Consider the following 144,179-nt stretch of genomic DNA (forward strand, 5'->3'; position numbering starts at 1 on the left):
TTTGATCTGTTCAGGGATTCAATTTCTTCCTAGTTCAGTGTTGGGAGGGTGTATGTCTCCAGGATGTTATCAATTTCTTCTAAAATGTCTAGTTTATATGTATAGAGGCATTTATAATCTCTCATGGTGTTCGTATTTCTTTGGGGACAGTGGTAATACCCCCTTATCATTTCTGATTGTGTTTATTTGAATCTTCTCTCTTTTTTCTTTATTAGTATAGATAGTGATCTATTATATTAATTTTATCAAAAAACCAGCTCCTAGGTTCGTTAATTTTTCTAACTTTTTTGTGTGTTTCTATCTCCTTCAATTCAGTTCTGATTTTGGTTATGTCTTGTCTCCCGCTAGCTTTGGGATTGGTTTGCTCCTGGTTCTCTATTTCTTTTAGTTGTGAACATCTTATAGTATTAATGTCCTAATATAAGCTTATAGTACCTTAACTTCAATCACATAAAAAAACTCCACAATTCTACTTTTCATTCAACACATTTTATGCTATTGATGTCATACTTTACACTTATTTATGTCATGTATGATTAACCAATTATTTATAGCTATAATTGTTACTTTTTTATTTTATTGGTACATAATAGATGTACATAATTTGAAAGTGCATGTGATAATTTGATATATTCATATAATCCAATCAGGGTATTTGGGATATTCGTAACCTTAAATATTTATATTTTCTTTATGCTAAGAAAATGTGAATTGTTTTCTTCTAGCTGTTTTGAAGTGTTCAACAGATTAATATTAACTATTGCCACCTTACTGATTTATCAAGCACTAGGTCTTATTTCTTCTATATAACTCTATAGTTGTTTTTAATACACCTTTTTAAAACTCTTCTGTTAACAGTGATTTATACTCTTAAAGTAGTAGAATATTCTGAATTTGACTACATATTTACCTCGATCAGTGAGTTTTACACTTCCAAATATTTTTATATTGTTACTTATCCATTTGTTTCACCTTTAAGAAATTCCTTTAGCATTTCTTGTAATGTTGGTCTCATAATGAATGCCTTTAGCTTTTGTTTGTCTTGTGACATTTTCTTCTTTTCTATATTGCTGATGGGCAGTTTTTCACCATATAGTATGCTTGATTTGGTGATTCCCTTTTTCTTTCAAACACTTTGAATATGCCATTCCACTCCCTCCTATCTTCCAAGCATTTTGTTGAGAAGTCTACTGATAACCTTATGGTAGATACTTTATATGTAATGAGTTTCTTCTCTCTTGCCACTTTCTAGGTTCTCTCTTTCCGTTTGGCTGTCAACAATTTGATTACATTGTGTCTCATAGTGTTTTTTGAACTGATTTTGCTTGGCATCCTGTGAGGTTCCTGAATCTGTATATCCCTATGCCTCCCAAGATTTGGGAAGTTTGCTGAGGATAATGGCTTCCAGCAAACCACCATGGCATGCATTTAACTATGTAACAAACCTGCACAACCTGCACATGTATCCTGGAACTTAAAATTAAATAATTTTTTTTTTTTTTTTAAGATTTGGGTCCAGGCACGGTGGCTCACGACTGTAATCCCATCACTTTGGGAGGCCAAGGCAGGTGGATCACTTGATGCCAGGAGTTCGAGACCAACCTGGCCAACGTGGCAAAATTCCATCTCTACTAAAAATACAAAAATTAGCCGGGCGTGGTGGCATGTACCTCTAATCCTAGCTACTCTGGAGGCTGAGGTGAGAGAATTGCTGTAGCCCAGGATCAGGATGTTGCAGCCAGCCAAGATCACACCACTGCACTCCAGCCTGGGCGATAGTGAGACTCTGTCTCAGAAACAAAACAAAACAAACAAAAAATTGGGAAGTTTTCACAAAGTATTTATTTGAATAAGATTTTTGACTTTTTGTCTCTTTCTTCTCCTTCAGGTACTGCCATAATTGTATATTTAATGATGTCTGATGGATTCCTTGTGCTTTTTTACTCTTTTTTTTGTCCCTGTAATTTGCTAATTTCAAATGACCTGTCTTTGAGTTTACTGATTTTTCTTCTACATAATTGAGTCTGTTATTGGAAGTTTCTATTGAAATTTTTAGTTATGTTTTATTATTCAGCTCTAGGATTTCTTTTTTATTGCTTCTATTTCTTTTTTATTTCTTCTTTTTTTACTATACTTTAATTTCTGGGATACATGTGCAGAACATGCAGGTTTGTTAGGTATACACGTGCCATGGTGGTTTGCTGCACCCATCAACCCGTCATCTACATTAGGTATTTCTCCTAATGCTATCCCTCCTCTAGCCTTCCACCCCTTGACAGGCCCCAGTGTGTGATATTCCCCTCCCTGTGTCCATGTGTTCTCATTGTTCAACTCCCACTTATGAGTGAGAATATGTGGTATTTGGTTTTCTGTTCCTGTGTTAGTTTGCTGAGAATGATGGTTTCCAGCTTCATCCATGTCCCTGCAATGGACATGAACTCATCCTTTCTTATGGCTGCATAGTATTCAATGGTGTATCTGTGCCACATTTTCTTTATCCAGTCTATCATTGATGGGAATTTGGGTTGGTTCCAACTCTTTGCTTTTGTGAACAGTGTTGCAATAAACATACGTATGCATGTATCTTTATAGTAGAATAATTTATAATCCTTTGGGTATATATCCAGTAATGGGATTGCTGCGTCAAATGGTATTTCTAGTTCTAGATCCTTGAAGAATCACCATACTGTCTTCCACAATGGTTGAACTAATTTATACTCCCACCAACAGTGTAAAAGCGTTCCTATTTCTCTGCATCCTCTCCAGCATCTGTTGTTTCCTGACATTTTAATGATTGCCATTCTAACTATTGTGAGATGGTATCTCATTCTGGTTTTGATTTGCATTTCTCTAATGATCAGTGATGATGAGCTTTTTTTCATGTTTTCACTCCAGTATTTCCATCTGAAGGCTCACAGCATGCTATTGGCTCAGAAAAGGTCATGTGCCCATCGCTGAGCCAATCATGGTGTTAGAATGGCTCTGATTGGCTTACACCCACAGCAGAGACACAAAAACTGAGAATGGGAAAGCAGTGGATTCCCAGAGAGAATTTTCTCCCTGGATCTGCACCTAGAAGTGTGTGGCCCCAAATTGACAGAATCTGCTGAGATGGTTCAACTGTAAAGCCACATAAATGTCTTCTTTTGAGAAGTGTTTGTTCGTATCCTTTGCTTATATTTCATGGGGTTGTTTGTGTTTTTTTGTTTTGTTTTGTTTTGTTTTTGTTTTTGTAAATTTGTTTAATTTCCTTGTAGATTCTGGATATTAGCCCTTCGTCAGAAGAATAGATTGCAAAAATTTTCTCCCATTCTGTCAATTGCCTGTTCACTCTGATGATAGTTTCTTTTGCTGTGCAGAAGCTCTTTAGTTTAATTAAATCCAATTTGTCAATTTTGGCTTTTGTTGCCATTGCTTTTTGGTGTTTTAGTCATGAAGTTTTTGCCCATGCCTGTATTATTTACTTCATTTCTGTCTTCCTCACCATACTATACTTAAGAGAGACACAAAATCTGTCTCACGTATTATTACATCCCCAAGTATCTGGCACATAGCAGTTGCTCAATAAGTAAATATCAATTAATGGAATTAATTTTGCAAACTTTAGTAACTCATTCCACCTCTTTTTGAGTCACCAATAAGATGGGTTTAACTTTGCCACACCAGCCTAAAGACTGGAACTTCTGGGACCACCTCTTGAGTTCCTTCCCTGATCTAAGGCTTCTGCCATTATTTATAGAGTTCTCACTAGAGCAGTGTGCTGAGTTACCTGAGATCTGTAAGCTGAATTTCCCACAGTGCTACTTCCATATCAGATGCCCCTTTTTTACCCTAGAGAAGGGAACTTAGTGAGTACAACTAGAAGCCAGATCTAACCATTTTACATATTGACCTCTTTCAGTTATCCCATTATCCCTGTGGGGCAGGCACTGATCTCATGTCTGGAAAATAAGACAGAGAGGTTAAGAAACTTAATACAAGTTTGTGTACTGAATAGGTGGTAGAGCAAGAATGAGAATCAGCTATTTTCATACTTTTTAATGCTGAGGCATAGCAGCCACCCAGATAATCCCTGCAGCTTTCCATGGCTCATAAGAGAAGGCACTCTCAGTGCATGGTAGGGGCAGTCAACTGGAGAGGCATGGTAGGCTTGCAAAGTTTATTTAATGAGGGGTGGATAAGAGTGTCTAGGGTTAAATATGTCGCTAAATTTCAGAGTCTTGCTAACTCCAGCACTTGCAAGTAAAGAGAATAGACATCTGTGCTTCACCTGCTCATCAAGCACTGCTCACTCTCTCTCTCTCTGGGAATCCACTTCTTTCCCATTCTCAGTTTTTGTGTCTCTGCTGTGGGTGTAAGCCCATCATAGCCATTCTAACACTATGATTGGCTCAGCGGTGGACACATGACCTTTTCTGAGCCAATGGCATGCTGTGAGCCTTCAGATGGAAATACTGGAGTGAAGACTCTCAAATTTTCTCCCTGGATCTGCACCTAGAAGTGTGTGGCCCCAAATCGACAGAATCTGCTGAGATGGTTCAACTGTAAGAGGCGATCCTAATTTGGAAAGAAGCCAACACTAAAACAAGAGTCTATGACCTAATAGTGCCTTGTGTCTGTATCTGGATATACCTCACTTGCTGATACTAGGCAAGAGAGTACATTATCTTCCTTCCCCTTTCCTTTCCCCTTTTTCTTTCTCCGTCCCTCTTCCTCCTACTTCTTATTCCTCTTTCTCAACTGCTCCCTTCTTTCTTTCTTAAGCCAGTATTTCTTAGGTTTTCTGTTATTTGAGTTCCAAAGAATCCTATCAGATATAATTCATCTTATTTAAAGATCTCAACAACTATATAAGACAGTATATGCAGGGCAGGACAGAAATTAGAGGCATTAAATTTATAATAAAAGTTTACAAAACTTAAATTTTCTTATAAACGGGAAAATCTATTACAACAATCCCATCTTCAGTAGGCAGAACAGTGTTGTGTTTCAGTATTTAGGCCAGGACCTAAAGAACCTGGCTACTGCTACATTTTGGTGGCTGACTGCTAAACTGGCTCATTTCCCTTTCCTTCCCTTGTCTTGTTTATTGTTCTTTTCACTTCAAATGGTGTGAGCTGTGTTGAGAGTAAAATTATAAGGTCAAGAGCAAAGGTACAGGAGATTGACAAGGCCTTTTACATGTGTTTTAAAGGGTAAAAGTGGAAAGCCTGCAGGTAAACTACCCAAAGTTTATTGAATTTTAATCTCTTTTACTGATTATATAAAAGAAAAAATGATTTACAAATCTGAATTTCAAATTCAATAGCAATTATCATTCCTTTTTCCCCTTTGAAGTATCCGTTTTAATAAGGTAGTTTTAATTTTTTTGTGGAGGTCTACTACACCACAGCAGAAGAGCAGCAGAACAGGATAGATTCCCATTTGACAGGGCAGGAAACTGAAGCTCGGAAAAATTAACTGAACTGCTTAATATCTTACAACAAATAAGTCATAGAACAGTGTAACAATTCTGGGTTGTTGATATTTATCTTAATGCAATAATATTCCATGCTGCCTTCAGCCTGTCTTAAAATCAATCAGGGAAGCCTGACTCAGGTAGTGGTTTGGTGAGTGATAGTCTATTTCAGTGGTTCCCAAACTTGAATGCATATCAGAATACTCTGGAGGCCTTGTTAAGACATGTCTGATCTCCACTCCCAGGATTCCTGAGTCAGTAAATCTGGAATGAATCTCAGTAATCTGCATTTCTAACAAGTTCCCAGGTGATGCTGGGATGCTGGCTTGGTGTCCACACTTGGAAAACTGCTAGTCTATTGGACAGAATGACTTCAAATAAAGGAGTAGCAGAGGCCAGATAAGTAATACACAAGCTGGAGACTGACCACAGTCCACAACCCCCAAGTTGAAAAGCAGCTTTCGTAGACAGAGAACAACATATGCAGCTTCCATTTACTGAGTACTTACTGGAGGCAGGCATTGTATTAAAAGCTCTATACAACTATCCTATTTAATGTTGTTTCTCTCTAGTATGCATTTGCTAACATCTAATGAGGTGTGAGAACCAGCTCAATGCTTTGCCACATTCTCCACATTTTGTAGGGTTTCTCTCCAGTGTGAATTCTTTCATGATTAGTAAGGTTTGAGAAGCAATTAAAGGTTTTGCCACATTCTTCACATTTGTAAGGTCTCTTTTCCATATGAATTCTCTTGTGGTTAACAAGGGTTGAAGGGCAGGTAAAGGCTTTGCCACAATCTTCACTGATGTAGAGTTTCTCTACAGTATGAATTTTCTTATGTTTACTAAGGGCTGAGAACCACTTAAAAGCTTTTCCAAGTTCATTACATTTATAGGGTTTATCTCCAGTATGAATTATCTTATGTTTAGCAAGGTCTGAGAACTACCTGTAGGCTTTGTTACATTCTTCACATTTGTAGGGTTTCTCTCCAGTATGAATTCTCTTATGAATAGTAAGGTCTGAGAAGCACTTAAAGGCTTTGCCACATTCTTCACATTTGTAGCATCTGTCTCCAGTATGATTTCTCTAGTGTTTAAGAAGGGTTGAGGAGCAGGTAACAGTTTTGTCACATTTTTCACATCTGTAGGGTTTCTCTCCTATATGAACTCTATGTTTAGTAAGGTTTGAGAACTTTTTAAAGGCTTTGCCACATTCTTCACATTTGTAGCATCTCTCTGCAGTATGAATTCTCTTATGTCTAGTAAAATCTGAGAACAACCTACAGTCTTTGCCACATTCTTCACATTTGTAGCATTTCTCTGCTAAAAATTTTATGTTCAGTGAAGATTGAGCGCAACTCAAAAGCTTTGCCACATTTATTACATTGACAGATTTTGCTATGGGTAGTTGACAAACGTTGATAAAGGCCATTGTAACTGCTTTTCTGCTCCCTTTCAATTACTCACATTTTGGTAGTCTTTCTTTAAATGTAAATTAGTAAGGTCACAGCTTCTATATTTTCTCAGAATCACTTTTTTAAATGAATCTTTTATGTCGTGCTCTGGCATTATCTCTGCAGTAAAATGAAAAGAGCCAGCTGGGTGTTTGGCTACTGTCTCCTGTCTCTTCAAATTTCAGGGCTCTTTTCTTTGCTCCAGACAGGTAATCAAGTCTGGCTTAAAGATAGCAAGACCCAAGGAGACGAGGTTTCTGTAGTTCTCTAACATCACATCCCTATACAAATGCTGCTGAGCATAGTCCAGGCATTCCCACTCTTCTGGGGAGAATTCTATGGCCACATCCCTGAATGTTAACACTCCCACTTCCTGGCCTCCGGATGTTCTGCTGTCCTCCCTATGGATCTCCCAGTACCTGCAGGTCACGGGATAACAGGGGCTATGATAGAGTCACCAAGGAGCTCCTGGAGTGGAGGAGATGGAACAGTGGAGACGGGATCTGGGCTCAGAGCCTGGGAGCTAGGAGACAAAGCACTTATATTTCTTTATTAAACTTCTCATTGTGATCATGCATTGTTTTCCTAATTTCATTTAGTTGTCTCTCTGCATTTTCTTGCGTCTCTTTGAGTTTAAGATGATTATTTTGAATTCTTTTTCAGGCAATCTATATAACTCTATTTCCTTGAGGTCAGTTATTAAGCCTTTATTGTTTCCTTTGGTGGTGTCATGTTTGCCTTAATCTTTGTTATCCATGTAGCCTTGCATAAATATATGTGTATTTGAAGAAGCAAACTTCTCTTAGAGACCTGTAGACTAGTTTCAATGAGTTAAAGTACTTCCCTGTAAGGTCTCTGGGCTGATGAAATTGACTCTGGGGTTGTAGTTGAATGGGGTTAAATCCAGGTATTGTGGCTGATGCTGGGTCTACAGTGGAGACCACAGTTGGCCTATTCCTAGGGGCCCTAGTGAGTGTGGGTCCTACCTTATCACTGGGTGGGCTATACTGTCTTCAGGACCTTGATCTTTGGGGCTTGCCCTAGGATGAGTGTCCCCTTTAGAGTTCAGACATTAGGCCTGTTACCAGGTATGCCTATGGGTATATTGGCTTTTTATGAGTCTCTGGAAGGACATCCGTTGGGTAATTAGTTGAATTCCTGAGTTGTCCATACTACTCCAGTCCATGGCTGAGATGAGCTACAACTGAGACACAGGGTTGTTTCAGGTCCACAACTGACACTGAGATTTTTCAGGCCTGTCTTCGGGGGATAGGCATGTCTCCCAGTGGGTCCCTGGATAGACAGGCCTGCTCTTAGACTGTAGTTGAGAGGGGATGCAGGTAATTTATAGGGATGTTTCAATATCCACAGTGTTACTGAGGTCAGGATGTCAGCCTGAAGGAGCAGTAGTGAATTTGCTTTTTTCAGGGTCTCTAGAAGGCCAAACTAGTCTTAGTTCTCAAACAAGAGGGCCAGTGCCAAGATCCAGGGGTGCTTAATGAATCACTGAGGGACAGAGCTTGGCAAGGCTGCCACAGAGACTCAGATAGGTTCATATCCTGACAGGATACTGGCTGGGTAGAACTGCTTCCAGACCACAGCTTTGGGGGGCTGAAACCAAACTTCAAAGATAAGTCAGAATCTGCCATGGGACTCATGTTGGCAAGCTAACTCAGTGGCAACTGCCAACAGGACACCCAACAGTTCCCTGTATGAGCAGAATTGCTCCAACATCACAGAGAGGCTGGAGATGACAAGGCCTTTTCCAAAACTTCTGTTTTGAATATTGTCCTGATCTGTCTCCCAGGAGTTCTCTGTGCACTCAAGGTAACTCTGGAGTTGCAGCAAAGGGATGCTGGAGCAGAGACAGGTCTCCTTTAGGGTGTGCTGTGGGATGAAGGTTACCAAGCCTGTCCAGTTGGCATAGATAGGCATGTCTCCCAGAAGTTCCCTGTGCTTTTTGATAGCTCTCTGACTAGCAAGAGGGCTCTGGAGCTGAGACTAGGCCCCTTCAGGATCTGCTGTGGGACAGAGGCTGGCAAGCCTGTCCCAGTTGCACAGATGGGTCCTTATACAAGCAATACTAAGCTGAGACTGTTGCAGAGTGGGGCTAGAGCCTAGTTACAAAAATAATTTTCAAGTCAACTGCCAAGACCAATATTGATGAACACATGAGCCTTTCTGCCGAGGAACTATTGTGACTCCTTTTGGACTCCTTGGTAACATTTGGTAGCAGGCTCAAGGCCAAACTAGACTCTAGCCAAGCTCTTCAGGAAATGGGGGTGTTTCCAGGTTTGAATTCAGAAACACAGTTAATGTATCTATCACCTGGGTGTGGGTCCTCACTCTCAAAATGACCCCGCCTAGGTCTTGGACTCCATGAGGGTTTCACAACCTGCAGCCTAAATACTAAAGCTTCCACAAAGAGACTTTGGTCTGTGGAAGAATGCAGCTGATCTCCTGTTCTGCCACCTTGCTAACATCATTTCAACAATGCCATTAAAAAAAAAAAAAAAAGACAAAAGCCATATAATTCTAGCCCAACGGCATTTGCTACTTTAATCAGATATTTTGAATAAAACTAATTAAATATTTGCCAGAAAATTTCCTTCATACGGATTGAATGCACATAAGGAAATGTTTAAAACAATTGTTTTAAGCATGAAAAATTGATATTTAGACAATTAATGCATCTATTTGACAGATCTGGAGCAGTTACTGTGTGCCGCTGAGGTTTCTACCTCTAGATGCAGGAAAGGGTACCCTTGTGCTTTCTGTTTGTCTAGTTGTGGCAAGACTGAATAGAAGAATACAGGGAATAAATATGGAAAGAAAATTTCTGCAACTCAGGAATAACCTTGTAAACAATGATGATCCTGTTTTCCTGCAAAGAATAACCTAAAATTTGAGTTTATGTGAGAAGTGTTGGAAAATGTCCCCTACCACCCACACCTGGTAGATTATAACAAAACTAATTAAAAGCAAGCCAGGGAAGGAAGGGAAAAAGGGATGGAGGGTGGGATCAGGTGGGAGGGATGGAGGCAGAAAGGAAGAAAAGAAAAAGACACTTCCAGTTTTAAGATATTACATTAGAGATAATATGTCAATTATGGTATTATCAGGCCATACATGATAGACAAAAATTGACCTAACATCAGTATTTCTCCAATTTTAAATAATTTAAAAACTAGGACTCATGCATATGCCATGAGTCTCAAGCTTAATGTTTGCTTTAAGAAAGCATTCAATAAATGGTTTTCCTGTACCAAAATCTCCCTTTATCTTTATCCATCCATCATATTTATCCATTTTGAGGGTTTTTTTTTTTTGACAGTACAGATCTTAGTCATCTTTAAAGAAGAACACATCCATCGCCTTATCTTTGTTGCTCACAGACTACCTCTTGAACTCCTGTCCTACTCACCGGATGCATTAAAATGTTAGTGTATATTCTCCACTACTATTTTATTATCACTTTGTCCATGATTATTTGTGGTAATCTCATCTTATTAAACATATTGGGTAGCATGATAGGAATCTCAGAATTTTTTTTTTCCCAAGCATACCATTTCTAACTACTTCAAAGGAAATACTTCAAGGTTAGTGTTCAATGGGATGCTTTTACTAGCCAATTCAAATCCATCTTAAAATACATGTTTTCTATGAAAACTTCACAAAGTAGTTTTAATAAACTTACATAAGCTTGTTATTCAAAATCATTCATATTTTTATTAAGTTGATGGAATATCAGTTCTAGTTTATTCACATGCTCTCTGAGATCAACTAGTTTCACTCACCTAGGTTTTATAATTTATTTCTTTAGTACTACACTAAATTTACTAAACCTTATGAAATGCTCTGAGCTTCTTAAAGAAGCCTTAACTACAAATGATATAGCTAAAACTCAGCAAATTACAATTACATTTGAAAGACAATTTTAGCTTTGTATTAATCAAATATGCTTTATAAAGATTTTTTTAAAAAAAAAACAGCATTATAGAAAAGAGGAAATCAAAATCTCTCAAACACATGTGAAAAATATTTCTACTCATTTAGGAATCCAAGAAATGCAAATTAAAACTCAATTAGATTTCATTTAAAAAGTACCAGATTAACATTTATACAAATCAGAAAATGCCAATTGTAGGTGAAAATGTAGATAAAATATGTACAAACTAGTACATTTGAGGACATTAGGTAGAACATTTTATTTGTATTCTGTAACGTATCAATTCAATTTTATGTATATGTAATCCAGAATAGTATTTGCTCATGTGTACCGGAAGACATGTACAAACATATTCTTAGCAGTTTTTTTTTTTTTTTTTTTTTCAAATTAGTCTACCTGGTTATGTTCACCAAGCTTAGGATGAGTAAATTTCGTTACAGTCAAGCAACATAAAAACGTAGATTACAAAAACAAATAGTGGTATTCAACAATATGAAATTACCTTACAATGTATAGCACAAGAAGCAAGGTACATAATTATGCATAGTATGGGTTAAAACCAAGCAAACCAAAGCAGTGTTTTGAAATGGTGAATGTGTATGAAAATAAAAAATATAAGGGAAATATTATCACAGAAATGAGAGTGATTATTTCTGCAGAAAGTACTATTTGGGAGAGGGACACACAGAAGATTCAAGGGCACTAGAAATGTTATCCTTTTTAAGAAGGTGATAGTTACATGGATTTTTATCAATACTTAACTAAGCTACACATATATTTTATTTATTCTTGTGTGCATATAATACTTCTCAGAATAGTAAAAATCAGTCTAACTCCCATTTTACATAACACAGTACAGAACAAAAAAAGTCAGGAGATTGGAATGAAGTCAAAACAAAATTAAGAATATAGTGAAAAAAATGGTTGCTTTTTTCCCAGGATCTCAATAAAACATCTATTAGCTAAATATTGCTTGGCTTAGTTCAAATTTATAAAAGGCTTAACAAATGAGATTGACTTCTATAATAAAGAGACAAGATACCTGAATAGCTACAGCACAGACAATTTAATTGGGTTTCATTAAGATTTTGATTATATTGGCATATATAGTTATATAATGTGGCATATGATACTCAGACTATCAGGCTAGTAAATGACTTCGGTATTGACTGTGGCTTTTGGAAATTAGGTGATTAGTGATTTAAAAGAAAATGGAAATAGAGTAAAAGAAAATGGAAAAGAAGTAAAGGAGCACTTGGAAAATTTCTGTGCAGTCATTGTAAGATATTAACTTTGCCAATTTTTTTCTATGACTTACATTATGTTCTAATTCTTTTAAATGAGTTTAGACATTGCATAGGTGTTCAAATACTCTTTTTTATACTATCCATAAAAGACTTTAAAAATTATTATTATTCCTGGAGCCCAAATTACTGGTAATCTTTTCTGCGTATTAGTTTTATAGATGTTGCTCCATAGATAATCAGTGCCTACCAACCAAACAAAGGCTTCCTTAGAAATGCATGAATGATTCATTCGTAAATGAAGAAACAATTTATCTTTAAAATACTGTAAATAAGATTCAAAGTGACATTTAAGTCAATTTGTCTTTTATACTTGTTATAAACCACTGCAATTTGTAGATTTCCTGTGGAATAACTATATCTAAAGGAAGAAGTCATTATACTTTAAACCTTTTGCAAAGCATCAATTGAGAAAAAGTGTGTTCTTCATGTAGCACATGTAATCCATATCCTACATACACTTAGAGCAAATAATACATGTTAGTATACATGAGCTGTGGTAATTTTTTTTCTATAAGTTAAATTCATGCTAGCTATCTTAATCAGAAAAATGTTCTATTACAACATGCACACACACACAGAAGGATATTATTCAACTATATGGTGGAATGAATAATGCAAATAGTCTCATGTAAAAGACACTTATAAATGCCAAATAAAAGCATTATAAATATCCTCTTAATTGCCTGAATGAGCTCACAAGAGAGTAACAGAAATATCCAGGGATCAAAAATGAAGAAGCTAAAAATTAAAATGGTTAGTTGAAAGTGAACTTTTGTCTAAACTGGGAATTTGCACTAATCTATGTATTCTAGAATTTTGATCTTGATGATTGCATGGATATAGAAATTGAGGGCTTGGTGGGGGTGGGGCGTGAAGATTCCATAAAAAAATCAAAAAACAGAACTGAAACTGAGATGCCAGAATAATGCCAGAAGAGGGATATCATAAGCAAAAAAAGTTTGCCTATTTTGAGCTCCAGATGGAGAATATCTACCCATGCAATTACAACAAAAGATCTGCTTTTTCATGACTTGATTGTCTACATTTATACTTTGAAGATCCTTGGGATGTCAAGCAGGAACAAAAGCAACATAGTAAAATGATTGTACAAAATTCCTACATATAAAGCATATCAAATATTGATACACAGTATAAAATAAGTCCAGACAAAAGTAAATATGCTACAACAAAGGAAAATGAGAAGCCTTAGACACCCAGCATCTTTAGAAAATGGGATCTTTGGATATAGGATATAAAATATATAGCAAAAAATTCAGTGGAATAAAGATAAAAATAAAAATGTAAAAAGGAAGAAAAGATGAGAAACAAGCCCCCCCAAATAGGCATATTATTTAAATTATCAAAAATAACCTCTGGAAATTACAAACAGGATTATTCAAATCATACATGCAATGGATAGATTAAATAGCTTAGGTAGAGATAATGGAAACATTAGTAAGCTCAAACATGCATCAGAAGAGATTATCTAGATTGGCACAGAGAAGAAATTTGAAAATTTTGAAAAAGTGAAATTAAAAATCATAGAATATAGGCAGAGAAAAGAAAGAAATGGCATCCAAATAGAGAGAAAGTCAAAGTATCTGTTTGCAGATGACATAATTCTATATCTAGAAAACCTTCTAGTCTTGGACCTTTAAAAGCTCTGTCAGCTGATAAAAAAAACTTTAGCAAAATTTCAGGATACAAAATCAATGCACAAATATCACTGACATTCCTCTATACCAACAACAGCCAAGCCAAGAGCCAAACCAAAAAGGCGATCTTATTCACAATTGCCACAAAAAGTATAAACTACCTAGGAATACAGCTAACCATGGAGGTGAAAGATCTTTGCAATGAGAATTACAAAACACTCCTCAAAGAAATCAGAGAGGACACAAACAGATGGAAAACATCCCATGCTCGTGGATAGGAAGAATCAATATCATTAAAATGGTCATACTGCCCAAAGCAATGTACAGATTCAGTACTATTTATATAAAATTAACAGTGCCATTTTTCACAGAACTATGAGAAAACGCTATTTAAAAACTCATACGGAATCAAAAAAGCCCAAATAGCCAAGGCAATCCTAAGCAAAAATACAAACAAAAAAACACAGAGGCATTACATTACCTGACTTCAACTTATATTACAGGGCTACAGTAATGAAAACAGTATGATACTAGCACTAAAACAGGGACCTAGACCAATGAAACACAACAGAGAGCCCAGAAATAAGGCCACACACCTACCACCATCTGGTCTTCCACAAAACTGACAAAAGCAATGGGGAAGAGACTCCTTATTCAGTAAATGGTGCTGGCAAATTGAAGACGGACCTCTTCCTTATACCATACACAAAAATAAACTGAAGATGGATTAAAGACTTAAATATAAATCCCAAAAGTATAAAAATCCTGAAAGACAACCTAGGCAGTACCTGGGCATAGAAATGGGCAAAGATATTATGATAAGACCCCAAAAGCAAGCACAACAAAAGCAAAAATTGGCAAATGGGATCTAATTAAACTTAAAAGCCTCTGCATTTCAAAAGAAACTATCAACAGATTAAACAGACAACCTGCAGAATGGGAGAAAATTTTTGCAAACTATGCATCTGACAAAGGTCTAATATCCAGCATCGATAAGAAACTTAAATTTATAAGGAAAAAAATAAAATGTGAGCAAAGGAGATGAACACTTTTCAAAAGAAGACACACATGCAACCAATAAGCATGTGAAAAAAAGCTGAGTATCATTGATCATTAGAGAAATGCAAATCAAAACCACAATGAGATATCATCTCACACCAGTTTGAAAGACTATTATTTAAAAGTTAAAAAATAACAGATGCAGGTGAGGTTGTAGAGAAAAAGGAACACTTAATTCACTGTTGGTGGGAAAGCAAATTAGCCTAACCATTCCTCATTGGCAATTCCTGAAAGAGCTGAAAGCTGAACTCCATTCAACCCAGCAATCCCATTACTGGGTGTTTACCAAGAGAAATACAAATCATTCTACCATAAAGACATGTACACAGGTATGATCATTGCAGCCCTATTCACAATAGCAAAGACATGGAATCAACCTACATGCCCGTCAATGGGAGACTGGATAAAGAAAATGTGGTACATATACACTACGAAATACTATGCATCCATAAAGAAGAATGAGATCATGTCTTTAGCAGAAATATGGATGGAACTGGAGGCTATTATCCTTAGCAAACTAATGCAGGAACAGAAAACCAAATACTGCACATTCTCACTTATAAGTGGGAGCTAAGTGATGAGAACTTATGAACACAAAGAAGGAAACAACAGACACTGATATCTATTTCAGGGTGGGAGGAGGGAGAGGAGCAGAAAAGATAACTACTGGGTACTGGACTTAATACCTGAGTGATGAAATAATCTACACAAGAAACCCCTGTCAAACGAGTTTACCTATATAGCAAACCTTCACATGTACCCCTGAACCGAAAAGTTTTTTTTAAGAAGAGAATACTAATAGTAGTTTCAGAAAAATGGACAAAAAAATGAAGATACAGTATTTAAAGAGAGTAATAATTTTCCAGATATAATATATCATTATCTTCCAGATGGAAAATAATGATATCTAATATATAAAAAAGTACAATGAATACCTAACAAACATTTATATGAATGGAAATAAAACTTCAAAGAAGTACCAGACAAAAACAAGATTTTATTTTATTTTATATTTTTTGCAGTAGGATACTTAACTTTCTTCAGATTTATCGTCACTTTAATTTTTTTTCTTTTTCTTTTATTTTTGCAGATTTTCTTTTTTATTATTATTATACTTTAGGTTTTAGGGTACATGTGCACAATGTGCAGGTTTGTTACATATGTATCCATGTGCCATGTTGAAAAACAAGATTTTAAATCAGCCACAAGGGAAAGGTAGTTTAAGCAGGAATGTGTGATGATTAGATTGACAGAAGACTATCAATAACAAAAATAGACAATAACAAGAATAGTGGAAAAAATGTCTTAATAATGCAGAGAAACTATAACTGCCTATCCAGAATTTTATACCCATTTATTATTCTTTAAGAATAAAAAGTTAAATGGTAGTAATTCAGATAGTGATTGTAAGTTGATTAACCCTTTGTAAATAAATGTTCAAAGCATTTGCTTCATAAGAAATGTAAACTACAATAAAAAAGAATCGAAATATAAAAATGAATGGTGAGGAAAGGTATTGGTAAATATGAATTCAATCTAAAAATATTAAATATAGAATGCAAACAATGTCCAAAAATGTTGGGAATGGTATGTAATATGTAAGTAAAATATTACAGAAAACATGTAAGAAAGAAACAGTTCTTAGAAATTCTGCTGTTCAGGCTGGGCATGGTGGCTCATGCCTGTAATCCCAGCACTTTGGGAGGCCGAGGTGGATGGATCATTTGAGGTCAGGAGTTCGAGACCAGCCCGGCCAATGTGGCGAAACCTCGTCTCTACTAAAAGCACAAAAATTAGCTGGGTGTGATGGTGCACACCTGTAAGCCCAGCTACTCAGGAGGCTGTGGCAGGAGAATCGCTTGAACTCTCTGGAGGCAGAGGTTGCAGTGAGCCGAGATCCTGCCACTGCACTCCAGCCTGGGCGACAGAGTGAGTCTCCATCTCAAAAAAAAAAAAAAAGGAAATTCCAATGTTCGAGGGCCTCCCATACTTTTTGAGATTAATGGAATTACTGGTGAATTCAGATGTATAGATAGATACACACATAAACACGCACACGCACACACATATAAAATATAAGTGTGTTAAGCATAAATACCTACAATTTTAAAAAATTGATTACATAGTTTAAATACCATCAGAGGAGATAAAAAAAAAATACAAAATCATTAAACCCAAAGAAGGCAGTAAAGGATATTAAGAGCATTAAGAACAAAAGCAGGGTCATAGGATGCTACAAAATATAGTTGTTTTGTTTTTCCCTTTCCTTTTTTTTTTTTCTTTTGGTTGGAGACACAGGGTCTCACCTTGTCACCCAGGTTGGAGTGCATGGCGCCATCTCGGCTCACTACAACCTCTCCCTCTGGCTCAAGGGATCTTTCTACCTCAGCTTCCCAAGTAGATGGGACCATAGAAGTGTGGCACCACACCCAGCTAATTTTTAGTATATTTGTAGAGAGGGGGATTCTCCATTTTGCCCTGGCTGGTCTTGAACTCTTGAGCTCAAGAGATCCACCTGCCTCAGCCTCCCAAAATGCTGGGATTACAGACATGAGCCACTGTGCTTAGCCCAAAATAAAGTTTTGATAATACATTAAAAGGATTCATAATTGTGATAAATGCAAATGATTTACAGTTGCTAGTTAAAAGGCAAAAATCATAGAATTAAAAAGAAACCAGCATTTTGCTATTTGTAAACATAAACCATAATGTCAAAGACTGACTGAAACTAAATAGACAAAAGAAAATTATGCTAATTAAATAGTGATGAAGCCAAGTGGTATAGCCAGATTAATACTAGACAAAGTATAATTTTAGGTAGAATCATCACATTATAATAACATATATAATTTGGGGCACTCGTTATAAATGTTACTAGCATATGATGTCCTTTGAATCTCTTTCTTGATTTTTTGATATATGTAACGTAGTTTCAAAATACATAAAGAAAAAAAGACATAATTCAGTAAGATGTTGATAAATTAGGCATCAAGCTCACTAGTATCGAATACATAAATACAATTGGCCACATACTAAAAATTAAAACAAGACTCAGTGATTAAGGACGTGTTTTACAGACCACATTTTGCTATCAAAATTCCATTAAGTTAAAAATGTATAACAAGATAACTGGGAAAAATATCTTCAAAAGCAAACATGAAAAATAATAGAATAATTTGTGGTTCAAAGTAAAATAATGTAATTGGAGAATTCACCACATGATTTTAATTTTTATAAAACAAAAGAAACTGTTAGCAAACTAGGAATAGATGTCAGTTTTCCAAATTTAATTGCATGTATCTTCCAAAAATCCATCAGCAAACAGTCACAACCTGATTAAAGTGTTCTTTTAAAATCAGGAGTGAAAAGACATGGTTGGATGTTTTCATTACTATTATTCAATATTTTATTTGAGGACCTATCTAGTGCAAAAAGGACAAGAAAAAGGAATAAAAATAATAAATTATAGAAAAAACCTCTAATTATTTACAGATATTTTTAGAAAATAATTAGACTCTATAGACAAATTATTGGAATTCATTAGGTCACTGTGTAACAAATTGTATCATTGTTATGCAAATAAATTATTGGCCAATAAACTAGAAGCAAAAATAGAGGCAATAGATGAAAAATAGCATTAGGAAAGAAGTGGAAATATTAATTTTTTATGAATATCTAAAGTACATATGCAAGATATTTTTGAAGAACAATATAAAATTTTATGGATAGGCATTACAGAAAAACAAGAAGAACAAGAAAGAGGAGAAGAAAGCAGGAGAAGGAGAGGTTTTCCATGTCATGAATGTGAATACCCAGTATTTTATATATATATAATCTTTTCCTCCAAATTAATCTATACAATTAATGTAGTTTTATTATAATACTCACTGGTTTCACAGGTGAAACTTGAAAAGCTCATGGTAAACTATATGTGCAATACACGAGAAATGACATGTTTGGAACTACAGAAGTTGAAATTTGCGTTGTAACAAATAATAATTATAATGTTTACACTTAGGACTTGCGTCTGCCACATTATTTTTAAATGTTTATGCTTAAAATATTTTAATTTTCACAATGATTATGTCAGTAATATATATATATGATTCTGTTTTTTATTCTCTTTTCACAGCCAAATTTTTAGAATAAGTTTTATGTATTTATCTCCCATTTATTCTCTTTAATTCTACAATCACCTTTCTATCAAGCCTAAATCCCAACATTTTACTGGAAACGTTCTCATAAGTATAATCAATCAACATCATGTCACCAAATCTAATGAATGTTTTTCATTCTATATATTCCTAGAATATCAAAAATTATTAAACATAAAATACCTTATATAAATGTATAGCCCTGTGACAATTTTAATGGCACAATACATTTCTGTATATCACTTTATCTCAGAATGCTATTTCCTTATTTTGTTCACTAAATCACAACTCTCATGGTCATCTCTTTTATACTATTTTTCCAGGTATTAAGTTGGTGCCAAAGTAATTGTCATTTTTGCCACTGAAAGTAATAGCAAAAACTACAATTACTTTGACACCGACCTAACATATAATGACTTCTACAATTTGAGTAAATATTGGCTGCTACTTTTACCATTCGTTGAGTTTTTTTGATTTCTGTGATACTGCAATTTCCTGATTTTCCTCCTATACCTATGGGTTGTCCTTCCTCTGTCTCCCTATAGACTCTTCCTCCTAGAAATTCCTTAGAGCTTTACCCCAAATTATCTTTTTCCCTTAGGCTAATCTCTCTACTTAGATGATATTATTTGCCCTAATAACTTCAGTTAGGAACAATATGCTAAGGACATCAACATTTTAATGTCTAATCTGAACTTTCCTTCTGAGGCATCTCCATTTTGATGGCTTAGATGAATATTTACTTATTTCTAAAAGGTTTGTATCTACCTCCAAACCCATTCCTCCTCTACAAATCTGGTCAAAGTATAAGTGGGTAGAACTCCAAAAGAATGTTAGCTACATGCCTTTAAAAGACTTAATATATTTATAATTTTTGAATGACACACTTCCAAGAATTTTAAAATTTAAGAAAATTTCGAAGAATTCTTATTAAAGTAATAATCATATATAGATACATTGTAAAAAAAAGTTACCTAGTATAGTTTATGAAAACTTGGAACATCCTAGTCCTCATAATTATGTATTTGGCATACACAGACTGAGAAATAGTTAAAAAAACTAGACATATAGAAAAAAATGCTGAAGTGTACAATGTGCATTGTTAGCTGAAAAAGCAGTGTTCAAATGAGTTTCCGTTAGTTATAAGAACAGTGATCTTTTCTATACATATAAAATGATATATAAATATAGCAGTGAAGAGAGAAATATGGTGATAGAAAAAAGTGGATCATAGATACAAATCTGATTTGTTTTAACAACCGTTTCCACATTTATGCATTGTCCTCCTTACACCGCTGGAGGCATCATGCATTAGGTACTCCTTACACAGCTATAGTCTTTTTTTCAATGAACACAGGAAAATCAGTCATTTTCTTTAATATAAAGCTATCTTGTTGGGGCTAAAGAATGTTACCCCTCAACTGAATACTCAATTCATAAAATGCATCAAGAAGTTAATGAGTTTTTACTTTGTGAAATATTTTTCTAATTTTTCTGTGGCTTAAAAGACAAATAAGAGAGGATCCTTTTCCTTTCCCTCTTGAACCAACACTGAAGAAGCAGTTTGTTTCTTTCTTTTAGACGTGAATGTAGATCTGATGCCAAAAACTTTGGACTGTGAATATGAGTCAAACGTACCCTCAACAGTCAAAGGAACGCTGCATTGTGGATATCAAAATAAAATAGTACTTTATTATACGCAGACTATTATGAAATTGAAGATGACAACCCATTTATGTGTATGAGTCTGTAATATTTTTTGAGAAAAATCATTGCTTACTTTGTTAGAATCATTTTGACTGCTACCGTATACAGCCTATATATGAAATTTTCTAAATTGGATTACTCATACTGACACATTGATATGTTTTAAAAATATTTCTCATCCTTTGCCCTCTTAATTTGATGAGATTTTCTAGTCTTCTGAAATTAACTAGTTGAGTATGATTTTAAATAATTCATTTCAAATTTACTAACAAAAAATCATAATTGTGACATTAACAGAGATAATTATAATGAAGGTGCTATTTTTATGGGGGATTTTTCTGTTTTTTTTTTTTTCTTTCTTGAAAGATGACCAAATTCAGAAGAAAAGAAACAGGTACAGCTACTGTAATTGCCTGTATCCAGACATTCACAGTATTTTTATCCATGCTCCTTTCTACAGGCACATTCAGACTAGCATTACTTGAAGCAAAAATCTGTATTCTGCATTGAAAGTCAGTGATAGGGAACTAATGTCAAGTTTGGTCTAAATTTCTCTTTTCTCTCTCTCTTTTATTTCTCCTCTTACTGCATATATGACATGATTGAATGTTTTTCTTGATTTTGAATTAGCTTATAGGAATCTGCTCTTGCTTGTGCCATTCAATAATAAATAATAAAAATATTCATCTACCTAGCACAAGAAGGACAAGCTTTATACACAACAGTAACTGTTTATTGCTACTTGTATTAAAATCCGATCTCTGAGTGCATCAGTGCTGATATCATTCCTACTAATTATCTTATGTTGAATGTATTTTTAATGATTCCAGACTTCTTCTAAACAGATGTTCCTTGAACAGTTTCACTTATTTTTTTCTAGTATTAGACTGCTTAAATAAGTTGGCACCAATTTGTTAGGTTATAAAACTGGGTACTTTGCTGGAACCAATTTAATATTAGCATAAAACTTCAGCATACTCAGCCCTGAGTGTTTCCCCATGGAAAGGAAGTAGCCTTTCTTACCATTTTATTGCTTCATTCATCAGTGTTTTATTTGGAAATTGAAGTTTCTTTCCGTGGATGTCTTTTTCTATGCTAATAAGCTACAAGCCAGTGTTGCCCAAGAATTGTGTAGCCCTTCAGGGTTAATTTCAGAAGCAAAGTAATTCAATTCCCCAGCAATTCCCTGGAAAAGATAAGTACAGCACAGGATTAGTGCAGACATAAAAGCAAGCTTTAAATATTCCTTCTGAGGTAGCTTCTCGCATATTTATCTCCACCCTTAAACCTTAATTACAAAGAATGTTAGGAATAATGGCAATATCATCACTTACATTTGTTGCTATAGTCACAGTATATATGCTGTAAAAGCCATGTTGCGAGATAACCCAACTTGATTCTTTACCTCAGAGGTGAGATAATTGTCTACCGACTCAAACTAATTATTAATCATTATATAATTTACACTTTAAAAGAAAATACAAGGTCTCACTAAAGTCCACAATATTGATGAAAAATGCACCTATTTTCACCATTTATAACACCGTATCAATTTTTTTATGATTAAATTTAATATTATCTCCTCTTCCATCTTTTCCTCTCTTACATAATAACTAAAGTGGGGTTAGTAAGGTAAAAGAAATACTCTACTCCTTGTAAATTTTATGAAATAAAGAAATAAGCATTTGCCCTTTCATCTGTGGTCTCTCACATAGTGCCACCCTATTGTAGATACATCACATACAAAGGCCAAACACTAGAAATAGTTTACTTACATATCACCTTTTATTATTACTACTTACAAGGGAAAATTTCATTAAGTAGGCTATATTTTCTTTGTACTGAGAAATAGTCCTGTTTGTGTGTGTGTGTGTGTGTGTGTGTGTGTGTGTGTGTGTGTGTGTGTGTTGAAATTTTCCTTTCAGACATGAAGCATTATTTTTCAGATGACAGAAAAAAAAATGTCAAAACCATAAAACAAGGCACAATCTCCCTTTATGTCAGAGTAAGATATCCATGAGAATATAGTTCTATTTAATACAATATTATAATAGTAAACTACAGTTTAAGAAAATAATACATTATCACCTTTGACTTTAATGAGTCTAAAATGTGATGTTTGTCGAGGTATTTATTAACTATGCCTCGCTTCCAATATTCTAAAATTAATAGTGAAAGTTCAATACAAATATGGCATAAAAAACATGTACCATCTCCCCTGGTCATCCTTTGGTGATCTCATCATTTGATACACGTGCCATCACAGATGTGGCATCCCAAATCTGCCACGAGGACACTACCTACTTTTTCTTCTATTCTTTAATACTGTCAATTATTCTTTAATACTGACAGTATTCTTTAATACTGTCAACATTAGAGCATATCTGCTTATAGATGAAGAGCATTTTTCTAACCCTGTCATATCATTTAAGTTAGATATTTTATGTCTTTTCATTAAGCTGTAGGCTATTAGTCAATAGGACTTTTATCCAAAATTGGTAAGGGGAAATTTTTTTTAGAACCTTAATTTTTTTTAAAGACTTACTACAGGAAAATAAAAACACACAAAAGTGGGGAGAATAATGAAACCCATGTACCCATAATCTAGTAAATTATTTTCTACTGTTGCTTTAAAAAAAGTACTACAAACTTGGTGGGTTCGAACAGTACAAATTTATTGGTCTCATTGGGCTAAAATTAAAATAACAGCTACGTTCCCATTGTGGATGCTCTAGAGGAAAGTCTGTTTTCCTGTCGTCCCAGCTGCTAGAGGCTTTCTGTATATTCTTTGGCTTACTGTGCCGTTTCTCAAACTGCAAAGCCAGCAAATGTCAGACCAAGTCCTCTTCCTGCTGCCATCTCCCTAGTGCTCTCCGTTCTGCCTTGGTCGTCCACTTACAAAGACCCTTATGATGGCACTGGTCCTACTCAAGTCATCCAAGATAACCTCCCCATTTTAAGGTCAGTTGATGAGTGAATTTTTATCTGGATCCTTAATTAACCCTTGCCACATAACAAAATATGTTTACCTTTATCTGACATTAGGGCTTGGACATCTTTGACAGGGGAAGGAGGGTCATTTTTCTGCCGTCTATACCTATTATAATTACCAGCATTTTGAAATGTTGTTTCATCTCTCCCTCTTCCCCACATCACAGACTTTTTTCTTTGTTGGTTAGTTTGTTTTTAATACATCTCATACTTCACATCACATCACCAATAAATATGTCTGTGTGTATCTCGATGGATATGGACATTTGTTTAAACCTAACCAAAGCAAAGTAACACCTTAAAAATAAACAATAATTCAATAATATCATTTAATACATTACTTCAAAGGCTTTCTAATTCTTTTACAAATGTCTTTTTTTACAATTTTTGATGGAATAGGAACCAAAACAAGATTCACATATTTTAATTGGTTGCTGTGTCTCTTAAACCTCCTTTAATAGTTGATGCTATATAATTGTATATTCCAGAATTTTCTAAACTCTAAATTTGACTCATAAATTCATACCATCGTTTAACATGAACCACTATACTCCATATTCTTTATAAACTGGTAGTTAGATTTAGGAATGTTTCCCCTAAGAGTACATTATTATAGTGTGTGCAATTTATAGTGTATCACATTGGCTAATACATACTGTGTGATTTCCCCATTTTAGTGAATTTGAGAGAGATTATTCAGGAATTGTCATCTGTATTAGGGTTCTCTAGGAAACAATAGGATATATATATATATATCTCCTATGAATTTTATATATATTATATATAAAATATATATTATATAATATATATAAAATATATATTATATAATATATAAAATATATATTATATAATATATATAAAATATATCTTATATAAAATATATAAAATATATACTATATAAAATATATAAAATATATATTATATATAATATATAAAATATATAAAATATATATTAATATATATTATATTTAATATATAAAATATATATTAATATATATTCTATATAATATATAAAATATATATTATATAAAATATATATTCTATATAATATATAAAATATATATTATATAAAATATATATTCTATAGAATATATAAAATATATATTATATAAAATATATATTCTATATAATATATAAAATATATATTATATAGAATATATATTCTATAGAATATATAAAATATATATTATATAGAATATATATTCTATAGAATATATATTTTATATATTCTATAGAATATATATTCTATAGAATATATAAAATATATATTCTATAGAATATATATTCTATATAATATATAAAATATATATTCTATAGAATATATATTCTATAGAATATATAAAATATATATTCTATAGAATATATATTATATTTAATATATAAAATATATATTATATAAAATATATAAAATATATAATATATAAAATATATATTATATAAAATATATATTATATAATATATAAAATATATATTATATAAAATATATTTTATATAATATATAAAATATATATTATATGAAATATATAAAATATATATTATATAAATAGGTAATATATATATAAAATATATATCATATAATATATATTATATAATATACAAAATATATGTTATATAAAATACATATTATATATTATATGTATATTATATAACATATATTATATAAAATACATATATAATATAATATATATCTAATACATAAAATATATATACATTTTATATTATGTAATATAATACGTATTATATACGTATATATAATTATATATATACGTATTATATATACGTATATAATTATATATATACGTATATAATTACATACGTATATATAATATATATATTATATACGTATATATATATAATTATATACGTATATATAATATATAATATATACATTTTATATTATATAATATACGTAGTATAATACATATTATATACGTAATATTATATATATAATATAATATATGTAATATAATATGTGTCATAATAATATACGTAATATGATATATATCATATTATATATACATAATATGATATATATTATATAATATATACGTAATATAATATATATTATATTATATATATTATATATATACGTATGTAATTATATATACGTATATATAATATATATTATATATGTATACATAATTATATATGTGTATATATTATATATATTATATAATATAATACATATTATATAATTATATAAGTAATATAATACATATTATATACGTAATATAATATATAATATAATATAATATATGTAATATAATATGTATTATATAATAATATACGTAATATAATATATATTATATTATATATACGTAATATAATATTATATTATATATACGTAATATGTATTATATAATATATACGTAACATATATAATATATGTAATATAACATATATAATATATATGTAATATATATTATAATATATAATGTAATATATACGTAATCTATAATATATATAATATATTATATTATATATATATACGAGTTTACTAAGGAGTTTTAACTCACATGATCACGAGGTCCCACAATAGGCCATCTACAAGTTTAGGGGCAAGGAAGCCACTCTGAATCCCAAAGCTGAAGAACTTGGGAATTTGATGTTTGAGGGCAGGACGTATCCAGCACAGGAGAAAGATACAGGCTGGGAGGTTAAGCTAGTCTAGTCTTTTAATGTTCTTCTGCCTGCTTTTATATTCTGGTTTCACTGACAACTGATTAGATGGTGCCCACCACATTAAGGATGGGTCTGACTGTCCCAACCCATTGACTCAAACGTTAATCTCCTTTGGCAACACTTTCATAGACACACCCAGGATCAGTACTTTGCATCCTTCAATCCAGTCAAGTTGACACTCAATATTAACCATCACAAGTCCATCCGTTGTCAATTCGAACCCATACACATCTCCTCAGATCATACACAGTCTTCAAAAAAGGCAATAATGTCATAATTATGCCTAAGAAAGTACAACTGGAAACACACCAATCCACAAACTGAATGCTATTAAGTAAAGTTAACAATAATTAAATCCTGATATTAAGTCAATAAATCTTATGTCACATGATAAAGAAAAAGGAAATAAAATGAAGATATTTTCTTAGTACAAGTGTATACACGCACAAACATGTTTTTCACAAAAGAAAGAAATACTCATGACAGTTACAGTCCTTGTTTCTGCAGCTGTTCACGTGGTCATAGCTGGTATCGATGACTACCTTCTTCTACTACCCATTCTGTATTCCCTTTGCCTTCAGCAAGCGGCTCTAAAGGTTGTGGCTTTTTTCCTTGTGGAGTGACCCAAAAATGCTAAGCACTCTACTTCTAAATATGAAGAACATTGATAGTCCTTGGCATGAACTGTTTACAGAGTTATGCAAAAAGTACGTTTGACACTACTGATTCACTGCTTGTGAGAGGCAAGGAGTTAGTGACTCCATAAATAATATCTTTGACTATATGTGGAGAACCAAGGAACATAATGAAGTTGTTTGGTTGCTCCTAAGTTCACTGGACAAAGTGATGAAAGAAAAAGATGTGCACAGAGATTCTACCTTTCTACCTTCCAGCTTCAGAAGCAGATACTGAGCCTCAAATCTGCTAAGATTGCCCTGAGTGAGAGTCTTATCTCTTGCAGAGAATGAATTGAAATTGTGGAAAATCAGACACAAGCTCTTATCATGCAAGAGGCTGCCCTGCAATGAACAGTGCATGCACAGCCTCACCAGGTGTCTACAGTTAAAGTGAAGCCAGCGATTGGAAAATAATGGGACCCTGAAATGTGGAATTGGGATGTGTGGGAGGACCCTGATGAAGCTGAGGACACTGAGTTTGTAAACTCTGATGAAACGTTTTTGCCAGAAGGAACAGTTTCCCCATCCCCAGTAGGGGCAACATCCCCTCTCCAACCCATGCTGCCATCAGCCTTTCTATCTTTGTCTGAGGAGATAAACCCTGCACTACCTGAGGCAACAGTGATGGCCTCCCCTGAGAGGCAGTTGCCAGGCGAAGTAATATTGATTCTCTTCCGGAGCCACCCCCAACACCCCTGTTTACTTCTAGACCTATAACTAGACTAAAGTCTTGGCATGACCCTAGAGGTGAAGTTGAGAATGTGGCCCATGAGGAGGTGCACTGCACTCGAACGGCTTGAGTTTTCTAATTTACATAAGCAGAAATCTGGAGAACAGGCATGGGAATGGATATTAAGGGTGTGGGATAATTGTAGAAACACAGAGTTGGATCAAGCTGAATTTATTGATTTAAACCCATGATGTAGGGATTCTGCATTTAATATTGCAGCTTGGGTAATTAAAATTGGTTATAATAGTTTATTTTCTTGGTTAGCTGAAATATGGATTAAAAGGTGGCCCACTGTGAGTGAGCTGGAAATGCTTGCTCTCCCTTGGTTTAATGTAGAGGAAGGGATCCAAAGGCTTAGGGACGTAGGGATGGGATGGTGGAATGGATTAGTCCCTTTACACCTACTCAACTTGGCTGGGAGGGTTTGGAAGATATACCCTTGACAAATGCCTTGTGAAATAGATTTGTGAGGGTAGCACTGCATCTTTGAAGAGCCCCGTAATTCCTCTGTATGTTAGATCTAACAGTGGGAACCACAGTCACTCAACTACAAAATGTAAATACAGTGAGAATAATTGGATCCTGAGGTGGCAGGGGCCAAGTGTCGGCACTCAACCATCAAAGGCAAGGTAGGCCTAGATGTGGGAATAGACAGCAGAGGCAGAGCAGCAATCAGAATAGTCTGACTCGTGTAGACCTCTGGCATTGGCTAATTAATCATGATATTACTAGAAGTGAAATTGATTGGAAGTCTACTGCATTCCTACTTAATTTATATAAGCAGAAAACTTCCAGGTAGAACAGACAAAAGAATAATTTGAATTACAAAAACAGAATCACAGCCCATCAATCAAGTTCCAGTTTACAGACTCAGAACCCAAGAGCCAGTTTACAGACCCAGAACCCGTTGAATGAAGGGGAGGCTGGGTCCCCTTGAGGAAGGACCCCACTACAATACCAACAATTTATGCTGTTACTCTTCTCTCATCCTTACCCAAGGAGACCTCTGGCCTTTTACCAGGGTAACTGTGCACTGGGGAAAGGGAAATGATCAGACATTTCTGGTACTAGTGAACACTGGCTCTGAGCTGACATTGATTCCAGGGCAGCCAAAACGTCATTGTGGTCCTCCAGTTAAAGTAGGGGCTTATGGAGGTCAGGTAATTAATGAAATTTTAGCTCAGGTCTGACTTACAATGGGTCCAGTGAGTCTCTAGACTCATCCCATGGTAATTTCCTCAGTGGCAGTGGCATCCAAAGCTTTTTGGATGTGAATCCATTAAGCTGGTGCATACCTAAAATAAACAATCCTCTCGTTCTTCATATTTGTCTCTCCGGTCCTCAGTTTCCACAACAGCAGAATGCATAATTAGCATAGGCACACTTAGCAGCTGGTAGAACACCCACATTGGCTCCCTGACTGGTGAGGGAGGGCTATTATGGTGGGAAAGGCCAAATGGAAGCCATTAGAGCTGCCTCTACCTAGAAAAATAGTAAATAAAAAATAATATTGCATCCCTGGAGGGATTGTGGACATTCATGCCACCATCAAGGCTTTGAAAGATGCAGGAGTCGCGATTCTCATGACATCCCCATTCAGCTCTCTTATTTGCTTATTTGTACTGTTCAGAAGATAGATGGATCTTTGAGAATGACCGTGGATTATCGTAAGCTTAACCAAGTGGTGACTCCAATTGCAGCTGCTCTACCAGATGCAGTTTCATTGCTTAGGCAAATTAACACATCTCCTGATACCTGGTATGCAGCCATTGACTTGGCAAATGCCTTTTTCTCCATTCCTGTCCATAAGGCCCACCAGAAACAATTTCAGCTGGCAAGGCCAGGAATATACCTTTATCATGCTATCTCAGGAGTATATCAACTCTCCAGCTTTGTGTCATATTCTCAGATACCTAGATCACTTTCCACTTCCTCAAGATACCACATTGTTCCATTACATTGATCATATTATGTTAACTGGATTCAGTGAGCAAGAAGGAGCAAATACAGTGGACTTATTTATGAAACATTTGCATGCGAGAGGATGGGAAATAAATCCTAAAATTCAGGGATCTTCTACCTCAGTAAAATTTCTAGGGGTCCAGTGGTGTGGGGCCTGTTGAGATATTCCCTCTGAGGTCAAGGATAAGTTGCTGCATTTTGCCCCACTGCTAGTACCAAAATCTGTATTAGTTAGGGTTCTCTAGAGAAACAGAACTAGTAGGAGATATATATATATATATATCGCCTATTATATATATATGATATATGTATATCACATATATATGTATAACATATCATATATATATCTATGATATATATATCACATATATATGTATAACATATCATATATATATCTCCTATATGGCAGTTTATTAAGGATTATAACTCACATGATCACAGGGTCCCACAATAGGCCACCTGCAAGCTGAGGAGCAAGGAAACTAGTCCAAGAACTTGGAATCCAATGTTTGAGGGCAAGAAGAGAAACACACAGCACAGGAGAAAGATGTAGGCTGGGAGGCTAAGCCAGTCTAGTATTTTCATGTTTTTCTGCCTGCTTTTATGTTCTGGCCCTGGTGGCAGCTGATTAGATGGTGCCCACCTAGATTAAGGATGAGTCTGCCTTTCTCAGCCCACTGATTCAAATGTTAATCTCCTTAGGCAACACCCTCACAGACACACCCAGGATCAATAGTTTGCATCCTTCAATGCAATCAAGTTGAGACTCAGTATTAACCAACACATCATCCTAATCTATCTTTTATAAAATTCTGCACAGCCATTCACCTAATGACTCAAACAGTGGTCATTAATGGTTTCCTACCTATTTTGAGGTTACCTTTCAGGAGCCTCCTTTAATATCATACTTCTTTAGTTCTCTATGAAAATCAAGGTACCCATGTATTGCAGGGATTTAACTATTGAAAACATGCATGTACATTGGTACCTGACCAACTTACCTGTCTACAGAAATATAAGGCTTTCTTAGCTTATGTCTCCACTATCTGCCATTTTGACGTTAGTATTTTTATCTCTCACAATTATGTTAATGATATATGGTCAAAGAATCAAGTATAAAAATGTGGCTGATTGTCTTACTAATATTATAGTGTCAGAATTTCCATGTTGTCTGTGATTGAATATATAGTTAATTTTTGTGTTTTTTAAGAGAATTTCCATGGACACTGGATACAGACAGCTCCCTAGACAAATATTACCCTTATTTATAATATATTATTCAATCTCCTTTTAAGATGTCATTTTCATTTCCCTTATTTAAGAAAAGTGTGGATGACTATGTGTTTTTTTTCCTCATTTCTATCTAAAATAGATTAAGATCTTTTACTATATAGCAACAGTTCCAGTCACAGATTCTAATTATTTAATTGGTATCCATACTATACATTAAATTGTATAATTAGGACATGTAATTAAGTAAAAGTTGAGATGCATAATTAATCAGCATCCAGAATGTCTATGTTTACGCATTACTTTTGGTAACAAATGTAATGATAAATCATTTTTATAAAAATATTGGAGTTTTAGAAGTCTTATGCTTTGGACACTAATCACTTCATGACTCTAGTCATCAAATCTATGTTTCAAACTGCCTCAGGGAGAAACAAATTTGTCGTTTCATTTTATAAGAGTACTCCTGAGCAGGAATATATTAATGCAATATTTGATCTTACAATATTTTTATGAACATGTTATAATAGTCCTTGGAGAATTGTTAGATTTTGCTCTCCTATTGTTTAGTCTTAATTACGGATGCTATAATCTATAAGGTCATTAATCAAATATTTTCAATAAAAATTTTGAAATCTATTTGGTAAATTACTCTTTGAATAATTATATGAAGGAAGAATAAGCCATATTTTAACTACATATTCGAAACATTCAAAACATAATTTACCCATGTGCAAGTTCACACATTAATGAGTAGAGCATTTTTGACTGATGTTTTATGAATCTGTCAAATGTCCATACTTAGTATCTTTTCTATTTGAATATTGTCTTAGTCTGTTTTGTCCTGCCACAACAGAATACCTGAGACTGGATAATTTTTAATAAACAAGCTTATTTTCTTCCAGTTCTGTAGGCTTGGAAGTCCAGGAACAAGGCAACAGCATCTGGTGGGGGCAATATAACTGTGTTACCACATGGCAGGAGGCAGAAGGGCAAAGAGACAAAAGAGGGCAAAATTCACCGTTTTATGAGGCAGTCATTTCACCCATTAGGATGGAACCCATACCTTATTACCTCCCAAAGCCCCCACAGCCTAGCACCTCCACACTGGCAACAAAACTTCAACTTAAGTTTTGGAGGGGACAAACATTCAAACCATATCAACCATGTATCATTCATTTCAGAAATATTGTAGAAGTCATATTGCATTCTTCATGAATATGAAACACTTCAAAGGATCTCTTTCTCACAGCTCATTTAAGTACATGCAATACTGTACTTGATATTTTTTCTATGACATTTGCTTTGTTCTAACATTAGCAATCATTCCTTTCTACTAATTTATAAATTTCCTAAGAGCTTCCATGCTATTCTGTTTTGAAAGAATCTAAGTACAGTGTCCAGAACATCATATGAAAGGAAGTTTATGAAATTGATTTTTTAAAACAAGAAACAGTCCAAATAAGGCAATTGATGTAAGACATTTTAAATCAACATTTTAATAGGTTTATTATTAAATTCCACAAAATTCTCAATGTCTTTATTTTCTTTCTCTGTCTCCTCTCCTCTTTCTGTCTCCCCCATCTCTCTTTCTGCCTCTCCCATCTCTCTCTCCCTGTCTCTGTCTCTCTCCTCTCTCTCTCTCTCTTTCTCCTCCTCCTCCTCCTCCCCCCACCTCCCCTTCCCAGAGAAAACATTCTAAAGAATGAAAGGGACTGAGGAACATAATCTACTTAACAGCAAGCTGAGAAGGCTCTGTTTATATTCTGTGACTCAGTTCTGTATGCACTTTCACCACCTTCAATTATTCTCTGAAGATAGCCTCTAATTATTTGCATGCCTCTTAAGTCAAGCTGGACTGTGCTTACAAAACAAATTGTAATACTATTTCCTGAAATGCAGTTTCAACTCCAGAACAAATTATTCTTGTTCCCATCCCATTTTATATTCTCCCTTCACTTATCACTATGTAAAATTATCTTGCCACTTTTTGCTTGTTTTATAGCAGTTTAGTAGTTTACTTACTCACACTCAATGTCCTCTACATTCCCACAGCTCCATACCTGCTCCCCAAAATTGTCATGAGAACAGAGACTGTCCATCTCATTTTCTACATCTCATTTTCACCAGTCTTTGAAACAATGCTTAACACAAAGAACCTACTCAGTAAACATTTTCTCATAGCTTGGTCCCTGAGATTTCTGCATATTTAGCTTTTTATATTTTCACTGGTATTGTTTAGTAGTTTTTTTTAAATTTCCATTTTTACTTTAGATTCAGAAGGTACATGTGCAGATTTGTTACAAGGGTATATTGCATGGTGCTGAGCTTTGGGCTTTTGTTGATACCACACCCCAGGTAGAGAACATAGTACCCAATAGGAAGTTTTTCAGCCATGGTCCCTTCCCTTTCAGAGTCTCCCATGTCTATTATTCCCATCTATGTCTGTATAAACCCGAGATTTAGCTCCCACTTATAAATAAGAACACGCAATATTTGCTTTTCTCTTTCTGCTTTGGTTTGCTTACAAGAATGGCTTCTAGCTGCGTCCACGTTCCTGCAAAGGACATGACTTTATTTTTTTAATGGCTATGTAGTATTGCTTGGTGTAGATGTACCACACTTTTTTAAACCAATCCACTGTTGATGAACACTTAGGTTAATTCCCTGTTCTTGCTATTGAGAATAATGCCGCAATAAGCATAGGAGTGCGTGTGTCTTTTTGGTAGAACAATTTTATTTCAAGTGTATAAAATGAGTAACGGGATTGCTGTTGTGTGTTATAATTTAAATGAAGTGTATCTTAACTACATTTCAAATGTAGTCAAGTTATAGTATAATTGGCATTATTGCTCTTTATATTTTTCCGTTTGTTCTTTTCAGGCAGAGGTTTCTGAGCACATTAGTCATGAGCATTTTCTGAGCTACTTCTAACTCTCAAAATAACATGTTGTCCTATTAAATAATTTCAAGCATGCCTTACCATTCATTGCCTTTAAATTGCAGGTATAAACTCTGTAAAATTATAAGTTGAATGTCTTTTTTTTGTTCAATCCTTTATTTTGCTTATCAAGTCTATCTAAAACTATTTTGAGACGTTGACTACTAATATGTAGCTCTATTAAATGCACAAGATTGTATTTTAGTACATATAAAGAAATACATATGAATAACTTATTAAACAAGCATTTTTGGGAGCACATTATTTTTTCTAACTGAGAGAGATGTACTATATTCATGGATGGAAAGAAGAAAAATGTAAGAATACCTTTTCATTCTCATGAATTACAGGTATGAGATTTCAAATAAAATACGAATGGGGTTGCTTTTGTAACTTGTTAAAATTATTCTAGATTTCATTTGAAAAAACAGAAGAGATTAGATAAGGTTAATTAAGAAAAATTAATAATATGAAACTTTTCTACCAAAATTAATAATAGATATTCTACAATAATGTATATTACATAAAATACACAAGAAATCTATTTTATATCTTATATAATAGATATTTTATAAATATCATATATATTTACAAAAATAGTATTTTTAAAATATAGTGTAAGAATTATCTGTTAGGTCAATGGAAGATAATACCCTAGACATTAATCTTAATATAACCCAAAATCATTTAGAAATCTATGTATTAAAAAAACTGAGGAAAAATATACTGATTTCTAGATATCCATTTTTCTGTTTCCCTTCAGAAAGATATTATTCTGTCCTTTGGTTATATTATGCCCTTAACAGCTTATATATTCTAATTCAGTTGCTTTCTGCTTTCTTTCGCAGTACCAGTTCTGTTCCTAGAACAACAAACCAACTAGCCAACTAATTAATTTTTTTAATATGTTAATAATCTTTGCATCAATGAAAACTAAACTAAAAATTAAGTAGATTTACAAAGAACTTGCAGTGTCTATTCTCATTGCAAATGTGGGAATGTTTCTGTTTTAAAAACAAAATCAGTATCAGGGCACCACCAACTATTAAAAGTATTAAAAGCAGTTCATTTCCCTACTGTTGATATTTTTTGTAAAAAATTATTGTTTGTGTATTTCTATAATATTAAGAATGCAAGTACTTTTTAAAAAAGTGTGCCTCCTGGTGCAAGACCTGTTGAAATATTTATTCTTTCACTTGTAAGCCCTTCATTTGTATGGAGATATCTATCAAAGTCCCAGAAATTTTGGGGGTTAAGCATCATAACTTCTAAAGCAGATACCTTTAGAAAGCTATCTGCTTTCCAAAGCAGATAGCTCCAGCTTGACAGAATTCATTTAGATGCTCTGCAAATTGTTACCATTTCTTCCAAACTTTTCAGGTATCCCTGTGTCCCAGTGTACTTTGCTTTGTAAAGTAACAGAGATCTATGGCCTTTAAACTTTTTCAACATAACCTGCAGTGAAAAAAAAAATACATTTTTCATCCTAATTCAGTACATAATATTTATTGAGCACACTCCATGTGCTATGCAATTTTCTACATCTATGCACTGGGTATTTAGAAGTAATTGGTACAGTCAAAAATACTTCTTCTCATGGAACTGATAGTCATCACATAAAAATACAAACAAGTATACACAATTATCTCTTTATACACATTGCATGAACAATGTTCCCTTGTTCTTTTTTTTTCCATTCTATCCTTTTCTATTTTTTTTTTTTTTTTTAGTTATAACAAATAAAAATAAAACACTTTTCTCCTAGGATCCACAAAGTGACTGAAACCTCACTAATGGATCTTGACTCCAGCTTTGAAAAACCCTGACATAGAGCTATTGCATACTGTTAACATTCTCATTAAAACAACTTAGAGTTTAATATTTTTTAAAATTCTTGTTTCATTGTTGGCTTCTATTACCAACTTCTTCTATCACCAACTTCTTCTGTCACCAACATTTTCACTCAGCTGCTTTTGAGATAGGACTTTCTGAATCTGTGTTTATGGAACTTGTTTTTAATCTAAATGGAGAATCTTTTATTTATTTCTGTCAAATTCTTCTTTATTGGTTTCAGTCCATCATTCTAGTATATCAAGATTTGTGAACCCTGCCACTGTCATGAAATATATTAGATAATCCTCCTAAATCTGTGTCGTCCACAAATATGAAAAAGGTGGCTTCTATGTTATGATCCAAGTGACTGATAAGAACTAGAGAAATTTGCAATATTTTTCTTTAGAGACCTCTCTTTTTAGCATTGGTTTATCAGTCTACAATTTTAGAGTTATATTTGCGTATCAAAAGTGAGTTTCCTTAATTATCCTATGATCCTGTCTGAATTTTCTCATTATACAAAAGAATCCTAACAGACTATCAACAATGTTACTATATTCTTGATTTTTCTTTCCCTGAGATATCAATACTTCATTTATGAATATAGCTAAGTTTCTGATTATCCCAACCCCATCTTTTCACAATAATAGCCTTCAGTTTACAAGTTCAGCATCAGAGCAAATGAGACTCTGATATCACAGCACATTGGAAGTTATTCTCAGAACTAAGGGATGGTCTAAAATTACCAGTCTCTCTGATGTGTATGTTGCAGGGATAAGCAGTATTCTTAGCTATTCTTAGTGATTATAATATCATTCAACTATTTCTCCTCAACTATTAGTGATTTCCAACCCATGAGGATTCTGTCTTAGTCACAATGTCTTAATCTCTATGACAGCTCCTGAATAGGACTAAAGTCTGGTTAGCTGAGGCTAGATACTCTTCATCTAGTTCAGAGATCTCAATTTTTCTGGGAAAGCATGTTTCTTTGGATGTAATTTACATTCACCTGATGAAATGTTATTAATAGGATGCATTAAAAGGATGATAGTAATAACAGGATGGTTTCCTTAGATAAGAATATAGGGCAAGGGATTAACCAGTTCTGAGTATGAATCCTTATTTTAATCACAAATGTGCTGCAGTACTTTTGGCAATGTCTTTAACCTTTCTAAGTCTCTGTGCCTTTTTTGCCCGAGATAGGAGTGCAAACCTCACTTACAAACAAGGTTCTTGAAAGAATAGATTATGTGGTAAGGAGCACATTCTAAGTAATCGCTGAATAGTAAGCATAATTATCCATTAGTATATGAGCATTATTTTAAAAATGGGTTACTTTTTTAATAGAAATGTTGATTATAATCAGAGGGGAGGGACGGGAACCTTCATTCTTATAGAATTCATGCTAGTGATGCCATCTCCTTTCACTGCTACATAAGACACTTTCATCACTCAATTTTGTCAATCTTCGCAACTTTGCCAGAGCAGAGAGCATATGGCCTTTTTATTATTATAGGCATTTATATGCAACGCCTGACAACAACCAGCATTATCTCTCTTTGAGTTTTGGCTAATCGTTAATCTCTCCAAGCCCAATTTTTCTCATTTGTAAAACAACAAACTTTTACTCTGAGGCCGTTTTATAAACAATTATGGATAATATATGTAAAATACTTACCAAAATAATTGGTACATATTGAGCACTGGGTAAATGGTGACTGTTATTATTTCTAGATTGTTTTTCCTATTCAATTAAAGAATGTGATCCCTAATAAATGGGAAAGGGGAAAATGCGTCTTTAGACATTCTTATCTTCTTTCCAACAGGAATATTCTTCTGTCCTCTCACAAAATTACAATTACCTTTCCTCTCTAAGCGACTAACTAATACATCTAGATGAACAGCCAAATTCTCAGTGAGGAGGAAAGTGCCATTAAATTAAATGGCCTTGGCCTAAAGCTGTCTCTGTACAGATTTTAGGTTTGGTCTAAAGGTTTATGTAGTAAACTGTAACCTAACTTGGTCTGTAGATAGATCCACAGCAGCTAAACTTCAGGCAACCACAGGCAGCCAACTGTTAAAACCATGTTCAAATAAGGCAAAGGCTCAGATGTAACGAGTCCAGCTGTTTCTGCACCTTGGTTTTGCTGTCTGTATGTTACCTTCTTTCTTTGTTCATAAGTGTTATCCGACCATGTGGCAGTCCCAGAGTCACTCTGATCCTATTATAGTTCTGGGGGGCTGCACGATTTGTGAATTGTTCTTTGCTCAATTAAACTCTATTAAATTTAATTTGCCTAAAGCTTTTTTTTTCTTTTATAGTGCAGAGCTAATACTTCTGGCATAGTAGCAGAGAAGGCATTTTAATAGGAATAGTTGAAAAGTTAGTAATTAATAGTAGAGCGTTTTCAAGCAGGGAGACACAACTAAGTTTGGAATTAACCCTTGCTTAGTCACAGTGTGAAAGTTACTTAACCTTGCTTATTATTTCTTCTTCTATCAAATATGCATAATAGTATTTCTTTGATTATACAGTGATATAAATGAGAAATGTTTAAAATTTCAGTGCTTAGTACATTGTCTGGCAGGCAGTAAATTACTGATAAATGGAAGCTCACTGCTATTTCTTCCACTACTCCATTTAAAACCTACTTTCTTGTCCTAATAGTCTTAATTGATGGTGGAGGTCAAAACTATTTTACCTTTAGAATGTGAATTTTAGTATTTATTGATCAACATTTTCAAATAAGACCATTTAGATGCCCTGTAGTGTTTCTTATAAGTTAGCCATGTAAAGCTTGATATTTTTGTAAAGCTGCCAAGGGTTTTACCTGAACACAGGATTTATGTAATTACTAAGAAAGATGAATTATAATCCTAAGAGATAACTAATATCTGTCAGCAATTTTAGTCACGGTGAAGACCATCAATATATCTTGCCAGCGTTTTGCTGCTCTTGTTGATGTGGTTATTATCACTGAATGGTCTATCATTTCATATCCTGACTCCTAGATTAAATCTAATTTCTGGTGTCATCCCTGAATACTTCAGTGGCATTTCATGCAACTCAAAAGGCATGTACAAGATGGTAGATGTAATTTGGGGATACTTCCTGGTCTCGATTGCAATATGTGAAGACACTCTCCAGTTATCTGGTTAGGAAGACAAATGTAGGGATTCCGGGTCCTTGATTCAGATTAGTAAGATAATGTGCTGGTTCTATTTAACTTCCTTTCCTCCTGTAGTGTTTTAGACATCCCAAAATATATCCTAGATATATTATCCTCCTACCTGTACTGGGTACCTCTAAAGGGGAAAGTACATTTTCTACTCTATAAAATTCCATTTAATCCATCTTGAAGGTATTCACAGAGAACAAGATTAACTTATTTGAACAGTTGGGAAAATGGGCCAAGAAATACAATTATCCATCTACAAAATAAGCATTCATTACAAATCTGCTGTGCTTTACAAATTGTACTAGAGCTAAGGATACATTGGCCCTGCTTTCCAGGGGGTCTCTTGGTGAGGAGATGGGGACAAGCACGTATGTAAATAATTAAGCAAAATGTAATTCTTTTTATGCCAGAGTTAGAGAAACCCTATTGAAAGCAAGAGAACACAACTGTTATGTCTATTTAAGGCTTCCTCAAACTGGTGACATTTGAGTCATGAGAATAGTTGAATTAGGATAAAGAGCAGGTAGGGAATCTCAACTAAAGAGAGAGAAAAAGAGGAGGGAATTACAGGGGAGAGAATAGGAGGGGAGGAGAGAAGAAGAGAAGGGAGAAATAGAGAAATTGACCAAATAGCAGTCCCTGGATATTAAACATCCTACCAGTACTGATATTGATGAGATTCTAGTGGTAACAGGTTATTGGTAGAAATAACTAGGCCTTAAATACAGAATCAATATTTCAGTCATTCAGATATATTTTGCAACACTCAGTTCTTACCTACAAGAAAATAAAAATAGTAGTTATTTTTCCAAGATTAATATGTGAAATTTTAGAAATTCTATCCCAAATCCTACTATTATTATTATTCCAATAAGGAATGGAAAGGATATGTTATAAACAAAATTACAGATTACTTATGCAAGTGAAACATCTGAAACTCTTCCAAGAAATTTCATCATTTTTCTAGCTGATAATAATCTACCTTTTGAAATTTTATTTCTGTGATTTAGGTAAACCTACACTGATACAGATAATCTCATAGACTGTATTATCAACCAAATTTGTTAGACTGAGCTAGAAGTCTAGAAAGAAAAATTTTACTACAGTAACTTTGTACTTCTAAAATTATTTCTAAGAGGAAAGAGATATGAGATTTATTCAATTTTATATAGATATTTTAATTAGTTAATGTTGTATAGTCTTTTGAACTTGAAAGTTTAAGTCTAACATTCAACTCAATACTTGATTGTTAACAAAGTGTTAATACGCTTTTATCTATGCAGTTAACACAACTGTGCCATTTGCAAGTAATTTACCTTAAGAGATATTACCAAATCTTTAAAATTAATAAAAATTAAGCATAATAATGCATGTTTACATTAAAGTCCTACTTAATCAGAAAGATTCAATTTACAAAGGTAGTTTAAAAGCAAGTCATTATGTCTAAATGGTCCAGCTGGTTATTTCCATTCGTACTTCACCTTGAAACCTAAATTAACTACATCATAAAACAGAGTTTTATACATTAACAAAAATATTTTGAGTTATACTCTGAAGCAAAGATTAGCCTTTAAGGTCATTTTTCTGCTTTATCTTAATTGGCTAGCAGTTTCCCCTAAGTTCTAGCTAATTGATATAGAAATAAGTCATAATTCTATTTTACTCTGAGATAGAAGGTCAGCATGCATCCAACAGTAATATGCTATTCTTTTTCTGCCATAAGTTTTATAGATAATTATCTTTCTTAAAGTCAGCAGACTACAGGCTCAAACATGACAGTGGATTAATAGTATCATATTAATTGTAATGATTGAACTCATTTTCCCTGGTGTTTCTGTGCATACTGATCATGACAAATGGCAGGCAAACATTTACACAGATTGAGAATTCAAATTTAAATGCATCAACACTTATTGTTCTAGTTATTTTGACTTGTTGAATAAGAACAGCACATTAATGGTATTTGCAGAGAAAAAATAAGCTTCATAGAAACCAGGCATCAAGCAGAAATGTTAAGATAAATGTGTCAGATTGACCAAGGTAAGGAGAACCAGGGAGCCCAGCAATGGAAAAGGCCTTTCTTTTCTGTGAAAACAAGGCAGTGGACTGGGGACTCCAAGACATAACTATGAGCATTGCCCTCAAACCTTCCCAGTCTCTTACTAATGTAAAGAGAATATTTTTGTTTCCCATAATAGAAGAGAGAGCAGATAGTTCCAGGAGGAAAAAATGCACGGAAAACAACAGTGCACACTTTATAAGAACATGTTCAAATTACAAGATATAAAATTGCCTGGGCCGGGAATGGTAACTCACACCTGTAATCCTAGCACTTTGGGAGGCTGAGGCAGGTGGATCACCTGAGGTAAAGAGTTTGAGATCAGCCAGGCCAACATGGTGAAACCCTGTCTCTTCTAAAAATACAAAAATTAGCCAGGTGTGGTGGTGCATGTGTGTAGTCCCAGCTACTCGGGAGGCTGAGGCAGGAGAATTGCTTGAACCAGTGAGGTGGAGGTTGCGGTGAGCCGAGATTGTGCCACCGCACTCCAGCCTGGATGACAGAGCGATAATCCATCTAAAAGAAAAGAAGATTTTCTGTGATGGAAATTAGAGTGAGGTATGAAGATAAAGGGAATTAACTAATTTAAAAAATTATACTCTCTTATGAATTGAGTTAAACCAAACAAAATTTCAAGAAAAATAATAAAATCCAAACAAAAGCAAAAAATATATCTAAAAATTGACAGTGCTTTATCATTATCTAGCAATATAACAAAGTAAAAATGTCTTAAAGAAAACGTAAATATTGGAACATTCTTGAAGATAGAAAAATTATAGGGATAAGTATATAATGGTTTTCATAATGCAGATGCACCCTGTGAAAAATGAAGTTAAGGCACATGTATGAAAAGTAAACACCAAGTCCTCAAGTCCTCAGAAAGGGATTCAGCACACAGTGCTCCCCCAACTCCATCTAGAAGCACAAGACCAGCTCATTCCAAAACCAAAATTCTGGCCACTCAGTGCTGCTCACCCGTTTCTTAGCATTCTCTTCTTTCTCTAAAATATTCACTTTTCTCACCTTTTTTTTTTTTTTTTTTTTTTTTTTTTCAACTTTGAGAACTAAGGCTCAAATCTCTTCTGTGACACAAAGAGACATCTTGATATTACATTTATGCACCACTCTTCTTCCCCCATAAACAAAAACAAAACCAAAAATAACATTTTCACATAAAAGCATTTTGTTTTAACTTACACTAGCAAGAATAGGTGTAAATGTGACAGTCAGGGGCACAGACTGTGTGGCCACATTGCCTGTGCTCTAGTCAGGCTCCCCAGGTACCAGCTCATAGCTTTTAGGCAGGTTGTGCCACTTTCTCTAAAGCTGATAATCCTAGGACCTACTGTGTGTGCTTCTCAGTGAAATTAATTGTGAGGTGCTTATCACAATTCTTGCCTCATATATGACTCATATATTTTTAATAAATAACCTAGGCTTGTAGAAAATATGAAGAAATGTTAATCTCTCTCACACAGCCAGAAGAGAAAGAAAGATGTGACATCTCACTTCTTAATATTTCCTGATTACCATGAGTATTCTTCTACATATTTTTAGATTGCCAAATGGAAATATTTAGCTCCTTGAAAAACATAAAATTAAATATTATCTGGAAACTTAGAGAATAAAAGTTGTACATGGACATATTTGTTGGAATGTCTAGCTCTGACAAATCAAGCATCAATATTCAGTCTAAGCACGAATACCTTTTTATTTTAATTATTTAGTTGATAATTTTTCAAGGAAGTTTCCTGTCTTCTTTAAATGGAATATGGTAAGAAAATTTTGTGTCTTTTTCTTATAATCCAGATTATTATTATAACATCAGGTTTTGTATTGAATTTTACAGTAGTAAGGGCTGCAAAATATATTGTTTAGAGCACTTGGTATTAATTGTTTATTCTTTTTTTGTTTGTTTTGTTTCTTGAGACGGAGTTTTGCTCTTGTTGCCCAGGCTGGAGTGCAATGGCACGATCTCAGTCTCAGCTCACTGCAACCTCCACCTCCACCTCCCAGGTTCAAGCAGTTCTCCTGCCTCAACCTCCCAAGTAGCTGGGAGGTTGCACCACCTTGCCTGGCTAACTTTTGTATTTTTAGTAGAGATGGGGTTTCACCATGTTTGCCAGGCTGGTCTCGAACTCCTGACCTCAAGCGATCCGCTCACTCCAGCCTCCCAAAGTGATGGGATTACAGGCATGAGCCACGGCACCTGGCCATTTATTCTTTTTTTAATGATTATTTTCCTTGTTGTCTCTCAACAGTCCTCTGATACAAACAACAATGTAAAAATCCCTCATCCTCTTTCAAGTTTGCTACTTTCCAATATCATGTGCGTTAAAACCAAGGAATGATGCATTTTTAAATTGTATGTAATAGTATATAGATATGATTAAAGTGCTGGGGGATTTTCTAATGAGATAAGGGCATTAGCCTAATATATTAACTCTGATATCTAGGTGGCTGGCAAGAGACCTACGCATTCTCTTCAGTTGGGTAGTTAGCTGATTTAGTTGTGTGGAAAACTGAGCCTACCGTCTTACATGCTAATATGTGCTGAGGAGTACATTCCAAGGGAAGGAAGACTGAGAAGAGGAAGGGCGGCTAGGAAAGGATGGTTTCCTATGAATAACTATGTCTCCAAAGAATCTGTCCAGAGAAAGGATGGGAAAATAATTTTCTCATTGGCTTCTGTCTTCCATTGATGAACATTTGCCTCACATGATGTCAATTCCTTCATACTTATCAGTTGTGCCATCTGTCCTCTCAGACAAGTTATCAGGGACATCTGGTTCCAAGAAAGCCATAGTATCACCCAAAGTATAAGCCACAGTGTGCAGGGAACGTCAGCAAGTGGGTACAAACTGGCATTCCTCTCTGCCAGCAGCTTGCAGCCTCCAGGGCCAGGTCTGGCAAGCTAATATACTTTTGTGGGCTCATAGCAGCCCTCTGCTCCTTTCTTGGCTGCATGGGAAGAGAGACTCTCCAGAGCAGAAGGCCAAAGTACTTTGAACAAGGCATGTGGCAGCTTACCATTGGGTTGTGTCCCTGAGAGATATGAGGGTCTGGGACCAAATACTGCAGAAGGCCAGGCCAGCCAAGTAGGCCAAGGATCAGAGAGAACTGGTCCCTCTGAGAGGTAGATACTGCACACCAGCAGTCTACTTCCAATAATGGCAGAAAGCCACTCTTGGGCCTAGCTCCTGGTATTAGGTGACCTTTTCTCTAGGATTGACCCAGCATCCAATAGATGTTCAGAATTGAGGAATCCCTGTGGCTCATAATGTGGATCAAAATCTGTTAAGTCCTTATTAAGTGAGTGAACACTCAAATAATCTAAACTATGTTCTCATTGCTTCCACTTATTTGATGAGCAGTAAAAATCTTGTGTGTAGTTTTTACTTTCAAAATAAGTGAAATGCTTTCTAAGCATGTGCAGTATTCACTGTTCTTAAATTATTTGCCAGGGCACTTGCAGAACCAAAAGGAAAATCGACAGAATTTCTTAGGCTGTTTCTGACAATCTAGGAATATTTTGCTAATTGTTTATTGCTAGAGCCAGAATTAGTAGTTAAACCCTCCAGTACAAAGATATGAATGGGAAGTTATTTATAGAGGTTTTTCATATATAGCTACAGAATTAACTTACATTGTAATACCACAATGAGATGAGATTTTAAATATATTACTCGGCAAATAATTACTAGGCAAATAAATAAATTTAAGTTTTTGTCTGATGCTCTATAATTACGATAATTTCTGCTTCAAACCAGTGGTTTTTGTTACTCTGAAAATAATTCCTGACAAAGTTGAGCCATAATGAATTACTAAGCACATACTTGTAACAAACACAGAAGTTATTTGTCATCTTTACAGCGTACTATAAGCCTAATAATGGGATAAATAATAATGTAATTTTACGTGTTGCCACCCGGCACTAAGCATAAAAAACTCCTTTCTAAAATAATAATAAAATCTGCGAACTTCCTTTTAAAAGAATCACTCTGCCTTTCCATTTACTCCCTAGTTAATACTACTCTTTTTATGAAGTTTTTTTTTTTAATTGCCAGCTGGAAATAAAGAATTCATTCACATGGGCATTGTCTCTCTGCATTCCTGTTTCTTTCCAACCAGGAGCAGGATAGGGCTTCAATAATCCTAACTTCTGGGCATCCGGAAAAAAGGGTTTGTTCCAAATCCATACAAATGCCGAATCATAACATCTGAGAAGGGTGATGGTGATTTTGCCATGGAAATTCAGTGAGCAGTAATCTTAACATTGACTGAGGATTAAGTAAATGGTGAGAAAATGGAGATCCCCTTGTACCCAGCAGTCCTTATAACTGCTAATTTACTACATGATGTTAATTAAATGAAGCTGGCTTCATAATGGCAATGTATGGTGCCTGTGTAGGAAAGCTGTTAACATAATTATATCTCTAACACAGGGGGCAAAGAAGATTACAATTACTAGAAAGCCATGGGATACAGATACCATGAGCGTTGCATTAGGAGGTGGATTTACAGTTCTAAATTTCCCCAATACAATGTACAATTTGTATTTAAGTTTGTATTCATTAGGTGGCATCTAATAGAGATATTTAAAATATAAGCATTCTTCTCTAGGTAATCAGTTTTTAAATTCAGAAAAGGAGATAGAGTATATTTATGTGTGTGTATGTGGGTATAATAAATTTTGGTGTACATTTCCCTGCCTTGTCAAAATATTACCTCTTTTGAAGTATAAATGACGTGACAGTTGCATATCAAACCATAAATAAAAATTGGCCTATAAGAATGAAAATACCTTAATATGCAACTTCTCCATGCTCTTTACCTCTTATTTCCCACCATGGCAACATATTAAATATCATTCAAAGAATATCAGACTGAAGAAGTAAAAACTCTCAAAGTTGAAATATTTTCAAAGCCAGTTTATGCTATTGAAAATAATTGGCATGGAGTAATTTCCTAACTCCAACATTTTGTGAAGAAAAGTAAAGCTGTTGTAACAAACCTGCCTGTTCTCAGAAGCCTGGATTATTTTTTCTACTTAATATTTTTAAGGGTGTTATGTGCAGCTTATAGTATGAACAGAAATATGAAAAATTCATATATAATTTGAATGAAGGTAAAATTTTTTGAATGAACATGAGCAGATAAAGAGGTATAGGAATCAAATAAGAAAATTTAAAAAATTAATATTGCTTAAACCCATAAGCTAGCCCTATACCGCATGAAAACTTTTACTCTCAAACTCTGGCTAATCTTTCTTTTTGAAAATTTTAATATGTAAAAATGGTTGCCGAGAATATCAAGATATCATAGAATATCTTTAAAATAATTGATTAAGCAGATGATTAATCATGAAGGCAACTGAAACACTTCCTGATCTCTGGAATAGTTTGTAAAAGAAACTGAGTATTTGTTGATGGGAGAAGAATTATCCTTTGCATATTGCCTTCTATATTTCAGGAACTTTATATGTGTTGTCTCATTTAATTTTCAAAACAACTATACATGGCAAGCACTACTAGTGCTGTTTTTATTAAGAAACTGGAGATCCTGAATTATTAACAAACTTGTTCAAGGTTCCCAATCTAACTTCTCCCGACATCTAATTATTTGTATACTATCAATCAATCAATCCTGCTATCTAGTACTACTCAAGGATGCCATAAGTCCTCAGGATTTACTTTTCAAAAATTATAGAAGGTAACTTTTGTTTATGTATTTATTTTTGTTTTGACAACTTCTACAACATAGAAAATAACAGAAAATGATATTATGAATACCCATGTACCCATTACCCAAATTTTTCAGTGTTAAGATTGAAATCAGTCATGCATTTATATGTAAAATAAACATTACAGATACCTTTGTGATTTCCTCTCCAACTTTCCTCTCTTTATCACCTCCTAGAGCAATGATGTTTTTGAACTTGGTGTATAAATTACTGTACGTGTTTTAATAGCAGATATACACCTATAGCTAAGGACATTACATAAAGTATATGTATTTGTATAAATGTTTTGTACTGTCCCTATGCAACTCTCCTCACTTAACATTAATTTTTCCCACATGGATCCATGTTAGAGAATGCAGTTTTAATCCAGTAATTATGGAGATAAATAAATTTATAGAATTGAATGCTATATAGCATTTTAAATAAGTGACATCAATTTCCAATCATTTGGAATTTAATCCTATTTTCAAAACAAAATTTTATTTTATTGAAAATGATAAAATATTTGGCATATACAACTAAGGGGTTGTGGGGCATTGATTAGCAAAGCATAAATTAATCGAGAAAAGTAAGGTATAACTCTTACTGTGAATTTTGAGACTTTACAAAGGATATGCAAATTGATAACATATCCACCAGTGAAAATTCGCCACTTCATTTTATGTCTTTCTCAAGCATTTAGTCCCTAATTTTGTCATGAATCTGTTTGACATTGCTAATATATAGCACATTTGTGTGTGCATGTGTGTATATGAGATTATATAAATATAAATATAAGAAAGGTATAGTATATGTAATATAACATATATGTATGTGTAAAATATATGTAACAATGTTTTGTCTCTTATTACAAACTTGCAGATAAATTTTTTACTCCCCAGTTTCTGTATTTTAACTTGTGCTGATAATCCTTGTATTTTTTTTTCCTTAGAATCTCTGTGCTTTCTTTAGGTTTGCCCAACCTAGTTAAGCTATCCACTGAATTTTATACTTCAGTGTGCATCAGGTTGGGGTGATGTAGGCTGTGGGTAATGGAAAACGTGAATCACATAGCTTGCATTAAAAAAAGTCTAGAGGTAGTATAGCCTCTGGGATTGGTGTATTATGCATTTCAGTTCATGTCTTCAACATCCACTTTCCATTTCTTTGCTTTGTCATCTAAGTGTCTTTATAATTTCAATGATAGCCCAATATTTAATATGTAATATATACTAGTATACAATGTAATATGATATCTAATATATAGGCAGAATAACCGTGTACAACATAATTTAGTAGAAGAAAATAAACCTGTTTTCCTGTTAGAATAAGGGAATTTTTTAATCATATCTCCTTGCATCAAATTGTCGTGTATTCCCATTCATGTACTAAATCATTAGCCAGGTATTGGGATTTTCCTTTTACCAATGAGGTCCATCCTTGGAAGGTGGAGTATTTAACCGAAGTATTTAAGTAGTGGCATAATGAATACTTGAAAATTTAAAGTAGAATTCTTTTTGAAAAAAAAAGGGAAAAATAGTGCTTACAAAAAAACCCAAAATTGTCGTTATTAAGAGCTAAGGTCTTTGAACTCCTACATTCTGAACCGTTTAATTTTTCCATTCTGTTTCCAATTTTGGAAACATTATTTTTCCAGTTTTCTTTTACATAGAGTACTACATTTCTTTATATTTCATTTATTCATTTTAATTTTTAAATACACTTTTTTCCTTTGCTTTTGCTTCGTATTTGCTTCGTTTTATTTTTCATGGTTTTTTTCCAGTTTTAAAAATTTAATTCATCTTGTGCATGGTTAATTTCTCTCTAGTTCAATAAATTCTAGGTAATAAAAATGATGCAACAAGTGTGTTATAAAATTTGGATTAGTAATTCATTTTGGTTGAGTCATGTTAAAGGTTTGGGTTACTAGTTGATTATCCTTTGTTTTCCTCTCAAACAGTCATGAGTAGGCATCTCCTCATCTTTTTTGAGGGATAAGCAGTGTGCCTCCGTATTGGTTTCTTGTACGGACCATGTTTGTCAAAGACAAACAACAAAACTGGACACTTAAAGTGGCGAGAGCAGATTTTATTCAGTGATACGCTATTGCAATAGGGAAATGGGTTCATCATGAACTGAAAACTTCAATTTGTACAGAAATGACTGGGGATTTTAAGGAGAGAATGAGGGAATAGGAAGGAAGCATAGCAGGGGCTTAGAGCAGAGAAAGAGAAGTGGACATTTTCAGAAAGTAGAAAGGAGGCTTGTATGTGTGACTAGGCCACCGGGGTTTGCTAATTGGTACTTATCAAAATTCGGCTCCTCCCCTCCCACTGAGAAGGAGGTGGGCCCTATCTGCAAGTGCTGACTAGAACAGTTAATTCTTTTGGCAGACTTGAGCATTCTTAAGAAGGTATTTTAAGAAGGGCTGAGGTCATACTGGGGTGTGGCCTAGAGCTGTTAGAAACTGCGTGTGTGTTTGTCTCCGGTGTGTCTGTCTGTGTGTGTGTGTGCGCGCGCGGCGGGGATTGGGTTGTGGATGAAATTATTTGCAATGACATTGTGCAGTTTTTACAGACCAGGGCTGAGGCTTCATCAAGAAGAGGGCTCATGGGAGTTTGACTGCAGTTTGGCCAGGGAGAGAGTTTTTGTCAACTATCCGAGAGATTCGGCAATTCTGCTTTCCACAGCAAAGCCACATTCCTCTTCCCGGTGTAGGAATTAAACTCCCAGCAGTTATCTACTAAGTCAAATTTGAAGCACCATCTCCAGTGACTGTACAGTTAGGTCAAATTTATTCTTCTAGCTTGGATTTTTCTCTTCCTTTCTGGTTCTTTGTTTGCAGTTTTCCTTTCTTTTAAAATTGTCCAATGAGTGTTTAAAAATATATGTTGTTTTAAAGTTGAATTTCTCTAAAAGATCGAAAAGGATACTTTAATTCTGTAAAATTCATCAAAATTTAAAAATGTGTAAAATAGTATTATATTGCCAGAGGAATGATGAAAAGAAAAGGTTATTAAAAGTTTTCTTAAGTAACCAATGAAGCATTTTCCAACTCTAATATTTACCAATAAGTTGCGTAATTGATGTCTGAACAATGTGATTTATATTCAAGACATATTTATTAAAATTCTATTTTATTTCCAATAATAGTATAATACATGAACAACACAAATTGGAGTCAAAATATGATATTGGCATGATTGATTGAAGACAGCCAAATGAGTTAATCTCTGTTGCTCTAATACAGCAGAATCTTCGGTTATTTCTGTTAGTGTCATAAGGATTTTAACTCCTATATAATAATGGAAAGAACAGTAGACAAATATAAAGCTATGTATTTGTGTGAAAATGTAAAAGGCAAACTGTTAACTAACAATTCTATGGTAATTCTTGAGTAGTTTGTAATAACTAAAATCTTGTCCTAAAGTATGTTTCACTCTGTCAATCACATATACTCTAATTTGCATACATATAATCTATTCCTATAAAGCACCTAAACTGCATTTGAAGAATTTGAAGTCACAATTTAAACTCTAATTAAGGGCTTTGAACTCCTACATTCTGTGTGGTTTAATATTTCCATTCCTGATTTTATATCTCTTACATATTCCATTTACTACATGATGAAACTAAAATTTTCATAGAGTATAACTTGCACTCTGAATTGTGCGTTGCATTTCCATAGTATATATGAATCTTGACTGACTCAGAGGCAAATTCTTGTTACCAAAAACGATACTCGTGGCAATTTTCTACATTTTTTCCCTGGATCCCCAGCCTGCAAATTACTTGAAAATATTTAACTCAAGTGATTGGAACCAAAACTAATTATGTGAATATGATTGCCTGAAATTAAACCAAGTGTTTTCTTGTCAGATTTCTGAAACAGTGCCATAATATGTTGGAGAGAAAGATGCATACCTGAAACACCCAGACCTGTGTAATATAAATTAAATTTTAAATGAATTTCTGTTTGAAAAATCCTAAGTGCCTCCTTAGGTACTAAGGCATGGGTAGAATAAAAGACTCACTTAGAAAAATCATTACATATTTAGGGCATTATACTAAAGGGCCAATCATCTGGGACTGTTGCAAAATATGGTCCCTTTTCCTAATGCATTTATAATCCATTGGGGATATTGGAGATTTAGCTAAACTATATCATGTTTAATGCTAGGTTCCAAATTAGCCTTTTAAATAAAAAGAGAAGTAGGCAGACAGAAATAGAAATGATTGCCAAGCTATAGATGTGGTCAGAAAGTCTTACAAGAGCAACTAGAAGCTAGACTGGAATTTAATGAAGAAAAGACAGGTTTCAGGTCAAAGATCATAAACTTATATGTCCATATGAGTCCATCAACAACAAGTGGAAGCAATATCCTGAGTATGTGAAGGAAAATACACATGTCCTAAGCGGGAAACAAATACTCAACTTGAGTGGATTAAGAAGGAAAGTAGATACAAAGGTAGTAGATATCACAATGTTATGAGAATTAGAAAATCTGGATTATATGTTAAATATCCGGATTTGAAACTATTGACAGGTAATGATAATTTAAAAACAACAACAAACACACACTAGACAGAACAAAATAGTCACCTGTAGTTAAGTGCACTGTTGCTGTCAGAGGCGTGTGAACCAGAGCAACTCTATATTAATTAGGAGCTGAGTAAAATGAGGCTGAAACCTACTGGACTGTATTCCCAGACAGTTCGAGCATTCTAAGTCACAGGATTAGATAGGAGATCAACACAAAATACAGGTCATAAAGACCTTGCTGATAAAACAGGTTACAGTAGGGAAGCCAGCCAAAACCCATGAAAACGAAGATGGCGATGAGAGTGACCTCTGGTTGTCCTCACTGCTACAATCACGCCAGTGCCACGACAGTTTACAAACGCCAGGCAATGTCAAGAAGATACTCTATATGGTCAAAAAAGGAGAGGCATGAATAATCTACCCCTTGTTTGGTATACCATCAAGAAATAACCATAAAAATGTGCAACCACCAGCCCCCGGGGACTCTCTGTCTATGGAATAGCCATTTCTTTTATTCTTTTACTTTCTTAATAAACTTGCTTTCACTTTGCTCTGCGGACTCACCCTGAATTCTTTCTCACACGAAATTCAAGAACCCTTTTGTGGAGACAAGAACCCTCTCTTGGAGTCTGGATTGGGACCCCTTTCCTATAACATTGCCACCACTATGAAACATCAAATTTAAATATATAACTACTTAGAGGAGAATGGAGATTACTATTTCAAATACAGTGCTATTATTGTTTCAAGTATTCTGAACACTGGAGACATAATGTAAGCCTAGATTGAGTATATATTACATATTTGGAGCAAAAAAAATTACACATTTTGCTAGATAGGTATTGCGGTGACAATAAGTTTTCAGTATAATTGTTTAAATGGGTGTTATAATGTTGATGTTTCATTGGCCTCTGCAGTAAATAGAACTTATAATTGATGGGAGTATCTAAGACTAAAAATAATCATCTTACAGAAAATAATGTTACAGAAAAAATCATCTTACAGAAAATAATCATCTTACAGAAAACATCTATCTCAAAAAACAAGACCAAGCATGGTGGCTCACTCCTGTAATCCCAGCACTTTGGGAGGCCAAGGCAGGCAGATTGCTTGAGGTCAGGAGTTCAAGACCAGCCTGGCCAATATGGTGAACCCCCATCTCTAGTAAAAATACAAAAATTAGCCAGGTGGGGTAGCGTGCGCCTGTAATCCCAGCTGCTCAGGAGGCTGAGGCAGGAGAATCCCTGAACCTGGAAGGCAGAGGTTTCAGCAAGCCAAGATTATGCCATTGCACTGCAGCCTGAGCAACAGAGAGAAACTCTGTCTCAGGAAAAAAAAAAAAAAAAAAAAAAAAAAAAAAAGAAACAAGACACCATTAGGAAAATATTACTTTAATAGAAAGCAAGTTATATATAAAACATCTAAAAATGTTCTGGTACAAATAAAAATTTATTAATTTTAAGAAAAAGTTATAAATTAACTTACAAATAAATATGGAACTACCTACAGAATCCTAAAATTTGTATGTATTTTGCACTGTACATAAGAAAAAGTTAGTTTTAAACAACATGTTTTTCCCTTTATTCTACTTAAAATCCATTGTTCAATCCTGAGTTGAAAAGAGAGAACCTCATTAAATATATGTAAATAAAACCTTTCAAAAGGATAGCATGACCTCTGCTCTTACCTATATGTCATAGTGATGAATAGGGTTGTCCATCCCCACACTTGTACCATCATCACTTATGTACTAAGTTCTCTTTGGACTTCAAGGTTATTTTGCAGAAGAGATTTTGTGTTCTTGTTTCAAAACTGAAAACTTTTCCAACCAGAGAAATATATTAACTTAAAATTTCTTATAGAGTTAATGTGATTCCAGTCAGCAAGGAGCTGTCTGAAAAGTAATTGAGAATTTACTCCCTAAGAATAACCAAAAATATTCTTTTAGAATGAAGGTCTTGATTCTCCCTTGCTTGCATTTGTTCAATATGTATTACTCACAGAAGTTGTTACCCTAAAATATTCACAAAAGTATGGATCAGGATAGTGGCAAATAGATCTTATTTGATCCTATAAGAATCTTTCCCTTTATCCACGTGCTTAAAAGTTCAACTTCATTTCTTTTTCCTTTTTCTTCATTTCTTTTTTAGAGGAATTGTGTTTGATAGGTGCCACGTCTGTGTTCTGAATTTAGCTATTGTCACATTCAGGTTAATTACTTTGTACCATGGGTATCTTAATATCTAATGTTGAAATTAAGTTTATAGTATCTAAATTTTGATTCATGGAATAACTTGAGGGGATAAAGATTACATTAGAATCAAGTGTGGAAATTTTACCAAAAAATTCTTAGCAGTGAGGAAAAAAAGTCTTAAATTAATAAGAGATGCTGGAGAGATACACAAGAAAGTACTGTCACAAAATTCTCATGCTTGAATGTATATATAGTTATTTGTGAAGATGTCTATGGCTAAAATAATGAGCAAATTCATTGAAAATCAGTGTATATTGATATATAATTTAAAAGGCAGAGAACAAATGGAAATCTGAGTGGAAAGTATCAAGAGTGGGAGATAGAGCTCGATAATATTTATCTAAGATAATCTCATTAGGAATATGTCTTGAAAAGTCCCATAACTTTAATAGTTTAGGGATTAAGATAAATGTTGAAGTCATCGAAGAAAAAAATAAGAAAAAGGAAGACTTTCAATTGTTCAGTATAAACAATTGTTTCTCAAAGTTTGAAAAAGAATTTGAAATTACTTATTGAGCGAATGGAAATAGCATCAGAGGAAATTTACTGGCCCAGGTGTAAATACTTTCAATGTTCTGAGCACAATCCAAAGCTAGTGCTAGCTAACAATTTATGAGGTGCTTACAGGGGTTCAAGACTACAGCTAAATGAGAGATTTGACCTTGCTCCCACTGTGAATTACACATGATCAAAAATGGATAACTTGTATTAATGCAAAGTGACTTAGGTGGTTCAATTTCAGTTCATTTTATTAGTTTATAAAAAGAATAAAAATTCTCTGTGATAAAATCAGAAAGCAATAATTTTTTTCACAGTAACACAGGATCAAATTTTTAGAAATGAATTTCGCTATTGGCACACTGAGCAGTTCCATGTCCCTAAAGGTGAGCAGTTTGATTGAAAAGAAAGATGTCCAGGTGCAGAAATCTAATAGCATTACTCAGCAACACTCTGCATCTATTCAGTATGATAAACTAGTTCCAAAATAAAGAGCTCTTAAATGCCCATCAGGAAAACTCATAGAAATTCCAAATAATAAATTGAGCAGGTCTGAAAAAAATTAAAATGATGGGAATTATATAGAAAATTTACAGTTCACAACAGATCTGATTTAGAAATAAATAACAAAAATACCTGGAAATGCTCCAAATATTTGAAACTTAAAGACACACACACACTCACACACTCACACATATACTTCTAAAACAGGAAATCACTGACTCAGAAAATATTTTGAACTAAAAAAGAGTGACAACACAACGGATCAAAATGTGTGAGTATAGTTAAAGCAAGACACAGTAAGAACTTGCAGCTTTAGATGTTTTCCAAGATAAAGAAGAAAGATTTAAATTAGTGGTCTAAGTTTCTGCCTTTAGTAGCTACAAAAAGAAAATTAAACCCAAATAAGTAACAAAAGGAAATAATAAAGGTGGGAGTACAAAATAATATAATAGACAGTGGAAAAACAAGAGAATAATCAATTAAACCAAAAGCTAATTTTTATAAAAAAATCAGTAAAATATGTAATCTTTTAGATAGGATGACCAAGAATGAGAAGACAGATTATAACAATTTAATGAATGAAAGAGTATATGTCACTATAGATTATGAAAACTTTAAAAAGAATATTATGATAAATTATATGCAAATATATCTGAAAAATTAGATTGAAGGAGCAAATATTTTGAAAGTCAAAAATGAGAAAATGAAATCTCTTCAAAAACTTTTCAAGAAATAGAATACTTAATGAGATCGACATCGATTTTTTATGTAAAATTCATAATTAAAAGCCTTTTCCCAGAGAAAACCCAAAATTCACACAGCTTCACTGGAGAATTCTCTCAGACATTTAAAACAAACCAAAAATAGTAATTTCAATCATGCACAAACATTTTCCAAAAATAGAAGAAACAAGAACAGTTTCCAACTCATTTTTGTAAAATGAAGCTAGCGTAACTCTAATAATTAAATGAACTAAAGATACTGTAAGAAAACATACCTCTCGGCCGGGCGCAGTGGCTCACGCTTGTAATCCCAGCACTTTGGGAGGCCAAGGTGGGCGGATCACGAGGTCAGGAGATCGAGACCACGGTGAAACCCCGTCTCTACTAAAAATACAAAAAAATTAGCTGGGCGTGGTGGCTGGCGCCTGTAGTCCCAGCTACTCGGAGAGGCTGAGGCAGGAGAATGGCGTGAACCCGGGAGGTGGAGCTTGCAGTGAGCCGAGATGGCGCCACTGCACTCCAGCCTGGGCGACAGAGAGAGACTCTGTCTCAAAAAAAAATAATAATAAATAAATAAAAATAAAAAAGAAAACATACCTCTCATGAACATGGTCATAAATCCTTTACAAAATGAAAGCAAGAGTGTGTGTGTGTGTGCCTGCCTGACTGGATTTTTTCCTATCTCCTCTCTCAAAAGGAATTTCTGTTCAAAAAATGATGCTGGAACAAGTCCCTATCCATATATACAAAAAACAAACTTCAATCTTTGTCACAACATATTCAAACATTAATTTGGAATGGATCATAACCTAAGTTAAAACTAAAACTCTTCAACTTCTAAAAGAACACGTAGAAAAGGATATTTCCAAATTGGATGTAAGACATCTTTTACTTTGAACATATAAAATAATTACCAATAATATAATAATAATAAAACTTCCTATCTCTGAAAGATAGCATTAGAAAAATGTCAAACCACAAACTGGGAGAAAATATTTTCCTATGTGTATTTGACAGAGAAATTGCATCTTTTTGTTATCCTATCATCTATCTCTCTCTAAATCTTTATATCTTTGTGTCTAACAAAAACTAGCATATCAAAAGGAAGAAGACACTCCCAAAGTAAAAGAGACATGAAGAGACATTTTACATAAAATGATAGAAGAATTGCTTGCTGATCAGCATATGAAAAGATGTTCAACATCATTAGTTATCAATAAAACACATATTAAATTCACAATAAGATGTCACTACACATTCAACAAAATATCTAAATGTTAAAAGTTTAAAATACACAGTGAAGGATTTAGAGTAACTGAAACATATATTACTGGTGGGAATATAAAATGTTAACAATTACTTTGGAAAACAAACAGCTTTAGAGTTTCTTACAGAGTTAGGCATACATTTGCCATAAAACCCAGCAATTCAACTCTTAATAATTTACCCATGAGAAATTAAAATAAATGGCTGTGTAAGGATTTGTATGCTGATATTCATATATTTATTTATAGCTCCAAAGTAGAAACAACCTAAATGACCATCAACTGGTGAATGAGTAAACAAATTGTGGTATATCTGTACAATTGAATACCACTCAGCAATAAAAAGCAATGAACTATTGTTTATGCAGCATGAATGAATATCAGATATGCTAAGTGAAAGATGCCAGATATAAAGACTATATTCCACAAGTTTCAATGTTTGTGAAACTCTAGAAAAAACAAATCTGAGTGATGATGGTAAAACAGATCAATGGCTAACTTGAAGCAGGTATTCTCTAGGAGAAGGGGTGATGTTTTTCTAAGAAAGGGCACAAGGGAACTTTCCGGGCACTGGAAATATTTTATGACTTTATTGTGGGGCTAGTCACTGAGGTGTACATATTTACCTTTTATTGTATATATTTGATAATTCAATAAAGTTGATTAAAGTAAAAAACACATTACTATTGAAGTATGAAATGCAAAATCAAAATACTACAAAATTAAAAGCTGGTTATTTGAAAAGATTAATAAAACTGATAAATTCTAGCCAAGATAGCCAAGAATAAAATAGAGAATACACTAATTACTTATATTAGAAATGAAAGACTGGTCATTGTTACTGATTTAATTGTCACTAAGTGGGTAAGTAACAATATGAATACCTCTTTGCCCACAAATTTGGTAATAGATAAAATGAGCAAACTCGTAGAAATGTTCAAACTATGAAAACTCACACATGAAAAAATAACCTGAATAAGATCATACTTATTAAAGAAATTAAAACAAAAGTAATATTCTTCCACGAGAGAAAGCGCCAAGACCAGATGATTTTTCACTAGTGAAGTCTAGCAAATGCTGGAGGAAGAAGTGCTGTTACTGTCAACGCTGAAGACAGCTGGTACCTCATCAACAAATAACACTGAACAAAAGTGGAAGAAAATGGTGAATTATGTATGATAGCTAAAAAGAATAATTCATATGTGTTTATGAGTTTGTATGGCCTGAGTCATTATGCCCTGAAATAACAGATATATTTAGAGCCAAGAAAAATTATTCAATTTTAATATTGCCCCTTTTTATATAAATACATACAATAATTTACAAATTTTCACTTATAAATTATTTCCTTTGATCCTTATGTTAACCCTATGAAATGCTGTTTCAATTCTAAATATGAAACTCAAATATTCTGAGATTTATTCAAGGTTTTTAAGCTATTAAGCATTGAATAAATAATTTGAACTCACAGTCCAGTTATTTTCCATTTTTCAATATTGTCACTACACCTAAACCCAAGTATTTACATTCATTAGGAAGTGACTCTTAGGGGATATTTCTACAGGTGTCAATCTATAGAATTACATTATATGTGTAATCTAAATATGCAGAAGCTGAGAATCTCTACATTTGCTGAAATTAGTGACTTCTTATTTTTCAACATGTTCATTTGTTGTCTTTCTACCTAAAATAAAAAGGCAAAAAAAAAAAAAACCCAGCTTTTCCTTGCCCTGCTACTTTTTAATCTAAATTACTCATAAGATAATGGCAAATACTGCCCAAAGTAATTTATAGATTCAATGCTATTCCCATTAAACTACCATTGATGTTCTTCACAGAATTAGAAGAAACTATTTTAAAATTCATATGGAACCAGAAACAGCTCATATAGCTAAGACAATCCTAAGAAAAGAAAAAAGAGCAAAGCTGGAAGCATTACCTACCCAACTTCAAGCTATACTACGAGGCTACAGTAACCAAAAGAGCATGGTACTGGCACAAAAACAGACATATAGACCAATGGAACAGAATAGAGAACTCAGAAATAAGACAGCACATCTACAAACATCTGACCTTTGACAAAAGGGATGACAACATCAGTAAGGAAAAGATTGCCTCTTTAATAAAAGTGCTGGGAAAACTGGCTAACCATATGCAGAAAATTGAAAATGGACCACTTCCTTACACTTCATGCAAGAATTAACTCAAGATAGATTAAAGACTTAAATGTAAAACCCAAAACTATAAAAACTCTAGAAGAAAATTTAAGCAATACCGTTCAGGACATAAGCACAGGCAAAGATTTCATGACAAAATCACCAAAAGCAATTGCAACTAAAGCAAAAATTGACAAATGAGATCTAATTAAACAAAAGAGCTTCTGCACAGCAAAAGAAACTTTCATCAGAATGAACAGGCAACGTACAAATTAGGAGAAAATTTTTGCAATCTATCCATCTGACAAAGGTCTGATATCCAGAAACTTCAAGGAACATAACTTTACAAGAAAACATAAAAGGACAAAAGGGCAAAAGGGCAAAGGACATGAACAGACACACAGACACTTCTCAAAAAAAGACATTTGTGCAGCCAAAAAATATATGGAAAAAAAGCTCAGCATCACTGATCATTAGAGAAATGCAAATCAAAACCACAATGAGATACCATCTCATGCCAGTCAGAATGGTGATTATTTAAAAGTTAAGAAATAACAGATGCTCGTAAGGTTGTGGAGAAATAGGAATGCTTTTACACTCTTGGTGGGAATGTAAATTAGTTCAAACAGTGTGGATCACAGTGTGGGGATTCCTCAAAGATCTAGAACCAGAAATACCATTTGACCCACCAATTCCATTACTGGGTATATACCCAAAGGAATATAAGGCATTCTATTATAAAAATACATGCACTCATATGTTCACTGCAGCACTATTCACAATAACAAAGACATGGAATCAACCCAAATGCCCATGACTGATAGACATGATAAAGAAAATGTAGTACATATGCACACATATACTATGCAGCCATAAAAAGGAATGAGATCATTTCCTTTGCAGGGACATAGATGGAGCTGGAAGCCATTATCCTCAGCAAACTAATACAGGAACAGAAAACCAAGCACCACATGTTCTCGCTTATAAGTGGGAACTGAACAATGAGACCCCGTGGACACAGGGAGGGGAACACCACACACTGGGACCTGTCAGAGGGGGTTGGGGGAGGGAGAGAATTATGAAAGATAGCTAATACATGCTGGGCTTACCTTAAACCTAGGTGATGGATTGATAGATGCGGCAAACCACACCATGACACGTGTTTACCAATGTAACCTGCGCATCCCGCACATGTACCCTGGAACTTTAAAATAATTTTAAAAAATTGGCAGACTAGCCTGGTGACTCACATCTGTAATCCTAACACTTTGGGAAACCAAGGCAGTGGATTGCTTGAGCTCAGGGGCTCAAGAGCATCCTGGGCAACATAGTGAGACCTTGTCTCTATAAAAATTACAGGTTGCATGCACCTGTAGTCCCAGCTATTTGGGAAGCTTAGTTGGGAGGTTGGCTTGAGCCCAGGAGGCAGAGGTTGCAGTGAGCTACTGTACATCAGCGTGGACGACAGAGCCAGACTCTGACACACACACACAAAGTAAAAAAGAATTGGCAAACAAAATTATGCTATTGCATTCACAGGGGCCTGTCCCTTTTCTTTATCCGGAGGTCTCTATAGCACCACCTATTTTCTTACTCCTCCTCATCTTCTATGAAGCTAGAAAATTGTATCTCTAGTCCCAAAACTCTTCCCTGTTATTATATGTTTATTTCAATACAGTTCCACAAGTATGAATTGAGTGTGTACTATTCCAAGGTGCTCATTAATGTGTACATTGTACTTATTCCATTTCTATATTTCCTTCCTCCTCTTCCGCCACTGCAATCTTGAGTCTTGAACCATTTATAACTTTCTCTGAAAAAGGAAGAAAACTTGAGTAGCTACTTAGATGAAAAATACTGCTACATTTTTGTCGACTAATTAATGACGCTCAAGAACCTAACACAAATCTCATTTCTCTTTACTACTTCTGAGTGGTATTATATATGGACTTTCACTTGGGGAATGCTATATATTTATAGTATTTTATTTACACATATTTTCTTACAATTAAAAAAAAAGTTGGCTCCCTTTTCTTTCCTTTTAGCTTCTCCTTCTGTTGCCCCTTTTCTCCTGCCCTCCTTTTCTTCCTTTTCCTTCCCCTCCTCCTTTTTCTTCTTTCCTTTGTCTATACCTGCACCAGTTGCATAAAGGCGTTTTTTGTTGTTGTTCTTGATTTACAATGGTGAAGACAAAGACTAAAAAGAAGACTAAACTTAGTCCAATGTTATACCACCCGACCTCCATATGATACTTTCATCTTTCTGATTATTCAGCACTTATTAAAAAGGAAAATGCCAGGATACAGCTATTATTCAGAAATTTGTTTAAGAACTTGCATTAAAATTTTTAAAAGTCAGTACATTTGGCAAATAAACATGAAAAGGGCCGGGCGTGGTGGCTCACACCTGTAACCCCAGCACTTTGGGTGGATCACTTGAGATTGGGAGTTTGAGACCAGCCTGGCCAACATGGCGAAAACCCATCTCTACTACAAATACAAAAAATAGTCGGGTGTGGTGGTGCGCACCTGTAATCCCAACTACTCAGGAGGCTGAGGCAGGAGAATCACTTGAACCCAGGAGGCGGAGGTTGGAGTGAGCAGAGATCTGCATCACTGCACTCCAGTCTGGGCGACGGTGAGACTCTGTCTCAAAAAAAAACATATGTGAAAAGATGGTTAACTCTTAAGTTGTCATTAGGTTATTGCTAATTAAAATAAGATAGACCTAAAAAGTATACTAATAGGTATGTAGTACAACTACTTTAAAAGTCACTTTCACAATTTCTTACAAAGCTAAGCATAAGCTTACCTTACAACACAGGTGTCATAAACCTAGGCATTTACCCAACTGATATGAAAACTTATGTCCATATAAAAACTTGCATATAGTTGTTTATAGCAGATTTATTCGTAATCACCATAATATGAAAACAACCTAAATGGCTTTCAATAGGTGAAATAATTTTTTAAAAACTGTGGTACAACTGTACAATAGAATATTATTTAGTAATAAAAAGAAATTACTAGGCCATGAAAAGACATAAAAGAAACTTAAACATGTATTGGTAATTGAAAGTAACTGGTCAAAAGGCTACATATTATATAATTGCAGTTATATAACATCATGGGAAAGGAAAACCTATAGAGTCAGTAAAATATTCAGTGGTTATGAGGTACCCAAAGGGAGAGGGACAGAGTTAAATAGGTGAAGCACAGAGGAGTTTTTTAGGGGATGAATTTATTCTGCATGGTACCACAGGACAAATAACACCGTGCATTTGTCAAACTCGTAGAACCTTAAGGCACAAAGAGTGACCCTTAATATATGACAACTTTAAAATAATACCTAGGGGGCCGAGAGATCCCAGAATGGGATTTATACTGTGTGAAAATATTTTAATTATATTAAAATGTTTAAAACCTTACTGAAGAGGGTGGAGAGAAAAGGTCCTGGACTCATGAACCTTGGAAATGACTGAAGTCTGTAAGGCTAAAGGTAAAGGAAATGTACATACATACTGAACTCTAGTTGGTAAAATTGTTTCCCAAGGAGGTATAGGATAACCATTCTGTTACTACATTACATGTATACTGGAATTACAAAATTAACTTTATAGTGAATGACAGGAGCCAACTTTGTTTTTCACTTTTGAAGTGTGAGTTCACAGGTAAGCAAAAGGAGAAAGCTAGAATGATCTATGTAGTAATGGATTAGAATTAAACATATCAGTATGAGTTCCTGTTTAACTTGATATATATGCAGACGATTACATATGGAAATATACGTGTATTTATGCACATATTATAAACACATATATGTCCTTGCTCTGTCACAACCTAAGACATAAAAGCAACAGATCTAAAAGCAACAACACCCCAGTAGCAATGAGCACACATAGCACTCAGATTTTAATTTCTAATACTGTTCTCTAATTAAACGAACTAGTTGATTCAAAACTGGGACAAGAAATAGAAAAGATGAGCCTGGTGTATATTGTAGTGCCAGAAAGTTAAGAGGTACTAAAAAAACAAAAACAAAAACAAAAAAAAACCCTCACAATAGCCAAATCTGGAATGATTTGAACAACAACAACAAAAAAGTAAGGAAATAAAGTACTTGTATTATAACACAAAATACACAATAAATATTCATGATTCCATACAGATATAAATAAATGAACAAGTAAAAATGAATGGGGGAGGGGGAAAGAGACACATCTCCTGCATGAAGAATTTCAAGGAATGTATATAGATACTCTGCTCTTAAGAATAACTCCTCACTCCATGAGTACAGCCTCCTCATAATGACTCTCAAAGACTACAATACTACGAATAAAAGGTGAAAACAATAACTTTATAGTTGAGAGACCTCACAAACACTACCTCAGCCAAGTGACAGAGTCAACTTCAACAGTGTTAAGTCATGTTGATTGATAGTGTGTGTCCCTCATATGACGTGATAACAATTGCACTTGACATCTGCGATCTTTCTCCCAAATGTATAACCTCAATCAAATCATGAAAAAAAAAAACAAATCTCAATAGAGGAACATTCTATAAAATGCCTGATTAATACTCCACAAAACTGTCAATATCATAAAAAATATGGAAAATCTAAGAAAATGTCATGGCCAGGAGGGCACTAAGGAGACATGACAACTAAATTTAATGTGATAATTGAATGGGATTCTAGAAGACAAAAATGATATTAAGTAAAAACTAAATAAATCTGAATAAAGTGTAAACTTTAGTTAATGTCAGTATTGGTTCATTAAAAGTCCTTATCGAAACTGTATATTATCCTCTCAACTTTTCTATAAACCAAAACATAGAAAAATTAAAAACTAAAGTTTATTTTTAAAAAGTCAAACTTATTAAAGTATATCCAAATTTGTGATTCCTCTGTGAAGTTTATAATTTATATATAATTGTTTTATTTTTCTTTTCTTTCTATAAACTTGTCTACTCTGACTCTGTTCCTTCCATTATATTTTATTTTTTTATTTTTATTTTATTTATTTGTTTGTTTGAGACGGAGTCTCGCTCTGTCGCCCAGGCTGGAGTGCAGTGGCGCGATCTCGGCTCACTGCAAGCTCCGCCTCCCTGGTTCATGCCATTCTCTTGCCTCAGCCTCCAGAGTAGCTGAGACTATGGGCACCTGCCACCATGCCTGGCTAATTTTTTGTATTTTTAGTAGAGATGAGGTTTCACCGTGTTAGCCAGGATGATCTCGATCTCCTGACCTAGTGATCCGCCCACCTCAGCCTCCCAAAGTGCTGGGATTACAGGTGTGAGCCACGGCGCCGGGCCCCTCCCATTATATTGAACAAATCTATAGATTTCTGTAAGCACTATCATTTTACCATCATTATTATTTTGTACTAGAACTACTTATTCAAAAGGTAATTAAATGATTGGTAACTTGCCTTTCATTCTTTTCATGTATATTCGTAAGTTCTCCTACCTGTAGTAGGTGCTTATAAGTCAATTGATTAATAAAATAAGAGTAAGAGACCTTTGACCAAGAAGAGAAGTCACTTATTAAGTAATACGATTTGCCACTAGGTGTACATTTGGTATCTAGCTAACATCTTTGAAAATTAACTAGTATATAAATATAAGTATAGATAAAAATAATCCTTCTGCAGGATAGACTGTGAAGTACCATTTGTGTGCATAACATTGTATACTACTCACTGAAAGACAGGTTATTATCAAATTTTAAAAATGTATTTGAGTTACTGTAGAGCATTTCTCTTTCTTCAAGTGCTATAACATAAATGTCGTATTTTCTTATACAGTCACTATAGAAACTGTATGTTATTGAACAGTAAATTTGAAAACTCATAAAGCCCTTTGGAAACACAAAGATTAGAAATTGTGTTTGGTTTGTTAGGTATGTCAAATCAAATACATTCCTGAAAAAGAATGAATGACTCTAATCAAGTAAGTGATTTTCTTATGCTGCTATTTTTTGTTTTTTGGTACACTTTCTTACCCAAAGTAAGGATACTGTAAGGAATGGTTAATAGATGAAGAAAACAATCTTATATGAATAAACTCTAAGGGCTTACAAATACACACACACATATGTATTTGTACATACATATACATAGGTATATGTATATATGTTTTTACTACCTCTACATATCAAAGTCATAATAATTGCATAAAAGTTTGCTGCAAAGTACACCTATGAAGCTGAAAAGGAAAGCTCCATAAATAAATCTAGCTCATATTGAACCATTGTGCAACATATATTGCTAATATTGAAATCACTTCTATTGTTGTGTTTTTCTGTCCCTTTATTTTTGTCTTTCTGGAAACTAACAATGCATATATAAATGTCAAGATACGTGAATTTAATTTGTACAGCTGACATATACGAGATTACAATAATGTTGCAGCAATCTATTTTCCACAGAATTTCCTATTCCTTAGAAGTAAATAGCTCTCTTTTAAATACCAATTTCTAATTCAAAAGACAAAGATTAGGCCTATAATGCCTTCGTGAAAGGCAGGTAACATAACACAATTACCTGGTGAAATCAAGGTCTGCTTTTGTTCCTTAGTTAGAGAAAAGGGCACTTTAATGCCTCTAAGGCAGCTTCTCCCAATACCACTGAGGAATACTAAAATGTAACGTAAAAAAACAACCTTAAATTGATACCAATATTTTGATAAGAATGAAAACCTAAGAATAGTTTCTTGAAGCTGAGAAATAAAAATGGGCATACAAGCAAATATAGATTCACTTATTAAATGTTCATTAGTCAGAAAATGGTCTTTAGTCGCCCTACCAATTAGCCACTGGACCTCGGAGTACTGTAGTACTAGGGCAGACCTGGAATTTGGAGTCAATTTTCACTATAATTAATTGGAAGGTAGAAATTTCTCATTTGCGTCTTTGTACCCCAGCATGAAACACAACATCTTGTATCTACTATCCGTTAAATAAATATGTGTAAACATACGTGAAAATGAATAATAACGAGATTTTGGAAACACAAGCCCTTCAAACTTTAGTTTTCTTGAATGGCATACTTGTGGGGGGAAAAATAGCCTGCATTTCTTTGGCCCTTAACGTCTCAGCATTGATGGAATTCAGGAAACACTACCCCCCAGAATATAGCACCTTCTCATACTGAATATTTTAAGCTGAAGAGAATTGAGAAAACCACAGAAGCAAGAATTTTTCTCAGATCTTTTTCTGTCTTCCTTTCTCCTGCCCCGTTTTCTTCCCTGAAGCAGGTCATAGAGACTAGATCCTCCTAAACCCCAGAAAGCCATAAAACCTAGGAAAGTCACTCTCTGAGCTCTTCCTTTTCCTTGAAGACCCTCATGTGACACACATCCTGCCTCAAAGCTGGGATAAGGAATATCATACAGAGCAACAGAAAAAAGTCTAAACAAAAACGTCTTGCTGAGTTCCTGCCAATTTATTACCATTAGATCATACCCCTTTTGTCCAGTCATGTTTCTCTACAAGGATCCACTTCTTTCACCAAACAACATAAAAATGCAAAGTTTTCCCTTGGTCTTTGGGCCTTCATTTCTAAAGGCTCCCATGTTACATACGATGTTTACAAAATAGATTTGTTATGTTTTTCTCTTGTTAACCTGTCTTTTGATAAAAGAGTGTCAGCCATGAATTCTGTAATGAATGAGAAAAAGATACTGCTAGTTCTCTGCTAGAGCATGTTGGTCATTAGTAAATAATATGACATACTTATGATAAATTGTTTTCAATTTTTTAGTCTCTGTTATGATTAAAATAGAATCGAGTTATTTTCTGTTCCTGGTGTTAACAAAAGACCAGTGAGATTTGCAGAGTAAAAAAATTTATTTTCTAAAAGCGATCTGCAGAAGAGGAGATGCAGCCTTCAGTGCCAAATGAAAGTGAGCTCTGAGGAGGGGTCAGGGCGTGGGTGCAGGGCCCAGATTGGATGACCTTTAAGCAAAACATCACAAGTCTCTATTTATTGGCTGACCTCAGGTGGTTTGTTGGTGTCAGTTACAGAATTTCCAGCTGCAATCTATCTCAGCACCAACAGGAACTGGTTTGGCTTGATTGTAGAAAAGGAGGTCCTTTCATACGTTTACAACGTCTTTTCAAGAACATAGAGTATGTGACTGCTCATTCACACGGCTCCAACTGCCTGGTTCTGTTTTACCCTTGAGTGCCTCAGTTAGTCACAGAGAGTGCATTTTATCTGCAGGCTAGGGGCACACTTCAATACTGGACAATGCATAAATGCTGAATTTTTATCTCAGTAGAAGAAAAAAGTAATCAGCCAAGTTTGTGAATTCTTCCTAACATAATAATTATTATAATGTCAGGCAAAATATGGCCCATGGATTAAAAATTTTAGAATGATGTGGGGCCTTTTGAAAAAATTAGTTCTGTGATCCAGTGTCAGACATACTAAATCAGAATCTCTGGAGAAGTGAGACCTAGGAAGCTGTGTTTTTAAGAGACCCCAGGGGATCATTATGTGCATGCAAGTTTGAGAAGCACTGACCTACCAGATGGACATTAAACCAAAAACATGGGTTTAATTTTCACTTCCTGCCTCTCATTCATTTTCCTGAATAGTATATTTATTAGCAGCTAATTATTTTGCAGATGTGCCATTGAAAGTAAACAATTAAAAACCACCACCAAATGCCTGTGTTATTAAAGGTAAATACATAATTTGTTGTCATGGGTCAGATAATCTTAACATATATTGGCACTAAAAAACTCGTGACCATAAAAAATTTCACTTCTGAATCCTGAGAAGCATCTCTGATAACGCTTGAGTGAAGTAGTGTTTTCTGAGGTTCTCATTTATTTTTATTGTGTGTTAGAAGCTTTCTAAATGGTTTCATTAACTTAGTAAGAACCAACACACATAATAATAATAAAATAAAAACTAGAAAAATAAATCTGCCTCTTATTGAGTACTCACTGTATGCGAGGCACTCTTCTCAGGGCCCCATCTGTATTAAATCACAGTTGTAAGTTTTAAGTAAATTGTAATACAGTCATGTTTATTAAAAATACTTGCTGAAATTTCTAGAATAGATCAGAAAATTTTTAAAAGAAATCTCAATGTCTGTAAAACATTTCTGCAAGTTCCTTTTGGAGCAAAGAAATCCTCTTGTCATTATGCTTAGAATGGGGTATATCGTACTGCTCTTTTACAAATTGATAATAGACATTACAAACATACACTTTTTTATTGCACTTCACTTTATTAAGCTTCCTAGATACTGCATTTTTTACAAATTAAAGATTTGTAGCAACCCTGCATCAAGGAAGTCTATCAATGCCCTTTTATCAACAGCATATGTTTACCTCTTCTTTGTGTCACATTTTGGTAATTCTCAAAGTACTTCACACTTTTTTATTCTTATTGTGTTCATTATGAAGTTCTGTGATGAGAGATCTTTGATTTTACTATTGTAATTGTTTGGGGGCACCGTAAGTGTGCTCACATAAGATGGTGAAGTTAGTGGATAAATACTGTGTGTGTTCTGATTGCTCCACCAACAGGCCATTCCCCACCTCTCTCCCTGTCCTCAAGCCTCCCTATTGCCTGAGACACAGCAGTATTTATTTTAGGCAAATTAATAACCTTGCAATGACTCCTAAGTGTTTTAGTGAAAGGAGGAGTTTCATGCACTTTAAATCAAAGCCTAGAAATGATTAAGCTTGGTGAGAAAGGCATGTCGAAAGCTGAGCTAGGCCTCTGGTGCCAAACAGTCAAGTTAGGAATGCGAAAGAAAAGTTCTTGAAGGAAATTAAATGTGCTACTTCAGTGAACATACGAATTATAAGAAAGAGAAACAGTCTTATTGCTGATCGAAGAAAATTTTAGTGATCTGGATAGCAGATCGGAGGAGTCACAACACTCCCTTAAACCAAAACCTACTCCCGAGTAAAGCCCTAACTATCTTAAATTCTACAAAGGCTAACAGAGGTGAGAAAGCTGCAGAAGACAAGTTGGAAGCTAGCAATGGTTAATTCATGAGGTTTAAGGTAAGAAGCCGTCTCCATAACATAAAAGTAGAAAGTGAAGTAGTAAATGCTGACATAAAAGGTGCAGCGGGGCTGGGCACGGTGGCTCATGCCTATAATCCCAGCACTTTGGAGGCTGAGGCGGGCAGATCACCTGAGGTCAGGAGTTTGAGACCAGCCTGGCTAACATGGTGAAACCCCGTTTATACTAAAAATACAAAAAAATTAGCCCAGTGTGGTGGTGTGTGCCTGTAATCCCAGCTACTTGGGAGGCTGAGGCAGGAGAATCGCTTGAACCTGGGAGGTGGAGGTTGCAGTGAGCCAGATGGCACCATTGCACTCCAGCTTGGGCAACAAGAGCAAAACTCCATCTCAACAACAACAACAACAACAACAACCTGCAGTGGATTATTATCCAGGAGTTCTAGCTAAGATAATTGATGAAGGTGTTTACATTCAACAAAAGCCTTTGTTTCAGTGTGGATGAAATAGCCTTATATCGGAAGAACATGCAATCTAGGACTTCCATCGCTAGAGAGAAAAGTCAGTGCCTGGCTTCAAAGATTCAAAGGAGAGACTGACTTGCTTATTAGGGGCTGATGCAGCCACGTAAATTTCTTGTCAAACTTACTGAAACTACAGAAATTGAATTATTCTCTGTATCAGATTGATAGATTCTAGGAGAAGTTTTTGTTTTTTTGGAGACGGAGTCTCACTCTGTCACCCAGGCTGGAGTGCAGTGGCGCAATCTCAGCTCACTGCAACAGAAGTTTGCTTAAGTCCAAGTTAACTTCCAATCATTACAAGTACAGAGTGTGTGTGGGTTTGTGTATGGGTGTGTGTGTGTTTGCTGAATACATATTGACGTTAATATTGTCTCAATTAGTTTTGTGTTTGAGATAAACACAATTTAAAATATAGTATAAAAGTTTGAAAAAGCACACCACCACAATATTTAGGCAGCCTCTAAGTGGCATAATTAGTATTCTTTAAGAATAACATATTATTTAGTTATTCCCTCATTTCTATAGTTCCTTGTCTTTTTCTGACATCACAGACACACCATTATCTATCCTTTTCAATGAGGGAGGGCTAAAGTGACTTATCAAAATGTCTCTTTATGATGTTTACCATTATCAGTCAATGGGCTTTCTTCCTATTTCCTTTGAACGAGATATAAAATCTTTTTCATGAAGAGACACATCATTTTGCTTTAGGCCTAAAATGATTTGTCTCTTATTTAACCTATGATATGTGAAAATTTTATTTTGTGTTTTATGTGCTTTGTGTACATTTTTGTTCCATTTTACAATTTTATCTTTTCACCCTCTCTTTGGTGAAAATACTTTTCAGAATACAAAAGAATAAATGTAATGACCAGAGAGTAAAAGTTAGTAAAAGGTTTTGCTTTTGTAATAGAAAAATGATAATGTTAGAACTTTCATGGCAAAATAATTTTAAAACATCCAGAGAGCTATGAATTTTGAAAAAAGATTGGATGGAGACACTATTGAGACAAAAGAACAGAACATATTAGGTAAAAGCTGTAACTTCAATTTACTAAACTTTCAGATGAGCATAATGCCACTATTTCATTGTGTGGTAAATTTGGTTTACAATACATGGAGATTGTTCTACCTTCAGTTTTGGAAAACAAAAATAATCAGTACTTTAAAAGTTGATATATCTAAATTCTATTTTAGCTCTTTTAAGACCATGTTAGGATCATTAACAACTGTAATAGATTTTTTTCAAAGACCTGAAAAAATTCTTTTTCCATACTGTATTACAAATTGCACAGTTTTTTCTTGCTATTTCAGAGTTAAATAATGTTCCTCTGTTGAATACCATAATTTTATTTAAGAGGCTCCATCAATCACCTCCATTGATTATCATGAATTTGGCTGATCATGACAATCCTGTTGGTAATATTTGCTGATAATGCTTTAAAGTCTCCCCCATTAATATATAACTTAATGGAAAAGAGACAAGAGTAGTCAGAATGTCTGCAGTTTTCCTTGTATCATACAAAAGAATTGATTAACCAGGTTCAATCTGAATGTGGAAAAATAGTCAATCTCTCTAAAAAAATATAACTGTCTTTGTTAAACTAGGTCAGAAAATAAAAGTATGTGACAGACAGGTAGCTTTGGTTTCCAAGGACTTCATATTTATAATAGTTTGTAAAAGTTTATATATACTTATATTTTGTGTCTTTTAATTTTTATTTTAGGACCCATTTCAAACTCTATTTTGATATTTCATGCAAGAAATATTCAATACGAAAAGGTTGATAATTCAATAAATCAGTAAGTGATTTTTTCTAGGTGTGCATACCGCAGTGTTTGGGTAAAAAAGATGGGTGAAATGTCATGATATTTTTAACCTACTTTAAGCTATGTAATTAAAAAATAGATAAAGCAAATGCAACAAAAGTTAGTCATTATAGAATTATATGTAGGATTATCATACTATTCTATCTACTTTATGATTAATGTTTGATAACAAAAATTTGAAACCAAAACACAAAGACAAACATAAAATATCAAAAAGAAAACAGAGTAAGCCTTTCTTTCTTTTTTATGTTCTTTGTGTAAGGAAACACACAAAACTGGCAAGACAAAAATCTAAGAAGTCTTAAAGGAGGTGAGCTAATTAATTTGATGACATAAAGTGATAAAAATTCTAACATTACCTGAAAAATCAATAGTAAAATCAGAGTCAAAGGACAATTAGTTGAAAAATTTGACATGCAGAAACGTAAGAGGATGATGAATTTATTTTACAGAAAACTCACTTGCTAGTCAATAAATAATATGGTTTGTCTGTGTCCCCACTCAAATGTCATCTTGAATTATAGCTCCCATAATTCCTTTGTGCTGTGGAAGGGACCCAGAAGGAGGTAATTGAATTATGGGAATGGTTTCCCCATACTACTATCATGCTAGTGAGTAGGTCTCACGAGATCTGACAGTTTTATAAGGGAAAACCCACTTTGCTTGGCTTTCATTCTCTTCTCTTGTCTGCTGCCACGTGAGACGTGCCTTTCACTTTCCACCATGATTGTGAGGCCTCCTCAGCCAGGTGGAACTGTGAGTCCATTAAACCTCTTTCTTTTGTAAGTTGCCCATTCTCAGGTATGTCTTTATCAGCGGTGTGAAAATGAAGTAGTACGATAAGAAAAAAATATATAAAACTTTGTCAAATTGCATATATTTAAAATATTAATAGGTAATGCCAAATTATTAACTCTTGCAATAAGTTATAAGAGTTGCTGGATCCCCACCCTCTTGCTAAATGCTATTAAACAATTTAGTATACATTATCTAATTCGATAGATAAAATGTTAATTTCCTTTATTTTGCATCTGATTATTACTTAGATGGGTATGTTTTCATGTGTTAAAAACTATGTTTTCCTTTTTCTAATAATTACTTGCCTATTTCTGAAATTATGTGAAGAGAGACACACCCTTACATACATATACAAAGATACACACACACACAGACACATGTGGGAATGTGGTCAATGGACATGGAAATATGAAATATATGTTCCCATGAGATACACATTTCACTGTATTTCCTTTTATACTATTTTAATTTTTAGCATGTATCTGTTTCAATTCATAATAACATCTTTCTAAATATATCAAAGTACGTAAAACTATATATCCCTACAATACTCTTATTCTAGTTTAACAAGATAAGACATTATTATAAAATAACATCAAATATGTCTTTGCTTACAATCAACTTGTTTCTGGATTAATTTTGTTGTAGATAAATGATTTGATATTTTATCACAAGTTAGTTGATATTCTATCACACTGTCACAAATGGCACAATGAGCTCCAACCCCATCTTTGCCAGGCATGAAAAAGAAACTAGGCACATCACAGATGTTCAAATTGTATGGTCTTCATTTTGGATTTAGGTATAAGTTCATTTTCTGAGATCACTTTTTATCAAATTACTATCATTGGTGGAATCCAGGTATTCTTTTGCCACATCAAGATCTCCAGTGTAAAAAAGCAGCTTAGAATAACATTACTGTATAGGTATTCTCTTTTCAGTTGCAACAGAAAAGACTATTTTCAAAATCTTCTATTGATTATTTTTAAGTTAACAAAATTGGTGAAAATTTTAATCCATACTTTTTGTTTTGTTTTTGTTTTTTTTGTTGTTGTTTTTAGCAGAAAGTTTTCATGCTATCTCTGTTGCTTTTGTGGATTTACATGAGGTAGAACTTTGATAACTTTATGTTGTGTTTTCATGGTCAACCACTGAATATATCCATCGTCTCCAACATTCTTGTAGAGAAGATCGCTGAGTAAATGTTAGGGTGCTAGAGTCAGCAAGTCTGTGCTTGAATTTATAGTAATGTTTGGGTTCCAGAGTGGAGAATGGCACACAATTACCTCTCACTGAGCCATGCATATGGCCTGCCCAACTCGGTGAGCACTAAAGACAGTAGCTCTAGACCCTTGACTTTTTCCTGACGTGCTGCAATTATTAACAGCACAAGTAGCAACACGAGCACAGCAGCTGCAAGAGCAGTTAAAGCCATTTTTTCTTCCCAAATGTAAGCCAATTATAAAATCAGTCAAAAAGGCACTGATACAAGGTAAGCAGATTTTATATTCATTTTAGCAACTTGCTTTACATTAAACACAGCTGTCATGTTTTTAACTATCAAGAGTTCAGAGGCAAGAAGTTAGAGAATTTTTTAAATTCCAGGTGGAAAATACAGTTAGTATACTAAGATAGTGATTATTGTATTATTCTCAAGTTACTGTGTGCAATCTAAATGGTTATGAGGCCTATTCTGTGTATTCTGAGGCGATTGATTATTATAATACGAGAAAGAGGAGAATCCAAAAACATTCAGAGATCAAAATGAATGTTTAGGCTTATTTTGGATTAAAAAAAAATTTTTTTACACCAAACGAAAGTGATAAAAGTAGCTTTTATGTCTCCGAAAATGATGGTAGTTATCAGTGCCCTTCACTTTTGAGAGAACTTGTCAAATTATCCGAAGATGCTTTCCTTCCAAATGCCCAAATTGGTAAAGTAGACCTAGATTTTTCTTTCCAACCCTTAGCCATGTCACAGTCTTCCAAGGGTTACTTAAAAATAGCAGCCTGCAGCTTTACAGTGTGTTTGGTCTAATTTTGCAAGCTTTGGAGCCTCAGTCATCTGCAGAGCAGGTGTTTCTTTGAATCATCTTTCACCATGTCTTTCCCTACTGTGGTCTGGTTCATCAAACTTTCAGTCTGTACTTTGCCTCCCTCTGCTCTGATTTCCCAGTTCACTGAATATGTCCATTCTTAATAAGTGGAATGACTCATCTAATGTTTGAGCCACAATTTAGCTGTGGACAGGTATATTTCTGGGAGAAAAAGAAGAATAAATTAAATGATAGAATACCTTAAGGAGTCTCTCCTGCTTTTTGATGTTGTTATGTAACTTTCTCATTACTTTTAAATAGCAGCACATCATTTCACTGCCAGCATAGTGAAATGGAATGCAATATAAAAATATAGATTCTCTATTTTACACGTGCTTAATTATTACATAGTATCACTGGAAAGCAACTTAAAATGTGTAATCATAGATATAATTTCAGTTTTTCTACACAAGGGGATGTTAAAAGGCCAGGGAAATGGAGTAAATTACTCTCAATTAAGAATTTAAGGGCAAAGAAAAAGAATATTGACAAATGGCTACAGTGTAACCAAAATAACACAAAAATTGATCTTTTTTTTAATTTTCAAAATAGTCTATACTTGCCATTTTTAATCAGCTTTTCTTATGTATTTTTTGGATGCTATTCCCTACTGAAGTTATCAGGCACAGCAAAAACTCAATGGTAAATAATAAATACCCTAGTGTCCAGACAGAAATCTCCCACTAAATAAATAAATAAAGACATTCACTGAGGGGAATGTTTCTGATCAGAGTTCTTCCAAAAGTCACTGTTGTTTGCTTTTATTTCTTCATTCCTACCTTCTCATGCCCTTTTCTTAAAGAATAAAAGTCAGCCTACAATGCTGGGAGGTGAAAGGGAAAATGCAGCCACTGTCCCTCTGATCCAATTATTCTATATGTGCTTCTGTGTTTCAGTCAGGCTGGAAGCTGAGAGAGAAATAAGCTTGCTGAATTTTTAGTAATGCATTTGTTTACGTTCAGTTTACTATTAAGACCTTTTTCTATACATTCCTAAATGCTGCCATTACTAGCAGAAACAACTTTTCTTTCAATGTCCATATTTTTCATTACAAGGGAAAACCCACTGATGAATTTCCCAGTATTATCTGTTTCCCACTGTGCACCTTTGGGAAATTAAAGCTTCATTTTCAACACAGGAGTAATACGTGAGAGCTCATTTTTAAAGCAAAATTAAACATTGCCCTCCAGAATTCCATCATATTCCTTTTTTCCTGATTCATGTTTATACACATTCATACTCAAAGGAGCACTACATCTAAAAATAAATAAATAAGCACACCATGTGTGCCTGTAAACACAGAGACCGATGGTTGCATGCATGATATGAACTCCGGAATTATGGCTTAGCTCCTGCAGAGGCATAAGAAAATCATATAAACTTTCCAGGCTGGAGTTTATCATCCATTTAGAAGAGCAACAATTCCATGTCTAGTGTACAGTTCATTGAGATAAGGGCCATGCAGCCTTGAGTGAAACATACTTTTCTGCCTAATCCTCCAACTCCCTCTGTGGAAAGTTAGGCTGACAAATTCTCTAGGTTTTTTCTCCCAAATTAGATTAGAATGAAAAGTGTATTCTACTATTTTTCTAAACTCCAAGAGAAAAACTCTTGATAAGATTACAAAATAGAATCAGAAAATCACAAGTAATTTGATATTTCAGTTTTGATAACCATGTCTAATAGCAACATGGGCCATGGATCTACTCTATGACTATGTAGCTTGCTTGATAAATATTTTTAAAATGAGCCATGGTAAGACCGTACAACACACCGAGAAACTCTCCAAGTTTATTTTACATCTAGGAGCCAAAATTATATAGGAAAGAAAAATGATATTTCCCTGCATACACAAAAACATGTAGAACTTGTAACTTTTATAAATGAAAATTGAGAGTTATGTTTATGTTTTATCCTCATGTGTTTCTAATCCTTTTTACATGGCATGGTTTTCACTGTTTGCAGTTTTAACTTCTTTGCCTTCTAGCAAAATTTTCATATGGAGCTCCACTTTTCTGAAAGTTAAATATTCCTTCAATTTTTAAAGCCCAGATACTATAACAATTGTACCACGTTTGTTTCTATTTTTAATTTTCATCATAAAAATTTAATATATTATGCAGGAGCCTTTCAAATCAGTGAAGAAAAGAACTACTCAATAAATTGTTGTGATCAATTGTCTAGAAAAAATATATCACAAGAGAATAAGTTCCAAATGAATAAAATATATAAAAATAAAATTAAACCAACTGAAAGAATATTAGACAAAATGTGTGGATTCTGCTTATGCTCATGAATTGGGTAAGTTCTAAACAGCTGGGCGCGGTGGCTCACGCCTGTAATCCCAGCACTTTGGGAGGCTGAGGCGGGTGGATCACGAGGTCAGGAGATCGAGACCACGGTGAAACCCCGTCTCTACTAAAAATACAAAAAAATTAGCCGGGCGTGGTGGCGGGCACCTGTAGTCCCAGCTACTCGGAGAGGCTGAGGCAGGAGAATGGCGTGAACCCGGAAGGCGGAGCTTGCAGTGAGCCGAGATTGCGCCACTGCACTCCAGCCTGGGTGACAGAGCAAGACTCCGTCTCAAAAAAAAAAAAAAAAAAAAGCAAAACCAAAAATGTGTTATAAATTTAATTATATGAAAAATTAAGACAATTCTATGGAAATATGTAATTTCTAAGTGAGAAAATTCAAAATATTAACATTAATTGACAATAAAGTTACACCTCTGACATAAACATTAATGCATTTAGCGCAAATGATGGAATGAAAGACTTGGATACTAATGCCTCACAAAGGGTGAAAGGAACTATTTTGTGGGCTGAAAACATGAGGGAGCCACAGACAACCCTTAACAACAGTGAGAAAAAGATTAAGAATTTAATAGAAAAATGGACAATCAGCATGAAGAAACAGTTAATAGGCAAAGAATATGAATGGCCAACAAACAAAAGTACAATCAAAACTATAATGAAATAAACACAAGTTAAAATGATAAGATTTTGTAGTTATCAGATTAACAATGATTAAAGTTTGATAATGACTCATGTTGGCAACAGTTTGAAAAGAAACCCATCACTTCTTCAGAAAAAGTGTGTATGAATTGATATAATCTTACACATGTTGAAACTCTTTGATTAAGTAATCTTATAAGTTTATCCTAAACTTATGACAGCACAAAAGTATAGAACAATACCTACAAAGTTTTTTACTATAAAAAACATTAACAACATTTATGCACATCCGTGAAGTTGTGGTTTTATAAATCACACTATATTCTGAGTGTGATATAGTCACAGTATAAAACTGAGCTCTGTGCAACTGTTCAAAATGTTAGGAAGATCAATATATTCCAACATAGAGATGCAAAGTATATTGCTTAGCAATGAGAGCAAGTTATGGAAAAGTTAAAAAATTGGAATGGATAATAGCATATTGTTCAGAATATTAGCTCTGGAGTCACAATCCCTGCTTTGAAAGTGAACTGTGTTATTTAATGTTATACATTGATGACATTCCTTACTCTTTTGGGGCTGAGATTATTTCCTTATAATGGGAACGGTAATAACACTACCTTAAAGGATTTTTATAAAAAATAACTATGACTGGATATGGAAAATGCTTATCTCATTGTCTAAGCCTACTCAATAAATGTTAGATAATATTATCACATTTATAATATGTTTCTATATACTGTGCCTAATAGATACACAAAATATGCTAATGAGAGCCACTCCTAAGAAATGATATGATGGTGGAAATAGGGGTAGGGATGGAGAGAGAATGGAGGATTATACTTGGTTCTATATTCTGTAAAATTTTGATGAGCATGTGGTTCCTCAATAATAAATCATAAATATTTCCATTATAAATCCTGAGTTTCTCTCAAAATACTTATTCAGGATCTAATATGGATAATACGCAATATAAAAAATACAAAATTCTCTCGTATAACTTTCTTACTATCTTTACATAAAACATTTAATTTATTTATTTATTTATTTATTTATTCATTTCATCGTCTCATTTTTATTGAAAATCAGATGTTCCTCAACTTTGGCAATATCAGGCAGCAGTGGCACAACGCTATAGGTATTTAAATATACACTTTGTAAATTTTCTTTTTTTTATTATTATACTTTAAGTTTTAGGGTACATGTGCACAATGTGCAGGTTTGTTACATATGTATCCATGTGCCATGTTGGTGTGCTGCACCCATTAACTCGTCATTTAGCATTAGGTATATCTCCTAAGCTGTCCTTCCCCCCTCCCCCCATCCCACAACAGTCCCCGGAGTGTGATGTTCTCCTTCCTGTGTCCATGAGTTCTCATTGTTCAATTCCCACCTATGAGTGAGAACATGCGGTGTTTGGTTTTTTGTCCTTGCGCTAGTTTACTGAGAATGATGGTTTCCAGTTTCATCCATGTCCCTACAAAGGACATGAACTCATCATTCTTTATGGCTGCATAGTATTCCATGGTGTATATGTGCCACATTTTTTTAATCCAGTCTATCGTTGTTGGACATTTGGGTTGGTTCCAAGTCTTTGCGATTGTGAATAGTGCCGCAATAAACATACATGTGCATGTGTCTTTATAGCAGCATGATTTATAGTCCTTTGGGTATATACCCAGTAATGGGATGGCTGAGTCAAATGCTATTTCTAGTTCTAGATCCCTGAGGAATCACCACACTGACTTCCACAATGGTTGAACTAGTTTACAGTCCCACCAACAGTGTAAAAGCATTCCTGTTTCTGCACATCCTCTCCAGCACCTGTTGTTTCCTGACTTTTTAATGATCGCCATTCTATCTGGTGTGAGATGGTATCTCATTGTGGTTTTGATTTGCATTTCTCTGATGGCCAGTGATGATGAGCATTTTTTCATGTGTTTTTTGGCTGCATAAGTGTTTTCTTTTGAGAAGTATCTGTTCATGTCCTTCACCCACTTTTTGATGGGGTTGTTTGTTTTTTTCTTGTAAATTTGTTTGAGTTCATTGTAGATTCTGGATATTAGCCCTTTGTCAGATGAGTTGGTTATGAAAATTTTCTCCCATTCTGTAGGTTGCCTGTTCACTCTGATGGTAGTTTCTTTTGCTGTGCAGAAGCTCTTTAGTTTAATTACATCCCATTTGTCAATTTTGGCTTTTGTTGCCATTGCTTTTGGTGTTTCAGACATGAAGTCCTTGCCCATGCCTATGTCCTGAATGGTATTGCCTAGGTTTTCTTCTAGGGTTTTTATGGTTTTAGGTCTAACATGTAAGTCTTTAATCCATCTTGAATTAATTTTTGTATAAGGTGTAAGGAAGGGATCCAGTTTCAGCTTTCTACATATGGCTAGCCAGTTATCCCAGCACCATTTATTAAATAGGGAATCCTTTCCCCATTTCTTGTTTTTGTCAGGTTTGTCAAAGATCAGATGGTTGTAGATATGTGGCATTATTTCTGAGGGCTCTGTTCTGTTCCATTGATCTATATGTCTGTTTTGGTACCAGTACCATGCTGTTTTGGTTACTGCAGCCTTGTAGTATAGTTTGAAGTCAGGTAGCGTGATGCCTCCAGGTTTTTTCTTTTGGCTTATTATTGACTTGGCAATGCGGGCTCTTTTTTGGTTCCATATGAACTTTAAAATAGTTTTTTCCAATTCTGTGAAGAAAGTCATTGGTAGCTTGATGTGGATGGCATTGAATCTATAAATTACCTTGGGCAGTATGGACATTTTCACGATATTGATTCTTCCTACCCATGAGCATGGAATGTTCTTCCATTTGTTTGTATCCTCTTTTATTTCATTGAGCAGTGGTTTGTAGTTCTCCTTGAAGAGGTCCTTCATGTCCTTTGTAAGTTGGATTCCCAGTTATTTTATTCTCTTTGAAGCAATTGTGAATGGGAGTTCACTCATGATTTGGCTCTCTGTTTGTCTGTGATTGGTGTACAGGAATGCTTGTGATTTTTGTACATTGATTTTGTATCCTGAGACTTTGCTGAAGTTGCTTATCAGCTTAAGGAGATTTTGGGCTGAGACAATGGGGTTTTCTAGATATACAATCATGTCATCTGCAAACAGGGACAGTTTTAATAAAAAATGTGTGGGAGGGTAACACACTTGCATTTATTCTAAAGTTGAAGAATACTCATGATTGATATAGTCATGTGTGAGAAACCCTAAATGATTCAAAATTTTCCACTATGGCTTTCTCATGTTCTCAGTTCCCAAAACTGTTCCCCTACTCTTGATGGGAACTTAGTGTCTCACTTTTTTATTCTATCATTTTTACTAAATCAAAGTTTCTAAGCCATCATCTTCTAAACTGAGAGATATTTTCTCCCTCCCCCAAGACAGGTTTGTAACTAAAAATACCCCAAACTAACTTAACTTTATCTGACTCCTTCTGTGGAGACTGTACAGAAACTCTGCTCTTCTCCTTGAAGTTAAAGCACTTTTTCAAAGCTGAACCATTATTACACTTTTTGATAAAAGGTTGTCCTTAATGGTGCTCAGGTTTGTTTTGTTCTACAGTTTTTGGTGCTGGAACTCAGCTCACATTCACCAAATTCCTTCCTGGATAGCCTAAGAGGACTTACTGGTATCACCCTCCTCAGGGTCCTGGCCTGGACAGTTGAATAATTTCTAATGTGATGAGCACTTCAATTCTTTGCTTCAAGTACTGCCTAAGCTTGTATTCTCTTTTTATCTTTCTTTTTTTTTTTTTGGGGGGGGGCGGTCTTTGGAATAGCCCCTTGATTGGAATTTGATTACTTAGGGCACTCAGGAATGAGATAGGGTATAGTGCCAAGATCCTTGTCTATTATTTGCCTATTGTTGGTTATCATTTGTGTATGAATTTGTCAGTAATTCAATGTGCCTCTGATTTATTATCCAGCTTCTTACATATACAAATCTTAAGATATGACTATAACTAAATATTTGAAACTCTGGCAGTATTTTAACAAGGACAATTAACATTGGTGGTTATTCTGCAGAACTTTAGATAGACTAAAGCAATTTAGCCAAGAGCTTTCCCCAAGGTTGTTCCCATCAAAATTGATTAGTAAAAAATCCAAGTCCTAGCTCCCAGATGTTGCTGTCTGGACCATTCTTCAATTCAAGGAACCAGAGCTCCTTGATGAAATATTATATTCTAGGACCAAAGCAGAAGATATAAAAGATGATGCTGAAGCAGCTTGTGTTGCCAGAAAAAAAGGAAGATAAAAACACACACACACACAGTATGATGAGAACTGAGAACAAAAAGTTCTTGATGACCAATGCTGGAATAATTTGAACAAGAAAATAAAAACTATTTCTTTGTAACCATTATAATCCAAAGTATAGAATAAATATCCATGGGTCTCTCGACATTATATAAATAAAGATTTGAATAAGTAAATGAATATGAGATAAGAGATAAATCTCCTGAGGCCTCCAAATAATTTATTTAAGTAGTTAGCCTTCAAGAGGAGGAATATAATGCCCCATTTGGACCCTATATGTGGGCTACATATAGGGTCCAAAAAGTACAGTGTGGAAAGGGGGAAGGAAAGAGTAACTTTATAGCGGAGAAATATGGCGAATGACCTCAGGCAGGTGATGAAGGGAAACATCAACAGTGATAAGCTATGTTGATAATATGTGCCTTTAAAACGATGTGATGGAAATCACACTTTTCCTGTGGTGTTTCTCCCTGAAGTCTAAAACCCATTAGCCCCAGTCTAATAATGAGAAAAGAATCATAAACGTTGAATATAGGAACATGCTACAAAATGTTTGGCTAGTAATCCTCAAATCTGTCAAAGTAATCAAAAGAATGTCAAAGAAATTGTTACAGCCAAGGAGAGACTAAGGAGACATGATACATAAAGGTAATATGATACCCTATCTGGAATTCTGGCACAGAAAAACATATTAGGTAAAAATCAAGAAAATGTGAATAAAGTATGAACTTTAATTAGTAATACATCAATATTTCTTCATTAGCCACTGCAAATGTAACATACTAATGTCCGATGTTAATATTAAGGGATCTGGGTACAGAGTACATGATAATTCTCTGTATTGAATATTCACTTTTTCTGTAAATACAAAACTGTCCTTAATTACAAAGTAGAGTATAAAAATTTGAATCCTAAAAGAGGAAACAATAAATCTATTCTAGACTTTCTAGACCATATCACTGTCTTAGGAGAATATTTTCAATAAGGGAGAAGACTTTACAATTGCCCTGTCTTATCATTTGTCAATATTTTGAATAAAAGGAACACCAAAGGAAATTTTCTGTTTTAGCACAAATTATAGAAAGCAAAATGACAAATGAAAACTATATATGACAGAATGATATTCCTCTGTCATAAATTCTGGTGGTATAAGCAAGAAATATCCATGCAATTGTGAAAACAGAATGCTGTCTTTATTTGACCCTCTATCCTCAGCTCTACTACTATGCCATCACCCCTCCCTCAGAGTAAGAGTGTGAACTCAGATTCTGCTTTTGCCTCAGCTTCTTTCTGTCTGATGAGGCCCTCTCTGAGCTCTCTCACCTGGGAATCTGTTGGGACAAAAACAATTGTGTAAGCAAGATACCACTATAAAGTGTGAATGAGGCAGCTTCTTTCTGGAACTGCCAAGAGGAGAAAAATTCCTGACTTATAACTTAATGATTGTACAGATTAATAATCTGATTCATCTCCTGAAATCTCTCAGACCTTGAATATGCTCCCGATAGCCTCAAGGTCAAAGATAATTCAGATGTGGGAAACGTAAAAGAGAATTTCTTAAAGATTTGAATTGGTCTAGATATGCCCTTACAAAAACTGGCCAAATATTAAATTTAAAAGGAGGCTACTTAAGGATTGTGATCCATCATGTCTGTATACCTCCAGAAAGGACTTATTATGTGATCCATGGGAAAAAATTGGTCTGTTGTCTGTTTTTGCAAATAAAGTTTTATTTGAACATAGCTATGACCATTTATGTATTTTCCATGGCTACTTTGTTACTGCAATGGCAGAATTGAATAGTCATGACAGGAACTAGATGACCTGAGAAACCAATAATATTTACTGTCTGGCACTTTAAAGAAAATGTTTGCTAACCTTTGATCTAAGCTATGATGTTACAGAAATTAGAAAGTGCATCCCTTGAAGACTGAATGCTATTTATGACTTTTACTAGCGTATTACCTTAGCACAACTTAGAAGATGCCTTGGTTACGCTGATAGTTTTAGACATTTGATTCTTAACTTTTCTACACTGTCTGACCCTTATATAATCTCACAATCTCTTTTGCTCTTATCTAAGGCCATACCTTGGACAAACACAATAAAACCTGACCTCTTTAAGTGAAAGGATTTAAACCCCCCTACCCTTTGCCTTACTAATTACCAAAAATCCTATTTTTCATTTGTACTCAAAGATTTGGAAAAACTTTAGGGATTCCAACTCAGTAGCACAACTATTTCAAGTGATTATGGCCAATATTTTTTTCGTCTGATGAAAGATATCAAGCAATATAAAAAAGGTATATTTTAATCCTTCAGTAAGTTAAATACAAAGAATATACTTCATAGAATTTAAAACATCTGTAGAACTAAAAGGCACAAAATCGTAACACAAAAATAGTTTGAAGAGGTAAGTGCAGTTAAATAGTTCTAAGTTTTATAAACGTGAAGAAATATTAAAATATGTATTAATGTTAGACCTTAACCATTAAAATTTTAATCTCTATGATAACCACTAAAAATAGAAAAAAATGGGTAATACACTTTTAAAAGGTAAAGTAAATTTTGAAAGCCTTCATTTAGCCCAAGGAAAGCACGCAAGTGAGGAAAAGGAACATGCATCACTTGAGATAAAATGGAAAATAAATTGATCAAAACCCAAATATATCAATTATTGTAGTAAATATAAAAGGACTAAATATTCCAATTTAAAAAATGTTTTCAGACTGGAGTAAAAACAAAGTGTTAAATAATAATTATATGCTCTTTAAAAGGGACATACAAAATATAAGCAGTCAGAAAAGCTGAAAATAAAACTATGGAAAATGATTATGCAAACTAATTTTAAAATCAAAAATTGACAGTATAAGGAGGAAAATAACTATATTCATAATTGTAAGACAAAAGCTAACACTCCTCTATTTCAGTAACTTCTACAATAACTGATAAAACTAGTGAAGAGGAAGTTTAAATAAATACTAACAAATCAATTGAGGAAAATGGAACTATTTGCATCTTTTTGATTCATGTGGAATATTTACAGAAATTAGTAGGAAATTTACATCTATAAACACATCTACTAGAAAAATGACCACAAGCCAAGGATTCCTATATTTGAAAAAGAAAAAGAAAGGAAAAGGATGAATGTGAGAAAGAAAAGAGCAGAAACTAATAAAATAGATAAAAATTACACTATATGGAAAGGTTACAAAAAGCAAAAAGTTGACTCTTTGAAAAGACTAACCAAACTAATAATCCACTGGCAAAGCTGATAAATGTATGCACAGGTAAAAAGGCATGGTTGTCAGCATTAGAACTGAAAAGAATTAATTGCCATAGATACTATACACTTACAAACATAAGAGGATATTATAGGCCATTTGTCCCAATAAATTTGCAACTCTAGATGAAATTCACAATTCGGCAACACTCATACACATGATTTTATTGCTTCTAGTAATGCCCAAGAAGCTCCTATTGGACCAATTCTCTTGCAGATAAAAATTACAGTTTGAACAAAATATAAAAATCAACTACATGAATACACTGAAAAGCAACCAAAGGCAGGCAGACTCTGGAATGATCTTTACATGTGAACAAACCTTAAGCATAAAATAGCTGCAGCAACTTAATAATATTAGGTAAAGTGGACTTCGGGACAAAAATCATTCAAATCAGGTTTATTTATAATAGCACCAAATTGGAAAACAACCAATTTTTTTTAATCAACACAGGAATATATAACAAACTGTGACATATTTACAGAATAGGAAACTGCTTGGTGATATAAATAATGCATGATACATATATAAAACAATAAAAAGTGATGGAAAAAAGCCTAACACAAAAGAACACAGCCTATATGCCTGCATTTACATGAGTTGCTGGAAAAAACAAAACGATTAATAATATAGGGAGGCAAAAAGAAACAGAGCACTGTTGCCTCTTGGGTGTAATGATTGACTGACATGAGATAACTTTCTAGGATGATCATAATGATATATCCTGAGGGGGATTTGTTATAGATGTCATGGCAAATATACTTAAGACTTGTGCATTTCAATCTATGTGAATTTTACTTAAACAATCATAAACAAATATTAAACTGCAATAATGTGAGCACTGAAAATTTTAAGGGTAAAGCATATGGAAGTGGGCAACTTACTATGAAATACATAAAAAATAAGATGGTTTGATGGATGTAGAGTAGGATAGATAAATGGGATTATATGTGAGAAGGCAAATAGAGAAAAATAGTTGAAGTACAGTCTAGGAGGAGGTTATACAAGTGTTCAGTGAATAAGGCTTTCAATTTCTTTATGCTTGGAAATTTTACTAAAATCATTAGGGAGAGATGGCACACACAAAAGTAGAAAAACAAAAAAGCTCTTTATCGGCCAGGCGCGGTGGCTCACGCTTGTAATCCCAGCACTTTGGGAGGCCGAGGCGGGCGGATCACAAGGTCAGGAGATCGAGACCACGGTGAAACCCCGTCTTACTAAAAAATACAAAAAAAATTAGCCGGGCGTGGTGGCGGGCGCCTGTAGTCCCAGCTACTCGGAGAGGCTGAGGCAGGAGAATGGCGTGAACCCGGGACGCGGAGCTTGCAGTGAGCCGAGATTGCGCCACTGCACTCCAGCCTGGGCGACAGAGCGAGACTCCGTCTCAAAAAAAAAAAAAAAAAAAAAAAAAAAAAAAAAAAAAAAAAAAGCTCTTTATCAAATAAGCCATAAATAAAAATAGTCTCTCAGAAAATTTCAAGCCTAGGTGGATTCTTATTGGTTTCTCCCAAACATCAAGGAATAATAGTCCTAAACTTAAACATTTTCATGGAATAGAAAAAGAGGGCAAATTTTCCCAGAATATTCTTAATACTAAAACCTAATGACATTTAGACAATTAAAGAGGATATTACAATGAAAGAAAATAACAGAAACTATATTGTAAAGGTCAGCTAATAAAATTTAAATGTATTAAAGGAAATAGATTATAAACAAATATTTTATTGAAGAAATGTAATAATTTAACATGGAAAACCAATCAATATAATTCACTCCATAACAGAATAAAGAAGAAAAATAACTAATAAGATTATCTTTTAATTTTTTTTGACAATTTGGATATCCACTTAGGACGTGTTTATTCAAGTTTTCTGTTAAGAATTTTTAACATGAATATGTGTGGAGAGTCTTTGAATACATTTTCAGTATATATTAAAGTGATCTGCGTTATCTTGTGCATGTGATAAGGCCAGTCTGCTTTGAGCATCTCCGTGTCTACTGGCATCTCCCAGAGTCCCTTCCTGGCTGCATCCACTTGCAGCACAGCCTCAGATGCCCAACCATGGTGATTCCCAGCAGCTACTGCCATAGCTCCTTTGCTGGAAGACCTTATCTCTCAGGGAGCTTTTGCAGGTGAGCCCTTGCTGGTGCACACCTGCTTGCAGCTTTCCCCCACCACTTTGCTGGAATGCAGGCAGGCAGACCTCACTACTCTGCTACCACCAGTGCACACATAACTCACCACCACTATCCCATCCCCACTGGCACACACATGTGTGAAACCAAATACCTTGCCATGGCTAACATGCACATGTGAGGAAGGACCCTGCTGTCACCACCCTGACAAGGTGCTTTTGCTGGCACCCAGATTAGAGTGTTGTTGCCAGAAAACCAAAAACACCTTGGACCCTCCAGTGCAGCAGGTGCTTAACGTTGAGGATTCAGAAAACCAATCCATAGTCATGGCCCATCCTTCCTGGGTTAGAGGAAGCAGCTTAGGAGTGCTGAGCTTCATCTTGGTTCCCTGAAGTTATCCAGAAACAAAACCAGTCGAGTAAACCTAACTTATACCACAGTGAAACACTCAAGGCATCAAAGAATACAAAAGTAAAAAGTCTCATTCAAAAGAAAGCAACTTGAATGATTAAAGGAATATAAGCCCAAACAGATGAGAAAGAATCAGAGCAAGAATTCTGGTAACACTAAAAATCAGACTGTCTTCTTACCTCCAATTATTGAACAGCAATGGTTCCTCTCTGGACTGAAATGGCAGAAATGACAGACATATAATTCAGAATATAGATGGGGACAAAGATTATTGAGATTCAGGAGAAAGTTGAAACCTAATCCAAGGAATCTAAGAAATCCAATGAAATGATTCAAAAGCTGAAAGACAAAAATAACCATTTTAAGAAAGAACCAAGCTGATCTGATAGAGCTGGAAAACTCAGTATATTAATTTTATAATACAATTGAAAATATTAACAGCAGAATAGACTGAGATGAAGAAAGAATCTCTGAGTTTGAAGACTGGTTCTTATAGTCAACTCAGTCAGACAAAAATAATGAAAAGTACTTTTTAAAAATAAACAAAACCTCTGAGAAATGTGAGATTACATAAAGAGACCAAACATAAACCTTACTGGCATCCCTGAAAGAGAGGGAGAGTGAGCAAGTGACTTGAAAAACATATTTTAGGATATTGTCCACCAAAATTTTTCCAGCCTCACTAGAGAGATTGACATTCAAATTAAGGAAATTCAGAAAACCCGATGAGATGCTATAAAAGAACCATCCCCAAGACATATACTCATCATCAGTTTCTCTAAGGTCAATGCAAAAGAAAATATTAAAGTCAGTAAGAGAGAAGGGGCAGGGCACTTACAAAGGGGGCCTCATAGGGCTAACAGCAGGTCTTTAAGCAGAAACCCTACAAGCCAGAGAGATAGAGGACATATATTCAGCATCCTTAAAGAAAAGAAATTCCAACCAAGAATTTCACATCTAGATAAATTAAGCTTAATAATCAAAAGAGAAAATCCTTTTCAGACAAGCAAATATTGATTGAATTCATTATTACCGGACCTGCCTTATCAGAGGTCCTGAAAGGAGTGCTAAACTTGGAAATGGAAGACCGTTACTGGCCACCACAAAAGCACACTTAAATACAAAGACCATTGACACTATAAAGCAACTACACAATCCAGTCTACATAACCAGCTAGCAAAACAATGACAGGCTCAAACTGGCACATATCAATGTTAACCTTGAAAGCAAATGAACTAAATACCCCAAATAAAAGGCACAGCGTGGCAAGTTAGGTAAAGAAGCAAGCCCCACTGTATACTGTCCTCAAGAGACACATCTAACAAGCAATGACACCCATAGACTAAAAAGGAATGGAGAAATATCTATCAATAGAAAACAAAAAAGAGCAGGGGTTTATATTCTTATTTCAGACAAAACAGACTTCAAACAAACCATGTTCAGAAAGGACAAAAAAAGGCATTACATAATGTTAAATGGTTTAATTTAAAAACAGGACTTAACTATCTGAAATATATATACACCAAACACTGGAGCACCCAGATTCATACAGCAAGTTCTTCGAAACCTACAAAGAGACTTAGATAACCGCACAGTAATAGTAGAATCCATCAATGCCCCATTGACAGTATTAGACAGATTATCACAGGCAGAAAACTCACAAAGACATTCAAGATCTAAACTTGACACTTGACCATAATATCTATAGGGCACTCTTCCCAGCAACAATCGAATATACATTCTTCTCATCTGTACATGGCTCATACTCTAAAATTGACCACCCACTTGACCATAAAGCAATTATCAATAAATTAAAAAAAATCTAAATCATACTAACCACAGAATCTTGGAACACAGACAATAAAAATGGAAATCAATACCAAGAAGATCTCACAAAACCATACAATTACATGCGAATTAAATAACCTGCTCCTGAATGACTTTTGTATAAAGAATGAAATTAAGGCAGAAATCAAGGAATTCTTTGAAACTAAAGAAAACAAAGATAAAGCATACCAGAATCTCTGGGACACAGCTAAAGCACTGTTGAAGAGGAAAGTGTATAGCACTAAATGTCAATATTGAAAAGTTAGATCACAAACTAACAATGTAATATCACACCTAGAGGAACTACAAAAAAAAGAGCTGAGCAACCCCAAAGGTGGTAGAATAAAAGAAATAAAATCAGAGCTGAAGTGAATAAAATGAAGATGCAAAAAATAAATACAAAAGATCAAAAATAAATACAAAAGAACCCAAAAGTTGGTTCTTTGAAAGTATAAATAATATTGATAGACCACTAAAAAGACTAATAAAAAGAGAAGGTCCAAATAAACACAATCAGAAATGATAAAGAGGATATTACCAATGACCCCACAGGAAAAAAAAAAAACCCTCAGAGACTATTATGAACACCTCTATGCACACAAAGTAGAAAACCTAGAAGACATGGACAAACTCCTAGAAACATACAGACTGCCAAGTTTGAACCAGGAAGAAATTGAAACTGTGAACAGTCAATAACAAGCTCCTTAATGGAATCAGCAATCATAAACCTACCAATCAGAGAAAGCCCTGGACCAGATAGATCCACAACTAAATTCAACCAAAAGTATAAAGAAGAGTTGTTACCAATCCTACTGAAACTATCCCCCCAAATCAAGGAGAGACTTCTAACTCATTCTATTAGTCCAGCATCAATCTCATACCAAAATCTGGCAGAGAAACAATGAAAAAAAAAAACTTTAGTGCAATACCTATGATGAATATTGATACAAAAATCCTCAACAAAATACTAGCAAACTGAGTTCAGTAATACATCAAAAAGCTAATCCTTCACAATCAAGTAGACTTTATTCCAGGGGTGCATGGTTGGTTGAATATACTCAATAAATGTGATTCATCACATAAACAGAAATAAAAACGGAATAATGCGTGCAGCAAACCAACATGGCACATGGATACATATGTAACAAACCTGCATATTGTGCACATGTACCCTAAAACCTAAAGTATAATAATAAAAAAAAATAAAAGTTTTGTGATTACATTTTCGGTAGGAAAGTTAGTGCATTTATTTTTCACTTTTGTTTTCTGTTAGTAAATAATATGAAGGCTAAGAGGTGATACGTATCTCCCATTCTGTAATATGCACTGATTCTTCTCTGAGAGTGGGTGTTTGAAGATACTGCTCTATTGAGAAATACAATTATTTCCTTTCACATACTGACCATGTGTTATACTCTCTGGATTCACTAAACTAAAAGTCCTTCAAAAGAAAATATTTCAAAAAATATTTAGCTCTAAATAATTTAGGAAGAAGAAGTAGATAAACTATTGTGAGTATAATAAATGATTAACATTCAGACACTTCTGCATTAATATTTAATAAAATGTGTTGCAATGTAACGTGCAATGTAAACTTTACTAGATATATAAAAACATGAAGCATGAATCATTCAAATCATCTTTCTTATCAGTCTGCAAGATGGTTGTAAGTACACATAAATGGCACCTCTCTACAACTGCATGATTACATCTTTATCTTTCAAGTCATAATTATTTTTATGTTCTTTACCTTGCTGCTTTATCAGCTTTCCCATTTATTAATTATCTATTATCTTTTTCATTTTTGTTTTTGTCTTTATCTCTAAAACAAAAGGAGTGTGGCTGTTAATCAACAGGTAAATAAATTGCATTGAGAAATTATTACATTTTATTTAGATATGTTTGCATGTGAATGTATGAACTACACATAAATCCTATAGGTTTGTGGAGAAATATGTCACTTTCTTTATAAAATCGGTTTTGTATTTAAGCTTTTTTAACTACACTAGGATTTTTCTAAAATCCTGTTGTTACTAAGGCTGAATTAAAAGGACAATAAATGGATCATAGAGGGTTCATTCAAGAAAGCAGGTGCATTAATTGTCACCTTAGAAGAAAACACATAAATTGTATAAAAGTTCTAAATGTCAAATTTTACCCTAAGTTATTTTCATTTTTTGGTGAGAAATATGGTTGAATTATCTGAATTCTTGCTTTATTTAAAATCATACTGAAGGACTGTATCTTTGTAGACAGAGTCTGTTTCTAACCCTACGGCTTTTTTATGTGAAACTATTTTTCTTATGTTACAAAAGTCTATGACATAAAGTTAAATATGAAAAATCTGTGGTCAAAGACTCCAGCCATCACCTCCTGTTGGATAGTCCATAAGTGGCATTCCTACATACTTCTGTCCCCAGGGTGCTTGATGTGCTGTTACGAGTTTTCATAGCTTAGTGCTCTTAAAAGCTGAGACATGGAAGGCAAATGTGAGGACAGAACATGGGGTAAATCAACTTTTATGCTCTTAATACTTCAAGAAATAAACCTTTAGGCTGGAAATTTTATTTCATATTGATTAGGCAAATGATGCTTGAAAAAGCTGATGCCACTTCAAAATCATTTGCTTTTGAACAATGTGCTCAGTTTGACTTTTGAAAAACCTTTCTTCCCTGCCAATTGTGTTGCCTCGAATGGTTTTTTGGCATTATTTATCTGTTGGGTTATTGTATTTCCTTGTACAATCTTAGTGTACCTGAAATGAAAGCAGCTGAAAAACCTTATGTTCTATTAAAGGCATACACTAGTTCTTACACGGGAGGAGAAAAAATCTTAATGGAAGTTTGAAAATCATTCCAAAGAATGTAAAAACCTGACTTAACTTGGCAGGTTTGGAGTTACTGCGCTAAACAGACTATTCAGCTGGAGAGTGAAGTTCAGAAAATACAATCATCGTTGGAATTATATTGGCACCTCTTGGGAATTGGCCTTTAAAGTTGTTCTCTTACAAAACTTTCATAGTACATCTATGTAAAAATCTTTCCTTACTTTTCTGGGGTATAGGTCATGACACTAGCCATTTCCTACTGAATGTCCACGAAACATTATTCTTTTGCTTCTTGTATACATTTAAAGTCTCATATTTCCAACAGCACACTCATCCAAACCCCAACAGCTCTCATCATGAGTCCTCTCATTCCCACCATGATTACTTCAATCCCTGAAGCACAGAGACAAGCTCACCTAACTAACTGCGTGATGGAGTGGAAAACCCATAGCAGGATCAAAGCTCAGTGATTACGCTGAGGAAAACACTCATTCATTCTCATTTTACCTTAGCTTTATTAAGGTAAAATTAACAAATCCAAATTGTATATATTTTTGTGCAATGTACAATATGGTGATTTGATATGTATACAATGTGAAATAATTAAACAGAGCTAATTAACATATCATCACTTTACCTATGTATCATTTTTTGTTGCAAGAACATTTAAGATCTACTCTCAGCAATTTTCAAGTATACAATACATTATTATTAACTAAGTCACCATGCTGTACAATAGGTCTCCAGAACTTATTCATCCTAACTGAAGCTCTGTACCCTTTGACCAACATTGTCCCATCCCTCACCCAGTCTCCGTCTCTGGCCAGACTCACCATTCTGCTCTTTGCATCTGTGTGTTCAATTTTTTAAATTCCACGTATTAGTGAGATCATGCAGTATTTTTCTTTCTGTGTCTAGCTTATTTCACTTAACATAATGTCTTCTGGATCCATCTATATTGTCACAAATGACAGGATTTCTATATTTTTGAAGGATAAGTAGTATTCATTTATATGTGTGTGTATATATATATGTATATATCTCACATTTACTTTATTCATTTACCAGTGAACTCTTAGCTGATTCCATATCTTAGCTATTGTGAATAATGCTGCAATAACACAGTAGTACAGATATCACTTTGACATATTGATTTAATTTCCTTTGCATTTACACCCAGAAGTGGGATTGCTGGATCATATGGTAGTTCTATTTTAATTTTTTTGAGGAACTTCCATACTCATACACATACATCCACACATAATGGCTCATCTAATTTACATTCCCACCAACAGTGTACAAGTCTACCCTTTTCTCCAAATCCTTGCTAACACTTTATTTTTGTCTTTTTGATAACAGCCATTCTAACATGTAAGGTGATGTCTCATTGTGGGTTTCCTTCTCATTTTTTTCTAGTGCATGTTCTCATAATCACTAAAAACCAAGTAATATTTTTCTTTATTTTGTTAGTAGAAAGGCTATATTGCATACAAATTATAATCCCCTAAATACCTTAGCTGACATGTTTCATAAATCACCTAACAATAAGAATGATTGTGATTCTATACAAGATGTGTTTAGAGAGAGTATTTTTAAAAAATTCAAATGAAATTGACATTTGAAATTTCATTTTATGATTTTATTTTATATTTGGATTTACAGGCCATACAATTTTAACATGATTATTGTTAGTATATGTATTGAGGTATGTTTGATGGTTTCTAATAGAAAATTCAAGATGACTATTATTTTTCTGTTTAATGATCAGCAGTGCCAGAGAGGCAATGGTTCGATGTTGAAGACAAACTTGAAACCTCACGATAACATTCACATTAACATGCTCTGCATTTAGAGTCTACTCAAATTAGTATACCATAAGATGACAAAGAATTATTTAATCATAAGAGATATATCTATGCTTCTGAGTTATGTACTATGGGTGATACAAAGCTGAAAGAGATTGGAACCTTTTTTCAAGGACCCAAAGATATACAACTGCATGACACTGTATTATTCATGTCATTCCAAGAGGTTCACAGAGTACCTAGGTTTCACATTAAACATTATTACCTTATATGGAGAGTGTTAAGAAAAGTCTTGAGCCACCATAAACGATTTAAGAAGGCCAATAGCAATCACAAGGACAGGTATATTTGAATAAGAGAGAGACGTTTTCTTCTTGAAAATCTCTTTCGAAACCTCAAGTCATAGAGGCTTTAGTATTCTGAATGATTCTATCAAATTGATCATGTTTTAAAGTTGATCAAGTGAAAAAAAAAACTAGAGAAAATTCCTGTCCAGTTTTTGAATAAATGCAATTGAGATAGATGCTGAGCTGCAGTGAAAAATGAATATCTTGTTACCTCAAAGCTGCAAGTAAACAGGACAAAGCCATGATTACTTCAGTAGAAGTTGGAGATAGAATAATGAATTTTTGATCATATCCAGGGAGGGACAAACAACAAAGAACAACAACAAAAAAATGCAAACATTAAAAATTATCACATTAGTGGATTTTGTCAAAGATCAGATCAGAATACTATCTGTTCTACGTCTATGGGGACCTGTGATTTTTGTGACTTGCTTCCCTTTTGTGTTTGTGATTCATGGTCTTGGCTGGATTCTTGGATTAACATAGTATTAATGGATATTCTGTTAATTAGTCAAGTAATCAATCAATAAAATACATCATACATTATGTAGTTACTGTTTTTTTCCCTATAAATTATAAATTATTTGACTTTCTCAGGTTTCTACGAATCCCTCTTTCCATATTCAGTTTAAGAAATATCTAGCTAGTTGAATGGCATATCTAACTAATTGAATGGCTTCACCAGCCTGTAATGAAATAGAAATTTTCTCTCTTTTTTCTCTCTCAATTGCCCTTTCAAAGTTCTATTTGTATTTCCCTTCAAATTTTCTCCCATAAAATACCTTAATAAGTATTAATTTTATCTGTGTTTAAAGATGTGTTGTGTCATTTATAAGAAAGATCAAGTTTTTGCCTTTCATGGAGCTTATAGTTTATTTTGTTTTTTATTCTTTAATTTTTTTTTTCTTTTAGAGATGGAGTCTTGCTCTGTCACCTAGGCTGGAGTGCAGTGGCATAATCATAGCTCACTGCAGCCTCAAACTCCTGGGGTCAAGCAATCTTCTCATCTCAGCCATCCAGATAGCTGGGACTACAGGCACATGCCACCACACCCAGCTAAATGTGTTACTTTTTTTGTAGAAATAGGGTCTCACAGCCTGGTGTGGTGGCTCACGCCTGTAATCCCAGCACTTTGGGAGGCCGAGGCAGGCAGATCACGAGGTCAGGAGATCGAGACCATGCTGGCTAACACGGTGAAACCCCATCTCTACTAAAAATATAAAAAATTAGCCCGGCGCAGTGGTGGGCGCCTGTAGTCCCAGCTACTCAGGAGGCTGAGGCAGGAGACTGGCTTGAACCTGGGAGGCGGAGCTTTCAGTGAGCCAAGATCAGGCCACTGCACTCCAGCCTGGGTGACAGAGCAAAACTCCATCTTAAAAAAAAAAAAAAAAAAAAAAAGAAAGAAATGGGGTCTCATTATGTTGCCAAGGCTGGTATTGAACTCCCGGCCTCCCAAAGTCAAATTGGATATTAAGTATCCATTTATAAATATCAAGTACTTGGTGGCATCTATGAATTTGAAATCATGCAAAAAAGATGGAGGTATAAAGGGAAATCATTAGCATAGAAATACCATTATCTTACAATATCCAGTAACCATGTACTAATGGATTTGGGGGTCTTGTTCCCCACTCTATTGTACAAGAACATTTTGAGTTTATTCTGTATAAAGTTGCCAGTACTATTCACATTTATTTCTTGGAGAGAAAACTGGGAATGTGATCAGTCCTCTGGTTGACCCTATTTTCTGGTGCTTTTATTCCTGATGTTTCTACTTGCAACTGGTGATCACCAGTGGCCTGGCAGTTTTGTGATGCTACTTTTACGTACTGTCTTAATGATACTATTGAAGGTTTTAAGGGGAAAGAGTTTTTGAAAACGGAAGTCTATTTTTCTCATTTTTACTTTCAGCTACAATTTGTTTCCAAAGCTTGTAAAACTTTACTGTGCATACAAGTCAGCTGGAGATAAATTTTTACATGCAGAATTTAATTCAATGAGTTATCTAAGACCTCCTGTTGCTAGCCCCCAGGACACTCTGAATAACAAGGCATTTCACCATAATACACTGGGCTTCCTATACTTCATATGTTTCTATTGTTTCAGAATAGATGGTCGGAAAGGAATTTTGGTTTGAACGAAACACTGAGCCAACATCATCCGTTGCCTACAAGTATTTCAGTCCTAAGTTTGAGTCTGAATCATCAATTCTGACTGCCTCTTACCCTAGAATGAGATTCTGGGAAGTGAAAAAGTAAGTGGGATAGGTCCTTGGTAACTTTTTCTACGTAAATTTTTTTTGGAATTGTCTTAATTAATCAGAGAGATTCCAATAACAATGAAAATATTTGAGCTCTCAGTCCTTTCACTCCAGGGAGGATACTCCTCAGGACAATGAATTTAGGGAGAGGAACCTTTTGTTGATTCACAAGAATGAGCTAGTCATACACTTTCCTCAGTATTACTACTGCCTGTGAGAGTCTGCATGTGCCTACAGGGATTGGCTTGATGCGCTATTGATTATTCTTGATACTTCAAAGTTTTGAGGCAATTATAGGTAAAATCAGAGTTACACAGTCAGTGGTGAAACTTCTGGTTTTCATCAATCTTTTCATTAATCCTATGCTAAAGATTACACTATTATTAAGTAGTTATCAATTGATTCTTTGGTGCCATCAGACAGTTATGAACAAGAAAGGCTCTTAATTTGGCAAGGTCAGGATTAGCAATAAGTACAAAGTAGCTATTGTTGAACATTGTATGAAGGCAGAGACTTAGAAGTTCATAACTGCATGACACTTGAAAAATCATTCTCAAGCTAGACAGCCCAAAATCGTTCCAAAGATATTTTTCTGTGAGAGCTATAATTGCCTCTGGAAGAAACTTTAGGTAGGAAATGTACAAAATGTACAACCACAAAATGGTTGGACCCCTTTATTTGATCTTGATCCTGAAGGAGTCTCCTGGAGTTGTCGGCTAGAAATTTGACTCTGAAAATACCATTTTTGCACTACTTTTTGTTTTTAACCAGGGTGTCAAATGTACTGACTTCTACATGTCCCTTTGCATTACTTAAGAAAGTCAGTTAGGTAATATTTTTAGCCAGTTGGATTAACACTCCATTCCCACGGCAGTAATATATTTTGCCAGAAATCCTAGAAAGCAAGTCTACTAATATATAAAAAATAATAATTTTACTGAAAATTTGCCTCAAAAAAGTATGAGTGTTTGTAGTATTTTTTTCATTGTCAGGAAAGATCATATTTTGCTGTAATTTTGTTTTCGCCGCCCTTCATACAGCTACACTCCGATCAGATGATTCTCATGCATCAAGAACTTCAAGAAAGTAAATGACTTTAGGCATAGGATATACACGTTTAAGTGCTTTCTTCATGGTGAGACAACAGTCAAGCTGAAATTCCCATTTACTGTTAAAATTATTACAAAAATAAAAGTTTTGTCTAAAGTTATAAGTATACCATATTTGATTCAATGTCCACAGATGTTATTTTCCTGGTTCTTTGAACCAACTATAATAAATGTTTCTTTCATTAGCTGCCCAGCATCTGTTTCTGCTGGTTTGATTCACGTCATCTCAGTTTCTTGTTTTGGAATTACACCCATCCCCACTGTAGAAGGTTATGCTGTCTTTAAAACAGGATATCCTGGGTTTCTCATTAGTGAAAAGGTGAATTCGTGACTACATGTAAATGAATGGAACTCGGCAGAGCACAGTGGCTCAGGCCTGTAATCCCAGCACTTTGGGAGGCTGAGGCAGGTAGATCACTGGAGGTCAGGTAGATCACCAGTCTGGCCAACTTGGTGAAACCCCGTCTCTACTAAAAATACACCAATTAGCTGGGTGTGGTGGCATACGCCTGCAATCCCAGCTGCTGGAGAGGCTGAGGTGGGAGAATAGCTTGAACCCAGGAGACAGAGGTTGCAGTGAGCCAAGATGGCACCACGGCACTCCAGCCTGGGTGACAGAGCTAGATTTCATCTCAAACAATAATAATAATACATTAAATAAATAAATAAATGGAACTTTTAGTACTTTGCACTAATAATAGAGTGCAAAAAGGAGGATAATTTAGACATTTTTTTTCTTTTTTCCAAAAGAGTGTCTTAGTGAAAATCTTGTGTGGTCCCTAACCTCCAAAAATACATCTTGACTTTCTCAATCCTAGTTATTCAGCTATTACTTGTATTATTTGTGTGTCTCCATTTTCTTCAAATAAATGCCTTTTAAATCTAGTTATTAATATTTGGTTTATAAATTCCATAGAAAATGAATTTTAGAAATGCAAAACTATTTTATCCAAAGACTTTTAGTATGTACTGCCCTTTTAGATGAGGAGCAGAAGACTGTGCTGATGAAGTAATGTGGTATTATCACAAAAGAAATGTTCTATGGATAGCAACCTTTTACAAAATCACCTTGTAAAAATGTAGTAATGAAGATCATCTCAGTAGTGAGTTCATGAGAAGATATTGCTGAAGGTATGTTAACATTATTGACATACCATGAGGTCAACTCAGTAAAATTTTGAAAAGCAAACTTCCTCACTCTAGAGCTTAATGATAATGAATACTATTTTTGTATTAGTATATTTCCAAAGAAAGCTTTGATGCATTCTACAGCCTGTTCAGAATCAGTCATAGCAGGTAGGCACTTGATCAGCGTATATTCTGGAGCTCATTTTCCCATAATTCTTTAGTATTGTTAACATAAAATCTGGATATTCTGTATGTTCATTTATACTTGAAATATATTTTAGAAGCCTGAAAAGCTGTAATCCTATTTTAATGCACCTCTGGGTCTTGTAAATGTATGTTCTTAATATTCTCAGAATTTTCAAGGACATAGGCATTTCTGTTATTTATTTTTATGTTATTGGCTTTAAAATTAAATGAATGTTCTATGCATATGAGATTAAAGTAACATCTGGCAATAAACTCTTTGGTATAAAAGTATTTTTTAAACTAAAATGCATATGCAAATTTCAGAGTAAAAGTTATATTTAAAAATATAAGCTACATCACACTCTAATTTTATTCCTAATTTTTTGAAAATAATTTTATTCTCATCACTAGAAACTGTTGTATGGGGCAATAAATATCAGGAAGTTTCTCAGGGCAAAATCTACTCTGGGAGAAAATTCTAAATCATTGCAACATAGTATTGAAAAAATTCAAAAGGAACAATACCTTTGAGATGAATCACAATATCTATTTAGCAATAACATAAAATCTGAACTGTGATATATTAATAATTCTACATTATATGCAAAATTTAAAAATGTATTCTTAAATTTTTTGTTTTGTGATGATTATATATTCACATGCAGTTATCAGAAAGAACACACAGATAGTCCATGTACCCTTTACCAAGTTTTGCCAAATGGTAAAGTCTTGCAAAATTATGTGAAACTTCACTACCAAGATGTTGAAATTGGCAGTTAAGATAGAGAACATTTTCATCCCCATGGAGCTCCTTCATGTTGCCCCTGTATAGCCAGACCTCCTTCTTCCCTAGAAGCCACTAATGAGCTCCTCATTTCTATAATTTTCTTATGACAAAGAGGTTATATAAATGGCTTCATGCAGTATGCAATTACTGGGATTGGCTTTGTCATTAATAAATCTCTGGTAATTAACCTAGATTGTGGTGGGTATCAAAAATATTTTCCTTTTAATCACCGAGTTGTGTTCGATTCTATGGATACACTACAGTTTGCTCAAACACTCACACATTGAAAGGCATTTGGATGGTTTCCGATTTTCACTATTACAAATGAAGTTTCTACAAACATTTGTGTACCAATTTTTGTGTGAACTTTCATTTTCCTGGGATAAGTGCCCAGTAATTCAATCGCTGGATGGTATGGTAGTTGTGTTTAGTTTTGAAAAGAAGTTACCAAACTGTTTTTCATAGTTATAGTATCATTTTTGATTACTATGTGTAATGTATGAATAATTCCGTTTTTCCACACCCTTCCCAGCATTTGGTGTTGTCTCTATGTTTTTAGACATGCTGATATGTGTGTCATAATATCACAGTGCAATTTTAATTTGCATTTTAATAATGGCTAAAGATATTGAGTTTCTTTTTTTTTTTTCTTGAAACGGAGTCTCACTTTATTTCCCAGGCTGGAGTACAGTGGCATGATCCTGGCTCATTGTAACTTCTGCCTCCCAAGTTCAAGTGATTCTTGTGCCTCAGCCTCCTGAGTAGCTGGGATTATAAGCATGTGCCGACATACCCAGCTAATTTTGCATTTTTAGTAGAGATGGGGTTTCACCATGTTGATCAGGATGGTCTCGAACTCCTGACCTCAGGTGATCTACCTGCCTCGGCCTCCCAAAGTGGATTACAGGTGTGAGTCACTGCGCCTGTCCGAGCTTCTTTTCATATGCTTATTTGCCATATGTATATCCTCTTCAGAGAAATAGCTGTTCTTACATTTTGCCTTTATTTAATTTATTTTTTTTCACCGTAGTTTTGTGTGTTGTTGTTGTTGTTTTTAATCTATTGGAGATACTAGTACTTTGTCAGATAGGTGGCTTTGCAGATATTTTTGCCTAGACTTGTCTTATCATTCTCTTATCAGTTTCTTTTTCTGTATAAATTTTTAAAATTTTGGTAAAATACATTTTATCAAATTTTTCTTCTATGCATTGTACTTTTTGTGTCAAATTCTAAAAATTATCTGCCTAGATCTAGATCTTGAAGATTTTCTCATGCATCCTTTTTGAAAAAGCTTTATACTTTTACATTTTACATTTAAGTTTGTGATCCATTTTGAGTTAAATTGTGCAAGTTGTGAGACATAGGAAAGTGTTTTTTCTTTCTCAATCCCTTGTGTCTCTCTTTTCAATCTGCTCTTGTTTTTGGTTGTCCAATTCCTGCAGTACATTTATTAATAATGCATTTTTTTCTCCCTCCATTGAGTTGCTATCTGTCCTTCCATAAATTTGCATCTTTATCAAAATTCATTTGTGCATATTTACATAAGTCCAGATTTCTTGATTTTTCATTCACTTCAATTGATTTGTGTGTTCATTTTCTCTGCTACTACCACAGACTTCGTTACTGTAGCTGAGTAAGTTTTCACTTTAGGTAGAGTGATGTCTTCCAACTTATTCTTTTCAAAGAGTTTGCTTTTATGCTTTATTTTCATTTCCATATATATAAATATATATATATATATATATATATATAGTAAACAATAATGTTGTCTATGTCTACAATAAACTTTACTGAAATTTTGGGGTAAATTGTATTAAATTTGCATAACAACTAGGGGAGAATTGACATTTACTGACTCTTTCACTCCATGAATATGGTATCTCCCTTTATTTACTTTGATCTCCTTTGGTTTAATTAGAACTGGTAGTTTTTAACATAGAAATTCTGTACGTGTTTTGTTATAGTTACACTAAAGTATTTAATAACTTTTTGAGTGACTGTAAAGGTATTCTATTTCTAATTTTGGTATCTGTGTGTTCATTACTATTATATAGAGATGCTATATATTGCTAGTATATATATGGCTTATATTGCTGTATATAATTGCTAATATATAGATTTGTGAATGTTTATATTGTATCCTATGGTCTTGCTGGACTCAACTAATTTATTAGTGATAAGTGAAATTTTTAGTACAATCCTTAGAAAATTTTACATAGACAACCAGGTCATCTATAAGTAAAGATAGTTGTATTTCATTTCCAACTGAAGTGCCTTCATTTTTTCCTTTACATTTTTATTGATGACTAGAACTTTCAGCACTATGTTGAAGAAAGGTGATAAGAGGAGATATTGTCTTCCTCCTGATACTAAGGGAAAGCAGTCAGCCTTTTACTACTAAATGTAATGTTAGCTGTAGGGTGTTTGTAAGTGTTCTTTATCATGTTGAGGAATATTCTCTATTCCTTTTCTAAGAATTGTATTATGACTATTGCAATTTTAGAAATGTGTTTTTCCTGCATGAATTGATATAATCACATTTTTTTTTTTATTCTGTTAATGTGGTGGATTACACTGACTGACTTGAGAACATTGCTCCAGCCTTGCTCACTGGAATATGCCTTGGTATGAAGTATAATTGTTATATATTGCTAAATTATAACTGCTAATAATTTGTTAAAGACTTTTGCATCCATATTGATAAGGATATTGGTCTGTAAATTTTTTTTGTACTGTTTTTGTCTAGTTTGGTATAGGGTGATACTGGCTTCATAAAACAAATTAGGAATTGCTTATTTTTTATTTTCTGGAAGAGATTATATAGAATTTGTTTTTTATTCCCCTATAAATAGTTGGTAGAATTCTCCAGTAAAACAATTTGTTTCTAGAGATTTATTTTTAGGCATTTTCTTTTCTTCTTTTTTTTTTTTTTTTTTTCTTTTTGAGAGAGTGTCACTCTGCCGCCCAGGCTGGAGTGCAGTGGCATGATATGGGACCACTGCAACCTCTGCCATCCGTGTTCTAACGATTCTCCTGCCTCAGCCTCCAGAGTAGCTGGGATTACAGATGCCTGCCATCACACCCGGATAATTTTTGTATTTTTAGTACAGACAGGGTTTCACCATGTTGGCCAGGCTGATCTTGAATCCTGACCTTGTGATTCACCTGCCTGGGCCTCCCAAGGTGCTGGGATTACAGGCCTGAGGCACTGCGCCCGGCCTTTTAGGCATTTTTAAATGACAAATTAAACTCCCTTAATAGTTATAAGGATATTCAAATAATCAATTTGGTATTGGGTGATTTATGGCATGTGGTGCTTTTTGAGGAATTGATTTATCTCATCTAAGTTGTCAAATCTATGAATGTTGTATAGTTTGTAGTTTTATTATTCTTTTGACACTGGCAATATTTGCATATATCTCCTGTTTAATTCCTGATATCAGTAATTTCAGTCCTCTTTCTTTTTTGCTTTGTCAATATGGTCAGAGTTTTGTAACAACCCTGACAAGATTTTCAATAAATGAGCTACTTCATTGATTTCTTGCATTACTTTTCTGCTTTCAATTTTATTGATTTCTGCTACTATCATTTTATGTCTTTCCTTAGGCTTTCTTTGGGTTGTTTTGCTCTTCTTTGTTTCAGGTTCTTGAGGTGGAAGCTAAGATTACTGATATGAGAATTTTCCTGTTTCCTAATGTATGATTTTAGTTCTATAAATTTTTCTCTCAGAAATGCTTTAGTTGTTTCTCACAAATTTTGATATAATCTATTTTATTTTCATTAATCTCAATGCATTTTAAAATTTCCTTTGAGACTTCCTTTTTGACCCATGGGTGATTAAATAATTTGTTCAGTAGTTTTGAAGTTCTTAGTGATTTTCCATTTCTCTGCATTATTGATTTCTAGTTTGATTGCACTGTGGTTGGAGAATGGACTGTACATAATTTCAATTATTTTATATTTTCTGAGATTTGGGTTATGGACCAGGATAAGGTCTATCTTGGTATGTGTTCCTTTGGCACTTAAAAAGATCGTGTATTCTGCTGACATTGGGTGCTGTGTTCTATAAATATTGAAGAGATCCTGTTGGTCAATAATATTGTTTTTCCATATCCTTGCTGACTTTCCATCTAATTGCTCTTATGACTTATTGGGAGATGACATTGAAGTCTACAGTTATAATTGTGGATTTGTCTATTTCTCCTTTCAGTCGTATCAGTTTTTGTTTCACATATGTTGGTTCATATACAATTAATATGGCTATGTCTTCTTCATAGATTGATCCTTTGTCATTTTTTTGTGTTTTCTGTCTTAGGTAATTTTCTATGCTCCAAAGTCAATTATATAGAGCCACACCTGTTTACCTATTTTTTGCACATATTTCTTCAGATTATTCAAACCAAAAAACATAGCCCTCTATACATTTTTATTATCTTAGTAAAATATATTTTCCAATAGTTTGTTGCTCTTGAATGTTAATTTTACATATTTTCTATATACACATATAAATCTATATATATATATACACACACACATATATAAATCTCTCTATATATATTTTTTTCCTTTCAAATTTCATTTCAGGTTTAGGGATACACGTTAAGGTCTGTTATATGGGTAAACTGCATGTTACTGGGAGTTTCACAAATTACTTTGTCACTCATGTAGTAAGCATAGTAACCAATAGGTAGTTTTTGATCCCCATCCTCCTGCCTTCCTCGTGCAGGGCCTGGTGCCAATTGTTCCTTTCTTTGTATCCATATGTACTCAATGTTTAATGTCTACTTATAAGTATGAATATGTGGAATTTGATTTTCTGTTTCTGCATTGTTTAGGATAATGGCCTGCAGATGCATCCATGTTGTTGCAAAAGACATGATTTTTTATGGCTGCATAACACTACATATTGTATATGAACCATATTTTCTTTTTACAGTCCACCATTGATGGGCATCTAGATGGATTCTGTCTTTGCTGTTGTAAACAGTGCTGAGATGAACATATGTGTGTATGTGTCTTTATGGTGAAATGACTTATATTCTTTGGGTATATGCCTGGTAATGAGTTTGCTAGGTTGAATGGTAGTTCCGTTTCAAAAAACCAAACACCGCATGTTCTCACTCATAGGTGGGAATTGAACAATGAGAACTCATGGACACAGGAAGGGGAACATCACACTCCGGGGACTGTTGTGGGGTGGGGGGATGGGGGAGGGACAGCATTAGGAGATACACCTAATGCTAAATGACGAGTTAATGGGTGCAGGAAATCAACATGGCACATGGATACATATGTAACAAACCTGCACATTGTGCACATGTACCCTAAAACCCTAAAGTATAATAAAAAAAAAAAAAAAAAAAAAAAAGATCTTTGCGAAATCTCCAAACTGCCTTTTACAGTGACTGAACTAGTTCACATTTCCACCAACAGTGTATGAGCATTCCCTTTTTTTCACAACCTCACCAGCATCTGCTATTTTTTTTTGACTTTTTAATAAAAGCCATTCTGACTGGTGTGAGAAAGTATCTTATTGTGGTTTTGATTTACATTTCTCTAATGATTAGTGATGTTGATCATTTTTTCATGTTTGTTGACCATGTATACGTCTTCTTTTGTAAAGGGCCTGTCCATGCACTTTCCTCATTTTTTTTAGACTGTTAAGTACATTGTGGATATTTGACCTTTGTCTATTGCATGGTTTGCATATATTTTCTCCTATTTTATAGATTGTTTACCCTGTTGATAGTTTCTTTTGATATTTAGAAGCTCTTAAGTTTAACCAGGTTCCATTTGTCAATTTTTATTTTTGTTGCAATTGCTTTTAGCATCTTACTCATGAAATATTTGCCATCACCTATGTCCAGAATGGTGTTTCCTAGGTTTCCTTCTAGAGATTTTGTAGTTTTAGGTTTTACATTTAAGTCGTTAATCCATTTTTGAGTTGATTTTTGTATGTGGTAAAAGGAAGGGGTCCAATTTCGATCTTTTGCATGTGGCTAGCCAGTTAGCCCAACAATGTTTATCAAATAGGAAGTCTTTTCCCCATTGCTTATTAGTGTCAACTCTGTCAAAGATCAGATGGTTGTAGGTGTGTGGCATTACTTCTAGACTCCCTATTCTGTTCCATTGGTTTGTTTGTCTATTTTTGTACCAGTACCATGCTGTTTTGGTTACTGTAGCCTTGCAGCATAATTTGAAGTTGAGTAATGTAATGTATCTACCGGTTTTCTTTTTGCTTGTGAATGCTTTGGTTATTTGAGCTTTTGTTAGTTGCATAAGAATTTTAAAATAGTTCCTTCTAATTCTGTGAAGGATTTCATTGTACTTTGATAGGAATAACATTGAATCACTAAATTGCTTTGGACAGTATCAACATTTTAACAATATTTATTCTTCCTATACATGAGCCTAAAATATTTTTCTATTACTTTGTATCATATTTATTTTAGCAGTGTTTTATAAAGCTCATTGTAGAGATCTTTTGCTACCCTGCTTAGCTGTATTCCTAAGTATTTTATTTTTTTCATGGCTGTTGTAAATGGAGTTGCATTCTTGATTTGCCTCTTAGCTTGCATATTATTGGTGTATAAAAATGGTACTAATCTTTGTACATTAGTTTTGTGTCCTAAAACTGCTGAAGTTGTTTATCAGATCTAGGAGCTTCGAGGCTACCATTGGGTTTTCTAGGCATAGAATCATATCATCTGCAAACTGAAATAGTTTGACTTATTATCTTCCTATTTGGATGCCTTTCTTTCTTTCTCTTGCCTGATTTCTCTGGCTAGGACATCCAGAACTACATAGAGTAGAAGTGATGATGGTGGGCACCCTTGTGTTGTTCTGCTTCTCAGGAGGATTGCTTTCAGCTTTTGCCTATTCAGCAGATATTGGCCGTGGGTTTATCATAGATGGCTCTTATTATTTTGAGGTACGTTCCTTAGATGCCTACTTTGTTGAGGGTTTTTAACATGAAGGAATGTTGAATTTTATCAAAAACATTGCCTACATCTGTTGAGATGATAGTTTGGTTTCCGTTTTTATTTCCTTTTTTTAAATTTTTTTTATTCATTTATTTTTAATTTTATTATTATACTTTAGGTTTTAGGGTATATGTGCACAATGTGCAGGTTTGTTACATATGTATCCATGTGCCATGTTGTTTTGCTGCACCCATTAACTCGTCATTTACATTAGGTATATCTCCTAATGCTATCCCTCCCTCCTCCCCCCACCCCACAACAGGCCCCGGTGTGTGATGTTCCCCTGCCTGTGTCCATGAGTTCTCATTGTTCAATTCCCACCTATGAGTGAGAACATGCGGTGTTTGGTTTTTTGTCCTTGCGATAGTTTACTGAGAATGATGGTTTCCAGTTTCATCCATGTTCCTACAAAGGACATGAACTCATTGCTTTTTATGGCTGCATAGTATTCCATGGTGTGTATGTGCCACATTTTCTTAATCCAGTCTATCTTTGGACATTTGGGTTAGTTCCAAGTCTTCGCTGTTGTGAATAGTGCCGCAATAAACATACGTGTGCATGTGTCTTTATAGCAGCATGATTTATAGTCCTTTGGGTATATACCCAGTAATGGGATGGCTGGGTCAAATGGTATTTCTAGTTCGAGATCCCTGGGGAATCGCCACACTGACTTCCACAATGGTTGAACTAGTTTACAGTCCCACCAACAGTGTAAAAGTGTTCCTATTTCTCCACATCCTCTCCAGCACCTGTTGTTTCCTGACTTTTTAATGATGGCCCTTCTAACTGGTGTGAGATGGTATCTCATTGTGGTTTTGATTTGCATTTCTCTGATGGCCAGTGATGATGAGCATTTTTTCATGTGTTTTTTGGCTGCATAAATGTCTTCTTTTGAGAAGTGTCTGTGCATGTCCTTCACCCACTTTTTGATGGGGTTGTTTGTTTTTTTCTTGTAAATTTGTTTGAGTTCATTGTAGATTCTGGATATTAGCCCTTTGTCAGATGAGTAGGTTGCAAAAATTTTCTCCCATTTTGTAGGTTGCCTGTTCACTCTGATGGTAGTTTCTCTTGCTGTGCAGAAGCTCTTTAGTTTAATTAGATCCCATTTGTCAATTTTGGCTTTTGTTGCCATTGCTTTTGGTGTTTTAGACATGAAGTCCTTGCCCATGCCTATGTCCTGAATGGTATTGCCTAGGTTTTCTTCTAGGGTTTTTATGGTTTTAGGTCTAACATGTAAGTCTTTAATCCATCTTGAATTAATTTTTGTATAAGGTGTAAGGAAGGGATCCAGTTTCAGCTTTCTACATATGGCTAGCCAGTTATCCCAGCACCATTTATTAAATAGGGAATCCTTTCCCCATTGCTTGTTTTTGTCAGGTTTGTCAAAGATCAGATAGTTGTAGATATGCGGCATTATTTCTGAGGGCTCTGTTCTGTTCCATTGATCTATGTCTCTGTTGTGGTACCAGTACCATGCTGTTTTGGTTACCGTAGCCTTGTAGTATAGTTTGAAGTCAGGTAGCGTGATGCCTCCAGCTTTGTTCTTTTGGCTTAGGATTGACTTGGCGATGCGGGATCTTTTTTGGTTCCAGAAACTGCATCAACTTACAAGCAAAATAACCAACTAACATTATAATGACAGGATCAAATTCACACATAACAATATTAACTTTAAATGTAAATGGGCTAAATGCTCCAATTAAAAGACACAGATTGGCAAATTGGATAAGGAGTCAAGACCCATCAGTGTGCTGTATTCAGGAAACCCATCTCACATGCAGAGACACACATAGATTCAAAATAAAGGGATGGAGGAAGATCTATCAAGCAAATGGAAAACAAAAAAAAGGCAGGGGTTGCAATCCTAGTCTCTGATAAAATAGACTTTAAACCAACAATAATCAAAAGAGACAAAGAAGGCCATTACATAATGGTAAAGGGATCAATTCAACAAGAAGAGCTAACTATCTTAAATATATATTCACCCAACACAGGAGCACCCACATTCATAAAGCAAGTCCTGAGTGACCTACAAAGGGACTTAAACTCCCACACAATAATAATGGGAGATTTTAACACCCCACTGTCAACATTAGACAGATCAATGAGACAGAAAGTTAACAAGGATACGAAGAATTGAACTCAACTCTGCACAGAGTGGACCTAATAGACAGCTACAGAACTCTCCACCCCAAATCAACAGAATATACATTTTTTTCAGCACCACACCACACCTATTCCAAAATTGACCACATAGTTGGAAGTAAAGCTCTCCTCAGCAAATGTAAAAGAACAGAAATTATAACAAACTGTCTCTCAGACCACAGGGCAATCAAACTAGAACTCAGGATTAAGAAACTCACTCAAAACCGCTCAACTACATGGAAACTGAACAACCTGCTCCTGAATGACTATTGGGTACATAATGAAATGAAGGCAGAAATAAAGATGTTCTTTGAAACCAACGAGAACAAAGACACAACATACCAGAATCTCTGGGACACATTCAAAGCAGTGTGTAGAGGGAAATTTATAGCACTAAATGCCCACAAGAGAAAGCAGGAAAGATCCAAAATTGACACCCTAACATCACAATTAAAAGAACTAGAAAAGCAAGAGCAAACACATTCAAAAGCTAGCAGAAGGCTAGAAATAACTAAAATCAGAGCAGAACTGAAGGACATAGAGACACAGAAAACCCTTCACAAAATTAATGAATCCAGGAGCTGGTTTTTTGAAAAGATCAACAAAATTGACAGACAGCTAGCAAGACTAATAAAGAAGAAAAGAGAGAAGAATCAAATAGATGCAATAAAAAATGAAAAAGGGGATATCACCACCGATCCCACAGAAATACAATCTACCATCAGAGAATACTACAAACACCTCTACACAAATAAACTAGAAAATCTAGAAGAAATGGATAAATTCCTCGACAAATACACCCTCCCAAGACTAAACCAGGAAGAAGTTGAATCTCTGAATAGACCAATAACAGGCTCTGAAATTGTGCAATAATCAATAGCTTACCAACCAAAAAGAGTCCAGGACCTGATGGATTCACAGCCGATTTCTACCAGAGGTACAAGGAGGAACTGGTACCATTCCTTCTGAAACTATTCCAATCGATAGAAAAAGAGGGAATCCTCCCTAACACACTTTATGAGGCCAGCATCATCCTGATACCAAAGCCTGACAGAGACACAACCAAAAAAGAGAATTTCAGACCAATATCCTTGATGAACATTGATGCAAAAATCCTCAATAAAATACTGGCAAACCGAATCCAGCAGCACATCAAAAAGCTTATCCACCATGATCAAGTGAGCTTCATCCCTGGGATGCAAGGCTGGTTCAACATATGTAAATTAATAAATGTAATCCAGCATATAAACAGAACCAAAGACAAAAACCACATGATTATCTCAATAGATGCAGAAAAGGCCTTTGACAAAATTCAACAACCCGTCATGGTAAAAACTCTCAATAAATTAGGTATTGATGGGACGTATTTCAGAATGATAAGCGCTATCTATGACAAACCCACAGCCAATATCATACTGAATGGGCAAAAACTGGAAGCATTCCCTTTGAAAACTGGCACAAAACAGGGATGCCCTCTCTCACCACTCCTATTCAACATAGTGCTGGAAGTTCTGCCCAGGGCAATCAGGCAGGAGAAGGAAACAAAGGGTATTCAATTAGGAAAAGAGGAAGTCAAATTGTCGCTGTTTGCAGATGACATGATTGTATATCTAGAACACCCCATTGTCTCAGCCCAGAATCTCCTTAAGCTGATTAGCAACTTCAGCAAAGTCTCAGGATACAAAATCAATGTACAAAAATCACAAGCATTCTTGTACACCAATCACAGACAAACAGAGAGCCAAATCATGAGTGAACTCCCATTCACAATTGCTTCAAAGAGAATAAAATACCTAGGAATCCAACTTCCAAGGGATGTGAAGGACCTCTTCAAGGAGAACTACAAACCACTGCTCAATGAAATAAAAGAGGATACAAACAAATGCAAGAACATTCCATGCTCATGGGTTGGAAGAATCAATATTATGAAAATGGCCATACTGTCCAAGGTAATTTATAGATTCAATGCCATTCCCATCAAGCTACCAATGACTTTCTTCACAGAATTGGAAATCACAAAACTTTGACAATGAATTACATGCTAACACGTTACTCTAGTTGAGGTAGGTCCATTAATTTCTGTCCACTTACTATTGCAATTTAAAAACATTTCCTGAAAGATTTTAAGAGAACACTAAATCAATAAGTGTCAACACATCTCAGAAAATGGAGATGATTTATTTCTTTACTTCATCCAAACAGATAATTGTCTACAACCTAATGGGAACAAACTGAATTTCAAGGTAACTAGATCAGTCAGTTATAATATTATACGTAGTTCAAAAGATAAAGGAAAGAGCCAAAGATGAGCATTTATTATTGAACCTTCGTATGAAATTGGTTTATAAATTTGATTTATTTTTATTTCTAAAACAGCTCCACAGAAATACTTAATACCGTGGCTCCAGTGGCGCAATCGGTTAGCGCGCGGTACTTATAAGACAGAAATACTTAATACCTTCTTATAAAACAAACTAGCTCCTCAGAGCAAAAAGCAGGATAAGAAAAATTTGGTTAATAATTTATCTCTTTAAATATTAAGAAAATAAGTCATTAATTAGCTTTTTTATAATGGAAAGAGTAGAATAATATACATACATACTTGACTATTTTTCTCTTTGTTCCTAAAAAAATTATTCTTCCTTAGGCATCGAGTTCTACGTAATTTTTTTTTTTGCAAATCAATTATTTTACAAAAAGGGACACTGAGGTCCAGAAGGTTAAAATTACTCATCAAAAATTACACACAAATTTCTTCAGGTTCAGTAGAATGTATTTACAATAGATATTTGCAGTGCTAACTAATGTAAGGGGTTTAAGTTAATATATACATATGTCAAACTCATCATAATGGATATGAGTAAAACCAATGAGAGTAACTACTAGCAACAATCTCTATTTATTTAGATGGATAAGCTAGGTGTCACGCATATTAAATATGTGGTTCCTTGCAGTACAAATAATATTTGGTCTGCCTAAGTCTCCAAGAAAAGATAGATTTAAAGGAAGAGAAGTTAGCTGTCATTTGTTCTTGTAACTTTGGATCAGACCCACACTTCAAGCTTTTATTTTCAAATATTTATGCTTGTGAATTAACACAGCAAGGGCTGCACTCTGCCCTTTTATAGATCTTTTGAAATGAGAAAATAATGGTCTTGCTCTTGATGACTTAACATTTACTTATTCCACCAGGTCCTTGCCCTTCGTAGGTAACTCTTTGAGAATACATAGTGCTTACTAAAGAAGGGATTATTATTATTGTTATTGTTGTTACTATCCTCATGCTCTGTAAATGTCCTTTAGCAAATTGTTGAAATAAACAAGTTGAAGAAAAAATTTGACATCTATAATCCTGTCTGTCTAGAGTTTTCTAACTCAACTTTGAACTGTATAGTCACCAAAACTAGAATGACTTGATAATCCTGATGAGTTTGGTGATTTCCTTAATGATTTTAGTGCTTTTGTCTTTCAGTGTATTTTCAAGCTAAATTTTCTATTAGTTCCCTCAAAGGTAAGTCATGGGCTATTTCCATTAAATGTTGTGCATAACACAAATGATGCCTGCTGAATCTTTATGCAGCAGAGAAGGGCAGGGCAGTGTATCTGTGAATTGTGTGCCCTCATCCCTACATTGAGATATCTTCCCAATAGCTTGGTGATGAGACAGAGGACAGGCTTCCCAGGAATCTCTTTAGCTGGACTGTAAAAACCTTTTACTCTCAGGAAGTAGTTATAGCACCTTCAGAAACAAGCTCACTTCCCCTCAGGCAGTAATCTTTCATCTTTTAGGGCTCCAAAGTAATGGTTTCAATTCTTCTGTTCACATGACATCAATTTTGAAGTTTCCTTTCTCTGCTATAAAAAAAAAAAAGAAAAAGGAAGAAAAGGGAGAGAGAAAGAAGGAAGCAAAGAGGGAAAGAAACAAGATAGAGACATGTTAGACAACCATTTCCCGTTCAGGGAAAACCTTGGAGCTTATTTGTCTCTTTAAGAAAAAGCTCCATCAAAAATTTATCCCAGATGATCATGTGTAAAGAATTATAATCTCTGTTATTTGACATAAGCCTGTCAACAGAAGCTCTAATGCTGGCTCTGGAAGTATCCTGAAAATGTTAGACCAGAATTCTTGAGCCATTACAATAAAAATGTTACCCTTTAGTGGGTTTTGTTCTTCATAAGATGAAAATTCATTAAATAAACATTCCAGATGTGTAATAATGATATGCATCTCTGACAGTGACTTTCACATCCAAATTAGCAATTACACTGCTGTTACTGTAAATAGGAAATGCAACTACATAAAAAATACTTATATTGAAGTAAAGTTGGAAAGAAAAGGGAAAGTTAAAGGCAATGATTGTCATTCAAAATAGCATCTAATACAAAATGCTGTTTATCTTTTTCAATTAATTTTGATGAACACTTTTAAATTAGAATTTATACAGAACTTTGTACGTAAAAGGACATTAACATTTATTCCTGATTTGGTACAGTTTGTTTGTAACCTACATGCGTATGGTATACACAAAACTTGAGTGTTTTGTATACTTTTGAAAGTAAATTTTTGAAAAGTAACCCAACTCAATGAATTCCCGGCTCCGAACACAGGCAAAAAGCAGAGCAGCTTTTTGATGGATCTGCACCCACAGGTTTGTCACTGCGTATGTCAGCCTGTTCAGCTGTTAACAAACCTATGGGCTTAGTCCTCAGTGGGAGGGGCAGCGGGGAACAAATATGAGCAATCAAATGAGTTCTGTTTCCTTCATTTCAATAAACACTGAGGCTCTTTGACTGAACAACATGTCTCTTTTGGTTTGCTCTAACAAATTTTGGGGGCTGTCCAGTAAATATGGCTCTTCAAATGGGATAGAAAGCATACTTGATACAGTTCTGCTTTGCCACAGCAAGACTGAAAATTAGAAGTGCCCTGCTTTGGCTCATTCGTTTATTCATTCATTATTTATTAAGTACTCGAGCACCAAAGATTTCCAAGCGATAAACATGCTATACTCTGGATATTCATATAATGGATAACACACATTGTTTTGTCGTTAGAAGTTTTCATTCTATTCCTATAAAAATAATTGAGATATATTTTATCAATCAAGGTAAGGCAGAAAACTAGGAAAAATAGGAAAGTAATAATCATTGTCATTAATGTTATTGTTTTATTATAGCAACCATGCTGGTAAAAATATAGCAATATTGCAAATATTATATTATCTCATTTAAAAATAATGATTGTGAAATCCTTAGCAAATAATCTGACCCAAAGCAACTTTTCAATGCATGATAGCAAGTGTATTGATTAATGTAAAGTACTATTAATATTGTTCCTTTTGTCTGAGAGGGCAAGTAGTTCCTGTTATCATGGATAGAGAAGTTAGACACATAAATAGATAAATAACAGAAGGCAGGATTGGAACCTACCGCTGTTTGAAAAAAATAATGTTTATGGCTTTCATTATGAACATAAAAATTGCCTACGGACAATATGCTTTGTGTAATTCACAGCCTCATTGAGTTTGGAATTCTCTTTTGTTTCCTACTGATTCATTTATTCTATCTAGTGCATAATGGGGCATTTCAAGAGCTTTTTCAACAATTAGATATTTAAGAAGCAGTTTCAAGGAGAAAGAATGCACAAGCCTAATATATAGAAGTGAGATGAAACTCAAAATGAAGTTTCAGATACTTATTTATGAATTGAGTCAATAATAGTGGTGTAAATTTGGTCTTTAAAATTTGGAATGGACTTTAATGGAATAGATTGTATTTGACTTAGGGGACATGGACATTCACTTCCAGGGTTCTCAGTGTGTATAAATGGAGGGAGTCCTTGACAAAATACCTAATTGCTAGATTTAGGACTGTGGTCACATGAAGGAGAGAAATAACCAGATATGCTGCTATTATCTAGAGCTGTGCACGCCAATGTGGTAGCCATTAGGCACATGTTGCTATTGAACACCTGTAGTGTGGGTAGTTCAAATTGAAATAAGTGCCAGCTACATACCAGATTTCTTAACTTTAGCATGAAAATAAAAAGAATATAAAATAATCATGTATGATGTCCTTATAGATTTTGTGTTAAAATAATGTTTTAGATATTATTTTAAATCAAGTACATATTTAAGTGAATTTCTTCAGTTTTTACTTTTGTTAGTGTGGCTACTAGAAAATTTAGAATTTCAAAGATAGCATGAATAATATTTCTCTTGGACGACATCCATATAGAATGCTATGAGGAGCTTTGACCATCTTGTGAGAAGATAATGGACAGGAAAACAGGAAACAGCCCTAGTGAACTGCTGTGCATATGAATTATGTCAGTGCCCCAAAGAGGAGGAACCATTTTACTAGAACGTGGAATATGGGCCATTCCAAAGCAAAGAAGCATCATTTTAATCACAATATTTCCTGTAGCAGCTCTCCAGCTGGCAGCAGCCTCCAAAATAAAATTCACCATCTTTCTCCGCACTTCATCGTTATCATCACCTAGTGACGTCTTCAGTGTCACTTGGAGTATACTCACGGGGTGGTAAGATTAAATACCTATACTTTTCCTATTGTCCAATACATACTGTTAGCTGATTGCTGATTTTCTTCTTCTAAAATATCTTTTCCAGAATACTTGCAGTTTGCTATTGTTTATTGTTTATGGATATTTTCCTGAGATTTTAATATAAGGACTCTAACCACGAGAAATGCAACACTGTTCCACCACACAGTCTCCAGAATTACACCTTCATATTACAGGAATGTCTACTTTTGTGGTTAGATATATAATATATAATAATGAACTTTTTCATTTATGATAAATTAGGCTTACTAGTAACACCAATATCATCCATTATTCCTGGAGAAATGTATGACAGGAAAGAAAAGATGTAGTAATAGAAAGGAATAGTTATAAGTAAATGATAATATATCATTCCTAAGCTGCTTTTAATGAAATAAATGACCACGTTTTCAGATGAATCATCCCATTCTAGACACTGATGCTTGCAAAAGGTGTTTATGAACACTATCAGCAGAAAGAGTTGAGAATGTAAAATGACTCAGACCATTAGATCCCATAAAGGCTGCTGTCGTTTACTGCAACCTCCAGATGAGAATTTAAGGAGGAAAGAGGAGAGGAGTCCAGTTAGAAGAGGTCAGGATTAATTTTCTTTAAGAAGTGTAGTTTCCCATTCACAATTGCTTCAAAGAGAATAAAATACCTAGGAATCCAACTTACAAGGGAAGTGAAGGACCTCTTCAAGGAGAACTACAAACCACTGCTCAATGAAATAAAAGAGGATACAAACAAATGGAAGAACATTGATGCTCATGGGTAGGAAGAATCAATATCGTGAAAACGGCCATACTGCCCAAGGTAATTTATAGATTCAATGCCATCCGCATCAAGCTACCAATGACTTTCTTCACAGAATTCAAAAAAACTACTTTAAAACTCATATGGAATCATAAAAGAGCCCACATTGCCAAGTCAATCCTAAGCCAAAAGAATAAAGCCGGAGGCATCATGCTACCTGACTTCAAACTATACTACAAGGCTACAGTAACCAAAACAGCATGGTACTGGTACCAAAACAGAGATATATAGACCAATGGAACAGAACAGAGCCCTCAGAAATAATGCCACATATCTACAACTATCTGATCTTTGACAAACCTGACAAAAACAAAAAATGGGGAAAGGATTCCCTATTTAATAAATGGTTCTGGGAAAACTGGCTAGCCATATGTAGAAAGCTGAAACTGGATCCCTTCCTTATACCTTATACAAAAATTAATTCAAGATGGATTAAAGACTTACATGTTAGACCTAAAACCATAAAAACCCTAGAAGAAAACCTAGGCAATACCATTCAAGACATAGGCATGGGCAAGGACTTCATGTCTAAAACACCAAAAGCAATGGCAACAAAAGCCAAAATTGACAAATGGGATCTCATTAAACTAAAGAGCTTCTGCACAGCAAAAGAAACTACCATCAGAGTGAACAGACAACCTACAGAATGGGGGAAAATTTTTGCAACCTACTCATCTGACAAACAGCTGATATCCAGAATCTATAATGAACTCAAACAAATTTACAAGAAGAAAACAAACAACCCCATCAAAAAGTGGGCAAAGGATATGAACAGACACTTCTCAAAAGAAGACATTTATGCAGCCAACAGACACATGAAAAAATGCTCATCATCACTGGCCATCAGAGAAATGTAAATCATTAAAAAGTCAGGAAACAACAGGTGCTGGAGAGGATGAGGAGAAATAGGAACACTTTTACACTGTTGGTGGGACCGTAAACTAGTTCAACCATTATGGAAGTCAGTATGGTGATTCCTGAGGGATCTAGAACTAGAAATAGCATTTGACCCAGCCATCCCATTGCTGAGTATATACCCAAAGGATTATAAATCATGCTGCTATAAAGACACATGCACACGTATGTTTATTGCGGCACTATTCACAATAGCAAAGACTTGGAACCAACCCAAATGTCCAATAATGATAGACTGGATTAAGAAAATGTGGCATATATACACCATGGAATACTATGCAGCCATAAAAAATGATGAGTTCATGTGCTTTGTTAGGGACATGGATGAAGCTGGAAACCATCATTCTCAGCACACTATCACAAGGAGAAAAAACCAAACACGGCATGTTCTCACTCATAGATGGGAGTTGAACAATGAGAACTCATGGACACAGGAAGGGGAACATCACACACTGGGGCGTGTTGTGGGGTGGGGAGAGGAGGGAGGGATAACATTAGGAGATATACCTAATGCTAAAGGACGAGTTAATGGGTGCAGCACACCAACATGGCACATGTATACGTATGTAACAAACCTGCACATTGTGCACATGTACCCTAAAACTTAAAGTATAATAAAAATAAAATTAAAAAAAAAAGAAGTGTAGTTGCTCAGCTGCTTGACATTAAGTTCTTCCCGTAATAAAGACACATCTGTCATCACTGATCTTCTCTGAATAATGGTCCATGTGAGCAAGGCAAGTATCAGACTGCAAAATTTTCTAAGTAAAAAGTTGTTGTTCTGTTTTCTTTTTCTCCATAAATTATTTCCTATATTTTGTCTTCCTATTTCTTCTGTTTCCCATTTATTACCCCCTAGCCTCCCAAAATTATGATTTTTTTATTAAAGTGTCTTTGATGGCTCTCTCTCACACATAAAGAATTGCTGATGTAGAGAAATACTTCATAGTGTAGGGAAAATTATATCTTTAAGTCTATTCAGCTTGTGTTCATAGTTTTGTACATGGTTATTTATGGTTGCCTTACATGTGGCCTCTTTTTCTGTATTTCTAGACAAAGCAAGTTCGTCGGCGTCATACTGGTGAAATTAATGCAATCAATATACCATTTGATTTGTATTGCGAACAGCAGTTAAAGTAATATCTGCACCCATCCAGAAGACAAAACTCTGTGTAACTAGATGTAGTTCTGTGTTTACACATTGTTTCCTGTGTGGACCATCAGGGCAAACAAGAAGGAAGCGATTGCCTGTGCTTTACAGTGTTGAAATAGCAACTGAATAGCTTCTACTTCTTATTTTCAGGGGTGATCCTTTTATTCAATGTCTAATGTAATGGTTGTTGAGGCCTACATCTCACAGATGTCTTTTAAGCTATTGGGTTTCCTTTTTCAACTAGTGTCTGAAATAACTTGGGAAACATTTGCATGTTCTACAAATATATCCTAATGGGAATTTATCATCTCCAAAACATGTCCAGCCTTTGACTGTCTTCATTACCTCTTACTTTATCTTGAGATTTAGTTCCTTCACTTAATGATTCATTAAATAATATTTTTATTTTCCTTTTACAGCACTCTCTCAACTAGTAATGATACATTAATTAGGAAGTTTATTTGACTAACATCCGTCTTCTTCATCTGAACACAAACGTCATGAAAACAGGAACCCTGCCAATTTTCACTAATTCTTAAACTACCAGTTCCTAACACAGTGCCTAGCTCATTATAGAAACTCAGTTAATAATTGGGAAATAACAAAAGGAATGCTCAATACTATTTTGCACCAAGAGTTGACAAAGGTTTGTCTTTAATTCCTGAAAGTTTATTACAGGACAGCATGAAACAAACATTACCCAAAAAATTAAGGAGACAATATAAAGTGTAGCTTAGCACTTCTCACTGGGACTCACTGCTTAACAGGTTTCAGTGGTCAAAGCTCTGCTCAAGTCTCCCCAGTGACAGCATCTTGGCATCTAAACAATGGCAGCCCCAAAGAGAAGAAAACATTGTGTTTCCTCCAAATTACTTGCAACAGGAGTGATTCTCATCTGAAAGAAAAAAAATAAAAACCTTATTAGCACTGAGAGTAACAATCAGCTCACTCATAAGGATAGTATAATCATAATGATTTACTATTTCCGCAACTCTATTTTATGGTTATATTTAAAAATTATACCCTACCATTATGAAGCCTCTCACCCAAAATCTGATTAAGCCTTAAGATTTACCTGCTCAAATTTCAGGTAATATAATGTTTGAAGAAACGTTTTCAATAAAATGACAGGCCTCAATTAGGAAATCCACATTTTGGGAAACTCTACCAAGCAAACAATTCACGTTTTTATCAAAAAATAAATTGTAAAGGAAAAACAGATAGTATAAAAATATATAATTAAATATCCATCATTAAATATAAGCAATTCAAAATTTGAACACATTGATCTCATTTAGATCCCAGTTAGAAATTTTTTTAAAGTTTTGATGTTTAGGGATATTAATGAAATATTTATTTTCAAATCTGATAATATATTGTGATAAGTTTTTTGATGGTCCTCATATATAGATGTGCAAATGTATAATGATATTTTTAAAAATACTTAATTCCTTAAGTTGATTAACTTGAAACTAAAAATTAAATAGAGCAAGTTATTACCATCAAAACTATAAACAAACAAAACCAACATATTCTATAAATTTACTTTTTCCCACACTTTTTCTTACACTGTGTCAGGGTATTGGAGCTATCCATTTCACCAACAAAATAACAATCCTTTACTTTCCTGTTACTAAATTTCAGGATAATAAGATATACTCTTATTTCCCAATAGCAAACAATTTCCATGCAAGAGATTTCTTGATTACGATTCTGTATTTACAAAGGGGAAGAAAATTAAACAGAAAAAAATGTATTCACTAAACATCTACTAGGAATCTTTTGTTAAAGATGCACCAGTTTTCACTAGGAATAATAAATTAATATTTGGTTAATGTAGGTAATACAGTAAATATCAAAGTTTTTGTGTCCCAAGCATATTTTGAAATTTTAGAATATAATGAGGTATGCTTGAAATAATTAGAATTATAGCATATTTTAAACTTGATAATTGTTTTTAAAAGGCAAGTTTTTAAAAACTTAATTTTTTATTCTAAAATTAACAAAAATCTATAAATATAACAATACCAAGTATTTCATTAAGGAATATAATTGATAGATTAAATGTTATTTTTAAGACACTGGAATCTAATTCATGGAGATATGATTTTGGAAACTGTAGTAAATCAAGGCTTTTTAAATTGCTTTAATTACAGACTATTCTTTCTTAATATAAACTTTCAATTGAACCAGACGTTTATGTAATATTTCTGAATGTGTGGTTGATGGAACTAGAAGTACATTTTTAAAATAGTGATATTCCATAATACGAAAAAATGAACTGTTTCCCTCATCGTACTTATGTAATGGCTAGAAAATATATATTTCTAAATTTGTCTTTCCATGATGCCAGTTGTGATAGAGTAAGAGATAAAGCATTGTAATACCCCAATTTGGTATCAAAAGGAATATTTTAAACTATTACATTTTCTTTTTTGGACAAATTTGTTTCCCGTGAATATCTTTGTTTTTCTAAAACCGAGAATATTTTCACTTGGCTTTTACGTATTAGTATTAATACTAAGACAAAAAATATGACTTTCAAATAAACTCACTTTCAAGGCCTTTTTTTTATTATGGCCTTTTTTTTATTACATTTATAGGAACAACTACAATGATTGGAGTGGTGTTACAAAGGTCAGTTGACTGCTTTTACATGACGTTTCTTCACTTCCAAACAGAAATAATAATAAAGGCCTATAGGAAATTTTGTTGCACAGCTAAAGACATAATGGAAAGCAAAACAATAAAGGAAATGTGCTCTATCCGACTAAATGGCTTAAGCCACGTTGTTGGCTTCATTGTTGGCCAGTGTTCAATGAAAAGTGGCTGTAGCAGCTAAGGACAGAATTGCTGAGCTACTGAATGAAGGGGACTTCTGACTTTTATGACACTAAAAGCAGGCACCTATCACCAGAAGCAACTTTAGGCAAATGGAGCCCCTCAAACCCTATCAACCCACAAATCATGCAACTGAACACACAAACAAATAACAGCAAGGAATTGAATCCTGAATTCGGTGAATTTTCAATTATATAGGTTCTTACTGGAGTGGATAAGATAATTAATACTCATCTGTTAAGCAGATTAGCTTAACTATACTCAAGAAAAAAAACTTGATTAAAGAATGTAGGAACATAGAAAAATACCTATATTTTAGAACTAAAAGTGATATTATAAGTCAACAATGAATATAGAGTAAATTATTACTCTGGGTAGCTTTTTTTTTTTTTTTTTTTTCCAGACGGAGTCTCTCTCTGTTGCCCAGGCTGGAGTGTGGAGTGCAGTGGAGCCATCCTGACTCATTGCAACCTCTGCCTCCTAGCGTTCGAGCAATTCTCCTGCCTCACCCTCCTGAGTAGGTGGGACTACAGGTGTGCACCACCACACCCGGATGATTTTTTGTGTTTTTACTAGAGTCGGGGTTTTGCCATGTTGGCCAGGCTGGCCATTAAAAACCTCCCACTAGCAACATACTTAATAGTGAAAGTGGAAATGCTGCCCCTTTAAAATCGGGAACAAGGCAAAGATGTCAACTGTCAACACTCTTTTTTAATAAAATACTGAATTTGTAGTCACTGAAATAGGGCCTAAAAAGAAATAAAAGGCATAACAATTGAAAAGGATGGAATAAAACTATATAGCTACAAATGCGATGATTGTTTATGGAGAAAACCACAAGGAATCTGTAAAAATACTCCTAGAACAAGTAAGATCACCCAGAATATAAAATTATTATTATTATTATTATTATTATTATTATTATTTATTAGTCTTTTTGAGATGGAGTTTCACTGTTGTCCCCTGGCTGGAGTGCAATGGTGTGATCTCAGCTCACTGCAACCTCCACCTCCTGGATTCAAGCGATTCTCTTGCCTCAACCTCCTGAGTGGTTGGGATTATAGGCACGTGCCACCACTCCTGGCTAATTTTTCTATTTTTAGGAGAGTTGAGGTTTCACCATGTTGGCCAGGCTGGCCTCTTACTCTTGACCTCAGGTGATCTGCCCACCTCGGCCTCCTAAAGTGCTGGGATTACATATGTGAGCCGCCACCACTGGCTATCGGGTAGTTATTTCTAAGGGGGTATCCTAAGAACTAGCTACAAATGTACAGGCTTTTAAAATAGAGTTCATGTTCCTAAAGTACATAATGTTGAAGCTTTAAAAAGTTCTCTCACACGGCATTTTTGTGGGAACCGATGACTGCTGAGCACAAACATTTGAGATTAACTTCTAGAGGCTAAAATATCCGTAATTTGGATGAAAATCAGCTCTGTGAGTTGAACAGGGTGGGTTTTAGGTGTATTCTCAAGGGGACACCATAAAGTTACAAACAGATGTGAGCGAACAAGTGAGGCAGCCTGAGAGCAAGTATCAGGTAAACTGGGCCCCAGGCATGCTCAGTTACCCTGAAGGATGGTTAGGCAACAATCCTTCACCTACATAATCGTCCTTCTATGATTACTTCTGTATCTTTTATTGATTAACTAATAGACAAATTACATTAATTTGATAATGGAGACCATATGCAATTAATGCCCTATAATTTTTAAAAACTTTAATGTTAACTCTATTCAAATTTCATTCCCATATTTCAATACATTTTTTCAGATTTTGAGAAATATAAATATACAAAAACTCCATAATTTCCATATAAATAATTCATAATCAGTATCTGACATTATGGGAAAAAATAAACTGAGCTTATTTTTATGTAGAATTATAATATTAAAAAGATTGAAGAATTAACGTTGTACAGACATTGTCCTGAAAAATCTCTTGTTTGATAAAAGGACAAAGTTTATTAACCTACTTGGTTAAGATGTCTTTCAAGCCATTCAGAATTTAATTTTTCTGGTTAGTAAACTTCAGTTTCCATGTTTTAAAATTTTGACTAAATGTAGATACATTTAAGCAACATGGGGCTTTAATTTCAAACCACCAGTAATTTGCAGTGATTTTATATTTGATGACATTTTATATATCATTTGAGGCAATTATAAAATTGGCTTTTATGAATATTAAAAACCTATTAAAACCTTAGTGAATAAAAAAGAAAGGCAGATGTTAATACTTCTTGCTATTATATTGCATTACTGCCATTCTCTTATCCTCTGTCTCTGATGAAGATTTAGAGATTTTTTTACCCAGAGAATTTGCCAGTTTACTTGTGATTTGTTAGGAAAAAATAAACTTGATATATAACAAATAGGCTTATCTAATTTTTTTAAAAAGGCTAGTCCTTTTATAATAGTGCAGGTATGATAAAACCTTCAATAGATTCTTGATTTAAAAGCATTATTATGTGTCTGGCAAAGCAATTGTCTCTAATGTACATTTCAAGACATTGTTAAGAATAATGTAACACATGTATTCTTTACATCTCTTTAACTGGTAATTCCACTAGGCAATCTAGTAATTCTGTGTCAGATAATGATTTAGTTGTGAATAAGATATTAAATTGTCATCCAAGAAACAAATGTAATAGTTAGATTTTTCCCCTCTATCTCTAAATCCAATTTTCCTAAATTGCTTATTAATGACCTTTATATTCAAAAGATTTTTAAATAAAATATAAAAGTCTACACAAGTACATTATGCCAGAGGTTGCTATAAAGGTCAATTTATGTTTAGTGTGATTATAGATTGGAGATATAATTTGTGTGGCTTTGCCATGCAAGTGCTCTCCTTGTTTAGATTTGCTCTATGATTAAAATTGTACTAAAAGCAATATGATATAATTTATTTTAATTCAAGTCTTTTTATTGAAGGTAACATGCATATAGAAAACTTTAAGGAGTTGAATATTACCAGCAGACCAAAAGTCCTACTTAACGTATCTTTCAACACCAATCTTTACCCCAAGTTAAGCACTATTCTGATTTCTAACATTTTTTTCTAGTTAAATAAATTGTATAGAAATTTTTTATATATTCTTTATATATTTCATGTTTTATTTGTGAGATATGTACACCTCGTTGCATGTAGCAGTAGTTTACTTATTTTCATTGATGTATAGTATTCAATTATGTTTATATACCATAGATAATTCACTTTAATCTTGACGGATAACTGGATTGCTGACAGTTACTGGCTATCATGAATTAAGTTTCTATGTTATATTTGTAATAAACTACTTGTTCACAGAGCATACATATGATGAACTTCAGTAGATAATACCAAACTACATTCCAAGTGTTGTAGAAATTTATGCTTATGTATTTACCAAAGCATTTGAGAATTTCAGCTATTCTGCATTTTTACCAATAATAGAATAGATACTGTCAGTATCTTTTATTTTCTTTTAGTTTAAGTTATTCTAGTGAGTTCATGATAATCACTTTGTGGTTTTAATTTAAATTCTCCTTATATGACTGACATTGAATACATGTTCAATCCCAGTTGGATATCCTGTTTAAGTTTTTTTCTCAGTTTTTAATTGTCCTTCTGTCTTTTCTATTGACTTCTATGGATTATGGATTTATATTTCATTCTAGACATGAATCCTTTTGTATTTACATGTATTACAAATATCTTCCTCCAATCTGGAGCTGTTAAGACAATTAATAGTGTATTTTAATGAACAGAAATTCTAATACCCACATTAGGGGAACGTTTACATTTCAGTTTTTTCAATGTCATCCCAAATTTACACACTTCATTATGAAAACACAAAGAGTTAACTGTTTAAATTGATTTTCCTACCAACCATATAAAGCTAAGTTGAAAACCAAATTTGTCTAATATTTAAAGTTTCTTCCACGTGGATTGAAAAGAGATGGACCTGGCTTCAACATTCTTTTCTTCATGTGACAATCTGTTGGTCACATACCATCATCAATAGCAGGACAAATATAAGTGGCACTCTGAGTACGTCATTATCAAGTAATAATTATAAAATACAAGAATAATTATAATGGCCAGAAAGAGAGAATAAAACGTAAAGGTTTTTACTTTGCTGAACTTCATATGTATAACCATGTTAGTAAAAGTTATAGAATAAGAATTTAGAGTTATTATAGTACAAAAAGAGGAACAAGATCAGAGTAGTATTTTTGAATTATATTACTCTATTTTTAAAGGGAGAAATATCTTACACATGTGTTGATTTGCAACTGAAAAAAATTATAAAGTTTTAAAATTTTCTGTTTTGAAGTCTTAATCTGCAAATTTATTAAAGACTGTAAAATTAATTTTCTTGAAATGTAGACAATATAATGAAATCTGTAACTCTATCACTGTTCGTAATTGACTGACCAACATTTTAAAAATAATTTTAATTTCAAAAAAAGATTATCTCAAATAATACACTTATACGCACATTGGGAAAAAGTCTGAACAGAATAAATTTTGCATAGAATGATAAAAATCCCACTTTATGATAAATACCAGAAAGTACAATATTGCCCTACATCTTTGTTTCTGTGGGATCAGTTCTAAGAGCTTCAAATAATTTAAGCAGCTTCAGGTATAAAACCCCAGGTGACCACATATTATGACAGAATTAAAGCAGTTCAAGTTTTTTTTTCCATCATTTTACAATCAATGGGCTATTACTGTTTATTTCTACTCTGTTGTTTAAATGGAGTCATGAGCTGTGCTTGGAGAGAGCTCAGATGATTCCAAAGTTTTATCAACTTACTCTGGTAACAAATCCATGTGCCAGGGCCTGGCTGCATGATAACTGAGAGTTAAAATTAAATTCCACATAGAATACAATGTTTACTAAGCAATAATTAATTTTAAAATGTGCTAGTTTGAAGCTTACATATATATTATGAAAACTCAATAGTAACCGAACAATTGTTTAGAACTTAGAACAACACAAATATTTTTCTGGGAGAAAATTTTATCAATTGTAGCATGCTGTTAATAAAAAGCAGACCATTTTTCATCAAGTTTTATTATTGCTTTTAAATTCTTTATAAACAATGTGCTCATAATTGCCTATACCATAGATGAGCTTCTCTTACTGCCTCATCCTTGACTTGCCAAATCACCGTGAGTTTCCTAAGGCTGAGAATAACGCAAATGTTAAATTCACAACTTTTAAAAAATGAGTTTCTGATTGACATCAATATTAAATGGCAGTGCACTGTGAGAGGAACATCTCTGATATGTAAAAACACTGAATTTTTCTTGCAGATTCTATTGACAGCATTAAATGCTATGCAACTTACCACTCAGGAAACAGATGTTTAGGCCGGGGAGATTTATCACAAGCTAAAAGCATAGTGACATTTCTCACTTTTTGTATTTATAACCTTTTCTTTGGATATACTGCTTTTTGATGTTTTACATAGCAAGTGAATATCCTAAGGTGCTCATTTGCCCCACAAAGTGTCTTCAACAAGGCTTCCAGTATTAAGTAATAGTAATCCTTTATATTTCCATGGGCACTTTATAACTTAAAATATAAAATGTTTTATGTAAATATACACACAAACCACACACACATATAATTTCTTCTCATATTTCAGGTAGTATTAATTCCATTTTTGGACTGAGGAATCTGTGGCCCAGATAACAATTTGTCTGAGCTCATGTGCTTATTCACTCAAGAAATACTTATTAAGTCCTTATTCTTACCAAGTATTATGAGAAACCCGGAATAAAACAAGGTCTATGCATAAATATTCCCTTCAAAAGTTTTGAAAGAATGTAATGACTAAGTCTGAAATTAACCCAAGATTTTGAGCTCGTCCCCAGCACTTTTTCCACTCCACACAGCTCCCTGTGGACCTCAAGGAGCAAAGGAGGAAATGACAGAAAGTGCCTGCAAGAGTGTGTTCAAAGTAAAAATAAAAACAAAACAACAACAAAAACATTACTGAGGTTACATGTTTCATATTTCAGCATCCTGGGACCTCTACCTTCCTGGTTTTATGCTACTCACAACAGGCAGAATACAGTACATTATGCCTTCTTACAGGACAACACAAAAGATAAATGGAGAAAGCAAGATATACCTATTAAATACAGGGTATCAGAATACATTCTAAAGTGTGCTAAGAGCAGTGTCTTTATTCTTTCTTACAAGAATCTAAAAGGGAAAAATCTCTTTAATGGCTGTGACTACATTGCTTTTCTTTTATTATTGTTGTCACAGAAAATGTAAAAGACTTTTTTTCTTAAGACAATTCTTTTCATTGTTAAATAACATTTATATTCTACCAGCCTTCTAGAAGGAAAAATGCACAGCATAGTATTATGTTTCTTATTGTATAAAAACAATGGTGTCATTGTATAATGAAATGGAAAAAGAAAGAAAATAGACATGATATTATTATACTATATTATAAGCTGTAAGAGCGAGTAGGAAAGAAGTGGCTTTTGTTTGCTCATCCAAAGTTTTCCAAAGCAGCTGCATAGTAGTTGATGTTTATACTGTAAAGGAAATTTAAAAAGAAAAAAAAGTTAAGGAAACAAGTTTTGTTGTTCTAATGTGATAGTCCTTAAAAAATATGAGGAAAAAAATGAATTTAAAAAAATGAATTTAAGTAACCAAAATGCCACTGTTTACCAAAATTTCTCTATTAACAACTCATAAGATGGATGAATAAAGGTCTTCCCACATGAGTCTTCTTTCATATTCTACACATGTGAAAGTAGCTATATTTGTCTTTTGATACTGTTATTTACATTCCTTTCTTATTGCCGTAAAAGATTTGAGATTTTCAATCTAAGTTGTACCTTCCCTCACAGCCATATCTGCACAATTGAAGGAGGGTAATATTGAGATGTAGCAGAAACTGAATTAGACTGTTTATCCAAAGCCTGTGAAATCTTGCTAACCATAGAGCTTATCTGTTGAATGGTCAGTAATAATTACTCTGCCTGCTTCTGAGAAACATTGGAAGGAAATATTGGGAAGCATAAATGTGGGATCGAATTCTAGTTTCACTATTTTCTAGAAGTAAATGAACAGTATAAAATAGACATCGATGCCTCATGGTAATTATGATACTTTTTGAAACTGTAAAATTTTCTTTGCCAACTGTCTAGAGCTTAGTAAATATTTTTACATTAGATATTATTGTTAATAACAAAGATCAAGTAAAATGATGAATATGAAATACTATTCACAAGTTATTCATGTAATTTAGAGCTCTTATTAAAAGGCACAAGAAATCATATTTTTTCAATAATGCATATATAATACTCAATTTCTTTCTTAGATAAAGATAACAGAAAAAAAATCTCACAGGTCACAGACAGTGAAGTGCTTCTAAGTTAACATGATTTTTCAGATTCTTCAAATTCCCAAACTTTTATCACATTTGACTATAGAGAGCAAGTCCAAGAAACAATAATAATGCTGCTAAAATTAAATATGGTTATATATATATATATATATTCCCTTTTTATACCACTAGTGACAATACTGTTATAATGTCTGAATTAATATTTAATTTAGTTATTTTTGTAAAGATGCTATACTGGTTATTTTCATTAAGAACAGAACCTTTTAATTACAGATTGCCTATCTTCAAGGCATTCTAAATAATTTCTAAGCTTTACAAGGGTCAGGATCAATTTTAAAGTTGCCCTGTATTTAACATAGTCATGCCCTAGAAATCCTTGGCTGTACAAAGCATTTGTTGGAATCTGGATTCACTTTCAAATCCACAGAGAGAAGAAAGTCTATTGATTCAACTTCTAGTAAGTGGGAAGCATAATGATTAGTGAGCAAAAACAAAATCTTACAATGTTCAGAGAGAGAGAGAACACACATTGATAGCTGAGCTGAATGACTCAAATTCCTGTTAGGACCAAACACCAAGTAAAGCAAAGTTAGAATTCTGTTGCTTCTATAATTCAGATGAAACTCCTCACCACTAGATTGTTTGTGAAGTGTGTTATATGGTATTTTTCCCGTGTGACAAAATTCAGTCTCTCACACGAAGTGTTCTTTCTTTTGTTACATTAAGATCTAGCCATTTCATTTAAATAATTATACTGAGAAGATAATACTTCATAAAATGGTAATACAAATTTCACATTTTTACATAGCCCATGGCCCCTGTGAAATTTTTCTTTCTTATTTTGAATATATCTATTTTCAAAGTTAGTTTGAGATTACAATGCTTTGGAAATGGTTAGTTGGAAAATTCTCCTTCTGAAGAAATCATATTATCAGAATTTAGACAATAAATTTTACAAACCAATTATCAATACTTTTAGAAAAAATAATGAAAGTATTACTTGAAAATGCATAATTACTCTATTTGGGAGAATATGGGCTGCACAAAAAGAAGGGTTTTTTACTTATTCTTAAACATTAAATGTCTAAGGAAAGGGAATAATATAGTGCCTATGAAAAGGCAAGAAAACAATTTGATTACAATAAAAATCTCAGGATATTATGTCTAAGTAGGAATGACATACAAAAACTCAGTGATCTTACACCTTACGAAACTGATCTATTAAAACTTGAAAATGAATGGGATAGAAACATGCTAGTAAATGCAAGATAAGAAGAATATCAGAGACCCAGTCAATTATGTGGAGAATGATCAGACAATTTCAACCACTGAAGTTTAAGTTGTTCGGATTTGTGCCAAAATCAGAAAATAACAGGGGCTTTAAAAAACCCACTTTCTAAAGTAGACTTCACACATTTGGGTCTAGTCATCTTTGCCCAAGGCTTAGAAATTGTAAAATTGACACTCCCACCAACAGTGTAAAAGCATTCCTATTTCTCCACATCCTCTCCAGCATCTGTTGTTTCCTGACTTTTTAATTATCACCATTCGAACTGGAGTGAGAAGGTATCTCATTGTGGTTTTGATTTGCATTTCTCTAATGATCAGTAATGATGAGCATTTTTTTCATTTTGTTGGCTGCATAAATGTTTTCATTTGAGAAGTGTCTGTTCATATTCTTCACCCACTTTTTGATGGGAATGTTTGTTTTTTTTCTTGTAAATTTGTTTAAGTTCCTTGTAGATAATGGATATTAGCCCTTTGTCAGATGGATAGGTTGGAAAAATTTTCTTCCATTCTGTAGGTTGCCTGTTCACTCTGATGATAGTTTATTTTGCTGTGCAGAACCTCTTTAGTTTAATTAGATCCTATTTGTCAAGTTTGGCTTTTGTTGCCATTACTTTTGGTGTTTTGGTCATGAAGTCTTTGCACATGCCTATGTCCTGAATGGTATTGCCTAGGTTTTCTTCTAGGGTTTTTATGGTTTTACGTCTTATGTTTAAGTCTTTATTCCATCTTGAGTTAATTTTTGTATAAGGTGTAAAGAAAGGGTCCAGTTTCAGTTTTCTGCATATAGCTAGCCCGTTTTCCCAACGCCATTTATTAAATAGGAAATCCTTTCCCCATTTTTTGCTTTTGTCAGGGTTATCAAAGATCAGATGGTTGTAGATGTGTGGTGTTATTTTTGAGGCTCTGTTCTGTTCCATTGGTCTATATATCTGTTTTTGTACCAGTTCCATGCTGTTTTGGTTACTGTAGTCTTGTAGTATAGTTTGAAGTCAGGTAGCATGATGCCTCCAACTTTGCTCTTTTTGCTTAGGATTGTCTTGACTATACGGGCTCTTTTTTGGTTCCATATGAAATTTAAAGTATTTTTTTCTAATTCTGTGAAGAAAGTCGATGGTAGCTTGATGGGGATACCATTGAATCAATAAATTACTTTGGACAGTATGGACATTTCCATGATATTGATTCTTCTTATCCATGATCCTGAAATGCTTTTCCATTAGTTTGTGTCCTCTCTCATTTCCCTAGGCAGCAGTTTGTAGTTCCCCTTGAAGAGGTCCTTCACATCCCTTGTAAGTTGTATTCTTAGGTATTTTATTCTCTTTGTAGCAATTGTGAATTCAATCACATAGTAAACATTCACTATTAACTTTTTATTATTTATTATTTATATATAGGATCAACATTTGTTTCTTATTCCTTTATTAATGCAGTGATAAATCTGTATATAATTCTGATTGTTCTCATCACATTCTGGGTGAATAGTCAAAGGTCTCCCTCCTGGGAATAAATACAAGAAACACTTTGCCAATCATAGTACAATTGCTCATTTGTACTATTGTTTATAATTGATTGAAAAGTTTCTGCATAGAAAACAAGAAAATAATTGTTAAGAAGCAACACAAATTATCTGTGAGTTGCGGATGTAATTGGAATTTCAGACCGAAGAGAGTTTGGAAAAAAGAGAGCAATGCTTAGACTTGTATATAATCCTGTGTTTTCCTGATAAGCAGCGTGCCAGAGAATGAATCCCAGATTCTAACCTGTCTTGAAAAAGGGAAGGAATAAAATCCAGATTAGATGTTTTATAACGCTGAGTATATGGGGGGAAAAAGGCCAGGTGAAAGCACAACAGGGTGAGTTTTCTTTATTTATTTTATAGCCTCAGGTTTTGTCTGTAGACTTCATTTATCCTGTTTCTAACCCTGATTTTATGTAAAGACATAAACTGGAGAGATGGTCTTAATGTTTCAACTCAGATAAATTTATACCATTAGTGTTACATGATGCCACTTCACTATTTCACTCAAGTTGCAGATTATGCTTTATGAGAAAATTATTTAAATGAAATTTTTCAAGAAAATAGAAAATTGGGGTTTCTTTAGGGAAGACTTTGGTTTATTCAAATCAAGTTTATAATGGCCCCTTGGGAAAGACTCCAATCTAAAATTTTGTCAAAAATAGCTACCACATCTTGACACTAATCATGTTTTCTCATTCAAATTTTTTTTCTACTATGTAAGCCATATTATGCTATATGATGAGCATTTCAAAAAAGTTCAATTATGTGAAAATAGTGAATTCATATATCCTTCACATTTACAAGTATCCATATTTGTTAAATTTAACATTTGACGCCAAAATACTTATATGTCTCATTTCCTTGTTTCAAAAAGAGATTGTTAAAGTGAAACAAACTAATAAGATACTGGAAATGCAACCAGTGATTTCTAGGAGTTCCTGAACAAAAAGCCAAATAATACTGATAACACAAGAAAGAAGAGAAAAGAAGAAAAGGGAGCGAAGGCTGGCCATAGCAGAGGTAGAAAGAGATGTGAGACTCCACTTTGCAGAAACACAGAGTGGGGCAACAAAAAATAAAAATTAAGCCCATGCCTGGCCTACTTGACAAAGAAAATGGACTTTTATGAGTTTGTCTCAGAGTAGTAGGTCAAACTACTATATACAACTTTGTGACTTGTTATAAGTACTAAAGTCAAAAAAAAAAAAAACATTTCATATTATTCCCCATGTGGTTTTAAGTTTGCTGGTATGTTCTCATCACACTTCTTTTCTTAAATCTATAAAACCATACCACCCTCCTTCAAGTTTCTACTTGATTCACCTCTTAGAAACTTGCCGAACAAAATCCACCTGGGTCTAATTACTTTAGACATTCTTTCACTGTGTGTATCTTGATACATCAATAATCTTAATAGGATATACATGTCTCTATCATTTATGTTTGCAGAGATTTATCCATGCTGGAGCTAACTTCTACATTGCATTGTCCTTGTGGGCAGGAAATATATTTTCTGCTTCATTTTAAAACTCCTGTGGCAACATTGGTATGAACCTTTAGTAGACTATTAATATGTATTTTGCTGTTTTTTAGATAGTAGTACTATATATGAGGAGAATTAAGATTCACAAAAGAGTTTTAGTAATTTAGGGAGAAAATATATTTCACTGTCATCTTCATTTACAACAAAATATAAAGGGGTCTCAAAAATAGGTGATTAATGCAAGAATGATTTAATACTTTCCTAGAGCCACACAGAAGTAAAGACAGATGGGTACTGTTGAGGTACCCTCAAAAACATCTTACACACATTTCTTCCACCAGTATTATTTACAGATTTGTTCAACAAACATTTATGGAGCATCGGTGCTTCGCTTGGGACACACTGATGGTTAAGTAAAGTGTTTTGTCCTAGAGGGGCTTACAATTCAATAAGGCCAGAAAGGCTATAAGTAAATAAAGGTAAGAATTCAGTGAAATTATAGCTATTCCCAGGGTGCTATGGGAGTACATAAAAGAAGCACTTAGTAAAATCTCTTTGTCATTTATCAAAGTTTTTTTGAGCACCAAGTATGTTTAGAGACGCTTGGATAGATGATTGTGATTTAATAATGAATAAATCTTCATGGAGTTTATATTATTGTGATTGACAAAAGTAAGCAAACAAAGTGATTTGTATGATGGGAAAAGTACCTGCAGAAGTATAATATAGTAAGAGTAAGCACTAGGGAACCAGCCTGCCTCTGAACAGTCTGTTTCTTCCATTTCCTAACTGCTCAACAGGGTGTAAACTAAAGAACTTCACAATGCCTCTGTTTCCTCATCTGTTAAGTGTGAATAATAATCACAGTTACCCTATAGCATTATCATGAGAATTAAATAGTTTCGTACAGGTCAAATACTTAGAAGCATATCTGACACATGTTAAATACTTTATGTGTTTGATATTGTCATATGATAAGATGACATTAAAGGAATCAAATCAAGACTTTGATACTTAGGAAGACTTCTGTGAGAAAGTTGTATCTACGGTAAAAATGGAAATAGCTAGAGGGCAGCTGGAGGAAGTTTAGAAGGTGGTTTAAAGTGAGAAAAAAAAGGAAAGATCAGATTCATGCAAAAAAGTCCACAGGGGGAAAGGATCATGGCATTTGGGGAAACTGAAATTACTGTGATATTTTTGGAGGAAGGGTTATCCAGAGACTGGAGAGAGCTGAAACTTTAAGGAAAAAATCTAGGTCAGGCATAGAGTATTAAGAAATGGCATCAAACTAAATTTACAAAATCAGCAATAATTAAGTGGGTCAAGGCGGCAAGCTAGGAAGCATAGTCTCAGAAGAGCACATAGTATAAAGAAAGGCAGAAGTTGTATATCATTGCAGAGTACCCCAGGAGCTCCACAAACTTTGGTTTTACCAACACATAAAGTGTGGGGAAATGAATAAAGCAAGATGAAGCTGTGTTGTCATTTAAAGACCAGGTTTCAGATATGCACCAGGTCAGGAATACTACTAACTGCCACGAAATGCCTCTTGGGAATTGTCCTATGACTAATGGGGAAAACTGAAGGATTATCTTATGAGAGATGGAGAATAATTGAAGGATTTTGAGCAGCAGGTGTGGTAGTTTTTCTTCACTGTGATAAATGAATTTAGGTAGCATGACCTCATTACAAAGCTATTGAAATACCACCAGTAAGAGCTTACAGAAGCCTAAATATAAAGTAAATGTAATAGGTATCAATATAGTTAAGAAGTACTTAGAATTACTACTTGATAATAGCATTGTTGGAGGCATTGTAATGAGGTAACTAGTGTGCTTCTCAGTATTTTTCGGGGTTGGGGTGTTGATGGGGTGAATGTAGAGGAGAAGATTGTTGGACATGATAAATTCAGTGTTGGCAGAGTTAAATAATGTGTTATGCAGTTAGGTGTTATGTAAGTTATCTATCTGGGAGGATATCTGAATAGAAATATCAATGTTCAATCAATGCATTTTATATTTTGTGAAAACTCTGCGAGTAGTTGAGATCACATTTGGCAAATTTCCCCAATATTCAGAGTGAATCAATACCAGAATAACAAGTTTAAAATTTGGACGCAATATTGATGTGCCAAAGATGGACCTTCAAAAAAGTTTTTCAGTGAATCATTCTAGAAGCATTAGGAGACTCAAGAGAAGATATTTACATGGAATCCAAGATACTTTGAAGTGAACATTTCTAAGATAAATAAACACTATTTATTACTGTTTAGACAAAAGGTGTTGAAGCAAAAAATATGCTCTTGACATTATAAAGATCATCACAGATTTTTGAAAGGATAATGTATTAGAATTGTGAGAGAGAACAAAACAAAATTACTCTGGCCTGAGAATTTAATGGAGTGTGAGTTAGTGAGAGAATGATTATAGTTATGAGGGAGAAAAGATGAAGGGAGAGGCATTTTTAATGTAAGGACTTGCCTGTTTTTATTTGGCTAAAAGGAAAAAGTGAGCAGGGAAACAGAAGTTTGAAATTAATAATAAGCTTTAGAGGAAAAGGAGAGGGGTGGTGATGGAGAAAGAGTGAAGAGACTGGGAGCAAAAACAACTGTGGAAAAGTTGGCTTTAAAAATAAAATAAAATATTTTTCTAATATTAAAAAGTAGAGTGGAGATGGGGAGAAAGCTTTTGCTTTTTCTGATTCAAAAGGACAGGCCTAGCTGGTGCAACTTCTCTCCTCTTCCCACTTCTTCCTGCATTGAATATTAATGCAAAATCTAGAGACAGAGCTGCGGTCTTCCTGCCATGGGCAAAATCCAAGATTTTTTTTTTATGTTGACCGTGATGCCAATGAACTGTTGGACCAATTCCAGCAGGCTCCTCCCTCCAAGGTCATAATAATTTGAATTTTCAGAAGTCTTTATTTATGCTGTTATATATCAAGTTTTACATTACTGAAAGCCACATAATCCTAAATGTTATATTTTTAGGATATTTGTATGTAAATGTATTAAATTACCAATAAATTATTGTACTATTTTGTAATTGAATATTTTAAAATATTAAAGTATTATTCATGAGAAAGTTTTATGCCTTGGCAAATTGCTTGGGCTGTAATATGAAGCTATAAAGGGTAGAATACAAAGTAACATTATATATATAATATACTCTACAAATACAGAGAAATAAACAGCTATTAATGTAATCCTAGTTTTAACAATTGATATGGGTAGGTTGTGAAATGATTGCTGGCTATTTTTTTTTCTTTAAACTTTGACATATTATCCAAATGAACATGTGTTATAGTTAAAATCATACAGAATAAATGTTTAATAATGAAAATACCCTTGTAAATAAAGGACTTAGACAAATGAGAAACACATTATTACTCGCTAAATAATTAATTCTCCACAGGTTTGTGGTATAGTTTTCAGAGCTTTCATATTTTGGGGGGCAAGAACTGAAAAGAAACAACTAATTTCCCCATCCCCCAAGGCAGCTCTCTATTCATTGACAGTCTGGTCTGATCATTTATTATATCACAGTTAGCTGGACAAAAAATTCCCTTTGCCAAGGAGTTTTGGCAGGGGTACTGACCCAATGAAAAACATACTGCATTCTGTCTTGAAAAGATGGAAACCACCTTGTTTTCCTGTAGCCAAAAGTGAGATCTTATAAAACCTCAGAATGAAAAAATACTTAATTTTAAGGTTTTCCATTTGTGCCAAGTTGTTTTTTTTGGGGGGGGTGGGGGGCAGGCGCCTTTTTTTCTACTTTGGCATTTGATAAATATGAGGAAGACAAAACAAATCGTTCTGGATTTCATCCAACCTCAACCTTGGGTGGAGAATGGACACTGATTAAAACATTTCATTAGACATTTTTCTCCTGTCTTCTGCTGACCAGTTTGGGAAGTCAATGTGGAATTATTACTTTCAAGTCTATTATCATATAAAGTCATAGATTTTGAATGGCACTATACATTTGAGACATGTTATCGATTGTACTCAATGTGCCTATGTATACACATAAATACATATTATTTAAATAAACTCAAACTACTCAACATAATCTGCAGGCATATATTAAATAAGCCAAAACTATGTAAAATCTGAAAAATATTCTTCAACTAATGTGAAATTCTTCAGATTTTGATATACTGCTCATAAAATGCCTAAATATTCAGAATGTACATTTCATATTGCAAATCTGAGCTAAATAAACATTACAGCACAATATCTTCATAATATGGATCTCTTTTCTTCTTTATAATTGTCAAGGCCAAATAAACAATTTATATTTTAAAACATATAGATGATTTGTTACTCTCAACAAGACAGCTTTATTTTCAATTACTGGAGAGTCTAATCAGTGCTTGGGATCAATACATGGTTAGAAAACTTTCCAAGTTATTCAAAATCCGTGTTTTCACTATTTTTCTTTTCTTTACAACTGAAAAAAGCACTTCTTTTATTCGTTACAGATTTTTGCCTTCAAATCATGTGTTCTTCACCTTAAAGACCAAAAGGAAAGACTGACCATCGGTAGACTTAATTCTGCCCTAAATGGTCTACTTTAACTATACATGGAAGATGGTGTTTATCTAGAATAGTCTTAAGCCACTGATGATATAAAAGTTTTAAATTAAATGAAATGTATCTAGCAAGCCTATTTTTAATCTTCTTAGCATGTTCAGTTGCACCTCCAAGTTAATATGGCCTGATGCTTTCACTGAAGTCCCTGGCTTCCCATAACCAGCCTTCTTGCAGATACCCCATCCTGCTCTGGAGGTAAAGCTTTAATGACATCCAGCTTGGGCAGAGAGAAGAGTAACAGGCTTGAATTCACCTTGAGCAACTGCAACAGACACTGTATGGCCCACAATGCCTAAAATAGTTACATTCTGGTCCTTCACAGAAAAGTTTGCCAACCCTTGGTTTATAGCTGCAGTGCTTTCATTATTCACATCTTCACTCCATTTCCTGGAGAGACTCAGGTAACCTGCGCAAATCACCCAGTTGTACACCCACTTCAGACAAAAATGCCTTCAGATAATTTTTGGATCCTGGGATGACAAATAGAACTTTTATGCCCATGAAAAAATAAACATCTTCTTGCATTTATCTTGGTTCTTTATAATCCTTATGCTGATGGAGAATTGTTAACAATGGAGTAAGAGTTTTTTTTTTTTTTTTTTTGAGACGGAGTTTCCCTCTTGTTGCCCAGGCTGGAGTGCAATGGCACAATCTCAGCTCACAGCAACCTCCGCCTCCCGAGTTCAAGCCATTCTCCTGCCTCAGCCTCCGGAGTAGCTAGGATTACAGGCATGTGCCACCACGCCCGGCTAATTTTGTATTTTTAGTAGAGACGGGGTTTCTCCATGTTGATCAGGCTGGTCTCAAACTCCGGACCTCAGGTGATACACCCGCCTCGGCCTCCCAAAGTCCTGGGATTACAGGCATGAGCCACTGTGCCCGGCCAATGGAGTAAGTTTTGAAGTTTTGAAGAACTATAGAAAATGACGGGATTTCAAGAATATTCTAACTACATTCATTATAAGGTGTTGTCTTAGGCCAGTAGGGCTGTTATAACAAAATATTACAACTGGTAGCTTATCACCAACAAAAACACAAATTTATTTCTCATTTCTGGTGGCTGGGAAGTATAAAATCAAAGCACTGGCATATTTGGTGTCTGGTGAAGGCCTGCTTTCTGGTTCACTCATGGTGTCTTCTCTCTCATGGTGTTCTCCATGGTGGAACTGTTAGCTAGCTCTCTGGAGTCAGTTTTATAAAGGAACTAATCCCATTTATGAGGGTTCTGTCCTCACGACCTAATCACCTCTCAAAGGCTCACCTCGTAATACCATCACTTTGGCAGCTAGCTTTCAACCTATGAATTTTGGAGGAGAAACAAATATTCAGACCATAGCAGTGTGAATACCTAGTTACAAACTTTCCAATACTTAGTTATAAACTTTCTATATATCCAATGGAATATATTGCAATATTTAAAAAATATATTTCACAGTATATAAAAAGTTCTAGAATCATCATTATTTCTTTAAGTGTAGACGGGTTTTTATTTTTTTTTTCTAATGAGCCTGTAAAGTTTAGTCACATGTCAACATTAACAGTGGAATAAAGTAGCACTTAGTTTTGATAAGTCTGTATCATAGAATAAAATACTAAAAAAAGAGGTCAACTTTGTATTTCTACTTCTAATCCTTCTCCTCCCAGATTCTACACTTCTATCAAGCATAGCCTGATCTCACTGGTTAATCTTCTTTTGTCAGGTGGAAATCTGAAACTAAGGGTTATTATTCAATATCATGACGGCCAGTTCAGTAATAACTAGTGAGTTTTCATTACAGTGTGTTTTCTTAATACTATCCATTCCTTCCACATTAGCTATCAGAAACTAAAACTTCTGTGGGGAAAAAAAAAAAAAAAAACTTACATAATATCCCATAATGATCTCTAGGATCATCCTGCCTTCAATTGCCCCCATTTTTGGGAAAAACTAACAGACTAAACACACAAACTTACTTTTTAAATAAAAGCAACACTTATCTAATAATCTCTTTTGAAGAAATGTATCTACTGATGTCCATCAAAGGAGGAGGCATTTTTTCATTTATCTTAAGCAGTTGTGTATTTAAGTACCTCTTTAAGATAAAAACCATCAGAAATGAAATGAAATTCATTTTGAAAACTATGGCAACCCTCTGTCAGACGCTATATATTAGCTTTATCACTATGTGTTACCAAATTCACATTTTAAAGAATAGGCATCCTCTTCTATTAACAAGAAAGCTATAACGCTAATGATTACACAGGTTTGTTTTAAATATAAGAAATATATAGCTCTATTAGAAACATCCAGATAAACGCTGATGTGTGGTTTAGAATGGTAATGACCGCAATAAAGTTTTTGTGGTATCGATTTACCTAGAGTAGATCCTACGGCATTTTGACATTTCCTCTTCTAGGTGATTTCTTAAAATTGCTGATGTATTATCAGAATTACATCTGAAGTGCCCATCATTTCATAAGTCTGAATTTTTACCATAGGCTGACCAGATTCTATTACTGAGTCAGAATATGCTTTCATTTTTGTATCTTCTTTTAGTAGAATTGAAACACAAATAAGGGAAGGATCTCATTATTACATTTAATATTTTTTGGAAGTTTTTTTCCCATCAAGAAGTAAGTGTAAATATGAGGAAGCAGGAGATTAAGGCTAAAATTAGTTTACAATGTTATGATAATTTATTCAAAAATAATTGGAAATACTATTAAAATATATGAGTTTAGTAAAGTTTAATTTATGAAATAAATATAATAGCATTGCCAATTATGCAAATGAAACAAAAGAACCCATCCACAATAGCAATATTATTTTTAATGAGAGCAAAATTAACAAGGAAAATGCAATGTGAATATGAAGAAAAGTATAAACACTGGTGAGGGACAGTAAATAAGACTTGTGTTAGAGGCAAACCTTGGTTGAAGGGGATGACTCAATATTGTAAATTTATTAATTCAAGTCAAGTCAATGTATAAATATTATATTCATTGTAATACAAACTTTAATGGAATATATTTTTAATGTGAAATAATTTTAGCATCCATCTGCAATAGACAAACGTGCACAAGAAATATTTGATGAATCAATCAATCAATCATGAATATTTGAGGCTTAATGCCTAGATCTTGGCTTTTGAAACCTTCAACAAGTTAACGAAACCAGATGCCCTTGGACAAATGAATGATTCTAAGTCTAAGGCAGAAAATATATGAAATCATTCTGGAGCATCTTTCAATGCTAGAAAATAAGAAAGTGCTCAAAAAACCCACAGTCAGGTGGGTGTGTGAAAGGAATGCATGAGCCAAAAGAAAGAGCTTCCAATGGCCAAAGCTGCAACAATAAAATGCATAAAATAATATACAATAAATTTCTCTAATCTATGCTTATACGAATAAATGATTAAAGAAATAAGTGGAGAGCATATGCAAATCTTCTATGTGGAATTCCAAATAATGTATGTAGAGACACTACTGTCAAGTAAACAAAGCGTAACTTCCCATTTCTTAGGCGCGGAGTTCACATAGTAACTTCATTCTGAAAAATACAAGATAAGAAGCAAAAATAGAAGAGTGATTTTTATAGTGGAGAAACTTGACAAACACTATCTCAGCCAGGTGATCAATATTAACATCAACAGTGAAAAGTCACGTTGATAGTGTGTACGCTTAAATGATGTCATGGGCTGAACACATTTTTTTATGTGGTGTTGCCTCTGAAAACCTGTATCCTAAGTCTAATCATGAAAAAAAAAAATCAGGAAAGTTCCAGTAAAGGTAGAGGTCTATAATATCTGACCAATACTCATCAAATTTAAGGTAACCAAAGCTGAGAAAGTCTGAGAAACTTTTAAAGCCAACAGGAGACTAAAGAGGAAAGATGACTATCATAATATGGTATCCTGTAAGGATTACTGGAACAGTAAAAAAAAAATATAGATTTTAGGTAAAGACTGAAGATATCTGTATAAAGTAAGGACCTTTGTTAATAATAATGTATCAATATTGGTTCATATGAATATAAAATGTTAATAGTGGGAAAACTGACAATCGTGTTTAGAAACCTCTACGTAATTTTCAAAATTATTCTGTGAATCTGAAACATGTCTAAAGTTTTTAAAAATGTTTATTTAAAAAAGGACATTTGGAATTCCAAATACTAAAGTCTACTACACAGCTATTATTATTTATAAATCATAGTACTGGTAGAAAGTTGGAAAAGCAATTCACTGCATAAAATTAGTCTAGAAATACAGCTAAGGATTACATACTTAGCTTATAAATTATTAATTAAACAGATATTTATTAAGAATCTTCTAAGAGCCAGGCACCATTCTGGACAATGAACATAAAGCAGTGAACAAAATACACTAAAAATAAATGCCCTCATTAAGCTCACATTCTAGTCAAAGAGACAGGCAATAAACAAGTAAGTAAAACATGGTATGTTTCAGATGTTCGTAAATGCTATTAATGAAAATCAGCTAAGCAAGGGGAATATGAAGTGCCAGCTCTGATGTAGCAGTTTTGAATCGGTTGGCCAAAAAGACCATACTAAAAAGGTGAGATCTGAGAAAAACTGAGAAAGATGAGGGAGTGAACAATAGAGGTATGTGGGTAAAGATGACTCCAGACAGTAAGAAAGGAAGGGTCCTGAAGCATCTGTATGTTAGGCTGATTAGAAAACACACAAGTGAACCAGTTTGAGTAATACAAGGAAGAAAGAGACAGAGCTTTAGGTTGCCTGAGCAAGGAAATGATGTGGTTGATATTCTTAAGAGTATAATAAGGGATATAGAGATTTTCCTATCAATGAGATAAGATATTTTTTAGATGGTTATGAACAGAAGCAGTGCATAATCTGACCTATATGTTAAAGAAAAGTTTTGGCTTTGTCCTTAAAATTGAATGGAGGAGAAAAATAGTGAAATCAGGGAAACTGATTCAATTTCACTGTTGACATGATCCAGATAAAAGATAATGGTAGCTTTGACTAGGATGGTAGCAATGAAATTAGTGAACTTTTAACACATTTTCAGAGAAAAGCTGATGGTCTGTGGTCATTGATTGGATGTGGGGTTTCAGAGAACTAGAAGAATCAATATGAATCTAAGGTATTAGTCCTGAGCAATGTGAAGGATGGAATTTCTATTTTTTGAGATAAGGATTACAGGGGAAAGAGGTTTGGGACCAAATACAGGTATTGGTTTTTATTTTGTTGAGTTTGAGATGCTCTTTGGATATGCAAATGGTCATGTCACGTAGGTATACACTGTATAAATATGAAATATGGGTAAAGTTCTGGAATGGAGATATAAATCTCCATATAGATGCATTTAAACCAAAAAGACTGAATAAAAATATCTAGGGAGTAAATGTAGCAACAGAAGAGAAGAAGTTTAAGGACTAAGCCCTAGAAAATTAGAACATTAAAAATCAGTAACTTAGAAGAAGAAACTAGTAAAGGAGGCTGAGAAGGAGCACCTGCTGAGGTAAGAGAAAGTAAGAAGTAAGTCAAGTGGACCAAATGGTGGGATGGGTGATACAACAGGCCAGATAAGAGCTGAGAATTGGAATTTGGATTTTGTAAACTACGTAGATGTCATGGATAATGGTCCTGAAGTATCAGCTAAAGTTTGATTAGTGTGGTAAAAAAGAGACTTGGAAAAGAGAAATAAGATCCAGTAAGTTTAGAGACCTCTCCAACGGTGGCATTTACAATTCTTGACGAAATAATAAATTGTCAAATAAACAGTGCTAAAACAATTAGTTTACCACTCCAATAATAATAATAATAAATTGCTGAAAGGAAGGAAGGACAGACGGAAAAAGGGAAGGAAGGAAGGTAGGAGGGGAGGGAGGAAGGAAGGAAGGAAGGAAGGAGGGAGGGAGGGATGGATGAATTAGATTTCTCTCTCAAAATACAAATAAATACTCAGAAGGATTAAAATTTAAATGCAACTATATAAATATATTTATATGTTGTGTTAGGGGAAATTTATATATATTAATATGTGTATATTATTTACATATGTAATTATACATAGAAGGCATGTTAACCAAAATATTAATGGCAGAAAACAGAAGGATGAAAATTTTAATAAATAAAATTCAGAACTTTGGCATGTTCACAAGACATTGTAAAATAAAAAGGTAAATGAATTTGAAAAATATTATAATTTATATGCATTGTGCAAATTACATATCACTATTCTTTTGGCCCTACATTAGTCCTTACCTGACATATTCTGCTTTGTGTCCCTAAAGCTGGGTCCTCTAAAGTACTTTCTCCAGACTTCCTAACTAGCTGGATTTTGGTAAGCTTTGCCATTGGACGATAGGGAATACATATTAAAACCCTCTTTACAAACTTGCTTCTTATGCTCTGAAACTATTCCTACCTATGATCTTGGCTAGTAGTCCCCACGTAAAAGGCCTTCATGTCATAAAACCATTCTCAAACATTACTTTTAACTTTAATCTGTCACCTTACTTATATGCAACATATATTGTGTCATAAGTCCCTGATATTATTATCCTGTTGCATAAATATATGTGTGTATAATAGTTAGACTTCTAAATAAGGTTTTTATGTAGTACCTATTCTTCTTTATTCTCCTAAATATATATTAGAATTATTTCCTTATAACAATGAATATTTTGCTTTCATAAAATTTTAATGACCATGGATTATTCTTTTCTATGAATGCACCATATTTTATGTAAAATGTCTCCCACTTTGGACAAACTGCCTATGATTACTTTCCCCAAATTTCACTATGGTTAACAAAGTACTACTAATATAAACTCTTTGTGGAAACATTCATGTATTTTCTTAGGATAAATTATTTGAAAGAAGTGCTGAGTCAAATGTATGCACATTTTTAAGAGTTTTGGTATATATTGCTAAATTGTTCTCTGGAATGTTTGTCTTAGTAGCAGAATATAAAAGTTCTGGTTTATATTTGGCAATAATACATATATAATTCCTTTGGTCTTTCTCAGTTAATGAATAAAAAAAATCTCACTGATATCTGTTTTTAATATACCAGAAATATCTGGTTTTATATACTTGACATATCCTGGATATACATAGATATATATGTAAATATAGAGATAGATATAGATGTAGAATAGATAAATGAGTGTGCTCACTTTGTGATAATTATAAGTTGTGTATTTTCATTATATATTATATACTCCAATAAAATTCTTATTAAAAATGGAAATATGTTAACTACCATTTTATCTAATTCAGCTCATTTGAAAATG

At 34.1% G+C, this 144,179-nt stretch overlaps 1 pseudogene; it reads right to left on the bottom strand.

The window, feature by feature from the left end:
* Window positions 1-6,010: 6,010 nt before the first annotated feature.
* Window positions 6,011-43,831, bottom strand: LOC129492684 (zinc finger protein 736-like; annotated as a pseudogene).
* Window positions 43,832-144,179: the final 100,348 nt, after the last annotated feature.

Source organism: Symphalangus syndactylus, chromosome 11, assembly GCF_028878055.3.
Source record: "Symphalangus syndactylus isolate Jambi chromosome 11, NHGRI_mSymSyn1-v2.1_pri, whole genome shotgun sequence".
Lineage (NCBI taxonomy): Eukaryota > Metazoa > Chordata > Mammalia > Primates > Hylobatidae > Symphalangus > Symphalangus syndactylus.